General features: G+C 38.2%; 5 protein-coding genes across 8 annotated transcripts; 2 read left to right on the top strand and 3 right to left on the bottom strand.

The window, feature by feature from the left end:
* The first annotated feature begins 14671 nt into the window (after window positions 1-14671).
* LOC145778557 (transmembrane protein 43-like) lies at window positions 14672-22923 on the top strand. The gene is made up of 6 exons (XM_082590065.1): window positions 14672-18303; window positions 18674-18802; window positions 19941-20155; window positions 20271-20535; window positions 20732-20951; window positions 21489-22923. The coding sequence occupies exons 1-6, from the start codon at window positions 18172-18174 to the stop codon at window positions 21689-21691; spliced, it is 1164 nt and encodes a 387-aa protein (XP_082446191.1). The 5' UTR covers window positions 14672-18171; the 3' UTR covers window positions 21692-22923.
* An 831-nt stretch (window positions 22924-23754) lies between these two features.
* LOC145778092 (troponin C, body wall muscle-like) lies at window positions 23755-32387 on the bottom strand. The gene is made up of 6 exons (XM_082589502.1): window positions 32249-32387; window positions 31886-31916; window positions 29245-29391; window positions 25420-25583; window positions 24400-24499; window positions 23755-24241 (listed from the first exon to the last, which is right to left on the bottom strand). The coding sequence occupies exons 1-6, from the start codon at window positions 32261-32263 to the stop codon at window positions 24198-24200; spliced, it is 501 nt and encodes a 166-aa protein (XP_082445628.1). The 5' UTR covers window positions 32264-32387; the 3' UTR covers window positions 23755-24197.
* An 8320-nt stretch (window positions 32388-40707) lies between these two features.
* LOC145778842 (uncharacterized) lies at window positions 40708-43535 on the bottom strand. The gene is made up of 3 exons (XM_082590424.1): window positions 43201-43535; window positions 42236-42356; window positions 40708-42073 (listed from the first exon to the last, which is right to left on the bottom strand). The coding sequence occupies exons 1-3, from the start codon at window positions 43483-43485 to the stop codon at window positions 41859-41861; spliced, it is 621 nt and encodes a 206-aa protein (XP_082446550.1). The 5' UTR covers window positions 43486-43535; the 3' UTR covers window positions 40708-41858.
* A 4769-nt stretch (window positions 43536-48304) lies between these two features.
* Window positions 48305-67416, bottom strand: LOC145778483 (zinc transporter ZIP13-like). Of its 2 annotated transcripts, none has more exons than XM_082589969.1 (8): window positions 66920-67416; window positions 64349-64456; window positions 58800-58966; window positions 56109-56270; window positions 54505-54645; window positions 53517-53649; window positions 53019-53118; window positions 48305-52085 (listed from the first exon to the last, which is right to left on the bottom strand). In XM_082589969.1, the coding sequence occupies exons 1-8, from the start codon at window positions 67299-67301 to the stop codon at window positions 52013-52015; spliced, it is 1266 nt and encodes a 421-aa protein (XP_082446095.1). In that variant the 5' UTR covers window positions 67302-67416; the 3' UTR covers window positions 48305-52012. The 2 variants fall into 2 exon arrangements, with proteins under 2 accessions (XP_082446095.1, XP_082446094.1); XM_082589968.1 differs by having other exon boundaries at window positions 64349-64462.
* A 32203-nt stretch (window positions 67417-99619) lies between these two features.
* Window positions 99620-107266, top strand: LOC145778542 (protein phosphatase 1 regulatory subunit 3B-like). Of its 3 annotated transcripts, none has more exons than XM_082590047.1 (3): window positions 99620-99685; window positions 103251-103324; window positions 103989-107266. In XM_082590047.1, the coding sequence occupies exon 3, from the start codon at window positions 104013-104015 to the stop codon at window positions 105027-105029; it is 1017 nt and encodes a 338-aa protein (XP_082446173.1). In that variant the 5' UTR covers window positions 99620-99685; window positions 103251-103324; window positions 103989-104012; the 3' UTR covers window positions 105030-107266. The 3 variants fall into 3 exon arrangements, with proteins under 3 accessions (XP_082446173.1, XP_082446174.1, XP_082446172.1); XM_082590048.1 differs by lacking the exon at window positions 99620-99685 and having other exon boundaries at window positions 103188-103324; window positions 103989-104934; window positions 105231-107266; XM_082590046.1 differs by lacking the exon at window positions 99620-99685 and having other exon boundaries at window positions 103188-103324.
* The last annotated feature ends 30688 nt before the right edge of the window (window positions 107267-137954 follow it).

Here is a 137954-nt window from a genome sequence, read left to right on the forward strand (position 1 = left end):
TCTTCCCATAGTTTGTGGCATTCGAAGCACACCCAACTGTCAGTCAGATTTGCTGATGCTGCGGAGGGAACATTAGAGCAAGACGGTTGGTTTACAACTAAAGATTCTGAGGTGATAGCCTTCCCTGGAATGATCTTTTTTCCTCACCGTCGGGAACCTTCTTTCTTGTTTTTATTGAGGCCGCAAGGATTCCATAACAGACTCATCACAGAGTCTAAAGCTTCACTGAGTTTGATTCCCTCACCACCATGATTTTAGCCTCTTCTAGGAAGACGTGTGAGCACTGCCTGCCGATTTAATGGGTAAAGCCCAGTTGCACGAAAGCCTGATATTATATTTTGTGGTAACAGACTATTGTCGATTACACAACCTTTTCAGCAGCATGGAGGGAAACACACTTTTAGGTATAGAGCCTTTGATTCTGACTCTGGTCAACCCTGGAAACCTAATATTGATATGCATACCGGTTTGTCTCTCTTATAAGCCAATCCAGCGATGCATCAGTAAAAATTAACTGAAAGTAATCATGGGGATTTTCCTCATTGGCCACTCCTACATCAGTGGTAGCTCCTTGGGTTCCTTTGAATGATTGTGAAGGAGGTTGTCTTGTAGCAGCATAGACTTCTTCCTAAGAAGAGAAAGACAATTGTTAAACACCAGTTCTTCTACCTTTTTCTTGACTTATATAATATAATACTACCAGAAAAGATAGTCATTTTTAGACCTACTGACTACTGACGTCAGACTGTTGTCTGACACTCCTCAGACTTCTTTCTAAGAAGAGAAAGACAATTGTTAAACACCAGTTCTTCTACCTTTTTCTTGACTTCTATAATATAATACTACCAGAAAAGATAGTCATTTTTAATCCTACCAAACTGAGATGCAAATCAATATTAGCTTTTCTAAGTTTCAGTTCTTTTTTATCTGTTTTCTTCCAAGATTGACATCTTCCAGGAGTGACTCCTTCCAGGAGCAACTCTGGTCCTAGTGTGCCTGCATAAACCCTGGAAACCCAATATTGATATGCAAACCGGTTTGTCTCTGTTACAAGTAAACCCAGCAAATTATCGGTAAAAATTAACTAAAAGTAATCCTAGGGATTTTCCTCATTGGCCACGACAACATCACTGGTGGCTTCTTGGGCTCCTTTGAATGATTGTGAAGGAGGTTGTCTTGTAGCAGCATTCCATATGTACTTATTCCTGACATTCCTCAGACTTCTTTCTAAGGAAAGACAATTGTTTCAGTTGTTTATAAAACACCAGTTTTTCCACCTTTATCTCGACCTTTTCTATGTTGAAGCGTGTTGTTTTTGCTGTGATGGTCAGAAAACAACTGAACTGAACCAGTTTATAAATTATAATACACAAAACAAGGCAGCGATAGTTTTTCTGGTGGTATTGCTTCTATACTTTTGTTATTAGATTGTTTTTTGTTGACAAAAATGAAAAATATGATTTAATTATGAAAGAAAAGACATACCGGTAAGCTCACTTGGCGTTTCTTCCTCTTCATCACTGCTGTTGTCAAGAGTGGTTGCCAGAATGCCAGAACCTCCTCTTGGGCAACGTCAATTATCCTTTCGTCTTTTTTTTCACTCCATTCTTCGCTCTCAAAATTGCTTATATCGGAGTCAGCTGTCATAATGATGACAGCAGCAGAATATACATACAAAAGATTATAGTAGTCTACTAAGTGTAAATAAATGAATCTTGTTATGTGGATCCCAAACCGCACAACACATTATTCATCACTGCCGTTATTCATTACAGACCTCAAAATGGACATGTCAATCTTACAGCGCTTGATAGCAACATAGTCCAGTGCAGTCGAAGTTGTGACAAATTGGTGGCAGGTACTCTGCCGCGGCACCTGCCACTGTTTTTGTGGCAGGTGTCATCGATTTTGGTGGGTGAAAGCAAAGATGGTGGATTGGCTTTTTTCAGAAATCTGTCTGGAATTATCTCGGGAATGCGTTTTTCTTTGAAGAAGTACTAAATCATCTTTTTATCGTTGTCTTGAAGAGATATTTCTCCAAACCTAAATGAGTTTACAAACTATTGTTATGTTTTGTTGAAGAGTGTTGTGATAACTGCTTTCATTACAACTTCAAAAACATGCAAATTTTAGACAAGAAAAAATCATTATACAAATCGCGTGCCTTATCCACGAATAGTGGAAAAAACAAAACTTTTCACCTGCGCTGGTTGTTACAAAAGATGTCGTTTTGATGCTTCTTCATTATCTGCTTTAAATATCGCTTCATGCACACATCCTTTGTTAATCCGTACACATCACACTGGCATGACCATTCGGAATTGTTTGCATTGTAGGTCACGCGAAGTCTTTGCAATAGGGGAAAAGTATTTCATTTCATGGGTGTATACCGAGTAGTAAAGCATATTACTGGAATATCCCAAGTTTTCAAAATTGGCATAAACAACTAATGGGCGACTATTTTGAACACATAGAGCCAACAAACGAAAGCATTGATGTTTTATGACTTCAGAAATGAGTTGTTCAAAATCCTGTTTTTGTAAAGGCTTAAGATTTGGTATGTCTGCATATTTAACAGATTCTAAATGTTCACATTCAATGCCTGGATTAGCGAGGGCAGCCACCTTCATTAGATCTTGGCAATTTTTGCTATCACAATTAAACTTTTCGTTGACCGCATCCTTCTGTACATGAACAGGCGCTAGAAGTCCACATTTACTTTTTGCCACAACAAAGATTCCCTGTTTAAAGTCGATGCAAACGGCAGGATAGTTGATGGTCTCTTTAAAATGAATGCAATGGACGTGTCATCGTAGTGTGGTTGTATTTGAAAACGTTTTTCCACAAAGTCGGCATTCCAACATATTTTCCTTTCGACCTGATGAAAAGCGGACGTATTAGCCACAAAGTTATATAAAAACTTTAATGAAATGGCATCAACGCAGCATCAAAGCAATTACCAGATTTATCAATTGATACTTGTGCAGTGGCTGCAGTGTCTGGATGAAATAATGTGACTGCTACCACGGGAGCAAGTCTTTTAGGCGCTGACAGTTAGGCGCTGGTCTAATAGGCGCGCACACTGTGGCGTCTGGATATTTAGGTGCGGAGCACTGTGGCGCCCTGTCATTTAGGTGCTATTCCTAGTAAAGTCTGTAGATTGTATCAGCTTGGCAGCTTGCCAGAAAATTATATCATGGCTTCCGTGAGTGAAGCTGCTTAAACCGGCAATGCTTTTCACACAAAATGTTATATGAAACAGAAAAATATGTTGTTGTTTTATTGATTTATTATTGTTTTATTTGTTGTTAGTCCAGGTTTGCCAGTACACACGCCTTAGGATTTTTGCCATGATGACCAAGAAAGTACCATGATGACCAAGATGACTTCTTGAGTAGAAGTTGCCGGTTTAAAGGCGCAGCTTTGTGTAGTCTGTTACCTTTAATAATTGCTTCTACTTGAGACGGATAGATCGCGTGGAGATGAGGTGCGGAAAAACGCTCTACTACTCTTGATATTAGCACATCTCTACAGGACGTTTGCAATGCATCCTGAACACAAGTTGCAGCCAGATGGAACTTTACTTAATCTGTTATCTTTCGCAATTACTTCTGTTCGGGATGGATTGGCCATGTGACGAGAACGCGTAAGACGCTCTACTACTGTTCACATGAATACATTTCTACAGGGCATATAGGCTACACCTTGGCTACAAGTTAACGCTGAACACGCGCCTTAAAAAAACAACATATTTTTCTGTTCAATATAACATTTTATGTGAAAATCATTGCCGGTTTAAGCAGCTTCACTCACGGAAGCCATGACATATTTTTCTCTTCAATATAACATTTTGTGTGAAAAGCATTTCCGGTTCAAGCAGCTTCACCCATATATTTTTCTGTTTAATATAACATTTTGTGTGAAAAAGCATTGCAGGTTTAAGCAACTTCACTCACTGAAGCCATGACATATTTTTCTTTTTAATATAACATTTTGTGTGAAAAGCATTGCCGGTTTAAGCAACTTCACTCACTGAAGCCATGACATATTTTTCTTTTTATTATAACATTTTGTGTGAAAAGCATTGCCGGTTCAAGCAGCTTCACCCATATATTTTTCTGTTGAATATAACATTTTGTGTGAAAAAGCATTGCAGGTTTAAGCAACTTGAGAAGCTATGACCAACAACGCACATGCACTAACAAAACAATATATTTTCGTGTTCAATATAATATTTTGTGTGAAAAGCATTGCCCTACGGCCCTCCCTTCCAAGCTGATACAATCTACAGACTTCACTAGGAATAGCACCTAAATGACCGGGCGCCACAGTGCTCCGCACCTAAATATCCTGAAGGCCCCCATATACTTTCAATCCTGATCAGGAACTTCATACCTATTAACTGTGTGAAATATTTTAAAACAAGGTGCAGCGCATAATGGCACTTTACAGACCGTATCACCCTGAAAAGTTTTTTTTTCTTGATATTGATGTTCTGTTCTTTTTCATAATGTCTTCTGTGGCTGCACACTCAATATTTCTTCTGAGGCGTTTGCTTTTTAGCAGTGGGAGGATTTTTCTAGAAAATGTCTACCCAGCCTGTGCTGAGTTACAGGAGCTGGCTGTTCTGACAAAGATGGTGTACAATGAACAAGTGCTTCAGTAATGCTCTCCATGAACGTTTGAAAGCTTGTTTTATGCAAGTGGTGTCCTTCTCTGATCTTGTACAAGACATGGCCATTAACCATACTGTACCCAAAGATAACAAGGGGAAGAACAACTTTTTCCACCACTTCATACTTTTCCTTGCACATAGGTAGTAAGATAAAAGCTGATTGTTTCGATCAACACACTTCCTATGTGTTTATTGTATTTTTATACAACCAGGGCTTATCTTTCGTTGTTCTTCCTGCTTTTGTTCTCACACTGACTTGACACATTTCGTCACTGTGTGCTGTAGAAAGCATCAACACATCTCGTTTGTCCTTCCATTTGAGAGCTAATAACTGGTTATTATGACAAGTTATTACTTCACCAGACTTAAGAGTAGTATGTAATTAAGACACTGAAAGACCTCTTCGATTTGTCATGCAAGTACCTGTTACCATGGTGTTCTTAGCTGCCAAATTATCAAATAATGTAGGTGATGTAATAAAACCTAATAATCTCGGTCAAAATAGTTTCTCAGAATTCTCATGGTGGTGTCATAAGTACTGTTGCTGTAGTCACCATCAGTCCTAGCAAATGCTTCAAACAAACAGCAATAGCCTGAGCTGGATTCACACACTTGGTATATATATATAGTTTTATTCCGCATTTGTTTGGTTTATTTGGATTGTACACACAAAACTTGACACATGTGGCCTTTGAATGGGCAGTTTCCTTCATCCATGCTCAATTTCTGCTTCGGCACCATAGCATGCTGAAATTTTTCCTGAAGATAAGAAATAAGTGGCCTTATTTTAAAAAGAGGGTTATGTCCAGAGTTGCCATGTGAAATATAATCTGCATTGTCTGTAACATGCAACATGGACATAATTGCCATAAACCTGTGTCAGAGCATACATGTCGGTGCAAATATGGATTGTAGCACTTTCTTTTTTGACCAGGAATCATACATTGTAAGTTTCTTTGGTAATATTGTCGTGCTTATGTATTTGTTTGTTTCTTTAACATCGACAAAAATTGATCATCAAAGACTTTGCAAAACACGTTGATTGGAAAAACACCAAAAGATGTGTGAGAGGTCACTTTCCACATTGGATGACGTAAAAACATTTCAGTACGCATAAGAGAGCAACAATACGCACAAAAACACCTTCTCGTACTACAGACGCAAACAATGCAATTTTAAAACATAAAAAATAAATGTGGCATGCGATGTGTGCTTAATATTTATTTATGTTGAAATATTACATTGTGTGCATCTGTAGTACGAGATGACACGCCACTCGCCAGGGTGGTACAATACATATAATTCATTCACTGTCAAAAGAAGTGGACTATTGGATGGATTGCGTTTGGTTAGGCCTCCACCGTCAGACTTGTCTGGCTTGTTAGGTCAGCATAGCTTTTTAGGTTACGAAGGCACACGAGTTCTTCAACTACGACAAGGTAGCAATCCAAAGAAGAGGGAAAAAAGTAAACAAAAGTAAAATAAAATATTGTTTGTAAAAATGTTCAAGCTTGGGTACGTATTAATATTACACAGTGACAACAAGCTCTTCTTTGCTGTCAGAATCAGTGGACATGTCAAAATCAGCATATGCTTTTTTCCTGTCAGTCCTCGTAAAAACATATCCCGTGTTAGGCCTCCTGGACCTCTTGGATGAGCGGGAGCCAGATGTCCTCCAAAGATGGATAGCAGGCGAATATTTTCACTAGCCAATTGGACTAGTACTGCAACATTTCTACTAGTCCGTGCAAATTTTCACTAGCCATTGGCTAGCGGACTAGCGTTAAGATCAAACTCTGCTTCAATGCATCAGTTAATGCCAGCCTAGAGTTTAGAAAGTACATAATGCCATCATAGGTCGGCTTTAATAGTTTGATATGAGCTGCTTTCTATATTCTTTTTGGAATAAATAAAACGATGACATTGCTATGTGCTTTGGGATGTTATTCCACAAGGTTGTTCTAGCGTATTTGATGCATTTTTTTCCAGTATTGAAATTTATTGGTTGAATCTACATATCGTTGAGGTAAAACCAAACCGGGTTATGTCCACTTTTAGTTTTATTGCAGTGTCTCTGTTTTTGAGCGTAGTTCTTTCCAGCACTCCAGGTTTGCAAAACAAGGTTGTAAGTATTGTGGCACTTACATGGTTGTGAGTATTGTGGCACTGGTTGGTTTGATCCATTTGAGATATCAAAAACATTCAAACCATTTTTTTGCGGTTATCTCAGTTTGATGATTTTGGACATAACTCCATTTGGTTTTACCCCAACGATATATTCATTCTTAGCACCTTTGGTTGAGTATTTGTGAATCTGTTTAGTTTTTGTTAACATGTTTTTAAAATGTTTCGATAATATATTATGATGAATTTTAAACATTAGCCTACTTTTCCTAGTCCCAGTATATGCATATCCACCATCTTAAGTATGTCAAACAGTTTACATTTAAGGGAAAGCCTTACGTTGTATTCACAGTTATGCATACAGCCATACATCTCAATTCTCAGTATGTTGTTTTGCATAGTGTTCAGAATTTTTAGATTGAAAACGTCAGCAGCAGTGCCCTAGCTTGTGATATCATATTGGAGATGAGTCTGTAAGACCATAGTACAACATCATCAGTGTTTTTTTTATCTGCATAATATTTAATCTTGTTCATTAAAGACCATAGATTTTTCTCAAGTGTTTTGTCACGTTTTCTGTGTGATATGTCCATATCCTTTTGTCATCAACTATAACACCCAAGTCTAAAGTACCGTACTTTACATTATCAGTGCGATCAATTGGGTTTTGCTGATAGATGTAAAGTTTTCATATTTGTTATTCCCTCCTTGCTTGATTAGTATATACATAGTTTTACAATCAGTGGCGCATCCAGGAAATTAAAGTATCTGCATTGATGGTGTTTTTGCTAGGTTGGATTTATGTAGATCTATGATACAGACCTTATGTTTTGTTGAAATCCCCCCCCCCCCCCACCCCAAAGCAACTTGCTGGAGCTGACCCTGTTTACAATCATTCAGAGAAAGCTTATTATATCGAAGACAATTATCAACTAACAGTAGTTCTTTGTTAACATTAATTTGAAGATCACTTAATGTGTTTGCTGACGTGGATAACAGAGTGTCATCAGCAAAGAGAGTGGTTTAAAAAGAAGCTAATGGCGTATCGTTGACATACAATAAAAACAGTAATGGTCCAAGAATTAGCCATTATGCAAAATTGCCAAGGAGGTCTATCTTCAAAATTTGCTAAATCTGCAAAATCAAAGCTGCAACATTCGGTTGTGTTTAATGATGTAACCTTTTCCAATTCTCAATACTGTATGTGAAACTCCACTAAAAATAACTCTTTATTCAATTCAATTTATTTTTCTTTGTCAGAATGCAGAAGAAATGATATTGTGAAAAAAATTACCATAGCAAAACCAACAAAAGAAAAAGATGGCAAAACCTTATAGTTTAAGATGTGCATGAAAAGATCTAATTCTACTGTGGTATATGCATCGATAAATATACTTAAGCATGGCCAGTTGGCCACTAACCAAGCCTAATACTTAAAACGAGTAGATAAATTAGTTAAGAATCAGTGGTCTCTTTGTTCCTGAAACAACTGGATCGCCAATTGTTGAAGCAATGAGAATACGACTGAACCTAAGAAGTTATTACCTTCTAGAAAATAGTGCACTCTAAATATACATTATTTTCTCAAGTACTTTTGAAATTGATGGTAATAAACTGATAGGTTGATAATTACTGCAGTCGTCTGCTTTCCCTTTTTAAATACAGGTATAACTTTAGATGTTTTGAATGATGATATGAAGTTACCATGGGTTAAGGATAGGTTAAAGATATGTGCAAATGCAGTAAGTATATTATCTGGTGCAGCTTTTATATTTTTTGTTGGTATTTCATCAATGCCACAACTTAGTTTGGATTGGCGTAAAATGATGAAACTTACACACTACACAGGTTGTGAGTATATCATTGATGAATTACCTTTTAAATTTTTTTCTGTCACATTATTTTCATTTGCATAATTTTGCAAATTTTGAAGTGGACGCAATTACGGCCATGGTCGCAAATTCATACATGGACCCTAAAGTTTATTTTATTAATTTAATTATCAATATGTCATTTTCTGAGTAAGAACAAGTTTCTATTTACAATTCAAACAGATAAAAAGTAGATAATTATGTGGATGTAGCTAAAATTAAGTTTATTTATTTACTTAACTCTTCAATCTCCTCTTTTGAGTGAATTTGTTGCTTTTTTTTTCTTTGACATAGGCAAAAATGTTTTCCTTGATTGTGTAGACATTACCTTTTCCAAGTTTCTCCTTTGCCTGATTAACCAATAAAAGCCTTTTTTTAGTTAGAGATTCAGTGATTGCCATTCCTGTACATTAGTTTTGTTTTCGACTTAAATATCATGTCGCGAATAGACTGCCTGATAAATGTTACAATCATAGGTTGTTTTTTTAAACCTTTGGGACATTGGATGGCAAATACTGATGTCCCAAGCAGTTACCTCAGTACTTATTCTTTTATTAAATGTATTCAAAACATAATTAACAAATGAGGCATGGCTGCTTGATCTATCACTATCAGGCATGTCTGAGCAGCGATGAATGATCAAGCAGTTAGGCCGAGAATACTGTTCCTGCTTGTCCAGCTTTTCTTAGAAGTTTTGTATTGCAGAAGATATTCCACTAATCTTATTAGCAAGGTCATCTATTCGTTTGTCAAGTCGTTCAACAGTATTTTTGTTAGGACCTGAAACAACAGGGAGGGGATTAGAATCAGTTTTAGATTAAGAGTTTAGGTCACTATACTGACCTTTGAGAACCTTATGTTCTTCTTTGATTTGATTCAAGTCTTTCAACACATCTTTCATCTTGACTCCCAAATCGTCTTTACTTCCCATTGCAGTACCATAATTAAAAGTAGACTAGTAGAATTGAGATTTGATGGTAGTTTTAACACAATCTTCTTAGGTACTCATTTACCTGAAACTTATTCAAACAGTCATTTATTGTGGTACATATAGTTCATCACTCTCATTTTTGAATAAATATGCATGAAATGTACGGTACTTGTATTACTGTGAGCATCGCTTTCTTATCCATCTTTTTTGTTTTCTTCTTTAGGCTACAGTATTTAAAATCAATTTGGGCTACTGGCTAAGAAGATTTAGTCTGAGGCTTAGTTCATCTATTCTCTGCTCATGACAACAAAGTCAATAACTAACAATAACACCCATGGCCGTTGAGAGCATAATTTGGGCTCTTTTGAAAGGTTGCAGCGCAGGACCTAAAAACCTTTTCGAGCTCAAAAGTACCCCCTGTCAATGCTACTGATCACACCAGTAAGGCTACTACACCAGCTAAAACAACCGAACGTTACGCGATAGATCAAGTCTGATGACTGATGAGGCACTTCTTACAAGAAATGCACCTCCATTTTGAGAAATGGAGGTAATATCATTTGATGAAGCAATTCTTTCCAGAGAATGACAGGTCACGTTTTTTGGTCGATTCTACAAATACTCTGGAGTGGAGGAGTTGTACTGATGATAGAATTCCAAAAAAAAACATTTTCTCAGTTATTAGGTTGTTGGAGTATTTGGAGTAACGGCGTCCTTGTTTCGCAACTAGAAGCAGGTTAAGTTGTTCACATATAAACAGATTTAGTGTGCATTTGAGTGGCTATCATCTTCGCAGTCAGGCAGTGTCTCTGCTAATAGATAGGTTTGTAATGCAGATACAGCAATGCTGATAAAATTCATATGATTATGGTATTTTTAGAATCTTGCAGAAAGCTAGAATATTCACCAATTCAGAGTTGGTTTTCAATGATTGAGACTGCAGTACATGCTTATACAAATGTTGTGGCACTAGAGCCAAAGAAACAAATGCAGTAACTTTCAAGCTCTCAATCACTATAACAGATCCAAGCAGCTGGTGGGGCACTTGCGAAATCTTCAGCAGATTTTACATAATGAAAGACAGCTGTGGTTTCTTCAAAAAAAGTAGTTTCAAATCCAGAAGGTAGATGCGCATCTTCCAGTTCGACTTTAAGTGAGCAAAGTCATCAAAAACGTCTTGCTGAAGCAAGTGCTGATTTTGCTGCTGGATTCTTTCATTTTCCACATTTTACCTTGCTGACATAGTACTAGCAAAAGTAGGACGGGCTGAAGATGGTTTCGAAAGGTATCCTGGCAATTCTGGAAATACTTTTGGAACAGCAGTGGATTTTATGCATAAGCGTTTTAACTGTTGCGAGTCTCTAGCAAGATGTCTATCCTTGCGAATATCTGAAGAAACCTGTATAAAATCCTCTTTGTAAAAATGTTTTGCACACACTTTATGTGTAGGGTGAACTGCCCTAATTTGGGCAGGTTTTGGCATGTTTCGTTACACAGCGCCGTGGATTCTACGGGTAGGGTTGAGTTTACTATTTCAATTGTGCAACAGATCACTTGGCTATGCTGTTCTATAGAAACAAAACATCCACCTTTTGTAACTGAGGAAAAAATGTGCATATTTTTTTGGTGGCCGCTATGCCCAAATTAGGCATTACTGCGATAAATTTGGGCAAACTACGATAAATGAAGTATCAATCAATCAATCAATCAATCGTTTATTTATCAAAAAACAAAACACAAAAGTGACATAAAACAATAATACATACAATGTTGAGGTTTTGTTATTGATAGGGAGACAACGAAACGACCATACGGTCAACTAGTCAGTTGCCACCCTGGAAAGAATAATTTGAGTTATGAAACTAATCAACAAGTAAAGCTCAATTTAGCACCTAATATCTTTATGTGGCCATGATGGAAGTGTTTAAAAAAAGAAAAGGACAGATAAAGGTTATCAAATCTCCTCGATTGTAACAATTAACGTACAATCTCAAAAATTAACCAAGCATAGAATGAGTGTTCTTCCATCCATCCACTATCAGTGACATTGTAGCCTGTGCCTTTGGGACCTCCGCTACATCATTCTGTGTAGAGATGCTTTCCTTTAAACACAACATAAAGGCGAAATGCAGTGGCCCATAGCGTTGGCACATTCCAATACAGTGTACGAATCTTTTCCGCTGCCACCAATTACTTTCACTGGATTCTTCCTACCACGTTTGCAGAAGACTTTGTTTGAGGAGGGGTTCATGCTGTAACCAGTCTCATCACAGTTAAAAATCTGGGCTGGGCGTTCCTTGAGCTCTAGTTTATCCAGCCGGCTTCCAAGTAAGGTGAACCAGTTGTTGACAACATTGGCGTTGCATGCAGTAGCGCGAGCCATGGTGAGATGCTCTGGTCGCCTCTTGGATAGTTCGTTCTTCCACCTCTGGTAGAACAGTCTCATGAATTTTCTTCCAGGTATTCCACATTTGAAAACGTTCTTTCTTCCGGTTAGTTCAACAAAATATTTCAGCACATTAGCCGTCTGCATTTCAGTGAGGGAGAATCCCCAACTGTCCATATCCATTAGAGCGGAGACGAGAACTTTTTCTTCTTCGTGAGTAAAGGTTGTTGGCCTCCCACCACCACGTTTAGAGCAGTTTTTGTTGTTCAACAACCTGTTTAGAGTTTGACGGGGTATATTGAAGTCCAATGATGCCGTTCTTTGCGAAAGTTTTCCTTCATGTACAAGTTTCATTGCCTTTGTCAAGTCACTATCAGAGTAGGAGCGGTACATCCCGCGAAGTTTTCCTTCCTTTCCATCACTCTTGGTCTATAACTGCAAGGACGGTTAATGAAATGCACTAAATCAATATTATTGAGAAGTGAGAGATATGTGCCCTACATAATCTTGCAAAAATAATCATTGCATCACCAAGGCTGAACCTGTCACACCTGATAAAGTACAAACATGCCCAAATTAGGGCCATGGCCGTGCCCAAATTAGGGCAGTTCACCCTATCTGAAACAGTCCAATTCTGACAACGAATAGCTTTAACCCAACTTTCTCGTAATTTTGCAACTTTGGGAAATCCAAATCAATGTTGTTTTAGTGGTATCTACTTTCATAGTCGAGAAGTAACCAGTTTTGCAACCAGGCACGCAACTTCAAACCCCATAGCCTCAGAAGGGAGGTATTATTTTCAAATTAGAATATGAAATTTTACTTGCAGTAAAGTATTAGCCTGAGAGAAATAAAATGTACATACAGTATGTGATATCGATTTGAACAGTTTCTAAGAATTTGTCAAAAACGTATTATTTGACTCACTCTTGGCAACTGCCATCTTTCCTCAAGTCTCAAGAGATCACCCCCTTTGGCAGATGAAATTCCTAACTTTTCTATAAACATTGCGGAGGGTATAAAAGAGTAAATTAAGATTTTTGCTCCAAGCATGATATCCGTCATGTCAGCGAAGTCTTTGATATATGATTCAAAATTCTATATATGATTTAAAATTTAAATATGTTCATTTTGAACACCATTTAAACTTTTTTTGTTATCATGTTCAACAGACTTTGAAAGAATTTCGAAAAACATGATAACACCATTATGTTGGTAGTGTTTGTATTAGACGGTACAAGTAATTTTTTTAGTGTTGCTTTGCTAGTATTTGCATACAAGTTTGATTTATTTTACAGCTATTTTTGATATGCTTTGATTAGAATTAGATAAACCGCTACAAGGTAGGCTACCTTTTTTTTGTTTATATCTTCACTATTAATTGAATTCTTTTTCCATTGGTAGTTTACTCTGACGTTTTTATATTCAACTTTAGCAGACTTTTAAAAGAATTTCGAGAAACAAGACAAGACCATTTTGTGTGCAAAATAATCTCAATGTTTATCGGTTTTTTCAATCTGATTAACACTTTCTTTGGCTTCCTGAAAATAACCATAATTTTTATGGTTTCAAATGCTGGAAATTTTTTTTCTATCTCTGTGACTACTGATGTGGTGTTAATTTGTCAGCGCTACCCAATGCCAATACCCAGTAGTTTTGTTGTGGTCCATGACTATCTTGGTTATTTTTAAAATGATACTGTATCAGTGTAAAGGAATTGGTAATGCTCTTCGTGGATGGACCATCCACGTTTTCAGTATGACTTAAATTTGAATATCAACTTCTTTTTTTTTTAATCATTTAGTAGTTTATGGCCACCTGGACGTGCGGCCTGATTTGTCATATTTTGCAGATTTTGATTACAGCTACTGCTAGTGCTTGACTGACATTTTTTTAGATGTTTTTACTTTTTGCAGTTTCCTGATGACATAAAACTTTTTGTTGCCTTGGGGAAGCAGTAGCAAATGAGAAAAAGTAAGCTGAAAAACGTAAAATCAGACTGTTATTGAAAAATTAACAGTCTGACTAAAATCTTCCAAATCAAATTTTCTTTGTTTTTCAACATGTGAGGATGTTAAAACCTATTGTGTCATCTGGGGAAAAGAGTAAAGAAAGCGTAAAAATCTAATTTTTAGAAAAATTTATTTAAACGTTTGCCCAAAGTTAGAAAAACCTGGGAATTTCTGAAAAATGTGACAAATCAGGCCGTATCTTAGTTGATTCTAAATTGTTGCAAAGAATGACTGATTGTATTTTTCTCAAATCTAGATGCTAAGGTATAATTGCTATCGTTATTGCTGCTGATTTGCATATTTTCAGTGTGAATGAAATTAGTGGGTAATCCTCTTCATGGATGGACTATCCACATTTTTAATCTGAATTAAGTTCAAATTTGAGCTTTGCTTTTTTGTATTAATTACTTTTAAAAATCAAGTCAAGAGCTTGTACCTTTGTGAAGCATGAGCATTGTCTTATAGTGTAGCCGTTATGTCCACTTGAACTTTTTGTGGAGTTAACTTTTTGATACGGAGGTACTGAACAACACCTCAATGACCTATTTTGTCCATTTTCTTTATACCAGCCTACTGTTACTAAATCAATTATCTGCGAACAAAAAACTGTCACGTTATCTTTTTAACCTTTTTATTGTGCAACCCTTTTTCAAAAAATAATTTTTTATGCGACCTCTTGGTGGGCAATATACAGTGCAAACTACCCGCTGTAGGCCCACTTTTACTTGTTTGTCTACCCTAAAAGTACAATTTGTGTTCCCGTTTGGAAAGTTCTGTTTCACACAATTATAAAACATTAAGTTTTGTGTTAAAAAACCCCAAAGCCTGTATCTCGTGTTTTTCTATAATATTGTCAAGTTTAGCATATTTAGATGTCGAAAACGTTCGATATTTAATTGTTGCGTTGTTTTGTGTTTTTGTAAATATAATAATCTTTAAATATGCTAAACTTGATAACGTTGCTCGGCTTCGTATGCCTATGGTTCAACAAGACAAACTCTCTACCGAAGCTGTATTTTTCTATAATAATAGGCCACAAATTTTTCAGTCACCCCCTGCACGGCCTTTTTTAAGTATATATTTTGAAAATCAAGAGCTTATTTCATTTTCAAGCAATTGCTGAAGCATAGTCCTGTCCTGCACATCACCAACTTTGCGGTCATCACACAAGTATATATGAACTTTTTATATGGAACATTAATGGCTGGTACTGTTTTTTCTTAAATCTAGAAAAAAAAGAGACAAAATTGGTATTATTTTCATTGTTGATTTTGGTGTTTTCATTGTAAATAAATTTGAAAATGCTCTTGGATTAACTATGGATTAACTCTATGGATACTCTATGGATTAACTATCCAAGTATTTAATGTAAATGTTCGACTATGAGTATTTTTTTCGCATTTACATCGTTTTCAAAGTGATAAAAAATTGAAAATTATGATGTATTTTTTCTCGGTCACTTTGCTTACGGAACCACACAGCACAACCTGATAAAATGTGATCAAAATCTGTACTTGCGACTAACATGGCCTGGGTGTCTTGACAAAGAATGACTTCATTTTAACTTAATGTGATTTTTTCGTTTACACTCACTTATTAATTTATTTATTTTATTGAATGTGTATTAATTTATAACTGAGATCGACAAAACGTTTTTCATTGACCTGACCTCATGTTCTTTTATTTAAAAAGTTACTGTTTTGTGTTTACAAAAATGCATCTGAAGCAAAAGTTAAAGCATTTTGTACAAATTGATGCTAACTACCAAATTGCATAATTCCTGTTTTTGTATGATAAATATTTGTCTTCGCTAAGTTCATGCAATTTTACAGTTTGGGTGGATTGTGTGATATCACAGAAATTATCATAAATAGGCAGGCTGGCCCAAAAGTAGGTTTGCAGTGATTACATATACTATTAGTTTGAAAATTTAACACTAGAATAAATTGCAAGAAGCAAGAAAAAAAGTTGAAATCCAAGTTAGATTGATACTCTGAGGAATATTTTATACTGGTTGTACTTGGTGTTAACTGTAAACCTTCAAACGATCGTTTAGTAACTGTAACTACTTTTGGGCCACTCTGTTTATTTTATTGTAAAGAGTTAGTGTTTGTACTATTACTTGTAATTATTGTACTGTAAGTCTTTAACCATAATTTACTGTCAGTATGTGTGGGTGCGCACTGCGCAACTGTAGTAGCCTATTTCACCGAAACATAAATAATTTTCTGAAAACGTTTGAATTTATTTTCTTTGTCAGTTTTATTGTTTATGCTATTGCTTGTAATTATTGTACTGCAATTATAATTTATTGTCACCCAACTTGTGTTGTTGCGCAACTGTGGTATAGAGACGAATAACATTATTCCAACAATTTCAAAAACAAACTAACAAACACAATGAAGTTAAACGTTTTCGTCGAAAACCTTACGCTCTCATTAAGAAAATAATAAATGATGTCTTGCCAAAAAAACATCCAAGCTTGCTTGAGTTTATTCTGTTTATTTGTTTTTGTATTGCAATTGCTTAAATAATGTTATTCAACCCCATTAATTTTTTGTTGATTGTGAAATTGTTTTCTCCAAAGTTATACGTAACTGTAGTATTGTACTATTGTTTTGTTTGAGAATTTGCTCAGCTTAAGCTGAATTTCAAACTGCATGAACTTTTTGTGATGTGCTGGATTGATCTTCTTGTTTTAAATCTTCTAATCTAAAAGTTTAAACTGGATGTTGTCTTCACTCTTGACCCGGCAGGTCTACCGGTCCATCTTACCACTGCTCTATTATCGCTTTGTCGGCGCTTGCTTATGATAATGTTGCCCACGTTTTGGAGCCATAGAGCTTACATGTAAACTTGACTTCTTGAGCTGACATTTAAACTTGACCTCTGATTGCAGCAGGAAGTTGCTTGCTTGTGAGGATAGGGAAGAGTTCTCCAAACTTTTTCCATACTGACTTGCACTGCGTTGTGGCTGCAAGCTGTCACCCCCCTCCAGAAGACATGTTATCTCTAAGGTACCAAAAGTCACCTATTGTGTCAAATGTAACACGTTTAACCCCGCTAAATGGCCTACCGTCTATTGATCTTGCTAGTAAAGATTCAAGCAAAGAGGTGTTTAAATTGTGAAGAGAAGAAAGGTTCCTTGACAACACCTTGCAGTGTTGATTGCAGTGTTTTGATTTCAAGAAATTTGCAATACTTACTGCCACCTTAGTTTTGAATCATCGAAAATTACTAACCAAATTCTTTCCGTTTGTTGGTGGAATCAGTTTGAATCACTGTTTTCTTAACAGCAACAAGTTTAAATGTAATTAGCAATTTACCTGAAAAAAAAAAACACCTGAAATTTTGTCTTGAGTGCATTCTTGAATCAGTTGGAACATGATTGCATTGTAGATTCCTGCTATCCAGACAGATATCACCATCATCTTTGTGAGGTATTAGTTTGCAGACGTCTTTATTTGCAAGACTAACGATTCACAAGTGTACCTTTCCAAAAGCGCAAGGCGCTCCCCTTTGTCACCCGACCAACTAGATGTGCATCTTAGACGTCTTATCAACAAGCAATTTTTACTAAGGCAATTCTTGCACTCATTGGTAACAAAGATTTCTGCTTTCCTGCGAAAGTGCTAGATCTTCGCTGTTGCATTGATAATGATCAGCCATCGAGTATTCCAAAATGAATGCCCCTTGTTTAATTTATGGACACTTGGTTCGTAACTGATTCTGTATCCTGATTGATCTTATCTTCATAAATGTAGCGATGTTTGCAGTGGACTTGCAAGTTTCTCTGCAAATCTCTTTTTCTGCAAGAATTGAAAGAATTTTGCAAAAAAAAAATGTAAACTTTAAAACGTTTTTCCATTAAAAGTGGTAACTGTCTAAAATCACGTCTGTGAAATTTGCTTGACATACGAAACACGAATATCATTTGGCACATTCTAAAAAATTCATATTACCGCCATTTTTAAATATTTTGTGAATTTTAAATATATTTCCTTGATCGTGTATTTTATCGTTTATTTATTGTGATTGTAGTTATGGGATATTGCCTATGCCAAGTTCTAAATTGTGAAGTCGCTGTGATGTTATTATGACTGTATCAGGTGCACAAGATTAGGTTGTAGATTTGTAATAAACTAAAGATAGCACTTGTGTTGACGTTAAAAATGCAACGTACAACCAGAGTCACATACAGGCAAAACCCAGGATTTCTTCAGCGCCTTGGACAAAGTTGTTCTGGAATAGTAATTGGACTCTGCATGTTTATCTTTTCTTTTATAATCTTGTATTTTAATGAGGTGAGATGGCTGTTTTTAATCTACAAGTTTGGGCTTTTCTTCTACATTTAGACTTTCCAACATCCTCCATTAAATAAAAATAATAAAATCAGCCAAACAGTTCCATTTTATTTTCATATTTTGACGTATATAAGTCAGCTTGTATCCTTTGGAGATCCTCCTTTTGCATCATGGGCTACTCCCACGTATGTTGGCAGGAACAAAATCTCTTTTTATTACAAATTTACCCTCCGTTAAGTTTGAAAAACTTCGTAAAGCAATAGATCATTGACATGCGGTTTTTTGTTTGAGCTCAGCCCAATTGTGAATTGATTGGGTAAGACAAATACTGTCCATCCGGGAAACTAAAGTTCTTTTGTGTTTTGTGAAGGGGAACTCTGTTGCAACAACGCAGATGCTGGACGAAGGATTGCGACAAGTTGTGTCTTCAGACGAGTCAACAAACTTGAATATGAATGGAAGACTTGTTCATTACACTGGAATTTTGAAAGCAGACAAAGTAAATTTTGTTCCTGCTTCGACCAACTGTGTACAGCTTCATCTTTGTTTAGTGAAATTCTCTTGAAGAACGCCAATCACTATAATTTCAGTTGCTTATCGATTTCATCAGCAGATTTTTGCCAACAAATTATGATTATGCGTTATGTCGTACCTTTTCGTTTTAACACGCTTTTTATTATGTAATCAGACAATTTCTTTTCATTAGTTTGTTGAAGCAACGATATATATTTTTAAGTTGACTAGGTTCAATATACGCATTTCAAAGCAGCAGCAATTCAGGATAAACTGCAAGAAAGTATTGACAAAATCAATGAAATTAGCAAGAAGTATGGAATTAAACTAAATGAAGTCAATGTTGACAGAAAAAAAGCAATGAAAATAAAAATTAAGCTGGAAGGAGAACAATAATATTGGAACAGGTCACTAACCACTCATACCTAAGATGCACCAATGATGTAAAAAGAAGGATCGGTCAAACAAAAGCGTCATTTTGGAAATGTAAGAACTTTTTAAGAAGAGATATAGATTTGCAATTGAAACTGAAAGTATTATCTTTTTATATCAAACGAGTTATGTCATATGGAAGTGATAGTTAAACCTACAACGAAGAAATTTACAAAAAAAAATTAATGCTTTTCAACTCTGGTGCTACAGAAGAATGCTAAAATTATCACATAAAAAAACGCATTTCAAACAAAGCAATTAGAAATAGAATTGGAGTGCAAGATAGGTGGGCAAACGAAATAGATGAAGTTTGCTGGACAGATTTTGAGGAGATCGGCAGGACAACTACATCAATTGGTGAATGCAGGTATGGTGGAGGAAAGGGGTGCCTGGTAAGAAGACGAACTTAGGGAGATGATGTACATCACTGGGCTGACTTGTCAAGCGTCGGAAAGCAAAAAGAGTAGCGTAAGAACGTGACGTGTATACTGTATAAGCACATGACAGCCAACCTTCGTCTTGGAGACGGCGCATAATGATGAACACGGAAAGGAAGAATTAAACCAGGCTACAGTATTAGCTTATTACACAGAAGCTTAATACTGTCATTAACTGCGATACTACTTCAATATGTTCTTCATATTTAAAAAAATGTTTAGTGATAATTAAAACTTTGCTGCGTGTTTTCGAAGGAAGTCGCTGATCCGATTTATGGCTTGCGTGTTCCTTGCGCCAAGTTGCATCGGAAAGTCGAGATCTACCAATGGGTGGAATACTCGTCCACTAAAGAAATTAACGAAGGTGACAGGACACGAGAAGAAAGAACATACACTTACTCTACCGAGTGGAAATCCAATCTTCAGATAAGCAGAGACTTCGCTGAAGAAGTCGGTCATCGCAACCCAACGTACGTACCACAAAAACATTGCAAAACTCTCTTGTCAAAATGTTTTTATAGCTTTGTGCAATTTAGTCGTTATTGTTGTATGATCTGTCTCACTATTTTCTGTTTTAATACGCAGAGAAATGCGTTTCAAAGACGAAATATTTGAGGCAAGATCGATTTCTGTTGGACGAGTACGGCTGTCATCCGGTTTAATTTATAAAATAAACTGGTTCCAACCGGTTTACCGTCTTACGGAACCTAATCCCGGATTGGATGCTTTCATAAATGGACAACACTACTACCATGGCAAAGACCCATCTATGCCACTGGTCGGTGATATGAGGGTATCTTTTGAGTGCGCAGGAGTAACGGACACCGGTGAAATTGGCGTGGTTGACGCTGTAAGTTCAACTCAGCTTCACTGTAGTTCTATTGAATTTAATGTTTCATATTTGTGTTTTTTGTTTTCAGCTTGCCGCTATACCTACCTTCACATGCAGTTATGCTTTAGTTCGAACGTTCGTGAACCGTTTCTGCTTTCACTCCTGTTCTCCATCTCGTTCGGTCCATTGCATCTTAATTAAATTCACTTTTCAGGTTAGCGTCGTTGCTAAATTAATTGGCGACACATTCGGTCCATTTGAAATGAAAAAAGGAAAGCAACTAGAGCTTTTGTATCAAGGAGTGAAGTCTGCTGAGGAAATATTCCGCAGTGAACAGGCATCAAACAATGCAATGACCTGGTTCCTGCGTCTCTTTGGCTCGGTTCTCATGTTCGTTGGACTTTCTATAATGTCTCGAGTGGTGGTGACAGTAGGTAAGATTTGAATGGTTATAGATCTTGTTGATCATGACGCAGTGGCTTTGTTGTTTAGTGTCCGCCCCTGAATCGGTAGACGTCGGTTTGTCACCTAAATTTAATATCTACTTGGCCCTTAGAAAAGGGTTGGATTCTGGGTAATAATGTGCTCGGCTACGCCTCAAAACGGCTTCACTGACACTGTTTGCTTTGAAAAGCACTGAGAGCACAGCATATCTGCTGTGGATACTAAGTGTCGTATGATAACACATTGTTATTATTTTGTTGTGGCCTTATTTTTGGATTAACTTAGTGATTATTTTGATTTGGCAACACTGCTAAATTTACCAATGAAGTAAACTAAGAAGGCATGTATTGCACTTGAAAACTTTTGTTTGCCTAAGCCCTAAGCGAACAACGCAACTGAACAGTGTTTCAAACTGCTTTGAAATAGTCGCATCGTTAAATTTTGAAGCCCTTTCAGACATAAACGATTATCCCTTGATAAAAAATAATTCGCTGTCATAACTCCAATGTGTAACTTATGTTTTTCAGTGGATTGGATTCCTGTGGTTCGCGAGATAGTGGCCATGAGTGTGACGATTTTTAATTTAACTCTTGCTGCCTTTCTATCGCTCTGTGTCATCGCCTTCAGTTGGCTGTGGTTTCGTCCGTTATTTGCTGCTACGTTATTCGCCGTGTCATTACTGCCTTGGTATGTGTCACGCCAGCGTGCCTCTTCGTACCACTCCAGATGATTGTGCGTTGTTCGTTACGTTTTTCAGACAAATTACAAACTAACTGTCTTTTATTCGCTAAAACGCGTCTTCGGACGACTCCTAATGTTACTATCCGCTTTTTGTACCGCTAGCATTTCCTTAGTTGCTGTTAGTTTTAAAACAAAGATAATCACAGTGTGATTTTTTTTCTTGGTTATCGTTCAGAAAAGGGTACTTTTAATTCCTGGTGCGAAATTCCATTTTCATAATTTTACACTGTTGCGTTATAATGAATCTCACGCTTTTTTAATCAACACAAGCGGTTGTTAAAAATGCTAGGCAAAACTGGTGACTTATTCGCTAAACATGCAAAGTAGGAGTTTTACCCATATATACGCCCCACTGGAGGTCTGTGGCTTGTTTCGTTGACAACTCTATGTTACTCATATCTTCCATTTCTAACGTGGCTTAATCTGTTACCACCTTAAAATGTTAATTTCACGATTACTTTTCTTTATTTATTAATATTTTTGTATTTGTTGTATTTTAAGTTTCTAATCGTCGCTTCATAGTTCATAGATGTAGGCTACCATTATTGTACATGTCTTCAATCTATGGTTCAATCCTATGCATGGATCAAGTACAGTATGTCGGTTTTTGTCTAAATAAATTGCATGTTGACAAAGCCTCCACTCTCATTTCGAACTCTGTTATAATCTAACCTTCCCTGTGTAGTTGAAATAAATGCAGATAGAAAACGTTGACAATCATCTACTCATCAACAGGGCTAAATGTGCCATATACACTATTTGTAAAAGAAAGGCCAAGCAGTAAAGCAACATTCATCTCATTTACACAAAAGTAACTCCAGGCCCGCCGTACAGTTCACAATGTGACTGGGCTACAGCTACAGTGGTTCGCTGTATGCGCTGTAGCGGCTAAGCACTATGCAGCCTACTGCGTAGGTGATTACAAGATATAATGCAGTTGAACACGACGTATTGAAATATACGCCTATACGTATTAAAATATTAATAGCCACACATACCTTTATAAAAACTTTAACTTTTTTATATGAATTGTTTTAGTTAGGAAACTGAATCTTCGTGCGACGCCCTGTGAAATTTCAACGACGCACCAAGGCGTCGCGACACACAGTTTGAGAATCACTGTAATACACAAATAAAACATAACCAGCTTTTAAATGTTGTAATTTATCGTGTTTGTTATTTCAATCATGCACCAAATTCGAATACTTTCACGGCGGACCCTCTGAAAATTCCTCGCGGATCCCGGTTGAGAACCTCTGTTTCAAAATGTCAAAGAAGGTTAGGTCCAGTGGCGGCTCGTGGCTATTTGTAATGGATAGGCTGCAAAAATGTTTCACATTCCATTTGCATTCACCAATTTCACGAGGGTAGACTGCAGCCTATTAGGGCGAGTCGCCGCTGGTTAGGTCTAATCGTAAGGATCTAGTTTCAAACAACTTAGGCTAAAGCGCGAATTGCCTGAGATTGGAATTTTGAAAAGATAGGCCTATCTATCAAACTTGGAATAGACAGTTATCAAGTTACGACTGTAGCCTCATAACCAGGGCTTTGGAGCCGGAGCCGTGCATTTTCAACGGAGCTCTACGTGAAATTCAAGTGGAGCTAAAGTCAGTTGTTTGAAAAATAGCTCCGGCTCCGCTGTATTTCATAAGATGCTACTACTATTGGCTGAATTCACATAATTTAACAGCAACCTTTCACAAAATTAAGAAATTATTTGCGTAATCAGACGTCGAATTAGCGAATATGTTTTGAAACGCAGTTCCGCATGAAAGTACCTTAAATTTCATAAAGTTGTGCCATTTTTAGCAACAGTTGACTGCAGGCAATTTTAAGCTTTAGAAAGTAAATTGATGTGTCGTCATTATTTTAATGAAAGCACTTTCCGGAGCAGTGGTATCAATAAGCTCCGGAATAGCTGGAGCTAATTTATGATAAAAGAGAGCTCCGGAGCTGGAGCAACAATATTTACGGCTGCTCCAAAGCCCTGCTCATAACGGTCCTAATGAACAAAATCATGTTGCTTACGCTAACGTCTCTTCGTAAGTGTAGCAAAAAACGGTTGAGTTATTCTCTGGGTTATGTTTATTTTTAAACACTGCGTGTGAAACTATGGTGACAAAGTACAGTAGTAGGCCGAAGACGAGAACAAGATCACCAAAACAAATAGGCCTTCATGTGTATTGTTCATGAGTAAAGTAACATTATAGACCTAAAACTGCAAAAAACTTACTGTAGATGCGTAACTTAACAATCTCAGGCTTCACTGTTATTCGTTGATTTATAATAACACCAATTTTTTGAAAGTATAACTTAAATCTATTTGTAGAGAGAAACAATTAACGTGATAACCTGTCAGTGAGTGATTATTCACTCGTTAGAAACTATAAAGAGGTGAAAAACTACACGATTGGGAAAAATAACATTGCTGAATTTCTCCTCCCTAAAGAATCAAAACTTTTCAAAAGAGCTTTTTTTTTATTTCTTCCATGAAATCATTGCACGGTTTGTGGAACGAACTTCATCATGTTGACCCACTCTGAAAAACAAATTACGATATTTCACGATAGCCAATTTATTTTTAGAAGTAAAAACAGAGCTATTTTTGAAAAAGTGTGATCTACTGCAAAGGAATATTTTTAGGCTGCTCTGCTTGCTCATCAAGTGTTTCGGTAATATTGTGCGCAGAAGTCTTACCTTCATAATCTAGCATTCCATCTTGATTTTTGTCACCATCTTGCATCATGTCATCCACTTCCCATTTATCCGTTTGCACACCAATCCCTTCCATGGCAATCTTTAAAGAATAAATTAAAAGCCAAACTAACAGAGTTGATCATACGCATCGGATCTGTGATTGCGTCAGTGACGTAGCTAGAAAGAAATTTTTGGGGGACAAAAGCAATTTTTGGGGGACAAACGTCATTCAACTGTAAAGGTATTAAAACGTTGTAGGCTAATAGAATTAAAAAAAAAAAATTTTGGGAGGCAGGATAAAATTTTTGGGGAACAATTGTCCTCCCCCAGTGGCTACAATCTTTGAGTGTGTGTTTTTTTCACTTTATTTTCGTTTCATTTCTTAGGGAACGTTCAAATATTACATAACGCCTTCGAGGGGGAGGGGGGGTTTATGCAAAGCGTTACGTTAGCGACACATTGGGGGGAGGGGGTTCAAGCAAAACGTTACGTAACGCTTTCGAGTACGGAATGGTAGTTTTTTGTGCTGAATTCGTAGTGAAAAAGCGTTACATGGGGGAGGGGGGGGATTGAAAAAAGCGTTACGTTGGCGTTACATGGGGGAGGGGGGGGTCAAAAATTTGGAAAAAAAGCGTTACGTAATATTTGAACGTTCCCTTAGGCTATTTCAGCTCATCAAGCAAAAAATAGGCTATCACTTGTCACATTCTACAGCAGGAGTCTAGAACAAGGTAGAAGCGACAAAACGCAAACGTTAAAGCGTTAAGTGGTGAGTAGCTTAGCGTAGGCTACTGTATTCAAAGCTTTGCTTCAACCAAAGCAAAAAGGTCAGTTCAGTTTGATTTTATTACTAGCCAGTGACCATCACAACGAAAAATAATATAGGATAGCCTATGCCAATCATAGCTAATAAGATAGGCTATCTAGAAAAACGTAGAAGAGACAAAAGCATAATTTTTGCTTAGAGCGGAAGGTCACATAGCTTAAATCGTAGCCTATTATTATTTTACTATCAGCTACTTTAAGTTCATCCCAGTCGATAAATCCATCCCCATTCAAGTCAAACAATCGGAAAGCTTCCGAAAGTTCTTTTTCGTCACGCTCCGGAGTTTTTGCTTCTTCTTCGGCTTGCATTTGCCTGTACATCATCAAGCAGAATTCTTCGAAGTCGATCGTTCCACTTCCTGTGGTAGAGTTCCAAAAATTCAAAAGTAGGTTAAAGTTTAGTTAGGCTACATATAAGCTGAGTTTTTGTTTTAAGCGCATGGCCATAACTAGGAAGTAGGATTAAGCATGTGCAAAAGAACAGAAAAGCTATAGCCTACATTTGCATTAACATAGAAACAAACAGTGAAAAGGGGGAAGAACAAGCACCTTCTCGTGGTCCCTCCCGTCAGTACCATATCTTAAAGGAAAAAAGATATGCGAAGCGAAGCTTGTCATACTCGAGCAAACCAGGCCCAGGTTCAGCGCAGGGTGGATAGGGAAACGCCCTTCTCAGGGCGCGGCAGCTCCTCTGTCGAAAAGTACAGACGACCCACCGTACTGCAGCTGAACACCGAGGGCATTACGGCCAGCAAGCTCAGCATCATCGAGTACCTGGCCGCAAAACATCAGGCCCTCGTCATTCTCCTCCAGGAGACTCACTGCACATCTGTAGATAAGTTGGTATTACCCAACTTCACACTCGCAGGCGCAACCATCAGCAGGAAACACGGCCTCGCCACGTTTGGCCATGAGCAACTGAGCTGGACGCCAATAGACCAGTCCAGTGCCCAGTCGGAGATAGAGTGGCTATGCATAGACATATCAGGCTATCACATCATCAATGTCAATAAGCCACCACCCTCACGCTTAACACCAACAGCCATCCCAGTGTTCCCCCAACCCAGCCTCTATGCTGGCGATTTTAATTGCCACCACGTTGACTGGGGCTACAACACCACCAACATCGACGAAGAAAGCCTGGCCTCATGGTCAGCCAATAATAACACCCTACTGCACGATCCCAAGGGTGCAGTGAGCTTCTTCTCCGGACGCTGGAACACTGGTACAAACCCCGATCTGGCTTTCGCAAATGATGACCCCGATAATTGCCAACCGGACAGACGTGTGCTAGAGAAGTTCCCCAGGTCCCAACATCGACCCCCGATTATCACGGCTCCAACGCTCATAATGCCTGTCCCGAGCAAGCCTGTTAAGCGATGGAACTTCAGAATGGCTAACTGGGAGTACTATAGCCTCCTCACAAATGAAGCCACACAGTATCTCCCATCCCCTCACACCAACAACGTGGAAAAAGCCTACCAGAACTTTTGTGATGCAATAACATCAGCGGCAAAACAATCCATCCCCCGCGGCCGACGAAAGACCTACATACCATGCTGGGAGAAGGAGTGCGAAAGCCTCTACTCCGACTTCCTCCACGCCCCTCAGGGCAATGACACCAACAGCTCAGCCACAGCTCTGCTGGCAAGGCTGGACTCAAAGAGGAAGAAGCGCTGGACAGAAGCCGTTGAATCAATCGACTTCACGCACTCCAGCCGCATAGCATGGAGTACACTGAACAACCTAACTGGCAGATCACGTGCCTCTCGTCAACAATGTCCCTTTTCAGCAAATTCCATCGCCTCACAACTTGTGGAGAACGGGAAATACAAATCGAGAGACCGTGAATCAGATAGATCCGTCTTGCAAGAAATGACGGACCTCTGGAAGGTAACAACCCCAGACGGGAACAACATCTCGGATGAGTTCACTCCGGAAGAATTTTCCGCCGCCCTCCAGCACATAAAGCCAGGTAAAGCCCCGGGCCCTGACCACTTTTGCCCGGAGCTGATACTCCATGCTGCTGCCTCCTTAAAGTCCTGGTTAAAAGACTTCCTTTCCTGCTGTTTGCGCCACCTGAGAATTCCCAGAATCTGGAAAAGAGCCCTTGTGGTTGCAGTTCCTAAGCCGAATAAGCCCCCAGGGGACCCGAAGAGCTACCGTCCAATCTCACTGCTCTGCATTCCCTTCAAGATCCTCGAGAGACTCATCTACGCCCGTGTCGAACCAATAATAGATCCGCAGCTCCTCCGTGAACAAGCTGGTTTCCGACACGGACGATCAACCGTAGATCAGGTCACACTTATGACCCAAGACATTGAGGACAGCTTCTCGGCTAAGAAGAAGGCTGGCGCCGTGTTTGATCTCACGGCTGCCTATGATACCGTATGGCATAGCGGCCTTACCTGCAAGTTACTCCGTCTGCTCCCTGACAGACACATGGTCCATATGATGATGGAACTTGTGCAAAACCGCAGTTTTACCCTCACAACCGGTAGCGGTCGTCAAAGCAGACTACGTCGACTTAAAAACGGCGTCCCACAGGGCTCAGTCTTGGCTCCTCTCCTGTTAAACATATACACCTACGACTTGCCCCCCACCATCTCCAGGAAATATGCTTACGCAGATGACCTGGCACTCCTGCACTCAGCAGGAAACTGGCAGTCAGTGGAGAGGAACCTCAGCCAAAAAATGCAAACACTATCAGCATACCTCCAGAAATGGAAGCTACAGCTCAGCAAGTCAAAGACAGTGTCGGCGGCCTTCCACCTTAACAATCGGGAGGCACAGCGTGAGATAAACATCAACATTGATGGGGAACGCCTGCCCTACTGTGCCGAACCTACATACCTCGGCATAATCCTGGACAGGTCACTCACGTACGGCCGGCACTTGAAGTCACTGCGCAAAAAACTATCTACACGCGTCGCACTTTTGAGGCGATTGGCGGGTTCCGGCTGGGGAGCTGGTGCTAAAACTCTTCGTACAGCTACCCTAGCCCTTGTTCATTTCACCGCTGAGTACTGCGCGCCGGTCTGGTGTCGTAGTTCTCACACCCACCAGATTGATACCGCCATCAACGACGCACTGCGTACTGTGACTGGATGCCTGCGTCCCACTCCAACGGACTGCATACCCATCCTAGCAGGCATCCACCCGCTGAGCTACGCCGTAAAGGAGCCACGATTTCTCTCGCTCGCCGCGCTTTGGACCCCGACGATCTCCTCCATGCAGCATTCAAGAGACCACCACCTATAAAGCAGCGGCTGAAATCAAGACGCCCCTTTGTGCCTGCCGCACAACAACTACTTAAGAACGCAGAAGAACTTGGTTTAAGTGCGGCACACTGGACGAACCATATGTGGAACACGGAGTGGCAAAATCACACCTCCACGCTCCGTGACTTCATACCCGACGCCGATCCCCGTCCACCAGGGATGTCCCTCGCAAGGCTTGCGTGGGTCAGGCTTAACCGCCTGCGAACTGGCGTCGGCCGCTTCCGTTCGGACATGCACAAGTGGGGCCTGGCTCCTTCATCAGAATGCGAGTGTGGTGCCACTGAACAGACCGCAGACCATGTCATCCACCACTGCCTAATCCACCGGCCTCCACACGGTACGCATGGTCTGAGGGTCCTGGACGACGAGACTGTTGAGTGGCTGAAGATTTCCTGCCCTCCAATCTAGCCTGGAAAGATCGCTCATACGCCATCATCATCAAACAGTGAAAAGATAAAGAAATACTTTAGCGTGAACTTTTTAAGCGTATTTCACCAAACTGGTTCAATCCAACTTCATATTTGTGGTTGTTCCCTCATATTTAATATCGTCTGACATGCTCGAAGGGAGGTAGCCTATCAAAATTTTCCTTATTGGGTTACCTAGGCTGGCAACACATTCATATTAGGCATCATGTAAAGAGGTGAAAAACAGCAACGTGCGGCAAAACCACATAGACGTTCTAATCAGGAAGGCAAAATGCAGATGAACCTACAATTAACGTATGAAGTAACCTCACCGTCTACATCAACTTCTTCTATCATTTCTCTGAGGTCCTTTTCAGTTGGGTTTTTTCCGAGCATCCGCATAACTTTGCCTAATTCTTTTGTTGTAATTGTGCCATCTTCTGAGTCAGAGACAAAAATGTCGAAAGCAGCTCTGAATTCTATAAAAAAAAATTGTCAGTAGCCTATTTAAAACGAATGCAGTTGAGTCATATTTACTGTAAATCATTTTTTTAATGTAAGAAAATAAAAATAACTTTAAGCCCGTGTATAAATGATGTAGCGTAATGGCTTTTCGTTGAGGTAGGCTACTTAGCACATCTGTATGTTTTTACTGGTTTGTTTTTTAAAGTTAATTTAGTACTCTCAAAAGGTTTATTAAAATTCATCCATGAAAGCAAACTCTTTGGTCTCATTTCCTGGTGAGTTGCGTTTGTAATTAATTGCCTGTAAAGTTTAATGCAGGGATGGAGGAAACACGTGGGCCTCGTGGGCCTGGGCCCACCTACTTTATTTTCTGGGTGGGCCTGGCCCACCCACTTTTAAAAGCCAAATTTCTTTGAAAAGGTAGCGAAAACGGCAAATTAGAGAAGGAGTTCCAAAAAAAAGCTCTTCACTCATTTGATACACACTAATTTGATTACACAGGCCAACAAAAAAATTTTGGCACAAAAGGTGAGAGTCAATTTAGAGTATTTTAGGGCCCCTGATTCCAAGCATGCACTTAGTTTTTTCAAATTTTTGAAACTACCAGGAATTGAATTTCGAACCGAGATTACGTTCTTCCGTAACAAGGATAAAATTTTAAGCAGTTACTTCATTGAAGAACACAACTTTGTATCTGTAATTATATAAATGGCCTTCGTATCTTGATGGGTGTTGCTCAGTAGGCCTATAGTAGGCCTACCATAATAAAGATCTGCGTTTGTTCATCGATGGCTTTGTTTTGCTTATTCGTCTAGTTTGTTAAGCAAAACAATGTAGCCTATGTATTTTGTTGTTTGTACTTAGTAGCTTAGTTAGGGTTAGAAGTTCTGATACCGTTGAAGTCAACAAATATATTAACGCAAAGCATAAGTTATTTATTCTACATCTTAATTGTATCCTAAAGCTTGCTTCACGTCGTATTTTGATTGTTACTATAGGCCAGTAAACGTTAAATAGCCGTTTGTTTGGGTTGTAATGAACGTGATTGGTTCCAAATAGCGTTTATAAAACTCAAAAATGCGCCTGGAATTACTTTCAGTTTTGTCTATATAATAAACGACACGACGTTAAATCTATAGGGGTTCAAAATTGCAAAAAAAATGTTTTTGCTGTAGGCTATCTCAAAAACTAGAGCCAATTTGAAAAAAAACAAGTGTATTTTCGGAATCAGGGGCCTCGAAATACCTTAAAATGACTCTCACACCGTGCCTTTTAAAAAAAAATTCTTGTTGGCCTGTGAATGATGAAATCTAATCTTCAAACTTTTCTGTTGAGCCCAACTGTTGATGGGCAGTACATGTGGGTGTGGTTGCGTGTGATTGGTGGATTAATCCAATCTAATTGTTCTCTAAGGTTAAAACAATAATAACATTACATATTATGGAGTGCATGCACCTAGGCCTACTGTATACAGTAATGCTGCAGATTATTTCTCCGAGGTTGGTATTATAACTGTGTGTGTATTTTGCCTTTTTATTTGTGTGTACATCGCCATATTTTGTACAGTGCTATAGAGCAATTTAACAATTTTGTAATTTGTTTGGCCAAATCGGGCCTAAAAACGGAAATTTTTCGCTGGTAGACAAAAAAATCCAATAATGAAAACACAATGTATAAAGGATTTGAAGTATTAGGAATGCAACAATGTTATGGGGGGTCTGGGGGGCGAAGCCCCCCAGAAGTTTGATTAACTTTGACTGCTACGCGTTTGGGCCCACCTACTTTTAAAATGGTTCCTCCATCCCTGGTTTAATGGCTGCCTACAGTACACACATAAGTAAACCAGGAATGCTTAAATAGATAAAGTGCTTGATTCCTATGTTATTCTGCTTCGATAACCAGCTAACCTGGATAATGAAACACGTCTTCACTTCTACACACGAGATAGCCTACAAGGGTCGAAAGGGAGAAACTGGTCATCCTTTCATCAATGCTAGCTTGTAGATCGATAGTAGTCTACGATGAAAACTTATTCTTATTCTGACTCTCGAAAACTAAGAACGGGAACAGCTTCACTTGTTACACTTCATACATTCAAGTTTCTTGTTTGACAATATTTTAATGATTTTTGTTGACGATTTTAAGATAAGACGCTGATTGGGCTATGATAAATGCAGTTTAGCTAATTTGTAGACTTTCAAGAGCAGGTGTTAGGTCTATTCACAAGAGAAATATAGCATACAAAAATAGTTGAACTTCACAGAGCTATTCCAACTTAAATCTCATCTATCAACCGGTTTTCATTTTTGAATTTTATAAAATTTGTTATTTTTGTGTTGCTTATTCTATTTCTGTTTCAATAATCAAAGCGGTGACCTTAGCATATGAATGAAATTTTTTACCAGAAAATAGACCAACGAGTAACAACTTCAAGTAAAATGAAGTTGAGGTAGCCTATAGATCTAAATATATCAGTCTCGTCGTAATAATCGTATTGTATATTCTCACCTGCTTTCTGATCATCTGTCAATGTAAAGTCCTGAAATATGTTACAAATAAGACAAATTATACTTTGAAGTAAAATATACTTTCAGGTAGATGTTATAAACCCACAATAACATAGGCATAAAATTATAAGTAATGATAAAAGAAAACAAATCAACGGTTTTTTATCACAAAACTATACTTTCTCTACTTTTCTAGTTAGGTTTTTCCACTTTTGAAATGACGGAAAAGTATAATAAAATCAAGCCACTAAAAATGAAAATTGTCGCCACACTAATCAATTGCTTCTGCTTATTTTGCATGACAAAACGACTTTCTGAACTAGCTGTAATTTAGCCTATGCATGCAGATAATACAGTTTCTCACCATTTCTTTACTCATTTTGATTCTTTCCAAGCTCAAAGTCAGTGGCAGAAAACAAATGTAGAATTTTTTATTTATTTCTAGTTAGAGCACTGTGGTACTTAGTAATCCTCAGGGAAAACACTCTGTCATCGGACCTCCGTCTTACAAACTAATGCTTGTCAAAAAAGTACCCTTTAATGGGTGACGACGCAGACTATTTCAAGTTGTGCCAGCTCATTGGCAGTCTAGCTCATCACTTATCTTTGCGATGACTGATAAAGTTTGAAAACATTCATCTCAGTAAACTCAGAGGCTGCATTGTATCACTCACATGTCAACTTCAAGTTTTCAAATGTCTCTCAAACGTACCATGCCCTTACTCCACTAGTGTATTTTAGAAACAAAACAACAGTTGAGCAAACTCTGTTCAAAATTGGAAAATTAATATGATTATTGATTATAGTAAAGTAAATAACAGCAGCCAAGTTCAATAATAATTAATTTAAGTGTTTTATTGTTGTAAATAATATTATTTAAATATTACCTATAGGTCTACTGTTGTTGAACATAACAGCTCACTATACGGGCATAACTTACATAGACCAAGAGTATTTCTATTTCGATGTGATAAACGCTATAGGTAGGCCTACCGGTAGAAAAAAAAACACTTATGTTAGTTTTCTAAAAAGCAAGCTCACTTATTAGTTTTTTTATTAATGTGTCATTATGTTTTCTGAACGCAGAATTGATGTAATTGTAGTCACTAAGCTCTGCATTGGCCTAAATTGAGAGAACTGTTGCTTATCATACGCACTTGGCTGCAAATCAAATTTTTATTCATTGATACATCGGTTCAACAACAGCAGACGTTAAGTCAACTTTGAAAAAGGTTGATTTCCTTCCACTGTAGAGTAGCTTACGTGAGAAGCAAAGCATCGACTTTTATCTGTCTTTCCATATTTCCTCATTCACTTGATGCTGGACATCGCTTTCGAAGTGATAACGATGCCGAAGAGTCATAGAATGACTAATATTGGCTATTTTAAGCAATTAACCATAATTAAACTTTCAACAGAAGTTAATATAACCTAATATCAATTTTGCTTTCAGAATTTGCAATCAGAATAGTTTGCTTTCCTTATTCATACACGAAAATTGTGTGTTTTTATCATTTATTATTTTTAGTACAATTTTATTGCAGATAAAAATTACTGATAGTGAACACCCAACTACGACAAAACAACCAAGCTAGGCCACAACGTAATCAATTGATGATCAAGATAAAGAGCCTGCTGACAATGTTTGAGGTAGGCTAGTGAGATTTGTAAAAACAGTCAGACCATGCAAACAGAAAAAAAACAACAAATGTAGTCTACAAATATTATGTGGTTTTCACAAACATTGTCAACGTAACATCCAATATTTGTACCTTTTTTGTTTTGAGACAATTTATTCATGTAATTAGCAAAGAGATATGGACTTAGCACGTTGCCTTGACGGACCCCATAAGAAACTTCTAAGGTTTTGAAGGTAAACTACTAACTCTTAAACTCCTAAGAAATTACTTCATCAAATCTGCATGTTTCGTTAATTGTGATAAAACTTTTTAAAGTTCCTACCGGTGTTACTGCCAATTTTCTTAAGTTAAGCCCTCTGCGTTCATTTGTGACTCGTTTGTTAATATTTGGATTTTTTCTCTTTTGCCGACCACTGTACTAAAAAAGCCACCTGTTTTTGTTTCTCTTTTATATTGTTTGGCCTCTTTCGCATATGCGTTTGGCACCTGTGGTCTGTTTTCGTTAAATCAGTAACTTATTAGTCGACGATACAACGTCAGTTTTCATTGAATTATACAACCATTATGACCTATTCGTTTTTCAATAATTGTCAATCCTTGAGAAAGGGAATTCGTAAATTGTACTGTAAATCGATTTGTTTCATTCTACAAAATTGCCTTTCTCTGGACGGTCGCAAATTAAGAAATCTCAAAGTTACCTGTGTTTAAAAGATTGTCTAAAAATGCACATTAAAAGAACACGTGAAAACCAATTCAAATTCATGTGTCGTGTTGTTGGAAGCAATCTAGACAGAAGAAACTGACCAGGCAGTTCAATAGAGCAAAGGTCAACGACAAACAAAATACGTCACTGTAACGTAGCAATCAAATAGACAAAGCGGACGTTACATTTCAGTTTTTAGACATTTCAATCAAGAAAGTCGTCGTTGTTGACAGTGAGCGAAGTTGAATGCCAAGAAAATGGCAACAAATTCTGTAAAGGCGACAGACGTGGCAGATAAATCAAATGCCGAAGAATCAACAAATCCAGAACCCCAAACATCAAAGGTGACAACAAGACCACAATCAAAAATGCTCTACCAAGCAGAAAATGGCAGTCTGCACCCAAGCGACAGCACCAGCAAAGTTTCCAGCAAAAGCCGCTCCTCTACAATGAGCGCTAAAATTAAGAAGGCGGTAATATTAGCTCGATTGGAATCACAAAAAAGGATCTGCGAGTTGGAACAAGAGCAAGCGAAAGCAAGGGCAGAATTTGAAACAATGGTCCTAAAACAAAGTCAGCTACGTGAAGAACAAGAAAGAAAATTCCTGCAACAAGTCCAGGAAGCTAAACTAAAGGCAGAGCTCCAAGAGACAATTGCCCAACTTTCGGAAGAATCGGAAGAAGATGCTGGTGAGCGCTATAAAATGTCTAAAGACAATGTTGATATAAACGGACAATTTCAATCGAATTTAGCAACTAATGTAAACAATAATTCTGTGTATCCTATGTTATCCCAATTAACGTTGAGTGGCGTAGAAGCCAGGTCTAACATTCACGAATCTATTGTCGTTTCAAACAAAATTAATCCTTCACAAACAGTAACAAATAAATCGTTTGTGAGACATGAGCCGAGTACGTCGTATGCCCAGACCCCTGTACTAAATCAAATAAACAATAATCAATCAGTAAACTCGAAACAAATTCCAAATATTACTATCAACCCGTCCCCACTGTTGTCTGTAGAACCCCCAATCTTTGATGGAAATTCTGCTGAATACTGTGGTTTTCTAGACGCATTTGATACGTTAATTGATTGTAATTTCACAGAGCCTAAACGTAAACTTTTTTATCTGTTGCAATATACCAAAGGCTCTGCGCACACTTTGGTAAAAGGGTGTCAATACATGCTTCCCCACGAAGGTTACACAAAAGCAAGAGCTTTGCTACAACAAACCTTCGGTCAAAAATTTCAAATAGCTCGCGCATGTGTTGATTCCGTCATAAACGGCCCATCTCTTCAAAATTCTAACAAGGATTCTCTAATCAAGTTCTCTTCGGAACTAACTTCCTGCATATGTACTTTGTCTGGCATGAATTACTTACAGAAAATGGACAACATGGATACCATAACAAAAATAATAAGACGCTTGCCAAGTGGCTGGTATTCTGGCTGGTTACGCGAAGTTGACGTAATTTTGCATGAAAGAAATCAAGAAATAAGCCTTTCAGATCTCTCACGGTACGTCTCGCGCAAAACGAGAGAAACGACCAATTTGGCATGCGATATTCTAAAATCTACTAAAAAACAATTCGATGATTCCAACTCCAAACGTAGGAGCAGCGTAACCTTTGCAACGCAAATAAAATCGTCGAACCATGAAAGGACATGCCATCTGTGCAGAGATAAACATTTTCTCAATCAATGCAAACAATTTCGAATGATGAATATTGACCAAAGGCTTAAATTTGTAATCGACAACAAACTCTGCAAGTGCTGTTTAAATGCTGGTCACTGGGCATATCAATGTAAAAGGAAGGACCCTTGCATAAAACTAGGATGCACTGAACGCCACACTACTCTCTTGCATCCCCCAGATGCAACACAAATCACCACAAATATCACACCTAAAGACACAACTCAAAAAATTAATATCAATCAACCTACACAAGCAATACGCAATGGGTTTGTCAACACACGAACAAATTCTCGCAGTCTGCTTCCCATAATCCCAGTAAAGGTTCGCCTGCAAGGAAGTAATCAAACTATCACTACACAAGCGTTTTTGGACAGTGGAAGTACAACATCTTTCATAACAAATGATTTGATAGAAAAGTTGCAAATTGCCGACTGTCAAGAAACTAATATTTGTACCATCACGCTAAACAACACTGGCAAACGTAACAAGGTAAAGGTGGTCACAAATGTCGAAATGTCAGATTTTGACGAAAACAAATACATTTCTCTAAGCTCTCTTTACTCCACTTTTCAAATTCCTGTTTCAAATACAGATATTCCTACCCTAGAAGACACTAAACACTTTCCAGAATTTGCAAACATCTCGATTCCCGATGTTGACGCAGAGGTAGGACTCCTTATTGGCAATGACAATCCGTACGTTCTCCAACCACAAGAAGTAATCCAAGCAAAGGGTGGCTATTATGCCATCAAAACGGCCGTTGGCTGGCTAGTGAATTGTCCTAACAGCAAACAGGATCAAAGTAAAACTAAAAATTTCTTTACCAAAACTTCTACCCATCCAATGTGCGACATGTGCTTTGACGCTGTTGACTCAATTGTTAACTGTAAACCCGAATTATCTGTTCAACAAGCTCAATTCATGAAATCTGTTAACTCTAGTATCAAACTTTTGGAAGACTCGCACTACCAAATCGACTTGCCCGTTCGAAATCCGGATCTAAAATTACCCTTTAACAAATCTCAAGCTCTCCAAAGAATTAATTGCTTGAAACGAAAGTTTGAAAGGGACGCTAAATTTTACATGGACTATAAAAGGTCTGTTGATGACATGATCATGAATCAATACGCCGAAAACGTTACTGATGTCCCTGGAATACATGGAAAAACGGCCCTGAATTTCTATGGAAACCACAATCCTCAATGGCCTAAGCAACCAGAATTTCTCAAAGTCGTGGACAATGACCCCGAAATTAAACAACCAAAGCAAACGTGTTTTGCAACCCAAAGCGAATCCCACTTTCTGGAAGATCTTTTGGGTAAATATTTTTCTTGGTACAAGCTGAAAAGAATCGTTGCTTGGCTTTTCCGTTGTAAGCATAAATTTCTGACTTTAAGACTGACTAACCTTGCAAATAAACAAAATGCCCCAGCACACAATCTTTGCTTGTCTCCAGATGAGCTCACAAAGGCACAAGACTTTATTTTTACCTTTGTTCAGTCAAAACACTTTGCCAACGAAATCAGCCAACTGAAAGCACAAAAGCCATTAAACAACTGCAGTAGCTTAATAAAATTCGACCCTTTCTTAGAAAACAATTTACTAAGAATTGGTGGCCGCATCAAAGCTGCACCTCTCAAACACGATGCAAAACATCAAATTATCCTTCCAAATCGCTCCCAAATAGTTCCTCTCATCATTCAAGAAACGCACGACACATTTGGTCACAGTGGCAGGGAACACGTCCTGTCTGCCCTGCGCGAAAATCTATGGATTATAAAAGCCAATTCAGCAGTCCGCAAGGTTTTATCCAAATGTGTTGATTGCCGCAAAAGAAGCGGAAAACTCAGCACACAAAAAATGGCTGATCTTCCTAAAAACAGATTGACACCAGACAAACCTCCATTCACCTATGTTGGTGTAGACTATTTTGGCCCATTTATTATTAAAAAGGGTAGAACAGAACATAAAAGATACGGTGTCATTTTTACTTGCCTTGTAATAAGAGCCGTACACATTGAAATCGCAAACTCTCTTGACACTTCATCTTTTATACTCGCTCTACGACGATTCATCGCAAGAAGAGGGCAAGTAGAAGAAATTAGATCTGACAATGGTTCAAACTTTGTTGGTGGTGAACGAGAAATGAGAGAAGCCATCAAATCATGGAACAACAGTCAAATCGAAGATGCTTTAACACAGAAAAGCATCAAGTGGATCTTTAACTCTCCAAGTGCATCCCATCATGGAGGTGTGTGGGAAAGACAAATCAGATCCATTAGGAAAATCTTATCAGCTATCTGTAAAGGCCAAACTTTAACAGATGAAACGCTGACTACCTTCATGTGTGAAGTAGAAAACATTATTAACAGTCGTCCACTTACAAAATCGTCAGACGATCCTAATGACATGGAGGCTCTCACACCGAACCATTTGCTTCTTCTAAAACAGCAAATAAACCTTCCTCCAGGCTCATTCACAAACAAAAAAGAGCTTTACTCTCGAAAACGCTGGAGACAAGTCCAATACATGGCCGACGTCTTTTGGACACGGTGGGTAAAAGAGTACTTACCTTTGCTCCAGCAAAAACAAAGGTGGACCAAAAAATCTCCTAATCTGACTGTGGGGGACATAGTTTTAATCGCAGATAACACACCCCGAAACAATTGGCTCATGGGTCGCGTAATTCAAACGTTTCCCGACAAAAATGGCATTGTCCGTAGCGTTAGCGTTCAAACTAAACAGTCCTTGATTGTCAGACCAATTCAAAAGTTATGCTTGATCGTTCCTGCAAAACCAATGTAAATTTGTGCTGATTTTGTTTTCTCATGTTGTTTATACCTGTGTATTTGAACAAATGTACGAGGCCTTAAAGGGGAGGGAATGTTACTGCCAATTTTCTTAAGTTAAGCCCTCTGCGTTCATTTGTGACTCGTTTGTTAATATTTGGATTTTTTCTCTTTTGCCGACCACTGTACTAAAAAAGCCACCTGTTTTTGTTTCTCTTTTATATTGTTTGGCCTCTTTCGCATATGCGTTTGGCACCTGTGGTCTGTTTTCGTTAAATCAGTAACTTATTAGTCGACGATACAACGTCAGTTTTCATTGAATTATACAACCATTATGACCTATTCGTTTTTCAATAATTGTCAATCCTTGAGAAAGGGAATTCGTAAATTGTACTGTAAATCGATTTGTTTCATTCTACAAAATTGCCTTTCTCTGGACGGTCGCAAATTAAGAAATCTCAAAGTTACCTGTGTTTAAAAGATTGTCTAAAAATGCACATTAAAAGAACACGTGAAAACCAATTCAAATTCATGTGTCGTGTTGTTGGAAGCAATCTAGACAGAAGAAACTGACCAGGCAGTTCAATAGAGCAAAGGTCAACGACAAACAAAATACGTCACTGTAACGTAGCAATCAAATAGACAAAGCGGACGTTACAACCGGTACTAATAAAACACATCGGAACACTTCGCAAAGAGAGTGCTCAGTGCTAAGCGCAAATTTATTCAAAGAAATCCAAGCAAATGCAATCACTAGTTGTTCGTGCTTAAATGTAGCGGTGGGAATCAGCCCAACGTTTTACACAAAATAAACTTTGTTTTGCTCTCAGCTGGATCTGGAAACGAAACCAACTCAAAAAGCATAGCCCCAACTTCCAATTAGATCTTGTGCTATGTTTTTCCACAAATTTGTACCATATTTGATTGCAACTTCGTGCCATGCTTTTTCAAAAATTAACTTACATATTAGACTTTTAAATTAGGTGTTTTCAATATGTTGATTGGCTAATTGGTTGATAGATTTTTTATGCTCGGATCGACAAGGCTTCGTTGCAAATTTAATCCTGATAGTTTCGTATAGGCTAGGCTACTTGTAGAAGCAGTGAACTACTAACGCAGGGCTGGTTACTGAGTTTGAGAGAGTGATCGATTGTTGTTGTCATTGATTTGTTTCATCCACTTTAAGTTCTTGAAATACGTTGCTCAAGCGCACATCTCAAAAGTCAAACCAGCGCTATTTGGTTGGTTTTAAATCTTTATCCTAGGACTGGCAAAGCCTTGATGGGTTATTCCTGGTAGTTTCGCATACTTGTAGAGGTTCTTGACACAAGGCCGGTTACCAAGATTGGCAGAGTGAAGTTTCCGATTGGTGAAGTGATGTTGCCGGGGAATTATTCCATTCACTAGGTGCCGCTGAGTGGAGAGCAGTCCTGAAAGTGCGTTGCTCAAGCGCACACCCCGAGAGTCGAACTTGCGCCTCGTGATCTTGAGACGGGCGCGTAACCACTGAGCTAACGGGCAGACTATTTCTGAATATTTCTTCTGGGTACGCTACCGTGTCTTCGTGCATAACGTCGGGTGTTCAACCAATTGAGCCATTGGGGCGGACATAAAATAAAGTTTGGATTTTTTAAAAACTTAGCAAAAAAAATCTTTATCTAGGTTTTATATTGTTGTAAATGAGAATGCAGTTTCTTCGTGAAAATATTTTACTTTATTTCGAACAGTCTTTCAAAGTAAAATTTTAATTCGAATGACCAAACCCTGCTTTGTAAAGGCGTTAAACTAGGCAAACTCTAAGATATGATCATAGAATCGACAACGAAGAAAGAAAATCATGAACTGCAAAAAAAAGTGGGTAGCCACTTTAACAAGTTGAAATTCTGCCACTGAAATTGACTAGAATGCAACCGCCAACCAATCATAAGCTATGGTTTAAGTGACGTAAAAAATGGCGAAAAGAAGATCATAGAAAGCAAATTAAGTGATGGATTTTTTGTCAGCTGGTTGGCTTAGGGGTTAGGGCTAGAAAGTAGTCATTTCATTGACGCGTGTTCGATTCTCACCACTGCTATTGCTCTTTTTCTTCTGTAATTACCAAATAAAGTTCAAAACAAGCATTAACTCTCTGGATGAGTGCTAGAAGGGTCACAATTGGACGGTAGCCTCTTATAACACGTTCTGATTGGTTGGCGGTTGCATTGTAGTCAATTTCAGTGGCAGAATTTCGACTTGTTAAAGTGGCTACCAAAAAAGTGTAGGTTTCGAAAACGGAAAGTTAAAATTTCTTTCTTGTTACCGTAATTTTATGGTCATGTTTTAGTGTTTACCATTAGACTGATCTTGAAATGTGATCTCTAAACGGATAGACTAGGCTACTACACGATTTATTTCACTATTGCGCTTTAGCATGAAACTAGAAGGCTCAACAAGTGATCGGGTGCCAAAATAACAATAATTTTACGCATAAAGCAGCACAATTTGGCATCTGTGCAGTTTTCACATTAACTAGGCCTACTTTTCTTTCCTTACTCTGTAACGTCTTTCGGCCCAGTAAGTAAGCCGGCTTTCCCACCGCTACACAAAACAGACAAACAGTTGATGACATGGTTGAAGTTTACCATTTATAGCTGTAAAAAAATTAGTAGACCAGCAATGTTTAACAAATACCGCATAGGCCAACCAGTTTATTTGTTGTTACGCCAAATGCAAGCAAAATGGGCTACGTGTGTTAGCATACGGTACTGCAATTATTAATGTGCAATATCTGTAATTGTCAAGTTTCATCTAGGTAGATGAATGAGTGCCAAATGAAAAAGAGTTTCCCTCCTTGCGATATAAAAAAGAATATGTAGGCTATCATTCAACAAGACGAAATTGATTTGCAGGTTGGATCAGGCCATAAGCAATTCGGGTAACCTACTTCCTTGACTGTGGGGAGTGGGCCCATCAGGCAACCAATGTCCTAAATAAAGTAAAGACATTAAAAAATACGAGCACTTTCGATCGAGACAAGCGAGTTTTTACTGCCCACCTAAAAAGGTGGACTTCGTATTCTTTTGAAATAATTTGGTTTGATAAACGTAGCCTATGTATAGGCTGTCTAAGTTCCCAAGCATATTAAATTTGCCAGTCTGCCTCTAGCTTAATGTGAATACGTTGCATCAACACAGTTTTGGTACGAAGGTGGTTCTTCTTCGTCCACCGTTGAATTGAATGCGTTCTCAATAACAACGCAGGGATATATTAGCTGTGGTCTTGCTTCTGTGTCATTATCACTGCAAGACCAACGCACAGCTATGGTTTCGTCATCTTCAATCTTTGAAACAACGTTGACGTTTGAAATTGTTGTCGCACGGTCTGAAATAAAAGACTTTTTTGTAACTATTGCTTTCAACGGTAAACTGTAGGCTACCACAAAAGTCTTCTAATCATGTTTATTAAGTTACGTTGTTCGCTTTCCGCTATTTGCATTTTCGCATAGCAATTCAAATGAATCAAATACATCAGTAGTAGGTCTACCTCGATGTCCAGTTGAAGTTGTAGCAAGTGTGCAAGATTGCATAGCCGCATAGCTTGGTGGTTGATCGCTGTACTGACAAGTGATCGGAAGATGTCGATGTAGACCTCTTGTCTCTATGCCCTGAAGTAATCAATCAACACTTAAAAGCAAGTAGCCTGCGGTAGGCCAAGTAATACACCACGGAGTGAAGGTTGAAGCTATTTAGTTGATGACTTATTATTTAATTTTAAGTTTTATTTATAAATTTGTATTCACTATAGCTCTTTTAAAAAGTGCTCAGTAACATAACTAATGTGGTTTACGTCAAGGTCAAGCAAATACTCATAATAATCTTTAAACCTACTTGTGAAGATCAGCACCATGGGCTGCAACTAACAAGTTCGTATAGGCTATAATAAATTGCAAAAAATCCATAAAAATTTACTCTGCTTTCCTATCAGTGTCAATAGATAATAATCGTCAAATTATCTCCTCTAGTCCTCAAAGAATAGCGGAATAGATTATTATAAACTTCAGATAAATGGTTTCGTGTGGATTTACAAGAATGAACTGGAAGCGACATCTCAGGTTGTTTAATATCTTCACTTGTTCAGACATTGTAGGCCTATTAGTAGGGGGCGTTGTGCTGTGTAATTTTGTGCTTTATTGTGTTCAATATGATTTTTTGTTTCATTTACCTTCAGAAATATTAACAGATACAAAATTAGGATTTTAGGTTTTGGCCCCCTGGAGAAGGGCCATGGGTTCCAATTCCAGTCTGCACCAAAATTATTTTATTGTGTAATTCGACTCTAAAATTAGGTTTGCATTTGCTGAATGAAACGTTTTGTGCAAACATTATAGGCTATATGCAAATGTTAAGCTACGTTCTGACAAAGCCACCAAAAAGAAATAATAAGCTGTGACTTGTGAGACACATTTGTAAAAAGTAGTCTGTGCAATTACAACCAAAGTGTCCACTTACAATTTGTAACCTTCTCGGTCTCGTTCGTCTGCTATTCCGCCGAAGCAACACATTGAAAGCGCTAAAAATAATGGCAGTTACAATCATCAACAGAAAAACCATACAGATTCCACTTGCAATACTAAATCCCTCCAACTTTGAATCGTCTTGATTTATGTTGAGTGTGGCAGTTGTAGGACCGGCATTCGAACCAATGAAAAAAAAGTCATAACTGGGAAAGCTATGTTTTCCTGTGTAGGTTTTGTTATACACGAAGGCTATCGGAAAAGCGTTCCCTTTGTGCATTTTTGTACAGCCTACTGTGACGAAACTGCTTCTTATTATAAGCTTCCCTAAACCAACTGTGGTTCCTATTCAGCCTACTTCAACCTAATAACATTGTTTTAATCTAAAAATGTTCATTTTACAAAACATGATAGCCTATAAAAATATAGGCTATAATAATGTAGCTTAAGCCTATAACCACAAGTGGTGAGAGCCCTGGTTCAAAAGGGTGCTAGTTCGAAACCGTTCAAGTGTTTGAGGCTGTGTCCTTGGCAAGACACTTAAAAGACGTGCCGTCAATTACAGAGTGGCGCCCCTTCGACTATAAACCTTGATTTTTCTCATGCTTATCAACATTAGCCTATGCTCTGGAGAGAAATAGCTTTGAAGAGAAATACCTACGGCCCCTAGCGTACGCAGGGGGGCCATTGGGCCATACCACCCCCTCCCCTTAAAAATATTTTAGTAGGCTAGTTAGCGACGTAGATTAAGGCATTTAATATGTTATGGATTGCACTGTCAAAGCAATTAACAATGTTGTTTTATAGACTAAGCCAATACGAAATCCATGGCCCAATCCACCTACCCCACCCCAGGTATGCCAATTTAGCATAGTGTTCTGTAAACCTATTATAGTGATAAAGAAATGGATAAAGTCTAAACTAAAACCATACTGGGATATCATGAAGACGTCTGGGATATCAATGGCCAGTGGCGTAGCCAGGGGGGTTTGGGAGTTACAACCCCCCTTTGGCGCGCGTGTGACGTCACGATATTGAGAATGATGCTTTCAGGCTCTTTATGCTTGAGAATGATGCTTTCAGTCTAAAAAAAACTTGCCCAATTTTAAACAAAACTGCATTAAAAGAGCGAGTTTTGCCAATACCAAACATTCAAACATCTCAGCCAGGAATTAGCAACAAGAAAACATAGAGACTTAGCTCTATTTCCGAAAAATGCCGACGAAAACATGATCTTATCCTTTTGCTATGCCACCTGACAGCACCATTTTACAGGAACATTCATACTCACATTTTTGTTGAAAATGCCCTCAGAATGCACCAAATTCAACGTAATTTTTCAAAATTGTGTGGGGGAGGCCCCCCAGACCCTCGCCGCTCGGTGTCGTCTTAAACGAAAACGCCGTCGGCTTCGCCCGCCGATCGTCAACCCCCCCCCTTTCAAAATTCCTGGCTACGCTACTGTCAATGCCCCCCCCCCCCCTGAGAAAATTCTGCTTACGCCACTGCCTACGGCCCTCCTGAGGGCTATAGCTACCGCACTGAACTGTTCTAAACAACATCACGCATGAATGTCAGTTAAACCATGCACTCGGCACATGTGACAATGTTTATGCAGGTATTGGGACTAGCCTACTTGCCTTTTCCATTTTCTATTATTTATGCAGAAAAATTTACTCAAATAATTAACCTATTTTTGCTAGCCTACTTATTTTTTAAAAAGCACCTCATATGTAGTATGGACCTTAAAAAATAAGAAGGCATTATTGGGTAAATCTTTGCTTTTGAATTGATTATGAAAATCTTTATCTCAGAGTGAAAAAGCCTTTTATGAGGTTTAATCCCGACAGTTTAGCATGGGTAGCCTCAGGGCCGTGTAAATCCCCCCCGTTCTTCCCGGCTGAAAGGGCATGGCTGTTTAGGGTCCACTTGTAGCAGTACATTAAATCATGCAAAGTCGTATTTACTGCTTCCTAAACCCGCAGCTGGGGGCCCACCTCTATTTAGGGGCCCACGTACTGTACATTTAATTCGTGCAGCGTTTTAGGGCTTGTAATTTCACATGTTACATTTAATACGCTTTTTTTTACAAAAGTTTCTCGCTTGTTTTGCTCGCTCAACCACATTTTATTTACTTAACCAGCAATATTGGGCATGCATAGGCCTATAGTTTCAGAAATGGAACAATTACGTGAAGAAAAAAAAAAAACAAAGTGAGGAAAAACACACATAGGCTACAGGGTGAAAGACTATACGAACATCTCAATCTTCCTTGTACAACAATTTACAAGCAACATCATAAGATTTTGATCTTAGATAGACATCAGTATTTAGCAGGGCACAAATTAGATTATTTTCGGAGTCTGAGCAGCTTTAACAGAAAATTATACACATTTTTTCTCAATAGAGCGTAAATAATTAGTAGGCTACATCACGACGAATTTGATGAGTAGGCTACTCACGCTTTCATGTCTGTGTAAACCAAACACACGTCTATGCAGTGGCGTAGCCAGAAATTTTTTTTGGGGGGGGGTCAAATATTTGATGAATTGAAGAGAACGACAAAATGTTTGATTTAAGACATCGCCACCTGATGTACAGTGGCGCATCCTGGTGGGTTAAGCAAGGGAAGCAATAAAGCTGGTGGGGGTTAGAGCGTGCCGAAGGCACGCGTATTCTAGGGGGGTCCGGGGGTATGCTCCCCCGGAAAATTTTTGCAAAATTACACTTAAATAATGGATTATAACGCTTTCTGGAAACACTTTCAGGGTAATATTTGTATCAAACTTATTAGCAGATAAACAGCTATTAACTTATTAAAGGTAGCTCTTATCTACACACAAACGGGCAAAAACTGCGGCTAAAATTAGAGAACACAAAAAACTCAGCTACACAAAAACCCTACAGAGTAAGCGAATCTGAAATTGCTTCCACAGATTAGTTAAAAGAAGCGTAAATTGCGTAAACTTTGCGCGATTTACGATTTGCAAAATTTATTGGTGTCTTTCTGTGTGTCTAAAACAAGTCCTGGGGGGTGTTAATAGCCAGATGTCTTGAAAAACAATATAAATTTATACAAATTATATTATATTTTCAACAAAGGGTTCAACTTCGGAATCCAAATTTTGAAAATTTGGGGGGGGCCATGGCCCCGTTCGCCCCCCCCCTCTGGCTACGCCTATGCGTCTATGCTTTACTGTAGGCAACTTTAAACCTTCTTTTCCATTTAGCAGTGAAATAAGTTTACGGTTTTGCATTTTTATTCATCGTATAAATTTGCTTTGGTAAAACTTTGGTCTTTCCCCAACTTTTTCCAAATTCGTTGCTGCATTGTGAGCATATTTAGGCTAGCATTTTTTCATAAAATCTTGGAATTATTTAGGCTTACTATGCTGAAATGATGAATACGGATGTTCTCACTACATTGAAAAAGTTTGCGGGCATAACCTCACGATTTTTTGTCTCAATTTGAGCCATCACTAAACATAGAGGCCCATTAGTAGATTACCGGGGAGAGGCAAGACTGTGCTTACACAGCCCTGGGTAGCCTATTGTAAAGACTTTCAATCCCAGATGCAGGCCCGATCACCGAGATTGACAATAAAGTTTCCGCTTGTTGTCTATGATTGTAGGTCAGGATTAAGCTAGCAAGAGACAGGATTATGCTCTCAAAAAAGCTTTCTCAGTCCCAGGATAATAATTCCCACAATCAATCAATTATCCCATCCAAAAAGGTGCCCACTGAATGGAGAATTGTGTTGTGTTGCTCTAACTCACGCTGCCGTTGCTTTGTTCACAAAGTTGAAAAATAATTCTGGCTGTCGCCAACCAACTTAAAGACACATACGATAGCAAGCAATTTATAATTGCACCATCGTCTTCGTCTACTTTCCAATGTCATTCAACTTTTTACAAGCAACCACTATAGAAGTTTGTTTTAATTGGTGAAGGGTATTTTATAGCCTACAATTTTCTTGTCTAATAGGCCTACATACACTGCCTAGGCTACAATACGTCCCAAACTCCGGTTGTTGAACAAAACAATCATCATAGAAGACACTTTTCTTAACTTCACGGCTTGCTTGCTGTCAATTTGCAGAAACAACAGGTTAGAAGTTCTCAATGGCTTCGAAACCAGTTCGCCTAAGGCGGTTGATCGCACGAGAATAGATAGTAGGTTTATCCGCCGATTAGATCAGATAGAGGGACTGTTTTAGTTGTTATTATTTGTTGCTATATTTGCAGTTTGCGTTGTTGCTATATTTTCGACGACATCTCGACAGCGACCTCTGCGATGTTTGTCTTTGCATGAAATCGAGGTTGTTAAAACTTTGTAGTCTATTAGCCTGGGCCTACTCTACTTTAGATCCACTAACGTCCAAAAGGATGGCCGAATTTGAACCAGCTTAGTATGATTTTTGAAAATTTATCTGGCCGAATAAGTTAAAACTTAGCAAATTCGCGTTAGGCTACGTTTTTCTCAAGATTTTAAACGGCGTTGCGTGCATTTCAGTGCCCCATGGAAATTCAGATTTTCCGCAAAAAGTCTTCAAACTCTCACATGATACACTATTGTCATCCGGCGTGATTTCAATCACAATGACTTAATTTTTAAAAAGTTTCCGGTTCGCCTTCGCTTACTACTCAACAAAAAGTAGAACTGTTGTGTTACGCTCCTTGAACGGAATGCGCTGAGATGCATAGCGTACCGTTCTTGAGTGTTCAGTTAACAGAACATCTTCCCAGACAGCAAAACCCGTTATTTTGCTGTCTGGGTTCAATGTAGGCTATAGGAATACTGGATAAAGCCACTTCGATCTGACTTAGTTTTAAAACGATACATCTCGTATGAAAGAGTGTCCCAATGCTGGCACCTAACGGATAAAATTAAAATGTTTTCAATTTGCACCTGGCTGGGCAATGAGAGTCATTTTCTCTTTAACACTGGATTTGTATAAATAAAAAAATGCTGAATAGCTTTGCATTAATGCAAAATAACAGAAGAATTCTTGAAAGTCTACTACGAAAGCAAATGATCTGTGATGCATCAAATTACCACCCTTAAATTTGCGTGTTTCTGAAAACAAAAAAAGCTGCGATCCAAATTGAAGGTCTTTATTAAAGGAAAAACATATTCGATTCAAACGATATAAACAAAGCTGCACGAAATCAATCATAAAAGTTGCAGAGTTAAAATAATCATGAGCAATGATAGCACACCGGCATAACCAACATCTGGTTGACGCTGAAAAAATGTTGTAACAACGCAAAAGAACGTTATTATCCTCAGAATGCCATGATTTACACGAAGAAAAAACTAGTAAAAGAAAAATAAAGTAGAATATAGAGTTTCTACAGAAAGCAATACCTTACTTTTTCTCTAAACAAAGGCAATATATAGAATAGGCTGTAATATTGCACATGAACACATAAAAATGCACATTGTTCAGCTAAAAGACGCTGTTTAAGGCATTAAGCAAAGCCAGAACAACAATTCCAAAAAATGCTTCTGCTTTTGTTAAATAACGTTTTAACAACATTGAAACGCTTTACTGTCGCCACAGAAAAAGTATAGCAAAAGAAAGAATTTCTATGATAGTAAAATTATTCTACTGCAATGAGCTAAAATTGTCGAGTCATTAAAAATTAAACCTCCGTTAACTCGATTACTAAGCACATTTTCACCGATTGCTCATGTAATTCTGCAGAAGAGACACAACGAGAAAAACGCCACCAAACAGGGAGTTAACCAAGCCAGTCTTTCTTTACATTGATTTAACACCTGAAGACGTTGAATCAATGTGAAAAAGGACTGATTCGTTGAGCGAAAAGTAAATGAAAATCCGTACCACAATTTTGATCACCATCTCCTTGACATCCCTTCACACCACAATGACAATGCTAGAATTTACATATTGCTGGTACAAGAGTTAGTGCCGCTGGGCATTTAGGAATTCTTCTGGCTGAAACCAGAGCTGCTGAAACTCGAGTTGTGTGTTATTGAGTGGTCTGGTGCTGGTTATAACAACCTTGAATCATCTCAACGTGCCCAGGTGCATTGTGGGAACTGATTTCATTAACAAAGATTTCTTTGATTTTAAGAGACGTGCAATAAAACAAAATTGAAATTTTAATGATGTTCGCCATCCCATGTGGGTAAAACGTGATCTGCAAACTATGGAAACATCGAGCTTCGTCAACAGACACCATCGAGTCTGTCAGCCAGCAATTCAGTTCTTTTGATATCGATTTAACGTCTGCAGACGTTGAATCAGCGTAAAAAGCATAATTTATGTACTGTGATTGAATCTCGTCATGCAATAAATAGCAATAAAACCGGGAAACCACATCGTAAATTGATGCAATGCAAATAATAATTAAACCCTAGAAGCAAACATGGCGGCCAACTGCATGCGACGTTAATAGGTATAAGTTTCAATTAAACTCAAAATTTTCAACTAAAACTGTAGGTGAAAACAGTTATTGTTAACATTAAAAAGCAAAAAAGTGGCAATTTACTTTGCAGATGGTTTTACAGGTTGTCAGTTTGTGTATTGTTGGTAAAAATTCAAAGTCAAGACAAAGTGGGCAGCCCATATTATTTGGATTAAGCTCCCACCTACTCGATAACAATGAGTTCGACCAGGACAACAGGTGAAGGGAGGGGGCAAGTGATATGAAAATTGCTCCGGGGAAAAACTAATCGCTGATGAAATGGAGGAGTATTGTTGTATTGTAGAACGCTTCAAAAATAGTGGTGCTTCATTCATGCGTGGATCCACACAGTGTGACATCCACAATTTCCACACAGTGCGTTTGGCTTTCCGATCTGCACGTACCACGCATCGCATAACGAAAAGGGAAATCAAAAACCTCCGTTTTAATTCCCTTAGCCAGCCCGCAAATCAGTTATTTTTTAAATTGATGAACAATTCTATCGTTCAAGAGCTTAAACTTCATCGATAAAGGCAAAAAACGGTCATTTTTGACCTCAAAAATACACACTGCAGTTACTAAAGCAATCATAATTACAAGCGATTTTTTACATTGCCTAGACTGAAAAAGTATTATCACTGGCATTGTCTGGAAGACAATATGGCTGTGGCACATGTCGCTATTTCGTTACTGTAATATGACCCTGTGAAGGAGGTGCTATATAGTATATAACAGCAAAATTGCATCACAAAGATATACGTAAAAATTTAAATCTTATTTCAGATATTGCCCGAAAGATTGCTCAGTAATTGCAATGAATTCAAACGTGCAGAGAAGTGGTCATAGCTAACTAGAAAAATTGATCCTTTTTACATTGTTTTCCAGTTCTCTGCAGACGTTGAATCAATGCAAAAACGGACCAAATTTTCCAGCTGCAGCCAGTACGATTTCAGCACCAAATGATAGAACAGTGCCACCGGAATCAGTTTGAGTGGGCAGCAATGAGCAGAGACGCTACCCAGCCAGAAAATTCAGTATTTTTACATTGCTTTAACATGTGTAGATGTTGAATCCATGTTAAAAAACGGATTTTGTTCGCTAGATAGCGACCATAGATTTAAAACACGTTGCAGGAAATAGCGTTGGAAAACAGGATAAAAACATTAAAAGTTGGTTTGAAAGATCAAGTAATATGTAATGACATGAGTTGCATAAGGTCTTGAAGTATATGAAAACAACAGACCGAAAATCCATGACTGATAACAATATAACTTCTTTCTGCCAATGGTAAGGGACCCAGACAACAAATCTGTCGTTTTTACATTGATTTAACGTCTGCGGACGTTGATTTGCGAACGACTGGTTTGCTGTCTGAGGAGGCAATTTCTTGCGAAGATTAATTTCATGTAAAACAAGTGATATATAATTCTCATTGGTAAAAATAAACCTCAAACATGAAATCTGCCAGCAACGCTCAGTAAAAGTAGCAACAAAAACTAAGGTTTGCATCTAACATTACAGTTCCATACCAGACTCCTATTCAGGAGATTCGGACTAATTTCTTGATTGAAAAAGTGGCGAATTCGTGATGACGTATGAGACTGCATGACAGATTTGAGAACACATGAACCAAAGTTAGCTCACGCTTGGATAGAAACGATAAAACCATCATGCATAAAATATGGAAAAAATTCAACTGCATATGATAATAGCTAGGCGCAAACCGTGACCATGTTCCGCTTAGATAAGTGAATAGTCTGACAGGTTTGGTGGAACCATAAACTGTGACCAATAAGTGACGGAAATTTGATTGCCGGCATGCAAACATCACAAAAGGTATTGTGCCAAGTCGTGCATGACAGGACTTGCAAAACGTGCAGCTAAATGCCACTGGTTTCGTGAAGACTGAGCTATTGCGTTAAAACGACCATAAGGTTAAGGCTGAGTATGCTGGGAGTTCCATGCCAGAAAAAGTTTAACACAGGTGACGTTGCAAAGGCAAATACAGTAAAGTAATAGAAAAAGAACAATACTTTTACACGTGGCTTGTTGTTGGCTCAGAGTTCGACATGACATAATACACCTATCGTTTGATCAAACACAAAAATCATAAGAATGCGATGCAAACTCATTTAATAGCGACGTTGATTATTTGCACAAGGCTCCACTTGTTCGTTGTTGACTCAGTCGGTAGCAAACACGACAATCGGTGAGTTACAACCGTGATGACAATGGAGAAAACGGTAAGTGAGACAACTTAAAAACAAGTTGCAAAACTGAACTGGTCGTACAGACGTCTTGGCACATAACCCTGGGATGTAGGCTACAACGCCATGTGACATGAAGGGATTTGTTCAGAAATCATTGGCTGTTCATCCAACAAAACTTACTGCGTGCATGATCCCAATTGCTAAGATCATTAAAAGGAGCTGAATAATTGATTCTCTGCGGGAAAAAAAATAAAAAAGTGTTAGTAGTGTTTTAAATCAAGTTCAAAGAATCTACTGAAAAATATCAAAGAAAAACAACTTCAATTTCTAGGACACGTCCTACGAAAAGGAAAATTAGAACATCTTCCTCTCTCTCAGGCAAAATTAAAGGGAAACGTGACCAAGGCAGACAATTAACTTAAACCAACAAACCGACAAAACCAACAGCAACATGCACCTAATACACACAGCAATAGACCGAGAATCTTGGAAACTTTTCATTAAAGAGGCAGTCAATGCTTGGAATTAAGTACGACAATGAAAGAACAGAAGTGGTTTCGTATGGCACTTTTACAAGTGAAACTCGTGTCTTTAAGTCATTTTTAAAAGTGTTTCCGCATTGGCGAACTGTGTTTTAATAAATTGTTAAGCCACCATAAACATAAATGTCTTCAAACGGCAAAGCAAACTTACAAGTTGACGAATCAATACTCGTAACACAAAAACAGCTCAACATTCGATGCTGCTCTTTTCAAGATAAAATGGTAGATGTTTGCAGGTGAAAGTGGTACGAGGTTTACAGAAGTAAAGCGCTTGCCTCTTCCACAATTTGCAGTCAACGCTTGCTCAACTGACATCAGCAATTCATTCTCGATAGAAAATTCAATGAGTTGTCACAGATATGACGTTGACAGCTACGTAAATCGGACAACGTTAACCCATAAATCTAGAATTTAAAATGCTTGGACTTGCTGGGAATTTTATAGTGTAAAGAACAAACAGGCATATGAGCTGGACAAGTATTGCTACCGAAGAAATGTTCCTCAAACAGCAAAACCTGCCATTTTTACATTGATTCAATGTCTGCAGGCGTTGATTGAATTGATTCAACGTAAAAAGGACGGGTTTTGCATTCTTATAACGCTCGTGCTGTGGACTACACCTGTACCTGGGGGATGTCTCTTTCAAGATGTCAGGCACAACTGTGCAGAGAGCGATGTATATAAAGCCACCTGACGTGAAGGGAAGAATCCACGCAACTTGATCGCCTGAACATTGAATGCGTTCAAGGGTTTAGCAAAACAAAGAAAGAATGTAGTAAAAAGTTGTATTTCTAGTACATGCAAAACCAAATTTCTTCACATTCAAATAGAGGAGAAAGCGTTTTACGTAAAAGAGCCAGTTAAATGTCAAAGCGTTTTCTATAATTATTCATAAAATGCGTTCTACGTTAATTATTGTTGTTTATGTACTTGCTCTTTCTGTTGTAGAATTGAATTTATATCGTTTCTTTTCTTTAAACATATTCGGGTAATTAAAAAAAATAAATAGGTCAGACAAACTATTTTCAATGGGTGAAGTAGCAGTTTGTAAATTTACAGAGCTTAATGGCAAACAATTGTGAAATGAAATGGAAGCAGGTTGCGAAATACAAACACAAACAAACCTGCCATTTTTGCAGACTCTGCTAAAAATGCAGCAGCGGTTCCAAGCAAGCCGCCAGCAGCAGTTAATACTTGGAACTTGGCTGCTCGCCAGCGTGTGAAACCAGCTCGAAGGAGAATAGCAAAGTCCCCGACCTGGCAATGAAACAACGCCAATTAACGTCAATTAGCAAACAACTTTTGGCAAATTGCAGGCTTCACCAATTCCACGTGACAATCAACAAGTTTTGGCATTAAACTGCAGATGAAGACACAACGGCCAAATTATGACGTCATTGGCGATGATGATCTGTGACATCATTGATGAAAAAGGTTAGTCAGCAGCATTTTTGCTAAGCTAACGGAAATATGCCGGCCAGCAAATATGTCCACTTTTGTTGACTGGAAAATGATATTGTCGAATTGAATCAATATAATTTGTTCCTAAATTCCAGGTTTAGCTCAATTGTTTCTGGTGCAGACGCGCTCTATTTCTGCGAAACCTTTCCCGCAGTTGCAAATGACCCTCCAGTGAGTACGATAACGTCTATAAAATCGTATGTGGGATTTGTCCTGAGGTGAAATGAAGAGCTAAAACTGTCACTGTGAACGAAAAAATGCTCTGGGGGATCAAAAAAGGTTTCGATATAGACGAATTCATCTGTATAACCACTGTATGTAATAACTAAGGCACGACATAGGAAGGAAGAGAAAACTGCTGCGGCGACAGATTAACTCAAACGACTGTAGGAGATAACTTTCCAGATAAACTAAACAGCCGGTCAAACAATATTAGTTAATGCGATACAGTCCCACACAGTGAAAGCCGTAATTTTCACATTCAGACTGCACACGTTGATTCAATGTTGAAATAACGTATTTTGCTGTCTGAAGTATTTATTAACGTTGGGTAGTGTGACAATAGTCCGTTATACCAAAACCTGAAAGCTAAAATGTTCTTGAAGTGAATTGGTATTAACTTCATATTTCTACGAAAATCAAACAACGTACCTCGTGCGGTATTTCGTGCAGAAGTATTGCAAGTGTTGTCAACAAACCGACTCGCCTGCTCACCAAGTAGCTTCCACCCACGGCAAGACCGTGAGTGAAGTTATCGATGCAGTTCGCTAGGAGATTAAGGTAGCCGCTGGTCTGAGAAAAAATACATGGAACTTTTAAGGGAATTTGTTTCCTCGAAGTTTTAACTTCCATGCAAACACAATCACATTAGCAGAGTTAGTTAAACGTGGCATAGAAAATGACAAAACCGCTTTGTAATTGTAACTTCTTCTAAAACTTCAAGAACGGTTCATTCGTTCAAATAAATTTTTATGTTCGAAGAGTTGAACTCGTGAACACAAAATCAAACATCATCATTGTGGTTTCCTTTGAAAACAACCATACCGCTTATAAAGTTTTACATTGGTCTATTTAGAAAGCAACAAAACAGGCTAATAAACAGCCAGAAGAAACGAAACTTCAGCAAATCGCCCTTGCCAAATATTCCAAAGTGTCAATTCAGTTGTTTTTCATGGGTTGGTTGAACGAGCATCGCCTATTATGCAATTCTCATGCAGCTAATGAAAGTTTTTACTTTAACAATGCCAGCACTTTTACATCGCCAGCTTTTCGCATTGTTTCACGGTTAGGTAACATTGCAACGATGTGAAAGGGCTACTTTTATTACCAGGGCAAACCCTTCATCATCGTGATAAAACATACAATTCTACGTGATGACTCAAAGAAAACTGTAGAAGCTCATTAAATATGGGCAACTCGACATTTTAGCCCACACATTTCATTAGTCAAAAAAAAATTACAATCCGGTCAATCAGGCGCGAATCTAGGAGTATTTTTTGGGGGGGCCAAAAATTTGAAAATGAATTAAAAAGAAAGATAAAGATAAAACAGATATGAACAATCAGTGGCGTAGCCTGGAATTTGGAGGGTTTTGACGGCCGGCGGGCGACGCTTGACGGCGTGTTCGCCAAAGGCGACACCCAGCGGCGGGGGGTCTGGGGGGGCCTCCCCCACAAAATTTTGAAAAATTACTTTGAATTTGGTGCATTCTGAGAGCATTTTCAACAAAAATATGGGTATAAATATTCCTGTAAAATGGCGCTGTCCGGTGGCATAGCAAAAGGATAAGATCATGTTTTCTTTGGCATTTTTTTGGTAATAAAGCTAAGTCTCTATGTTTTCTTGTTGCTAATTCCTGGCTGAGATGTTTGAATGTTTGGTATAGGCAAAACTCGCTCTTTTAATGCAGTTTCGTTTAAAATTAGGCAAACTTTGTTTAGAGACATAGAGACTGAAAGCATCATTCTCAATATCGTGACGTCACACGCGTGTCAAGGGGGGTTGTAGCCCCCAACCGGTCAACTCCCAATCTACTCGAATGCCCTGACCTAAAAGTAAGGTGCTCTGCACAGGATTTGGCCGAGTTTAACTTGCGTAATGCTCTGGTCTGGGCTACGGCCGTGTGACACACGATGAAGAAAATTAGTCAAAATAAGATTGTGAAAAAAACATTCGTTGGTTGAACAATTGAGCATAGCCATAGGTAGAGTTAAAATACAATACAATTAACACCTAGACTTCGTCGAACAGCTCACCTTTATTTTAGGTGGTGATGATTTCTTAGTTTCTGGTTTTTTCTTCGACTTTTTGGAATGGACACCGTTGCTCACTACACCATTACTGTGATTGGAAAAAGCTTTCTTGTGCACATTGTTATTGTTGCTGTTCGCTGTGTAGCCGTTGGCACTGAACTTGCACTGAAAATTAACATAACCGCGTAGTAACATAGTGACCCAAGTTCAAATTCTATCGCTGGAAAGTATTTTATGACGAAGCATGCGAAACGTTTCTCCACAGTAAGACATGTACTGACACAACACTGGTCTGACAATCTATTCAATGAAAACTCGACGGTTTCCGTTTCGCACGGATAAATGATGAAAGCTAATGAGCTGCGACATAACAAACAATAAGATTATTCATAACATCAAACACCGTCCACATATAAATTTAAAAAAAACTACGGCTTATTTTCACTTGGGGGTGAATCTTAGAAATAAGACTGTTTACCACTATATGTAAATTAAAACTGTATCATTGATACAACTTGTCATGACATCATAAAACTTTAGCAGCAAAGTAAATTTTCTGGTTGCCACAGAGAAGTGATTTCCAAACTCTGCACCATAGCCGAGAAGTAGACTACGCTAGTATACAGTCGGCTGCATAGCCGAGCGGTGATAGCCCTGGTTCGACGTTCGTTAGGGTGTTGGTTGGACACCGCTCAAGAGTATGTGGCTGTGTCTTCAGTAAGACACTTAAAGGCATGCAGTCGATTGCGGAGTGGCGCCAATTTCAATACAGCGCTTGATTTTTCTCATGATTATAAACAGTACGCTGCTTAAGAAAGAAATGCCTACGGCCTTTCTTAGAGCTATGGCCTGACGCTATGTACACCGTGCTAACCGTTTTCCGAAGCCACAAAAATAGTTAGTTAAAAGAATACACAAGTGTCCAATACAAAGCATATATCTGCGTCAATCGAATCAGTGGCAAGCTTGTTTTTAAGTTTCTTATGACCGTAAAACATCTACACTTATTAAATGGGTTTGTTACACTTATTCCTGTTTGATATTAATGAAGGCCATTGTCTCCGAAAAATGTAAGTTTCAACCAGCGTTGTGGAGTTGGACCAAAAATATCCGAAGTGTTCAGGACCGATACAGGAAGCAGAAAAATCCTCCGCAAAAAAATTAAAATTTGAACTATAGACGAAAAATTTCCGACTACGATGTCCTCGTTTTAACAACCGCATGCTAGTGTGAGTGATCGCATTAGGTACTCTTGTTGCAATTTGATTCAAAGAAAAGACGACCGCTCTAATGCGTTGAATGTTGAGTGCGTTAAAAATACAACTCTCAAGTTGTGACACCCTTTAAGATGTGTCTGCTCTTTTAGGTACATCTATTGCTCACCATCTACGAATGATTAATGATATTAGATCTAGGGCAGCCTGAAAACTTTCTGTCAAAATATATCTACATATGCCAGGAAACCAAAAATATATAAATTCCAATTGAACAAGCTTAGAGGATGTCACGAATTTGGTAACTTTATTAAAAATCTTTTAACATATGCGAAAAACATACTGTATAATAAGCAGATTAAAGAATGAGCAATCAACACACTAGCCTACAAAAAACTTACATTTTCTCCATTTTTCTAAGATAAAAATACTACATTAATACTTACAATTAAGCCGGTGAGGTAACATGCTGCATTTTGCAATGCATATATAATTATATTGTATAATATACATTGGAATCAAGATTTTAGTAACAGGTTGACGTGTTGTAGTTGGATGGCAATGAATTTTTATCTAATTCTGGACATGTAGGTTGAGTTTAGTTTTAATGCCCAACATCCAGTCTGGCGGCAAACTTTATTCAGGATTCGCTTTTTGTATAACTTCAAATAACTGAAAATGCAACGCCAAGTACAAGATTTGAACCGTAAGTTAAAACTGACATGGTTTATTATCCTTTTACTACCCTAGGCGTTTTATTATCTCTGGCGATGGAGCGTGGTATTAGGATTAACTTCCTGAGGAAGGTTAATGGAACCGCCTCGAGAAGGTTTTTACCAAGGTCCCTGTTCACACACTAAAGCAATATTTCTGACTTATAACTTTGTTTCTTACCCCTAATTCCTGCATTTTGAACACATGATCAGTTCAAGGAGAAATTATAAATCAAAACAGTTTAATTGCTTCGCCAGCCCTTTGTCTTAAAACGGCATGTTAGCCACGCATATTAAGACGACCGAGATAAAGGAACTGGCCACCCTACTCTCCTTAGTGCCGAAGGCTTAGTATAATGAGAACCTTATCTTCCCAGATCCCATACCCAACACTTGAATCAAGAATGGGACCACCTTTATCTTTCCACAACCATTTTTAAATAAATCTATATTTCGGCCATCCAAGAAAAAAGTTTCGGAACCATGATTGCCATATCACAACTCTAAAACGGTAAAGCAATAGCTCAATACAGCGGAATGGCCCGTTTCGGTGAGGCCGATTTGGTGAGTCCAATCCCTATTCAGTGATTTTTTGAAATTTTTTTTTTAATTATTCGGTACCGTAGCCTAATTATCATTGCCGTTTAAGGGTTAGGGGTTAGAGGTTAGGAACTCACCGAATCGGACTCACCGAATAGTAGCAGACCCCAATACAGAATGCAATGCACCACGACAAAAACTGAAGCGCAGAACAAACAACAACCTACCATCACAGCTTTGCAGCATTCGTCTTCATCAATTATCTTTGCAATATCATCTTTCTCCGGGTCTATAAGATGATCAGGAAAGACTTTTTCTAACAAGCAAAAGCTGATAAGCCCAAGCAGAGTCCACAAGCCATTGAACACAGCAGGCCAGTGATCATGCGTTCCATCTAGAAATGTATCGAATAAACGTTTACAGTAGTTGTGGAGCTATTTCTTTTCAGGTCTTAAAATGTTATTTTACATGTTGTGAATACCGCAAGTGTCGTGTGGAATAGAATTGTGCCCAAAATGAAAATTGTCCGCTCCGGCTCGTTTGCCAGATGCGTAATCTGCTCACACGCGATGACCAAAGCAAGATTTGTGGCGGTCTGGATGTCAGCTCGGTAGTTTCGACCAAGTAAAGCCGATATGAAGCAGTTGCGGGTGATGTACACACGCCGCAATGACATCCTAGCAAATGAGATTAGCCCTGGTAGTTTGATGTTAGTAGACTGGTAGAGTAGGTATTTGTAGTGTAGGCCAAGTACGAAAGAGTCTTAAATCGTCCGTCTTCGTACGGGCGTCGCGCTTTTCCGCTCAACCATGCACCAATGGGAAATAGTCTTTGCCACTTCTTGTGAATGTGGTGCTGAGGAACAGACCGCAGACCAGATCATCAGTGACAGTACCATCTTCAAGCCACCTGACCGGGGGAATACCGTGAATCTGGGGAGAATAAGGATAGACCCTCAACCACAGAGGCTCACGCGACGACGACGAGTACAAAAAAGAACTTGAACATTTCCTAATTATCCTCCCAACGGATCTAGTTGTTGATACACCACTCTTATCAAGTAGTGAAGCGATAACTAGTGATGGAACGACCTCTGGCTCTGGCCAAATTCATGCCATATTTTTCAACTCCGGCTCAGGGCCAGAGGTGATAGTGGCACCTAAATGAACGGGCACCATAGTGCTCCGCACCTAAATATTCTGACGCCACACAAGGGCGTCCGCAGGTTTTTGGTTAGGGGGGGTCAAAGTGGGTTCACTCTGCCCTTTCGGCCGGATGCAAAAATTTGACCATTGGAGGACGCTAATGAGTTCATCAATAATGTGAAATATCCGGAACGTCGCGTTGATAGTTTATTGGATAATGCTTTCAATGCCACAATTGCCAGTAAACGTGCAAAGTTAGCCCCGATTTTGTCAGGCATCATCTTTTGTAGTACCCATGGCATTGCATTAAGGGAAAAGAATTCCAAGTCCGGTAATCTGAATGATTTATTAAGTTTTAGAATTGAAGCTGGTGATGGAATTTTGAAAGATCACATGGAGCACGCAAGTGACAATGCTAAGTATACATCGGCTCGTATACAAAACGAGATGATAAGTTTGTGTGAAGAAACGGTTAAAGATGAAATTTTTACTGCAGCAAACAATTCCGTTGGCTTCTCAATCTTAGCGGATGAGACCGCTGACATTTCAGGAAAAGAGCAACTGGCTATTGGAGTAAGGTTATCTCGGCATTCGAGAAGAGTTTCTTGGTTTTGCGTCACTGAACGAAATGGACGCAGAAACGATTGCAGGGACAATAAAAAATCAGTGTAATAAGTACAACCTAAATTTAAATAAACTACGTGGTCAAGGATACGATGGATGCTCCACTATGGCAGGCAAAGAAAATGGAGTACAGGCACGTATTAGAAGCGAGTATCCGTTGGCAGTATTTGTCCACTGTTCAACCCATCGCCTTAACCTCGTGGTCAACGATCTGAATGCAGTTTCGGATGTACGGAACACTATTGGAACAGTGAAGGCTATAACAAATTTTTTTAGAGAGAGCCCGAAACGAAGATGCCTAATACCAAACACGCCATTGTTATGTGAAACAAGGTGGAGCGCGAAATATAAAAGTATAAGACTCTTCGCGGAAAATTTCACCGAAATTTACAGGCAGCTGGAGAATTTAGCGCAGCACGTATTGAATGCAAAGGGACGGCAGACAGCACACCAGCTGCGGACCGCTTCTGGAACCGCTACTTTTGTAGTAACGCTATATATCATCGCCAAGTATTCATCAATTTTGGAGCCTGTCACCCTAGTCCTTCAGGCAGTCCAACTGAACATGTTAGGTGTCAAGAAGCACATTGACAAACTCGTATCAATGTTTTGTGATCATTGTTGATTGTTGATTGATATCAATGTTTTGTGATCATTCATTGGCAAAATGCACTTTTTGCAGAAAATATTTATACAGCGGCATTGAAGTCAGCCGAAGAAATGGGTGTCACCATATCTGTCCCACGGCAATGTGTCTGTAAAGTATTCAGAGCAAATACTGGTGGCACCAGTGAGAAATACTATCGCCGCTCCATTTACGTTCCTTACATGGACTCTTTAATCAAGTCTCTGAAAAGCCGCCTCTCAGAGACGAACATGCCGGCATTCATGTTATACCGATTACCGACTGCATCCAGCGCAGATGGAGAAAATTGACTGTTCAGAATCTGAACGGAACTTCAGAATACAGTCTGAACTTCAGACTACAAAGCCCTGGTCAAAACCATACACCAATTCAACAACTTTGACAATTTTCAGCAGGACGCCATGTCCTGGTATGACATAACCATAAAAGAAAAATTTCCTCAGTCCGAAGACCAGAAAGAATTGGAATTTGTGGACTTGGTGAAAAATGTGGAACTTCTTCCAGCTGTATGTCAAGCGATGATAACATTACTGACCCTCCCCGCCACTACTTGTACGGTAGAAAGATCATTCAGCACAATTAGGCAGGTCAAAACATGGCTCAGATCAACCATGTCTGACGACAGGCTATCCGCGCTGTGTATGATGAGTGTCCACAGAAGCCGAATAAACTCGGACAGAAGTTCATCCAAAAAAAGTTCATCCAAAAAGTCATCAAAAAATTCAGCAAAGATCCACGTCGACTTCACTTTTTATTTAAGAACTGATTAACTAAACTGGTGGCTGATTGTTCTTTTCTGTATGATTCAATGTTACGAACAGCTTCATTGAATTCACAAAATACGAGATGATTTTATCCGAAACTGTGAATTATCCTTCTTCAGATTTATGTGAGATAAAGCCAGTGCCCGCACTAGTAATGTGGTTCTGAGAGTACAGGAGCTCAAGTTGTCGAATTTTGCGATTACAGGTAGCTCGTAGGTATCTTCGTAAATTAATAAAGGAAGTGGGATACTCCCGAAGAAGGGTGATGATCACAATCGGAGAGCTTGACCAGCCAGTCATCACTCGCATCATCTTCACCCCTCCCCCCCTTTCAGAAAATTGCCTATATTTGCATGTTCTCGCTTTTCATCCAACAATTTTCCAGGGGAGGGTCAGCTGAGCCCATTTGCCCCTATGTGCGGACTGCGGACGCCACAGTGTGCGCGCCTATTTGACCGGCGCCTAACTGTCTACGCCTAAAAGACTTGCTCCCCATGATACTACCATATATATTATATATATTTATTTTATCTCAAACCTAATTTTCATGATTTCTGTAGCCTGAAACGTGTAAGCACAAAACTTCCAAACATTTGTCCCCAAAGTAATCTGTGATCGTTTGAGAGATGCACAAGACAGGCGCATAATACTGAGTGGATAAAATCGGTAACTATCTCCGATGTTGTTGCATTAATGTAACTAATAAACCCAAGCGGGAACTTCACTCATGCGTTGAAGTTGCCCTCCTTTCGCCAGAAAGGAAAAGCAACCACAGCGAGATTCCATTTGAACAAAACTTACAAAGAACAAAGTCTCATAAACAAAAAGGTGTGGTATAAATACGGTTGGTAAATTTTATTAAACATTTGTTTAAACAACTAGAACAATTGTGTCTTTTGAATATGAAAGAACACAAGTAAACAACTCCTAAGACGTGTTGTGTAGCTAAAATGTTTTAAGTGCAAATGCAATTCAAATATTGCTGTATAAGAGCGAAACTGTGCAACCATTGCGCAGTAAGTAATGTATACAGAGTATTACAGATATGCTGGGGGGTTTTTTCGGTCATTGACCGATTTTTTAACAAAATGTCCTAAAAAAATATTATAAATATAGTCAATTCTGTCAAAATGTCCAAAAAAATATATAGTCAATCGACTATATATTGACCAAAAATGACTAAATAAATAAAGAATGGCCGAAATTTTTCAAGTCATTTCCGACAAATGACCAAACAGTCCCAGCGAAAAAAAAACAGCAGATATGGCATCATGAAATTCCTCAACAGTAGAAACCAGGAAAAGGGAAATAGATGCCACGTACCAATTAATATACAGAACACGATCATGAAACTAGATGCTATTGAAGGCTAATATTACATTACACAAGTTTTTTGGATAATTGTCAATTTGAATATTTGTATACTTCCTCGTTTTTTTGATAAAACAATACTATTGAAAAGGAGCGATCTTCCTGGCGTCAGCACTACCTGACTACTAACTACACTCGACTGCCGAGAAACACAAAACAATACTACGTATGAATAAAACAATGCTATGTATGGATGTTCCAATACTACTAAAAATTCTATATATATATTCAATGTTGTTTTTCAGTGGCTTCAGCTGTAAAAATATGTCCTACAGTATATATTTCGGTATCATATACCCGACCCAGCAGTTAGAGACTGTAGTGATCAAAGACCCCAAAAAAGTTTATAAAATACATTTCTATGATATTCAGCATATCTAAGATTAGCTGATTTTACTCTACAATATCATCAAAAACGAAAATTTGCAGCTCAGTTTTCAATTCATTGCAATTTATGTATTGTAAAATCATTAAAAATGTCACAACTTGCAAGAAACACCAGTACTACAAGATAAAACAAAACTTGAGACAAAAGACTGAGAAAAAACTGTGGTTCTTCAGCAAGAATTGGATATGTTTCTTGCAAAACTTTTGTATGTAATGTGATTTAAGTTGTACACTTGTACAGTATGTGTGATCTCTTTTAAAGTACTGTATAACCACTAACCAGCATAATAATTTTGAATGAAAAAAATTATAATTTCTGTTTTGATAGCTGCAGTGAATCAAAATTCTGTTGCCATTGTTATCATTTTGAACAAACTGATAAAAAATTTTGCAGGAAAGCGATTTCTGTGAATATGTAACTTAAAACATGTCAGTAATTGTCAAGAGAGTAGGTAGGTGCAATTATATGGGTGTGTAGACTATCTGACAACAATCTTGGGAACAAACGCTACATAAGTTAAGTGTATTCAAAGATGCAATATTAGTAAGATTTTATTGCTATAGACAGTTTGACATAATACCCACCAATACGGTTAACACTTTTCTAAACATACAGCTACTCATGTACTCAGCTATACAAAGTTTTTGGTAATTTTTGTTTCAAAATACAATGACACAAAAACTGCACTTTGCATAATTGATAGGTCAACTTTCTTATTCAAACTCAAACTAAACCAGTGCTTCTCCAAATTAGATATAAACATATGCCAAATTATCAGTATGATCAGGAAGTTTAAAATCTTTTATTTTAACACTAAAATTTGTAAGGAAAACATTACCTGAATTCACTCGTAAAAGATAGTCCCATGATTCTGGGAGTAAATGAAGAAAAACGTCACCAAGCAATCCACCAACTGCAAAGCTGAGCAATCGCTGTAAGCGCTTTGCTCCAGCTAAACAATGAAAAAAATCATTTTGTATTGCCAAATGCACATCATTCAAATACCAAATTATTGTTTTTTTAATTCTCAGAATGATGGATTGAAATGTGAATACAGTACCTTGACCTCAATATTCGGCAGCACTTACTTGAGCAAGTTTTTTTCGTGAATGAACCATGTCCCAGACAGCCACTTTATCTAGTCCAGATCTGGTCAGATCTGTACCCGACCTAGACCAAATGAAGTGGTTGTCTGGGGTCAATTCCCCGTGAAAACACAAATTTCTGAGAGCCATAGAGAAAAGTCGCTTCGCATTGCTACATCGTCCATTTCATAGAATATTGCCAAACCTCTTAGAGAAAAACAGTGCCAAACTTCACATTGAAATGTTGACATGTGACTTTGTTGACTTTACTATATCTTGGTACCGTCAACTGGGGTTACTTTGGAGTAACCGGGTAACTTTGGACAATTATTAGAATTTGTTCATTTTATTATAAAATCTGTTGTAAAGTGCTGAAGTTGCAGTAATTGCATGCAAATGTCTTCAAAACTATCTGTGTTCATATTTAGAGCATTTTATTCAATTGTGGGGTAAGTTGATTGGTGCAAATTTATAAGAATAGCCACATCATTAAAATATCATATTTTCTTTGTCCTCAAAATTAGCCGTCAAGCTGACCAATGGCTAGTAACATACAAAATGAAATGTTACCCATATGTTAGTAATATCTTAGCCTTCATGTTGCCCCAAAACAATGATTATGTGGGAATGTGTTACAAAAAATATTATTATATTTTTGTATGGTGCTAATATTTCAGTCGAAACTGGGTAACTTTGGACAAGGTTTACAAAACTTTTCCATGTGTTTTCCCAGGTGTTGTCTTCCCAGGTTATTTATGTGAAGGTTATTTATGCAAAAAATGCTATAGAAGTGCTTTAAAAATCAGGTTATTTATGCAAAATGTGTTTTCCCAGGTTATATATATAATACATAGTGTGGTAGAAAAATAGTGAATGACAGCAAAATTATAATGGTAAGGACATATATATAAAAGGAAGCCAGGTTCGAGAAAGTACCAGGATTACACAGAGAAAGGTCTGGAAAAGGCTGTTGAAAGTGTTAAAAGAAGAAAATGTCATTGAGAGAAGCTGAGAGAAAGTTCAAAATCCCCAAATCAACAATAAGTAATAAAGTGAAAGATATACATACAAATAAACCAGGAAGGCAAGCGGTGTTTACCATCGAAGAGGAAAAGGAAATAGTGGAGCATTTAATAACATGTAGTGTGTGGGGACAACCCTTTTCACCACTAGTTTCCAACACGTTTTGTTCCCACAAACCTCACTAAAATACATAACACCCTGCTCAATTATTCTTGTAACATTTACATACTTTTTTTCAGTCGTCCTACTTTACCCCTAAGTGGGCTTAACATTGATCATAATATCTGTTTGCTATGCTTTATAATGCAAACTTGTGATCGGTCCAAAGTTACCCCACAGCTGGGGTAAGTTTGGACAGCCAGAAATTAAAAAAAATAAACAAACTCATTAATTCCTTCAGTTTATTTTTCTATCCACATGAGATCTATAGCTACCTTCTTAACATTCAAACACATAATTGCTTGGAAAACCTACATTACATTGAAAAAAATAACAGTTATGCCCAAAAATTGTCCAAAGTAACCCCGGTTGATGGTATGTTTTTTGTTCTTATATATAATTGTAAAAACGGATATTATACATTTCTAAGATTAGAATTTTGGTGTGAAGGTTCTAATTAAAAATTATAACACACCTGTTTCTGAGATTACAAATTAGCAATAAACACTCAAGTGGCCCGGGCAATCATTCGTAAACTGCATGTGGCCAAAAACGTTGGACACTCCTGCTTTAAAAGAAGAGTGAAAAGAATAATTAAATTTACACATTTATTGTGTTATTATATATGAGAAAACTCAAACATGATTAACAAAATGACACTAAACAAAGCTGGTGCACAAGTCTCCAGCCCGGTCAAAAATACTATGACATCATATACTGGAAAATCAAAAAATAGGGTGAAACTACTTTACCTTTGCATTACTGTTCACACACTTCACCCTATATGCCTTGGTCAATTCCAATCTTTGACATAGATTTACGCGGAATGGCCCGTTTCGGCTAGTCCAATTCGGCTAGTTCCCTATTCGGGTACAGTCTTTTTCGCCTAGTTCCCTATTCGGCAAATTTTTGAAAATCCAACCATAATCCTTCTGTAATCCAACAAAATCCTTGAGTAAATTCAACGAACCAGCCGAAAAAGACTGCAGCAGAATCGGACTAGCCGAATCGGACCAGCCGAATCGGACCAGCCGAATCGAACCAGCTGAATAGTAGCAGATCCATATTTATGCCATAGCATTTATGATCAGGGCGGAGACTTGTATACCAGCTCCCATTAAACTATAAGAGCAAATTTTTACCTCCATCCTTGAGTTCTTTGTCACTATCAATTGAAGGTAATATAAGTAATGGTAAGATTCCACTAAGACCAACCATTCCAGCACTAAGAACTGCATAAACAGCTGCTTCACTTCTTGAATAGACAATAGGAATGCTGGTATTGCTTTTTAAATGACTATTATCAAGTGATTTGTCAGCAACAGGCAAAACATTTTCATTATTTAAACATGTATTATTTTTTAACTCAGAGGAGACATGTTCTTTTGGAGGTGAAAGTTTGTTGAGGGTTTTCTTTGCTCGATGAATATTTAAGTTTTGATGCGATGGATGAAATAATCCAACTGTTACAAGAAATATAAGTACAAGGTGACAGCTAGTACTTTTCCAGCTCAGTTGTTGCATCTTGCGGAAATTGCTAGACAAAGAAGCAATTATGTTGCTACTGACACTGCAGTAGGCACTGTTCAATTAGCCTATACTGCCTATAAGCGTAAGAACAAACTACTTCATCTGCATACCAATCTGTAAAGAAGCAGCATATATATCACATCTTTTGAAAATATAAGGTTTTTTGAAAGTTGACCAGCTTAGCATATCTTAATCCACGTTTAGCGCATTTGTACAGATATACATATATTAGGGAACGGAATGGCCCGTTTCGGTGAGTCCGATTCGGTGAGTCCGATTCGGTTAGTCCGATTCGGTGAGTCCGATCCCTTAACGGGGGATTTTTTCAATTTTTTTTTTAATTATGGGGTACCATAGCCTAATTACCATTGCCGTTTTAGGGTTAGGGGTTAGGAGTTAAGGTTAGGGGTTAGAAGTTAGGAACTCACCGAATCAGACTCACCGAATCGGACTCACCGAATAGTAGCAGACCCATTAGGGAAATTAGGCTAATAGCCTATCTACTACAAAGACAACCTCCAATCTATCACAATCAATTTAGCATTTAGCAAGATCACAAAAAAACAAATCATGCTTGTCCAGTTTAAAAGTCATCCTAAGGGTAAAGGGCAACAAAGCTTAATAAAGACAAGAACTTGATCCTCAATTCCTCATCTGCCAATTTCAATGTAACTTATGCCAAAATACACAAGGCTAAGACTTTTTTAACACATAATGCTTATCAACCAGAACCAATAAAGTAAATGTTAACAAAAACGAATCACAAAATTGATTCTTGGATTCACATTTACCCAGCACAACCAGCAGGTAAACTGCGCAGTGTACATGGAGTGCAACACACCACCAGAAAACACGACATTGACATCAGCATAGCTTGCATTTCCTGTCTTAAATGCAACAAACAACAGTAAATATTTCCAAAAGTTTCAAAACTACGTTAACAAAAGATTGCTCATTGCCAAACGAAACAAACTTGAGCTAACAAAATGACTAAAAAACAGCATGTTTCAGCCTTGAGAGATGAAACAGCCTTGTTTCATTTTCGGAACAAGGTCTGTGCTGTTTTTTAGGATAATAGAAATTTGAATGATTGAAATAATCTTTACTCTCAAGCTGAAGAAGACTATTTAGAAGCTTAATCCTTAACAGTTTCATATTCTTGTAGTTGTTGAGGTTTCAAATCAGTGACATGGGCCTGGGCGCCTGTCATTGACAGAGTAAAATTTCAGCTTGTTGAAATGTTGTGGTCTGTAAATTATTGCATTCATGATATGACAGTGAATAGAGAGTTGTTGCCACTAGTGGTACACGAAACAAGAGTTAAGATTGATTGATGGAATCTTTATATTCGGATTAAAAAAGCTTCTTCGAGAGCTTAATCCTAGCAGCTTCATTTACTTGTAGAAACTTTGAATTGAAGCTCTCCAAACAAACTTCATGAAAAAAACACAAAGGTGTCATGTGTCCAAAGTCTCCATCCATTTGAACAGCACCAATTTTCTCCAAGTTAGCAAAAAGGCAACTCAAAACTTTGTTCTCAATGTTTAAAAAAAACATTATTGGGGTACAAAGTAAAACACATTTAAAAAGCATTTGTCAAAAATTCTGGAGCTAAGGTCTCCAGAACCCCTGGTGCTTTTATTAGGATGCAACCTAGTTCGTACCCTGAACAGTTTGTACCCTCAGTTCGTACCCTGAAAAGATCAAGAGAAAACATTAAAAAAAGCAGAAGTCGCTGATCGCAGTTTCCGCAAACATTTTAAAATTTTCCCCTGAAAAGATCGAGGGAAAGATAGCACAAAGCCGAAGTCGCTGATCGCAGTTTCCGCTAACCTTAACCCTATCCTAACGCTAACCCTCGCTCATCGCAGTTTCCGCAAACATTTTTCCGCAGTTTCCGCTAACCCTAACCATAGACTAATCTATGCTCTAACCCTAACCTTTGCCGATTGCAGTTTCCGCAAACACTTTTCCATAGTTTCCGCTAACCCTTACCCTGTCTCTCACCATAGAGTAATCTATGCTCTAACCCTAATCCTCGCTGATCGCAGTTTCCGCTAACCTTTACCTTAACCATAGAGTAATCTATGCTCTAACCCTAACCCTCGCTGATCGCAGTTTCCGCAAACATTTTTTCGTAGTTTCGCAGTTTCCGTTAACTGCAGTTCCCGGTAACCTTTACCCTAACCATAGAGTAATCTATGCTCTAACGTCGCTGATTGCAGTTTCTGCAAATATTTTTTCGCTGTTTCATTTTTCCACAGTTTCCGCTAACCCTAACCCTCGAGTTTGTTTGCGGAAGCTCCGATCAGCGAGTTCGGCTTTGTGCTATTAAACTGCGATCAGCAACTTCGGCTTTTTTTAATTTTTTCTCTCGATCTTTTTAGGGTATGAACTGAGGGTAGGGGAGACCGGGGTATTACGAACCACGGGGTATTATGAACCAGGCCATTTTCTGGAAAACTGTTGGAAATCCTAAGATCTCATTTGCATATTTTAGTCACAGGATCACCATGCTTTTTTTGGTACCATCATTTTTGGTCAGCACTTCTTTGTTCTCAGTAGAACTGGAAAAATGTAGTTTTAGAGGTCAAAAGTAAATTCAGTTTTCCATTTTGGTAGGCCTGGCATGGTTAGTACAGGGACTCTAGAAATCTAGATTTTTATTCAGCGATAGGTTATATGTATGAAATACTGATGCAAACTAATTTTAAGCTGTATGTTGATTTCGTTTTGTTAGGCAATAGCTTGAATAAGAACACTCTAGCCGGGGTATTATGAACCAGATGGTTTCTACCTCAAAAGTGAAAATTCACTTTCAAAAAGCCCCCATCTGGTGATGTGGAAATATGTAGAAACTAGCCAAATTAAGCAGGTTCTTCCTTATCCCACCTACACAGAGCAGACAACCAGAACATTTGGCTCAATCCGATTGGAATGCCACTTCAACACTGAACATGAAGTTAACTAGGATTAAGTAAACCGAACATTAACCTATGTGACTAAGTGAACTGTTGTGATTTCATAATCTGCATGTCTTTAAAAAATGTAAAAATAAATTTTGTGTGCTAGCTTTCTTTACCAGTGGTTGGTCATGAGTTTTTTGTCTGAATCCATTGCTAAGTTTTTGCACGCAACCACACAACCATTGTTGTTAGGAGACCAGTTGCGTAGATTACTATGCAAGTGAAGACTTGCTGACTGCATTGGAACCTCATAACTTCAGCTTTTCCTATTCAAATAATGCAAATAGTCAGACCTAAAAGGCAAAAACTTCCTAAAAATCTTCTTAACCCCACTCTACTAATTTCCGGGTTGACAATCACTGCTTTGAAGCATTTTATGGAAAGTTGTTTATATTGGTGCATAATGCCCCAGCAAGGTTCATAATACCCCAGGCCATTTTTTCATGAAAAACTGTAATAATTCAAATTTTGGAGAAGTTAGTGAATTGTGCTTGTGATATGTTATAGATAATGTTAAAGACTATGCAACCTGAAAATTTCATAATTCTACATCAATTAGGGGGCGAATGAGAGCATCCCGAATTTTTGTGGTTCATATTGCCCCGGTCTCCCCTACGAACTGTTCAGGGTACGAACTAGGTTGCACCCCTTTTATTTTAGGCAGTGGCTATATTTCCCACAATAGTGTTGCCAGATTAAGAACGTTGCTCTAATTTAAGAAAAGTTTATAGGCCTACTTAAAGCCTTTAAAAACAATAATGTGTAATTTGGAAAATTTTGAAGCCCTGGGATAGAAACAAAACCCTAACCTTAACTCTAAACCATATATACCTTAACTCTCTCTAATCTTAATCCTAACTCTACTTAATTCTAACCTCAACATTTACATCGTCCCTTCTCTCAAAGATTTATTGAGTTTTAAGAACTATGACTCTTTTTTCTAAATTCCTACAAGCTTCAAGTTAAAATACTAGCAGTTTGGTACCAATACAGGAATTTTTTGCTTGAGGTAGGCTACGGTATAAAAATATTATCATTATGGGTGTCAAAATTCTGTTTGGTCGTCACAAGTGGGGTGGCCACTTTTTCCATGCAGTGATTGTCCCATTTCAACTGACTTTTTCCAATTTTTTCGTTTTTCCATGCAGCCAATCAAAATATATTTTGTCCATGTTCATTACAAAATTAAATTAAAAGAAAATAAAACACCTTAAATCATGCATCCCAATCTAAACAGATAGTACAACCAAAAAATTCTAAACCAGTAATGACACTGCATTCCAAAGTAACAAATCAAATGTCTAAAGCTAACAGGACTTCAGGTTCAGAAGATCAAGAGAAAGAAATCTGAAATTGAGAAACAACAACCACATCAAAACAAGATTCATTCAACCGTAACAGCACACTTCTTTGCAAGAAGATTGCAGAAATGGCTCGCCAATCGCCATAAGTGGCCTATCACCGAAAAATCAAATTTTGCTAACTTACTTCCTTTCATTTCAATTTATTTTTATTTCAATCAATCAATTGTTTATTTATCAAAAAACACAGCACAAAAGTGACATGAAACAAAAGTACACCAACAAAACGATCATACCCATACGTCATATGATCCACTAGTCAGTTGCTATCCTGGAAGGAATAACTATTTAACAATTCAACCAAATCGGTTACAACAACAAAAAACATTTCTGATAATCAAAGATCCTAGTAGCCTACTTTTCCATAACATAGCAGCTGTCTAGAAAAAGGTAGAAACAACAAAATGCAATCGTTAATAGTGTGATAATAATTATTTTACGTGTAAGGATGGTTTAGAGATTTTAAATGCTAATTGGCTGTCTAATGAAATTTTGTCTGCCTGATTCCTGAAGGACATTCTAACTGATTTAACTATCCAACTCCATTAAACCAAACTATTTCCACACAATTGTTACTCGAATAAAAGGCTAATTTTCTGTTATCAAAAGGTGTTCGTATAATATTGTAGGTCTATAATAACATAATGAATTTTAACCTTACGAAATAACGAACCAATAAGAGGTTCCGAATTATCACATTTTACCAATCATCCAAATTGTATAGTATGTATACGTTCTAAATTTTATTCTCTCTCGTGTCTCTTCGTCTCTCCCGTCAAAGAGCGAGTGTGAACAGTTTTATTTTCTGTTAGGCCTACCTTTTTTCTCTTTGGAGCAGCATAGATGGAAAAATATAAAATCTTTAGAAAATGACGTATGGGTTAAAATGGTTTACTTGTTGAGAAGGAAAACGTGTTTAGCATTATAATGGATTGCTACAGAAGCCCTCCCGAATTTGAGCTAAATTGGAACCGGAGGTACCAACTTTAGTTCAAACTTATAAGGAGATAAAAACTGTAAGACACAAAATCGTAACACATGTCGTCAGTGGCGTACGCAGGATTTTCTCAAGGGGGGGGGGCCATTGAGAGTAGCGTAGCCAGGAATTTTGAAAGGGGGGTTTTGACGACCGGCGGGCGAAGCCCGACGGCGTTTTTGCTTAAGACGACACCCAGCGGCGGGGGGTCTGGGGGGCCTCCTGCACAAAATTTTGAAAAATTACTTTGAACTTGGTGCATTCTGAGAGCATTTTCAACAAAAATGTGGGTATGAATATTCCTGTAAAATGGTGCTGTCAGGTGGCATAGCAAAAGGATAAGATCATGTTTTCTTCGGCATTTTTCGGAAATAAAGCTAAGTCTCTATGTTTTCTTGTTGCTAATTCCTGGCTGAGATGTTTGAATGTTTGGTATTGGCAAAACTCGCTATTTTAATGCAGTTTTGTTTAAAATTAGGCTAGTTTTTTTAAACTGAAAGCATCATTCCTAAGCATAAAGAGACTGAAAGCATCATTCTCAATATTGTGACGTCACACGCGTGCCAAGTGGGGTTGTAACCCCCCCCCCCCTTGGCTACGCCACTGGCCATTGATATCCCAGATGTCTTCATGATATCCCAGTATGGTTTTACTTTAGACTATATCCATTTCTCTCTCACTAATCACTGTAATAGGCTTACAGAACACTATGCTACATTGGCATACCTGGGGTGGGGTAGGTGGAGTGGGCTATGCATTTCGTATTGGCTTAGTCTATAAAACAACATTGTTACAGTAATTGCTTTGACAGAGCAATGCAAAACAAATTAAATGCCTTAATCTACGTCGTTAACTACTAAAACATTTTTAAGGGGGGGGGGGGCATGGCCCAATGGCCCCCCTCCAGTGCTGTGTTAAACCCTTTGTGGGCCCCGGGACCAGAATAATTTTGGGCCATCTATCGTCAAGCAGACCTATAGTATTGTGTATACTTTCACTGCACTGATATGGAAATGTGGTTCACTTCAATAGAGTTTCTCACCAGTTTAGAAAACAACACAAGTGTAAGTAACCGCAAACACAGATCTATCATTTCTTAGCTACACCTTTGCTCGGAATGAAAGCCAAAAGTGTTAACAATTTCTAATAAAAAAAATACTGACAATGGAGTATAGTCACGATGCAGTAGTACCACCGTACCGCGCAGAATTTTGACTAGTTTGAACTTTGCGTCGCGGTACCGGGATAAAATCTGAGAATAAAACCAAAACTGAAGAAATTATTAATTTTCATTCAGATTTGGTCATCTGGTCTGGTAACATTATTGTTTTTCACCATTTTTATGGTTTACCTGGCAACACTACTTGTTCAGTCAACCAAGGTAAAAACATTATGATTGTGATTGTAAATTTTAATTTGTAAACAAAAACAGTGTCAAGAGTTTTGAGAATCAGGTGTTCAATTATTTTTCTTCAACATTATTTCATTCCAAGGCAAAGCTTTCATAATTTTATGCAGGCATTCAAGTTAATTAAAGTTTTTAGGGTATGGTAGCCTTGGTTAGTGTCAAGAATAAACACTTAAACAGGTCGTTTGTGAAAGAATGATTTTTATTTTGGATCAAAGCAATTTCAGTGGACTACCATACAACATTTGATATGTCAGGCCTATAAAGTATTTGAAGATAAGACAAATTACATGTGCATATATTCAGAAAAAAGTAAATACAGAAGAAAGTTTCTGCTAAAAGTATCCAGCATTCAATAAAAAGCAACTCAGATGAGCTATAAAAGGTGGATAACAAGTGGTGCAAGTTCCTCAATTGCCTAAATAGGCCCTAAATTTTTTCCAAAATTTGCTTTTGTTTAATAGATTCCCTTGCATTTGATGTGCACTTGCACAAGTGCACTCTTCATGGTGCAGACTGCAGAGGCAGTATGACATTTCGAGATGTTTTGTGTTGTAGTGTACGGGAAGACATGTGCAGTGCGGCAGCGGAAAGGTTTTTTCTGCTCGTGACATCACTAGTCAAGGATATTTATAATTACCGGTACGGTATTGTAAATGTTAGATGAAATGATAAATCATAAAATAAATTGAATATATAGGTATGTGAATTCACAAAGGACCCAACTCCTTTTTTTTTCATTTAACTTTTTGTGCTTTCCGATTTCTTTCAATCAAAAGAAATTGAATACCGGTATGTTAATTCAAAAAGGGCCCTCTAGTATTTTTTTCATTTCACTATTTGTGCTTTCCAATTTCTTTCAATGTCTTGTAAATTATACTAAAAAAACAGCCAAATTTTTCAAACATATTGGTAAACACATAAAAAATACCCTATCAATATTTCCATTTATTTTGAAATGGGCCCAACTACATCAATTACACTTCAACTTCTGAATAGTTTCTCCACAGCATCTTCACCGAGTGAACTTATTAGGTATGATGCTTCTTACCAGTAAGCATAAAATCATCATCGAAGTTTCACCACAAAAGTAAATGACCAAAATAATTAAAACGGTTGTGCAAAAACACTTTGTGGCAACTGGGCCCTTCTTGAATTCAATATTCAATTGCATCCCACCTGTTTTTTGCAGATCATGTTACCGGAACTAACGTTATCGCATTTTAACTTTCTTTTAAGATAGTAATGGTGTTTTAAGAGATGTTTCAATGTAGTAAGGGCCCAAATTTGAGATGTTTTAGTATAATAAGACCTAAATCATCTTTATAATAGACAAGTACACGCAGTAAACTTTAGAAAATCAAAAAAAACTTCACTGAAACGCAAATGTCTGTAATTTGTGGGCCCCCTGAGATGGTGGGCCCGGGGGCCGGGCCCCCATTGGCCCTCCCCTTAACACAGCACTGCCCCCCCTGCGTACGCCACTGCATGTCGTACAAAATAGGTACCGTAGGCCTATGTTGAGTGTTTGTGATAATAATGTGGTGTTGCGTTTGAGGTATCGTGTCTCGACGTGAATCTGCGTTGTTCTACCACAGGGGTGGGCAAACTACTGCCTGCGAGACGCATGCGGCCCACCAATGGGTTTCATGCGCCCATCAAGGTCAAGCCATACTCACGTTATTTTGAGACAAAATGTTAGTAAACTTGAAACAAAAGTTACCACGCAACGCCAAATAATATAGTCATTTCATTATACTATTATAAGTTATATATAGTGTTTATTATATGTATGTGTTCAGGGCCCACAAGAAGGGGGGGACAACCGGTGCATTGCACCGGGGCCCGGTGAGTTCAAGGGGGCCCGACAAAATGTCTAAATTCACGCAATAAAAAAATTGATTTCAACGATTTTGCATAAAATATTGTTTTTATATTGGTTCCGTATGTCGAACGGGCCTCCTTATGGGTAGCCTAGGCTATGCCCTTTTTTAAAATTACAGAATTTTCAATTTTTTGAGTTTAGGGGGGCTCGACAAAATGTTTAAATTTGCGTGCTCAGGTTGATTTTGCATAAAATATTGTTTTTTATATGAGGCATTCCATTATAATTCAACAAATTTTAGAAAGAAATGTAACCACTAGGTTTCAAAAGGTGTTGGTTTGGATATATTTTGTTGTGTTCAAAATTTGGACTTGGGCAAAAAAAAAATTTTGATAATCAGACAAGTGGTTTTTGAGATATCGTGTTTTGAAATTTTGTGGCTGTCACTAGGTGGCGCTGTTGATGTTCCCAATGTTTTTTGATTTTAGGGTTATATTTGGGGTAGAAAGTTGGTTGAAGTGTCTATTCCACCATTTTTCATAATGAAGAATTCAAAAATGGTCTCAATTTTAGTCTAAGAGCATTAGCTAAGGAGTTATGGGGCATTTAAAAAAATTTGGGGGACCAAATGCCAAGCCTCAAATTGTCATGTGGGTAACGAGATATCCCAAAAAAAAATTCTGTTCTTGAAAGTTTCTTGCATATACTTCATGATAGTATAATATTTTTTATGAGACTTTTGTCCTTTTTGCACAATGCAACCTTATATCAAAATCTATTAATGCAATATTTGAATGATGCTTGCTTATGACGTCACAGTAACAAATTACAGATTTCTCCAAAAAACTTTTTTTTGTTGTGAAAATTGCCCGGGAAAACAAAATTTGACTGCAATTTTGAAACAAGGGCTGGTTTTCCTGAGCAATTTTCACTATGAAAAAAGTTTTTTGGGAAAGTCTGTAATTTGCTATTGTGACATCATAAGCACACATCATTCAAATATTGCATTAATAGATCATATAACTTCTCATGCAAGTCTTTGATAAAAGGTTGCATTGTGCAAAAAGGACAAAAGTCTCATAAATAAACAGTATATTATCATGAAGTATACGCAAGAAACTTTAAAGAACAAAAAAAAAATTTGGGATATCTTGTTACCCACATGACAATTTGGGGGTTGGCATTTGGTCCCCCAATTTTTTTTAAATGCCACACAACTCCTTAGCTAATTCTTGTAGACTAAAATTGACATCATTTTTGAATTCTGCCTCATGAAAAATGGTAAAATAGACACTTCAACCGACTTTCTACCTCAAATATCACCCTAAAATCAAAAAACATTGGGAACATCAACAGCGCCACCTAGTGACAGTCACAAAACTTCAGAACGCAATATCTCGAAAACCGCTTGTCCGATTTTCAAAATTTTTTTTTTGCCGAGATGCATTTTTTGCATACTATGACATATGCTTTAGTCATCAAAATTGAAGACTTAGTGGTTATTTGGATTTGTTGAATTATAATGGAATGCCTCATATATGAATATTAGTTTTGTATTTTGAATGGGCCCCTCATGGGTATGCCCTTTTTTAGAACAATATTTTCATTTTTTGGTTTCAGGGGGCCAATAAAATGTTTAAATTTGCTTGTTAAGGTCAATTTTGCATAAAATTTTTTTAATATTTTGAAGTTGGCATTTCTTATATGAAGTTGGTATTTCTTATATTGAAGTTGGTATTTCTTAATGTCATGAACAATAGCAATGTATTCATCCTAAGTTTTCTGCCCTAGTCTCTGCAGATTTCAAGGTCAGAAATGGTATTGTATGTTAATGTAAAGCCGTAAGCACACATATGCAATGCTATGTCAGCCATGTTGGCAGTGGCGTAGCCAAGGGGGGGGTTTGGGGGTTACAACCCCCCTTTGGCACGCGTGTGACGTCATGATATTGAGAATGATGCTTTCAGTCTAATAAAAAATTGCCTAGTTTTAAACAAAATTGCATTAAAAGAGCGAGTTTTGCCAATACCAAACATTCAAACATCTCAGCTAGGAATTAGCAACAAGAAAATTTACAGGAATATTCGTACCCACATTTTTGTTGAAAATGCTCTCAGAATGCACCAAATTCAACGTAATTTTTCAAAATTTTGTGGGGGAGGCCCCCCCAGACCCCCCGCCGCTGGGTGGTCAAAACCCCCCTTTTCAAAATTCCTGGCTACGCTACTGCATGTCGGATAGTATTGCAATTTTTATCTTCAAAATGGCTGATTTTACCCACATTGTTGCCATGGTTATAATCAGCTGTTGCCAGAGTTAGGAAGGGTTAGAGTTAGGAAAGGTTAGGGTTTTGATCTTTGCTCAAGACTAAAAAAAATATCCAAAATACAAGTTTTTGTTTTCAACAGCTATAAACTTTTCCTCAAATTAGGGCAGAATTCCATATCTGACAACGCTATTGAGGCTAATTTTACAATATGTAGTGTTTTAGCATTTCATAGAATTTTATCTTTGTGTATAACTAGCAGTGACGATCGGTGAGGGAAAGCAAGGAAAGCAGTGCTTACCTGAGCGAAAACTATGCAAAATATAATGACTGAATTCTAGGTTTAACTTGTTATTATTTTTATCACGTCTATTTTAACTTGAAAATTACTGTGTTCGTGACTGGAATTACTCGTAACGCTTGTGAGTAGTCTAAGACTAAGTTCTCACCAAACCGCATGTCTTGCCTATAAATGCCAATTAACGCAAACGCTCCTGTCAGAAACAACCACTGAGGCTCCAGGGAAAGCAACTATCAAAGTTGCAAAGTTGCTTTCCGCACGTTCAAAAACGTCAAAAAACGCCTTCGTTTTATCCAATCCTCACTCGTTTTGCAAAACGTCACCAGCTGCTTAGCCAATCAGATGTGTTATGGTTAGAGTTGCTTTCCCAGTGACGTCAATGCGTACATTCGCTAGACTAACTCGTCAGAACGGTCTCTCGTCACGGTACAGAGCACAGGATCATAAAGGCGAAAAGATTGTTGCTGTTTTTTGATGTCTCCTCGCCATGTACTTTAGCCTACTACCTTTCATAGTCATGCCTTTGCCCTTTTTACAGCGTTGATATAACGTTACTTCGCCAATGAACGTTCAGGTGCGGATGCAATATTTAGTTTGTTAAGCTTCTATACGCAGGAGGCAAACTTATCCAGCTTTTTGTACAAATTGCTTGCGGTTGTAATGTTTAGGCCTAAGTGTTAGTTTTTGTAGTGTAGGCCTAACTGAATATCTGAGAATGAACATTAATGACGAATTAAATATTTAGACAACTATTATTCCATGTCCAACACTGGATTTTGTTCCTGCAACGTTAAAATTAAGATTGTTCATGACTTCTAAGCATTAGGCTAAATGGATGTATGATCACGACATAGGCGAAGTACAATTTGACAGATTTTTATTTTTGATTTGTTTTGGAAATGTTCTCAGAGCGCACCAAATTGGAAGTGTTTTTCAAAAATTTCTGGAGGAGGCCCACCAGACCCTCCGCTGGAAGTGTTGCCTTCGGGCTTCGCCCGACGGTTACGCCCTTTGTGCCTACTACCTTGTTGCAGCATATTTCCAAGTTGCTTTCCCAACGGTTTAAGCCACCGAACGTCACTGATAACTAGTGTGTATCTGTGAATTTAAAGTTATATTTACAATAGTGCATTGTTTGTGAAATAATGGAGTGTTAATACTTTAACCTAATTTATCCTTTGTAAGAACGCGCACCGCAAATTTTGCTTGTAATTGGTTAGATATCACGCGACATGTCGCGCTGGGGGCCCGGCAGGGCTCTTGGAGGCCCTGTATGTGTTTATGTATATTCTAAAGAATTTTTCTTTCTTTTTCAGGTATAATGTAGCCTACTATTTAGTTTAATATACAATCTCAGACTAGCTTTTATTATCTGACAAAAGTTACCCAAAATGAGTTGTTCGAAGCTATCTAAAAAGCGAAAAATTGAAGACTATTGCCGTGCTTTTAACAAAGAGTGGACTGAAAGGTATTTCTTTACTGACATTGGAGTTAAAGCTGTAGCCTATGTTTGATTTGTCATGAAACACTTTCTGTATTCAAGGAATACAATCTGAAACGGAACTTTCAAACCAAGCACGCTTAACTTTAGAGACAATTTATCAAAGAGTATCAAAACGACAATTTATCAAATGTCTGAGTTTGTGCCATGTAGAAGAGTCCACCCCAAAGAAAGATTCATTGTTTTGTTTGTGAGCACCGTTGCAAGCCGTAGTTGGCATTCATTGTTTGTCTGACTCTTTCTGTTGAAGAGCAAACTATGCCGATTGGCTTGATGAAAATGTGACCTTGTCTTGCTTTTTTTGTTAGAGATCGCAGCCATCATAGAGATCATTGACGTCATCACAGTATTCGTTGGCTTTTGCATTCGTTGTGAGGCGCTAGAGAGACGAGTAAGGTGGCCCTGAAGCACTTTTTTCGTATCAGGCTGCAGGGACTCAGAACACACGTGTTTCTGTTGTTGCTATTTGCTAATAATGCAAGATTTCTGAAAAAGGCAAAACAAATTTAATTACAAGTCCAACTTAAAAATATCTATTGACTTGGTTTGTAAGCCGACCTAATTTTGACCGAAGCGTGATTTTGACCCGGGCGCGTAACCACTGAACTAACGGGCGGACTATAGTTATAGTCATCGAGTCAGTTGCTCCTTTTATTTTGGCTTTGATATCATCGCATCACTTTAACAAACTGATAAATGTCAAATTTCAGGGCCATAGAAAGATACAAAACCTATTTCTGAAAGTTTTCTTGGTGTTAAGCACATAATAATGCTAACTTTTACTTGAATTAATTTCTATTTGAACAAGCTGAAGATGCTATTATGATAGCGCAATCGATTCGAAATTATGCTAAAAGGATGTTGTGCAAATGCCAGCATTCAATAAATGCAAAATAGCAGTAGGCTACCTACGGTAGCCTAGCTAGTTTTAGTCATTTCTATCTTTTTTAAACTTTAGGTTTTCTAAAAATTGAATGAGATTGTTCACCAGGTATTTAGTAAAATTTAGTTAAATAACTCAATATGTTCTTTCGGTGCAAAGCAGACTATCGCCTTACATATTTTGTGATTTTAGCTCTAAGCTTAGTTTCCACCAGAAGAAGGAATCATGTTAACTTATTTAAGTTTTGTGTTGATATGGTTTATTTGCATCAGACCAATAGAATAGCTTCAGATATAAATAGACTTTCTTACACCTTGCGTAAGACAATTCCATACGTTTCATTATCTGCTTAACTGTGCAAGTGTGCATAAAGAATAGCACCGCTCTCAAGGCAGTGCGGCGCTGCGAAGCGGACTCATCAATACTCAAACGGAGAGAGTAATCTACCACTTTCTGTCTGTCAGGTGAAGCAAAGACTTGCGAGCAAAGGAAAAAATTGCCCACCTCAAAATATTTTAAATAAACATTTCACACTTTGTCGTAGCATCATTTGATAAAGTTTTACTGCTGATTTAAGCTGAAATTTTCATGTAGTCTATATTTTTAAAATTTTATGGAGGCTTCTCCAGACCGCTTTCTGGATGCTTCGCCCTTGCCGACTTATTACGGCCCTCACTGACATCTGCAATAAATCTTATTTGCCTCAACTTTTGTGCTGGCTACGGCCCTGCAATCTACATTTTGAGATCTTTATTTTTTGATTAAATTAACCAGGCGTTCCAACCATTTTGCTCCTAAACAAAGCTTTCTATTCAAATTTACAAAGTCAAGATTAAGTTAACCTGCAATTCAAAATCCATTTTTTGCGCAATAAACTCTTAAAAGGCCAATAATCTATAAAATAGTCTACTTATTACAGTGTAAACCTATCAGGCTGTAACAGTACTTCATCTTCATCTATAGGCAGCGTATTATGATGAATCGTTTTTACAACTTGGAAGTTCAACTGACAAATATTCTTAGAAGTATCGAACGACTATGCAGTCATCGAGTCAGCCAGTAGCGCATCCATAGTGCACTTGGTCACGCCCCCCTCCAAAAAAAAAAAACGAAAAAAACATGCCGTTTTTTTGGTTTTTGCAACATATTCTTGCTCTGAGTGATAGTTTGACTGAATGACATCTAGATATCATATCTATAGGCCCACATGTTTATCTCAAAAAGGCCTTATTAAAAGTTTTCTTTTTCATGTAGGCTAAATTCCTTGACCCTTCAACAATTTTGAAAAAAAAGTTAAGCACGGCGAGGCATCTTGTATTAGATATAAATGCTTTGGTCTTGTTTTTACTCTTATGCAAGTTACTTAAGTATTATTATTTGTTGAGCTGCAAAACTTTACCACTGATTGTTATTGGCGGTGTTATTTGCCTTAGGCTACTAACAAAAAAAGTAGTTAATACCTAGCTTAATTTTAAGGGTAAGGGTACAGAATCACTTTAAACAGTTTTCCCATATTGTGTAACAAGTCACCCCAATACTGGGGTAAGTTGCTACAACTGTCTCATTGATAAATGCATCCGAACATTTTTTTATTATATTTCAAACTTTTGAAGTTACCATTATAACAACTGGGCATGTGGTAAGGTTACATACAATTTTCAGCAACATAGTGCAAATATTAAAAGAAGACAATTACAGACTATATAGAAGACTATAATACAAATATTGAAAGAAAACTATTAGATTTAGCCTATTGAATACAGTAACAACCCTCCCCGGCCTCTCCTACATCTTGCCCCTGTCAAGCATTTAGTATATTCGTTTTTCAGGCATCCAGGCCGGATAGCGACTGTCAAAACAGCGACTGTCATAATGGCGACTTCATAATAGCGACGTAATGAAGTGAGCGACGTTCCAAACAGCGATTGTATAAATGCCGACTGCATTAAAACAGCGACTGTTATGATAGCGACTTAACACTTTAAGTGCCATAAAAATGCCCCATCTGGCACCTATGTGGCATATTTTTGAATTTTATTTATTGTAGGCACCAAATTTGAACACAACTAGTTTTCAATTTAGCTATAGCGAGAAGTTTTTGGATTTATATCATGCCAGTCAGCAGGTTTTGACTTGGAGGCCAAATTGGGTGGTTCTGTAAGGCGCCAGCTTGACAATACAAGGCAAAGACCTGACTCAGCGACAAAGCTACTACAAGGCAGAGACCTGACTCAGCGAATGAAAAGATACGTGACAATGAACACACGAATCACTGTTGTACAGCAAAATCGAGGCCAGTATGATCTGCGGCAGTTCCTTCGAGCCCTTGCTCACAATTTAGAAATAAACGTGGCTTGATTTTTATTGCAAGACTTTAGGTTGTTTTAAAGTCCCTTTTGGTTTCAATCTTTTTCTAGACCCTGAATTTTATTGCAAGGCTTGACGACTTTCTGTTGTTTGGCTTGACTAGCCTATTTCTTTTTAAATCATGTGACTTCTATGGATAGTCCACATAAAATGTTGTTTTAAAGTCCCTTTTGGTTTCAATCTTTCACTACGCAGTGTTTGCCTATTTGTGCGTGCATACGTGTGTAGAGAGGTGTGGGGGATGGAAGGTATGTGTGGAGGGGGTGAAAGAGTGCGTGTGCGCGTAAGCCTTGGATTGTCCGCCCCGATAGCTCAGTGGTCACGCGCCGGGCTCAAGATCACACGGCGCTGGTTCGACTCTCGGGGTGTGCGTTTGAGCAACGCATTTCAGGACTGCTCTCCATTCAGCGGCACCTAGTGAATGGAATAATTTCTCGGCAACAAGACTTCAACAATCGGAAAACTTCACTCTGCCAATCTCGGTAACCGGCCCTGCGTCAAGTGCCTCTACAAGTATGCGAACAAGTACCAGGAATAACCTATCAAGGCTTTGTCAGTCCGAGGATAAAGATTCAAAACCAAACCAAACCAACCAAAGTGAGGTCGCTGTTGTGGCAGTCGCTGTTTTTGATGAATCGCTGTCGTGTAGTCGCTCTATTGACAGTCGCTGTTTTAAATGAATCGCTGTCGTGTGGTCGCTTTATTGACAGTCGCTGTTCTGACAGTCGCTATTTGGAACCCGAGCCGTTTTTCAATGTAAATAACTGTTTTAAAAAGTGAAAAAAGGGGCGTTCTTCCCGGCTATCAGCACAAGGCTAAGCACTCAGTAGTACAGCGAGCAGTTGTGATTCGCTAACGGTGTAGCTTCCACGTTAGCCATTCAGACCATCCAATCAACTATAATTTTAATAACTATAATTAATAAAAAGATTTTGCAAAAACTAGATGTAGCCTACAGCCAAAAAAGTTTACAATTTTGTTTCTTTTATCATGCTAAAATTCGTGTTACGGCTTGGTTTTCGCTTATTTTCGTTTTATTTTCAATTATGCTATTTTTTTATTAAGAATTTCATTAAGGCCAGAGAACTTTGACATTCTCAATTAATATAAATAATGAAGTAAATTAACATAGTTAAATCAACGTAGAGTCTATTAAATTGCATATTTGCCATTGAGTTACGACTTAATGCATTCGTATCCTGTGGAAATCGGATTGACGTAATTAAAAAAAGATATATCGAATTTTATTAACATAATCGCTATTAGAGAAATCGACAATTATTTCGTGTTACAATGAACAAAAATCATAAATTTGGTAGAAATTTCAACCATTGATCTCAACTCAGGCAAAAATTTTACTTCTTCATTTCAGATATGTGAACAAAAATCATAAATTTGGTAGAAATTTCAACCATTGATCTCAACTCAGGCAAAAATTTTACTTCTTCATTTCAGATATGTGAATTAAAAGAAGGGCCTGTAGGTAACTGTAGACCTACTCTGACTTTAATAAAACTGTATATAATTCGAGTTCAGTGGATCTTGCCTTTCCCGAAAAGCAGTAAGGCTGAAAAATTAAAAAAAGTTTCTGCAATCTGCTGCAAGGAATATTACTACAGCCTACAGTGGGGCAGTGCCGGTCTTTGGGGTGTGCGAACCGTGCGATCGCACAGGGCCCGCAAATTAGGGGGCCCGCAATTTGCTCAGAAAATGCAGTAATTTTTGTCATTTGCAATGGAAAAATTCAACAAGTGAATTCAACGAAGGAATTAGCAATAAGAAAACATAGAAAAACAACCTATTTCGTCCCCTGAACATTTCGTACCCTGACAAGATCGAGAAAAAGAACAACTTTTAGCCGAAATCGCTGATCGGAGTTGCCGCAAACATTTCAAATTTCTCTCGATCTTTTCAGGGGACGAAATAGGTCGAAATTCGATTTTGTTGACAGCGGACAAACGTGTCCAGTCTGAGCAGCTATCTCGGCGGACACACGAGATTTAACTTCGATTGTCATGCTTAATCACTTTATGTTGATAATTCTTCACTCTGAAAGGCCTTCATTGAACCACCGAAGAGTCAAAGCGTCCTGTAGCTGCCCAATACACAACATAACTGATTAACTTCCCCCCAACGAGATTGTGTGGCTTCTTGCGTCACAATGCTCTGCGCAGGAGTAAGAATACTTCTGCAGTAACGTTACTGTTTTCTGCTGTGCAAAGTTTCACTAGGCTTTTATCCTTAGGTTTATTTTTGTGTGTCATGTGAGCGAAAGTGATGGAGAGCAAGTACTGTAGGTTCATCGTATTCATTCTCACTTATAAAATTTTTCCTGGGCCTTTTCTTTCTTACTGTAATACCAAATCTTAGCCTACTCGTATAATTTAATTTTGTAACCAACCTTGCCTTATCAATATTACTCGGAGATCAAAGCCAGACATTGTGATGCAACACTTGAACGTAGAAATAGGTACGGTACTCCCAACCATTCTTAGCGAAGAATTCACCGTTACAATGCTGATTTAATGTCATCAAACGTATTATTAAACGTAGTATTCATCAATTCATCAAACGTAGTATTAACATTTTCTAGATGCGCTCTAGAATGTACTGGAAATTATATTCTCTCAACAATTGTTCGTGCTATGCAATCACGTCAGGGTTAGAAATGTTTAAGGATTCAACCTATTTCGTACCAGGGTTAGGGTACGAAATCGGGGTCCGAATTGTTCAGGGGACGAAATAGGTTGCATCCAGACTCAACATAGAGACATAGCTTTATTTCCGAAAAATGCTAAAGAAAACATGATCTTATCCTTTTGCTATGCCACCGGACAGCACCATTTTACAGTAATATTCATACCCAAATTTTTGTTGAACATACTCTCAGAATGCCCCAAATTCAAAGTAATTTTTCAAATTTTTCTGGTGGGCACCCCCCAGACCCTCTGCCGCTAGTGGTCGCCTTCGGCAAACACACCGCCAGGCTTCGCCCGCCGACCGTCAAACCACCCCTTTTCCCTTTCAAAATACCTAGGTTCGCTACTGAATTGGATCATTGTCATTGGGGCCCGCAAAGTATATTCTGCACAGGGCCCGAAATACCCTAAGACCGGTACTGAGTGGGGTAATATTTTTCTACTTTTGGACTTTCTCTGCCCAGAGTTAAATAGAAGGTTTAGCAATCGTCTTTCTCTTGCACTTGGCGTGTGCTTATGACGTTTTTTTTATGCGTCACACTTGAAGCCGCACTTCACTGCGGGTGCGGATATTTACAAAAAGTGATCTTTTTTGTGGTGTAGTTATCTTTATCTGTGTGTGGTTAGTTTTTTACATATTATTTGTGTTAGATCTCTCCAGATAGTTTGGTAGTTTGGTAAGCTATTCATTTGTCGTATTTAACATAAACCTTAGGATGTCATTTTGTATCATGAACATTCTTACTATACCTATGCTTTATCAGCTTTGCGGGTATATATTTTTTTATTTTAATAAATCGTTGCCACTTTCGACTTTCACTCCAGGAAAAGATATAACTTGACACACCTGTGATAACGGTAGCCTAAGTTACGGGTGTGTTGTATTCTAATTTTGTCACCAAACGTTGTCCAGGAGCAGGGGCGCCGGAAGCGGGGGGGCAGGGGGGGCGGATGCCCCCTCTGCCCTTAATTTTTTTGCAGATGGAGGGGCAGGGGGGGCAATGGTGCCCTTTCAATGTCATGTAAACTACTGCACATTTTGCAATATAACAATTTCTTCTATTCGCTTTTAGCCTAATTATAATCTTTCATTTTTGTCTCAAAATAATATTTACGGCACAAAATTTTGCAACACGGTACAGGCCTTAAAACTCGTTTTTTTTTCGGCAGCCATCGTGGCCTACCGGGAGCTCCTTCTTGGCGGCCAAATCTGCGTGCTTGGAGGCCAAAATACAAAATAACGATGGCACAAGTAAATAGAATTAAACTTGCAACAATGCTAAAATGATCACATTAGCGTTGTTGAAGTCTGGGCTTGGGCGACGTCCTACAATAGAATCATTGCACCACGCAATAACTGCTTTATCGGGATTGTAATCCAGTACTGCGGGACCATCTAACGACACTCGCACGAGTGCCTCACTGGCTTAGCTAGGGCGGGGCGAGGGGGGCGGACCGCCCCGGGCGGCACTTTCAGACTACGATTTTTGATTTTGATTATAATCTGATAAAAAAACGCATTTCATTTTCACATGCTTTTTCTTGAAGGGGCGGAAAAATCTGAATCCGCCTCGGGCGGCACATTCCGGCACATTCCCTAGCTACGCCACTGGAGTGTCTCCAATGTGGCTGATTTTAAAGGTTCGCCACTACCCTAAAATTCTTTTTAGCTACGAAAAACAACGTTCAGCATGTGTTGACGATGACGGCAAGGTAATAAAATAAGTATTTCAATGATGTGAAGGACATTACTAAAAGAAGCATAATTTTTGCATAACATGATCAAAAAAATATTTTCCCCTCGGATGTCAACTAATCTAGTTCTTCTTTTTAACAACGATTCAATGTCTGACAACATCGAATCGACATAAAAACGACAATATTGTCAGCCAATTTGCATTCATCAAATGCTGGCATTTGCACAACAATCTAACCTCTTAGTGTAATTTATTAAGTTAAGAATCGATTTCGCTATAGTAATAGCATCTTCAGCTTATTCAAATAGAATCTGTCAGCCGACGTAAATTAGCACTTCGGATTAAGACTTTGTTAAAATAAGCGTCGGGAATTACAAACAAGACTTACAGCGCTGGTGATCGCAGATGGATATATTCCATCAATAACAAATATTCCCGCACAATGCAACAGTGGCGATTATGACGCGCTAACCTAATTTTGCGTCACTCTTTGATACTACATGTTTTCGACAGTTAATCCACAATCATTCTATTGCAAAATTAAATAATTGGTTAGAAAAGACTGGCGGCCAAACTTGGCCGATTGAGGAGGTAGCACCGGCTGTCGTTCAAGCACTACTTAGCGGCCATGGCCGCAGGCTGCTTTAAGGCTTGACAGTAGGTTACATCATTATAACATAGCATGATGCCCTTCTTTGTATACCGGACACTTGTAGGCTATCATTACTCAATACATAGTGAGCTGATAGATTAGCATTATCGCTATATCTTATCTTAAAACTTGAAAAAAAATTGGCCTTTTAGTAAACAAAAGTGCCCTTTTTTGGTAATCTTGCCCCCCCAGTCAAAAATCGTTCCGGCGCCCCTGTCCAGGAGTCTACTGAAGAAAATCTCTCTTTTCATATCGAAGCAAAGCAAAATACTGTAGACTGCATTTTCATAGATCTACTTGGTATCACTGCGCTGTTAAGCAGTGGCGTAGCGTGATCATGTTTTTGAGAGTTCACGTTTTCAATAAACTTTAAAGCAGTCTACTTGTATTTGAAAAAAAAAAAAGCAAGCAGTGGAGCTGATTCGATTGATCGGCACCCTGGGCTTTTTAAATACAAAAATAGACTAAAGTTTTAGGGAACACCCAAAAAAATGTCAATACGCTACTGCTAATAAGGGGTCCGAAATTTATCTAGCCCTAGGGTTCACAGGCGTCTTTTACGTAGCCATTTGCAACCTGTGAGGTCAATGAGGTAAACCGACTGCTGACGTCAGCTTAAACCATTCACTACTGTAAGTCAGTTAGACATCTACTGTATTCTTATAGAAAGTTGCGTCATTATCACAACGTATAAGAGAGCGTTCTTATTCATACAGTTTCATTTTAATGTGGTTAGTCACGTTCCATACCCCAGCCAGTAAATCGTTTTTCTCAAATAACAGCTTTTTCAGTTTAGGCAGGTTTTATTGAGATAGTCATTTAGAAAAATGTTTAGCAAAATAAAATCATTGCTTGTCATATTGACGTAGGTGATGTTAGGCTATTTGCTTTGCTTTAAATTGTCTTGTCAAGTATTTCTTACGTGTTATAAGTTTATACTTTTTAACAAGACATACAGAAAAAAACAACAACAAACAACTCAATATTGTATTAGAATCGTAAAAATTGTAAGAATCCCTTTAATCGGATAAATATTAATCAGTAGCCTAACCACTCTCTGTGCTTTGTCGAAGTGAGCTTTTTTCTCATTCAATTACGCGATTTAGCCTACCAACTCCAGAAATAGTTGGTGTTGAGTTTTTTGTGAGAAACATAACTAGGCTGTTGATCACACCACACTATACAGTGCAGTCTTTTTTTTCTTGCGTGAGTGATTTCAGCAAGGTGTTATAAACAGGGCCATTTTCAGAGAATAATCTGCACCCGGTGCCAAAGTGGACCCCAAAACTTGCGAGTGCAACATACTTCAACAACAAAAAAATATATAGACAGGAAAAAAGTGGAGGGACGCAGAGTTTGTTTTTTAACAAACCAAGAGGCTGGGATAGCTGCAAAATTATCACTTCAAAATAACAAGTTAACTCCAACTATTGTCGAGTTGTGGAACGTTTTCTTTCAGAAGATTTTTGGTTCTTGAAACCATCTCGTGTCTAAAGGTATATCTGAAAGCACCCCTGCCAATGCTCACGGCTAGTGACTGTCAATATCCACGACCACGACCTGAGTCGACACGTTGTGGTCGTGTGGAGGCTTGTGAGCACCAAGGAATCTGTCAGGCAAACAAGATCATGGAACTCCCATGCTTGATTTGACTACAGATGATCTGCCAGACGAAGATAGACCCAACCCCGGCATTACACCAAAGCTTATACATATATACTGTTGGTCACAGCGGTAAACCATAATCTCTTCGTGGGAAAATTTTAACATAAAGTTCCCGAATCCGTTCGTCTGTATATAATGACCGAAGAAACACACACTTGAACTTCTTTTCAAACAGTGTATTTCTGTAAAATTAGCCCGCGGCTATCGAAATGGGGATGCAATGCCTACACCTCTAAAACTGTCACTACGATACAGATTACTTGGATAAAAGACGGAGAATTTGTCCAGCTAGCAAGCACCAAATAAACCAGTTAAATGTGCGACCGACTTCCAACAAACAACTTCGAGAATGAATCAGAAAAATTTGTGATAACTCAAAGGCACAATGTTTAAACCGGTTTCAACAGGTTTGACACGAGTCTTACGGACGATGGTGCAATTTTGGCTCATGTTTTAGGAATTTCCATGACGTAATATTCAGTAGACCCGAACGGTTTCTACATGACGTTTGACCAGGCGAACAACCGTCTGGAACATAGCGGCCCCTAGTTATGACAGTCTGACATGGCATAACTAAAAAAGAATTGACGACAATTGTGAGCCAATGAATAAAAACATGATACACAAATTGTTTGAATCACTCACGTTTAAGTTAATACGCAAATACAAAGGGCATGCAAAGAATGAACAGCAATAAGAACACGACGATACATGAAATTGGTACCATAGGTATTAGGTACACGCAAAAATGATGCTATATACAATGGTTGCGATAATAACCGACTGTTCTGGGCTCAGACAAGTGTCGGCCACCGCAGACAAAACCAGGCTCAAACCCTAACACTTAGGTGTTCTTTACGGGGGCGAGGCACGAAATATCCCTCAACACATAGTCTACTTTCACTTTCCCCGTACTCTCATCATAGTTGCAGACGGCAACTTTAGCTCTACGAACCACAGGCTTCCCTTTCCTAATTTGTGGAACTACCTCATGCACCCTCCCAAGTTGATACTTCCCACGTTTACCAATGTCCTGTAGAGAACCTACCACTACAAGTTGACCAGGCTCCAAATTCTCGGCCATTTTTAGCCATTTTTTCCGGCCCTGAAGACCTGGCAAGTAAAAATCGATCCATTTACTCCAAAACTGATGAGAAAGTGACAAATTGAACGGATAATCCCTTCTTAATTGGTCACGATCATGTGGTTGCCCAACAGCACAGTATGGGTCTAAGTATGGGGTCAAAAGTGAGGCAGGGGTGATGACAGTAAAATCCCTAGGGTCGTCACTCAAAGGTACCAAAGGGCGTTCGTTCACGATCCGAACGGCACTGCCTGTGTACGTAAGCAGTTCAATAAATTTGGGCTTACGAATTGAAGAGTCCAAAATGTGAAAAAATGCAATTTTAAATTGTTTAACCATTGCCTCCCAGGCGCCACCTTGCGCCGGAGCATACGGAGGTATAAATTCCCAGTTTATCTCTCTCTGTCTCAGGGCGTTGTGAAATTCAGCTGATTCTATCAACTCGGGTAACTTTATTTGAAAGAAGCATTTAGTCACATCAGCCATGAGACCAAATCTACCAAGCCGAAATCTAGCCAAGACATCTACCAGAGGGTTTAACAAGTCAGGACCCGAAAACATTACATCATTAACACAAGTTCCTCGGAATTCAGACTTGCCATCGTAAACAATGCGCTTTTTTAATTGTGACGTAACAAAGTACGGTAAATACCATTCAAATCCCTTGACATTTCCTGCTTCACCAGTACGCTCAATATAGCCATTTGATTTAAGATCTTTCATGGTGTCAGTAAGGAAATCACGAAGTTCAGGTTGTTTTAAAGCTTTCTTCCTTAAAGCAGCAACTCTATCTGACGCCAACACAAAATTGTTAGGTAGATCAATATCTTCCTTCAACGGAACAGGTATCTCAAATCGACCATCTTTCAACTCAATATTCGGTTCAACAAGTTCTCTAGCCAACTTATCATTGCGAGACAATTCACAGGTTTCATTTTGCAACGTCAAATCCTGAATGACTTTATTCAGGTCTGCTATTTCCATATCACGAGACTCAATTTTACGCTGAAAGCCAGAGATGACATCCGACTCTGAAGACGTCTGCACTCTGCACACTTTAGCAACGCTTTCATCTAAGGGTGACTTACCACCACAAGCCAACCAACCGAGAGGAGTGAGCAAAGCATGTGGTTCACTACGATTTTCACCAACACGCTCTTCTTTTGCACACATCAAATAAGCGTTGTCGTTGCCAATCAGTACATCTACAGTACTACAATCATTCAAATGAAACATATTCACGTCATGAAAATGACGGAAACCATTTAAATCTTGTTTATGCGGTAAAGTTTTAACATCATCAGCCCAAGCTGGGTTAACCACCGAAGCAGGCGCGAATCTAAGAGTTTTTTTCGGGGGGGGGCCAGAAAATTTGAAAATCAATTAAAAAGAAAGAAAAAGCTAAACAGATATGAACAATGATACTACGACATATACGATATGCTAGAAAATAGACATTAAAACAACCATTTTCATCAATTGTGATGCCGAGGGACTAATATCAGCTGTTTAGAAGCATATCAAACCATTTGATGCGGAAACATACAATTTTTCATAAAATTTCGGGGGGGGCCCCCCCCATAAATCCGCGCCTGCACCGAAGTTATATCACAAAGCAGTTCATCTGTCTCTAACGACTGGATGTTGAGTTTGACAAGGTCAGCACAAGTAGCTTTACGACCAGCCAGGGTATCCATTTTAAACGACGCTTTATCGTACGGTTTAAGATCAAGTTCACACACCAAGTCACTCGAAACAAACGTCAACTGCAAACCAGGATCATGCTGACAATACACCAACTTCGATTTGCCAGTCATTGGATTCAAAACACGAGCAGCAGTAACGCGGTTAAAGGCTGCTTTAACATTTCCAATCTTAACATTACGCACAGGAACTCTGGCACGAGCATCATCTTTCCCAACCGAATCCAGAGAATCACGTGACGTCACATAAAAATCATGCAGAAGAAAATAGTGTTTCCTATCGTTGTTAGGCCCACACTTACGACAGTTATTTGCATGAACGCAATCCCTAACCATATGCTGGCGCAAACAATTCAAGCATTTGCCAGCTTTCACAATGACATCTCTCCGATCTTTAGGTGTCAAGCGCAAAAATTCTTTACAATTAGACAAAAAATGATATTCAACTTGACCACGTGACGAACAACAAATGCATGCCGGTAGGTTTTTACGTCTGGCTTCACCACCGCGCGGTGCGCCAACAACAGTCGAGTACTGCGAACTCCCTGACATCACATCATCGTGGGGTTTTACGGACGTCTGCCTAACCGGACATGAAGGCAATTTTCCTTTGCCAAACTTTTTAAATTGCTGCGATTCACCAGAATCGCCCATTAGCATAATGCTAAAATCAGTCGACTTACGCGTTTCCTCTCGTACAACAAAATCGAACAAACTCTGAAAAGTAGGCTCATTAGTGCCACCATACTGATCACCTAAAAAGTCAAGATAACGCTGCTTAGCGTCAAACGGGAGTCGCTTAGCCAAATCCAAAACAAAACGTCCTTCCAATTTGTCACGCTGACCATAAGCTTGCGCGTAAAGCAAACACTGCGATAATTCATCTTTAAACTCTTTCAGATCACTGGAAGAGGTCGAAGTCAATTTGCTACCATAGCGATACTTTCTAATTTCCGGTTCTGCAAAAAGACCTCCACGAACCCCAAAACGCTGGGACAAGCGAGCTAACGACATTTCTATCCTGTCTTCCTCTGACAAGCCAGGGGTGTCAGAAACCAAATTAGCAATCGTTTGCGCAGCTGTTCTAACACAAGCTGCTTGTAACAAAGTCAAACTAGTCCCCTTAAAGGGCGAAGCTGCCATTAAGGCCGTAACACGATTTTTAAAGAAGATAAATGGCATATTATTACCATCGTAACCAATCAAGGCCGCCTTATCGAAAAACGTCCTACTATTTTGGTATTCAAAAAAGCAATCCTGCTGTTGAGAACTCGATTTAGCGGGAGAAGACAAGCTATATCCCTTAAGGGGCTGAGTGGGCTCAGTCACATGCACAGCCCGACCACGATCCTCACACACGTTAAAATCAGGAGACGCAATACGCCTCTCACAACCACCCAAATTACGTGTAGCTGGGCGATCAAAACCTAGCGGCGCAGAAAACTGTAAAGGGGGCAAAGCATTACTACTAATGGCGGCCCCGTGACCTGTACGCTCTGGGGGAGGAGTTCGGTTGTAATTCGCAGACCTTGGCTCTACAGCATTCGGAAGACCCTTAGCCGCGGCCCCGAGACCTCCTGAAACAGCTGGAAAACGTGTGGATTGCCCTGGTCCACTCACAGGTTGAACGGGCGTTTGGAAAAGGTTATGTAAATTAAACTGCGATTGATGTTCATTTCTGGAATGCCTAGAAGAGCCCTTCTTAGAGCTACGCCGAGAGCCCACCTCTGATCGATATTCAGCTAAAACTACCTCTTTACGTTGTTCAGCCCTCAACTGAGCGTCTTTGAGTGCGAACTCAGCAGCTCTCGCGGCGGCCTCAGCTGCTCTCGCTTCGGCCTCAGCTCTCGCGGCAGCCTCAGTTCGTATGGCCTCAGCTCGCGCGGCAGCCTCAGCAGCTCTCGCTTCGGCCTCAGCTCTCGCGGCAGCCTCAGCTCGAATGGCCTCAGCTCTCGCGGCAGCCTCAGCAGCTCTCGCTTCGGCCTCAGCTCTCGCGGCAGCCTCAGCTCGAATGGCCTCAGCTCTCGCTGCAGCCTCAGCAGCTCTCGCTTCGGCCTCAGCTTGTATCTGGAGCTCGTCTTAGCTGCAGGTTAATTTGTGCCACTATCCGAGACGAAGTCCTAGACATCCTAGTGCTTACATTTGAGGCGCTATCCTCAGGATGTATGTCAGCATCCAACATATCTGAGAACTCACTTTCTTTTTGTTCAAAGTTATTTTTTAACGAGTTAAATTCGGGATCTACCCTATCACGAAGTTCTGCCAAGATTGCAGAGTTAAAGATTTTAGTCAAAAGAGCATGGAAATGCCGTAATTCCTCTTCTAAAGTAGATAACTTAGATCTAAAAATTAACAGTTCCTGCTAATCACTCAAAGAACCTAGGGCTACAGAAAGTTTCCCAATTTGAGTCAAAATATCCCGTCTAAGATGCCGGGCCTCTCGAACTGACTTAGCCTCATCGTTAATGGGTCCCTCCCCAGAATGGCCTGCCCGACCGCAAAGAACATCATCAGGCTTAAACTCAGTCGAGTCTACGGCGGTCGAGTCCTTGTCGCCACCGAGTGTAGACATATTAAATGTTGGGGCTAAATTTAACAATTAAAAAAATTAAGTTACACAAACACACAAAATTATTAGGCTACAGTAGTTATAAAAAACTTAACTGCAAAGACCGTAAAAATACAAAAAAGAATTTAAATGCACGATACCGTAGCTGTACGAGTATGAAGTCCTAAAGTCCACAAAACTTGCTTGGATTCTTCCACTTGAATCTACAAGCACAGATGGATTGTCTTTTAATCTTCTTTCTTGCCAATGATTGTCAAAGTTATTTTTCTTCTGTACCAAACTGAGAAGAAATGTCTTTACTTTTCTTTGCTTCTGTAAGAGTGTAGACTACCAACCAACAAATCTTCTTTTATTTTTTTTGTTTTAATTTCTTCTTGACCTACCAACTGACAAGAACTCGTCTTTTATTTTTCTTGCTTTAATTTCTTCTTGACCTACCAACTGACAAGAACCCGTCTTTTATTTTTTATGGTCACAGCGGTAAACCATAATCTCTTCGTGGGAAAATTTTAACATAAAGTTCCCGAATCCGTTCGTCTGTATATAATGACCGAAGAAACACACACTTGAACTTCTTTTCAAACAGTGTATTTCTGTAAAATTAGCCCGCGGCTATCGAAATGGGGATGCAATGCCTACGCCTCTAAAACTGTCACTACGATACAGATTACTTGGATAAAAGACGGAGAATTTGTCCAGCTAGCAAGCACCAAATAAACCAGTTAAATGTGCGACCGACTTCCAACAAACAACTTCGAGAATGAATCAGAAAAATTTGTGATAACTCAAAGGCACAATGTTTAAACCGGTTTCAACAGGTTTGACACGAGTCTTACGGACGATGGTGCAATTTTGGCTCATGTTTTAGGAATTTCCATGACGTAATATTCAGTAGACCCGAACGGTTTCTACATGACGTTTGACCAGGCGAACAACCGTCTGGAACAACTGTATATAACTGCAGGCAGGACGCTATTGTTTCGACTTTATAGAAGGATTTAATGTTGCGAAAGACCTATTCTACATTACTATAGATAATTTTTTTTTTCTTATTATATAAACTCTAATAAAATAGCATAGATTTTGTGGCGTTCTTTGTTTAAAATAGTTATACCGTCCAAATGATGACAGACAGAGCAAAGCTCAACGATGCAAGCTATCAAATATCGCAAATATCGGGATTTTGTCCCAGCATTTTTTAGATTTTTTATTTCAAATAGCTAAAAAACTCTAGCCAAACTAAAAATAAGCGGGCTTCCGTCCGAAGGATACAGGAAATGGTTAACACGGCCCTGCTTGGGTAGCTAAATGCCTTTTTTGGTTTTTAGAGGCGTCTTATTATAACAGTCATGTAAGTTAGCCTATAATGTTCGAAACCGTGTTGCCAGCTATTTCAGCAGTTAGCTCAATTGGTTAGCGCGTCACTTTTGGAACGAAGAAACTTCAAGATCAATAGCGGCGCTGGTTCGACTCTCTGGGTGTGCGCTTGGGCAACGCACGTTAAGGGCTGCTCTCCATTCAGCGGCATCTAATGGATGGAATAATTCCCCGACAACAAGCCTTCAACAATCGGAAACTTCACTCTGTCAATCTCGGTGACCAGGCCTGCGTCAGTGATTCAAAGCCTCTACAACAGTGGTTCCCAACCTGGGGTTCGCGGACCCCTTGGGGGTCCGTGAGAAAGCATTTGGGGGTCCGTGATAACCTTGATGAATTTGGAAAAAAAACTTTGTTCTAGGCCTATAGGCTATGCACGGATGGAGCACCAGCTATGCTTGGGAACAAATCCGGGTTTGCTGCTTAAGTAAAAAACGAAGCTCCTCGTGTGGTTGTTACCATGGCGATCTATACTACTGGCCTTCCCAACGTGGCAACAGCTAAATAATGTGGGGGCCTATACGAAAATTCAATTTACCAATTGAGATAAGTGTTACAACATATAATCAGCAATTTTCATTGGTCAAGTAATGTTTTTTAGCCAAAAAATTGTAAATATACATTACCAAAACGTAATTAAGATGTAATATTATTAAATAAGTGGCAAGAAAGCAGGACAATAGCTACATGTTAAGAATACCATGAGAATCAAGATATCAACAGAAACAAGGTACACGAAATCAAGAGTGACCCAACTTTCAAAACACTCAGCTATGTTAAAAAATTCGTTTTTTAATCCAAAAGTAGGTATTTGTTTGTTAGAAATAATTAGGGCCATTTTTATATGACCTTAAAAAATAAATAATATGACTATATTTTTTGGAAAATATGACTTTATGTGAAAATCGTTTATTTTTACATACGAACAACGTCACTCACGGAACTAAAGAGTAAAACATACGCAACATAACAGTAATACACATCCATTTTTATTTTAAACCACTGTTGTAGTACAGTTTCATGTAGTGTGGAATGTTAGAGTCTTTGAAGTTACGATCTGGACGTAAAAATGACTTTAGTAAGGAAAATGAGCGCTCCACAGACGCTGATGTGGGTTGACACTTCTGCAGTTTTGCATAAAGCGCTGGTGAAATGTGTTGTCTTTGTAGCTCCATAATTTGCTTCACATCGTTTTTGTCCAATCGCTTCTTAATGTAATTTTTGAGCTCAAGCGGATCTTTTCCGAAATCAAGGGCATTTAGATCAGCATGGGCCTCTTCGATGGTGTACGTACAACTTTCCATTTTGAGTATTAAGTTGACCTCAATGTGTGACCTCATAAAATATAGGTCTGTGACTGTAAGTGTTATGTAGGCTAATCCTACAGTTTGCCTTCGTTCAATCAGAAATTGCCTTACTTTTTTAGTGCTTAATTGCTTCACCGCTTTAATTGGTATTTTTTATTTAAAGTATACAACGGTATGACTTTATAACTCAAAAATATGACTATATATATAACTTAAAAAGCTGATATATGACTTAAAAAGCTGATATATGACCTAACCAGGAAAATATGACTTTATATAACTTCATAACTTTTTTAAGATACCTCATAGGGATGCGGTTTTTGCGTTAAATTTGATTTCACGACTTACTGATGCATAGAAAAAAAATATGACTTTAATGGCTTTAAATAGCCCTAGTAATAATTCATGCAAAGACGCCTTTTTTACGCCTAATATCTGTTAGTTGCCAAAACTTAATAGGCCCCCACATTATTTGGCTGTTGCTACGTTGGGAAGGCCAGTAGTATAGATCGCCATGGTTGTTACCCATTGCTTCTTGCACAGGTAGGCTACGCCTTAGCAGCAAAAACTTTACCAGCAAGTCTCAAAGAAATTCTGAAAAATTGCGTGAAAGTCGTTAATTTCATCAAAAGCAGAGCTGTAAACCACCGTACTTTTAAAGCGCTCTGTCAAGTAGGGTCAGATTACGAAGTGCTTTTGTATCATTCTGAGGTACGTTCGTTATCTAGAGAAGTTTTAAAACGACTGCAGCATAGCATCTTTTCACATATAAACTAGGTGGGCAATTGCCCACCTAGTCCCTTTGCTTGCCCTCCTAGCCCTTTCTTTGCCCCCCTAGTTTGAAACTAGGTGGGCAATTTTTAAGACTTAATTTTTGTTTAAGTTAGATCCAAGTTAAAGGATGAACTGCTAAATGGAAAGCTTCAGCGCCTACATTTAGAACTTATGAGCCTACCTTTGACCTTACTTATAATACGGTATCCTTAATGTTCTATTTAAGCAGATTAATTATCAATTTGTGTTGTGAGTAGGCTACCTCAAACTTTGTCTGAGATTCTAAATGTCTGAATTGCAGAAGTTTGTTTCCTGATTTTCATCAAAATAAAATACGAGCTTTTTAGAATCATCTAATTCTGCAAAGATTCAACTCATTATAATATCTTCGCAGTTGTATTTCATATAGATAGGCTATATTATCATAGTTGTTTCTTTTTACTTTAGTACAGAGACCTCTGCAACTAAATGTTGCTAGATTAAATTTTATTAGGCCTACATTATTATTTATAAAATATTGTGGGCGGCGATGAATATATGAATCAATTATGAGTCTCAAAAGTTTAGTCTAGGTATAATATGCTTTTTTATCTACAATTTGTCTGAGAAATCTACATTTTTCAGCTTATGTTTTACGCTCTTTTTCCCATCATTTACGCGCGAAAAGTACCCTTTTTAACATAACTCTCGCGCTAAAAGTGGCCTTTTTTAAAATTTGCCCACCTAGTCCCAATTTGTGAAAAGATGCTATGGACTGCAGCAGCTAAAAAATGAGGTATCAACTCTTTTGAAAGCCAAAGGAAGTCTCCTCTCAAAATTGTTGAGAGTAAAAGTTTTCTATACGGCATGGCCTACTTTAGCCGATATTTTCGGTCATATTAACAATGTAGGCCTAATCGTGGCATTCAAGGACCAGGTGTGACAATAATTGATGCAGCTGAAAAACTGAAAGCGTTTTTAGCCAACTTGCCGGTTTGGAAACGTAGATTGGAAGCAGGTAATTACGCCAAAGTTCCAATGTTAGAAGATCTTATCTTGATGGATGAAACTCAAAGAGAATGTAGTACTCTTTTGATCTCTATGAAAGAAAAATTTTGCGCACACTTGGAAACCCAGCAAATCTCATTTCAACGTTATTTTAATTTAAGAACAACTGCCGAACGGAGTTGAAACATGGATTCGAAATCCTTTTCTTTTGGACTTGAACAATATTAGCGATGACGATCTCAGTAAAGATGACCTAATTGATTTGATATCAAAAGAGTTATTACGCATTGAATTTCATTCAAAAACTGTGGAAGAATTTTGGTGCTCACAACTGCAAACGTACCCATTCTTGACAAAGCAGGCGAATATTGTTTTGTTACCATTCATAACCACTTACCTTTGCGAGGCAGGATTCTCAGATCTTGTTACAATAAAAACTAAACATCGAAATCGCCTGAACGTTAAAGATGACATGCGTGTTGCATTGTCAAAAACTCAACCACAGTTCAGTCGTTTAGTTCAGGAAAGGCAACACCAGCCCTCATTAAATTTGCGTACGTTGAAAAAGTTTCGGCATGGCACTTTGGGTCATCTTGATACTCAAATACTGCTGACATTTCTTGAACAATTCATTCATTTTCTTATTTGAGCAACTGTTTAATCTGATATTTACCACAGGAGTCATATCGGCAATGCAATATGACACAGTACAGTAGTTGAGTAGCATAATTATTACAATACTTAATAGTATGTTAATTGATGTGTGAAGAGAGGGGCGTTCTTCCCGGCTATCAGCACAAGGCTGAGCACTCGCTAGTACAGCGAGCAGCTGCGATTCGCTAACCATAACGGTGTAGCTTCCACGCAAGCCATTCAGACTTTCCAATCAACGATATGTTTCTCGGCAGCCGATTTGTAGCAAGAATTGACAGCGATAGACACGTGTTTCGCCCATGAGGCTGGGCTCATCAGTATCGCACCGTATTCTGCCACAAATTTATTCGACCACCGCTTTACCAGTCAGTTTAACTCTTATCTTTGTGGAAACAAAGAAAGAGCCAACAAAACCAGCAGGCGCCAGGGCAGAGGACATGTGAAGAGAGGGGCGTTCTTCCCGGCTATCAGCACAAGGCTGAGCACTCGCTAGTACAGCGAGCAGCTGCGATTCGCTAACCATAACGGTGTAGCTTCCACGCAAGCCATTCAGACTTTCCAATCAACGATATGTTTCTCGGCAGCCGATTTGTAGCAAGAATTGACAGCGATAGACACGTGTTTCGCCCATGAGGCTGAAACATTGCATCATAATTTTTGAAATCGAGCTCATGCTTCAGACTTGTTGCTAGTGCTGACACAATCTCATTTCACGGAAACCAAATTATGTCTTCATCGAATCAGCAGTTTGCCAAAATTTTGTTCCTAATTTGACGTAATAATATGAAAAGATGTCATATTTTCTAGTTGACTCAAAGCATGAGGTTTGTTTTTTAAGATTGTTCGGATCAATGTAATTTAATGTTTAACCGGCACTACAATATTAGCTGGTGCATGATATTCCAAACATGGTAGCGTGCTTTCCGTAATTTGCGTACGTCTTTGTGTGATAAACTCCATTTACGTAGACATTTTTGCATGCAAACTGACGGTTTAAACAGTAGGCTATTAAAAGTTTTAATCAGTTCGTCTGGTTAAACTTTAATCCGCCATTTTCGTTTTGTATCTTGAGGTGTTTTCTCTACAGAGTATAATAAAATACTTTCTCTGACGTACTTTCAAGTGACTTCATATCCACTACAATGCTATTCTTTCTAACGTTGCATGAAAATCCGTATTAGGTCATCTGAAACTGTTCCTTTGACAAGAAAAAGCAAGACAGAATAGTTTTACATGCTAAGATAAGTTTTGAAGATATGGTTATGGTGTGTCCGATTATTTCTCTGAATAGACAAACCAGTGCAATAAACACTCTATAAAAATGAAACTAACACAAAACCATTGGCAAAAGTAAGGCGTTTGAAATTTTTACCATGCAACATGGGTGTTCGAAATGTTTGTTTTAAATCACAAAGTTTTTGAAGTTTTTGTACTATCATTGGGTTTTTGTAGTAAAGGGTAAGTTTTTGTCAAGTAGTAAAGTTTATGTGGTAAAGTTTGGAGAGTAAAGTTTTTGATAAATTTTCCAAGTTTTCATTGGAACAAAATCCGTTTAAAATCCCACCTTCACAAAATGTACACGTTGAGTGCTCTGACGTTTCGAATTGTCTCGAAATCAATTGATCCAAATCAAATAAATCAGCCATGATATTTTTTAAATATCTCATATTCGGCTAATTAAAATCCTGCTGCCTTGATCAAATCACATGTTTCACTACGGTTATGAAATTTTCAGTACATTAACTAGATCAGGGGTTCCCAACCTGGGGGCCATGGCCCCCTAGTGGGCCATGGGCCTTTTTCAAAGGGGCCCATGGAAAATTTTGAAAAATAACAATTTTTTTTAATTTATCATCTCTAAGTCCATTCCAACACTATATAACAAAAAAGTTAAATTAAAATTTAATAAAAATACTAGTACATGTGCCCAAAGCTTCATGAAATGGTCTTTACCGGTTACTGTATAAACAAGTTTTTTAATTAAAATTACGTTTTTTAATTTTTTCAAAATGTTGAAAAAAGTAGGGGACCATTGATTTTTTAAAATTTTCAAAGGGGGCCACGGTGTAAAAAAGGTTGGGAACCCCTGAACTACAACCCCTGAACCCCTGAACTGTAGATCCGAAAAAAATTTTGATGAAGCAAAATGGATGGCAAGTTTATTTCGCAATACCTTACAATCAAACGCTAGGGGACGCACAAGTGGCTGATTGCGAAATGATAGAAACTTGCCACGAGCGTCTGTTGTGATCACGCGAAGGCAGCGTGATGACGTGGCTTGTGTGCCATGATGTGATGTAAACACTGCCGCGAGCACGCGTGATCATGGCGTGGATTATTTTTTTGCCGGTCTGTTCGTTCTTCACGCTAAACTTGTTGTCGCGTGGTATTTGAGGCATCACACCATCAGCGGTCCCAAGTCTTGCATCATTGAGCTTTTACTGTAGAGCAGTGCGGATGGTGAGATAATTCATCGTTTCTTTTATGGTACATTCAGTAATAAGCTGCGGTGTGCTCTATACATGTCATAGATTCATACGTTTGTTGAAGGTTTGCTGCGTAGTACAACTCGCGGTGTGACGCGTATTGAGTTGCAACAGACAATTCTATAGTTTGCATACTTTTTATGCGATACAGTAGCCTACTTGTTTTGTTTACCGAAATAGACAGTTTTAGAAGTTACAATAAGGTTTTGAAAGCTGGTGTTCAGAATAAAAGTAACTGCCAAATATCAGAGAGTGTTGTCCGTTAACAGATGAATGAGACCCAGGTTTTCGTAAAAACCTCTAAGTTTTGTGCTCAGATCTTACCCGTAGTTAAGTAATTTTAAAACTTGTTTTTACTATCTTTACAGCCTTTTTGCGTATTTTTTTTTTAGAAAACTAAAAGTAAAAAACCGTTGATGATACATCTTTATGCAGTTGAGAGTATCTTTGGTTCACAAGACTATATTTGAGAAATTCTTCGAGAACTGGTTACGAAAGAAACGCAAATTGTAAGTCGAGTCAAATTTTATTTCAAAGATAAGTAGCGATTTACAGAATTTGTTTTAAGTTTTCTTGTGAATTGGTAACAAAAGTTAATACAGTCGACTCCGCTTAATTCGGACACTTTGGTTCGGTTCCGCTCACTTTTGGCCGAATTAAGCGGAGAAACGGCTTTGTCCGAATTAAGCGGAAAATCAATTGTTCGTTTCATGGTATGTGTAAAGGCAGACAACGCGTTAAAAATATCGTTCTGTTGCGTAATAAATGAATTGCAGCTGTATTATACTGCAGTATTTGGCACTGATCGCATAAAACTAACAAGAGTTATACCTTCTGGTTAGTTGTATTGTACAGTATTCGATACCAAGCGCTTCAACAAATATATTATTGTGTAACACACACATATATAGGGTTGAAATAGTACAGTAATTCTTCAAATACTGTGTCCTGTGTGTGTCCGAATTAAGCGGAGAATTGTCCGAATTAACGGGAGTTTTTTTACGTGCAATTTTTACTTTTGTTCCGTTCCCGAGCATTTTGGCCGAATAAAGCGGTTGTCCGGGTTATCCGGTGTCCGAATTAAGCGGATTCGACTGCACATGTATCTTGGCACAATGTCTGCACGATATACAGTTTGTAAGCGTAAAAAAATAATTTTATGTATTTTTTCAGGATTCCGAAAAAGATTGTAGTGATATGCCTGCAGACGTGACGTATATGTACGGTGTCAGTCCACCGTTTGCGTACGGAAATAGCTTGCTGTCGATTCATGATCAAGCACATCCTTACTTTTCTGCTTCTTGTAAAGGCAACGAGTTTACTTCTCAAACATTGAGCAGGGTACCCCGTTGCGCATTGGCAAACCGAAAATCATGTCTTAAAGCTTTCCATCCGGCAAGTGTGGTTTGTAATTTAAAGAACTCCACGAATTCAACACATTACAGACTTAATGAAAAGAACTCATCTGAACGCAACTCAGCAAACATGACCAGAAGGGGTAAACGCGTAACTTTTGCTGACTCTCAAGGTGGTGCTTTGACGTTGATTAAATACTTAACAGAATCCACAAACGAACCTCCAAAAAGCTTAACATCAGGAGATCTTATTCAAGACTTAATGAGAAACTTAAATTTGTTGCCATCTGAAGAGCAAAAAAGGAAACTCAACAAAAAGAAATTACTTTTACAATTTGAGCAACCCGTTGCTGACTATGTCAGTTTTAAAAGAAAAATTGATTCGAACTGCGTTTCATTGGAAAACGTTCTTTTGAAAGACAATTGCTGTATTCACGGAACTGTAAAAGTGAAAAATATTGCATATGATAAGATGGTTGTGATTCGGATAACGTTTGATGATTGGAAAACGGAAACTGATGTACAGTGTGAATTTGTTAAAAACGCATATGAAACTGGCCAGTTTGATACTTTTCAGTTTGATATTAATGTTGATGAAACATTTTTTGAATCCTACACTTCTCACATTCAGTTTTGCGTGCGTTACGCTTCTGGAAGCGAACAGTATTGGGACAATAATAATGGAAAGAATTATATTATTGCGTCTTCCCAACCTCTGAACAGCAACAGACCAGTATCGCAGCCTTTATCAGTCCCTAAAAGAAGTAAGTTCTATTCTTATCCTTCTACTTATGGTGAACTTCCAAGCCCACAACATAACTCTTGGCTGCAAATGGAAGGTGCTGGGCCATTTTACTAATTTCTGTTTTTTTTTGTTTTTTTTTTGGTATTGGTGTACGCTTTGCTTTCTTTGATGAAATCCTTACTTGTGTAATGCATCACTGACTAAATAGATTTTTCTTTTAATTTTACATCAAACAATTGCTTTTTGACGTTGATTTAATTCCAAAACTGGAATTGCTTTACAGCAGTATTTAATTGTAAACCCACTGATATTTAGATTCTAAGATTGAAAAGTCTAAAAATGTTACTATGCTCACACCTCCTGAAAGAATCCATTCGTGTTCAGCCATTTGATCAGGAAAGACGGAAGTTACAATCACCGTGTTACAAACAGGAAATTTTTTTCTTACTCAATCGGCTTCTCACTGTGTTCTTAGTCAAGCCACAGTTTGTCGATTGTGAGTCAAGACGTCAGCGTCATACGACGAAAAGCGACGCACAACGTAGTATGCCACTTGAATCCATGTGAAATCTTTGTTTTTTTGCCGAAATACGAACATTGAGTCGACAGTGAACAAAATATGATATTTTTTTAGAGATTAGTTCTGTGTATTGCTGCAGTATTGTTATTCATTGCCAAACGTACATTTGTAGCGTGCGATGCAGTAAATATACTGCTCTTTCTTGGAAATGGCTGACATGCGTAATTGTGACGATAACTGAAGTATATGTTATGGTTATAGTACGCTTGTGCTAGGCAGCTTTTGGAGACTATGTTCTATCGATAAAGCTGCGTTTCAACAAATAGTTGCCATTCTTTGTGCAAATCACTTACGATCTTTCAAGGCTACCTGGAAATACTACAGGTTTGTCACATTTTGCAGACTTGTACAGTGTTTATCGACTATTGTAACAGCCTGACTGAAGTTTCCTGAAAATCACACTTTCTCATCTTTCAGTTTCGCTGCTGATAATGCAAACAGCTTTTGTCGCCTGGGAACGCAGTAAAGATGCAAAATGTGATTTTCAAAAAATTTAGTGAGACTGTTAGTAACAGTCCGTAAAATCTGTTAAATTTTGCAAAATGTGATAAACCAACCCGCATCCAGGTGACCATAAATTTTGTTACTTTTTTAAATGCTTTAGCGTGTAATGTATTTTTATATGCGTTTGTTTCCTGGAGCATGCGACATTTCTCTCTCTAACTCGAGATACTTCTGTTACACTTGTACTGCTTTGTTTGCTTCATTTGAACCTGTCGTCAATGCATAGACAACAAAACTAGGCTGCTATCTCTGAAATTTATTGTATCTTTAACTTTGAAGTTTTCCAAAGTATCGTTACCACCAAACTTCCACGACGCTCCATCCTGCAAAAGTTTCCGCTTACCAGCACATCTACGTCTAGCGACGTTGAACGGATGTAAATAAGCAACTTTTATTGGCTGAGGTCTCCATTTTCAAATTTGAACCGATTCAACGCTTGCAGATTTGTATAAAAGAAAGACTGATGTTTTGCGTGTATAGTTTATCACTGTGGCTTAAATCAAAATATTAACTTCATCTGCAATGTTAAAAAGAACCTTAAAAACTGTCGGGAATCATCTCTTCAGCATTTGCTGACCTTTGTTGGTTCCAGAAAGAAATAGGTGTCAGTTTTTGAAATCTTGCGTTAATTCCTGCTGCACTCAGTGCATGGGGATTAAATTGATTACCATTGTTCTCTCCGCTTCTAATTGACACTTTTTTGTGCGTCAAAATGTCTTGTCTTAGCGACAGAAACCACTTTGCTCGTTTGCTCAGTCATGACGCTAATCCTGGTCTTGATAGCTTTCGAATGTATGCGTTGATCTTGGCTGTGTGTGACCAGTGCGGTTTGTTTTCGTGTCGCAAATGTATGCGTTGAATTTGGTATTTTACAATGTGGAATTGGAGTGCTTTCATTTTGTTGTTGCTCAACAAAACTTGAGTGTCGAAAGACATAGTATTTATTACATATAAAAGACATAATATCAATGTGATTGATAGTTTTGTACCTACTGGTGTTGTTTTTTTGCGTATTGCGCATTAAGTTTGCTTTATACTTTTTTCTTCGTGCTTGACTAACACGTTAGTTTGCGTCGTTTTATCGCAATCCAACCAATGTCAACAAATGGTATGCAAATCATACACCCAACGTTGAATCATTTACACTTCGTTTGACGTTGCAAAGACAATGAAAAAACGTTAAAATTGTGCGTTTTTTTGCTGTATTCGTGTAAATTGCTTATGCGAAAATCCTGCCATGCATTACAAGAACAACATTGCTTGGTGATATGGTTAGCCTACTTCAGTTGTGACTGCAAGGTTGAAAACTATCAAAAGTATGTCTTCAAAAGTTTTTTTAGAAAGGAAAGAATAGAAAAGTTTGCTTAGTCATGTAAAGTACTGCAAGTTTAAGGAATGTTTTTAACTTCTAGTTTCGAACGATGAAACTAGGAAGAAGTTAGCCCAACTTAAACCATCCTGTTAAAATTAAGAATACCATGTCAACCTGTTCCGTCAGTTGAGGCGCATATAATTGGGGGTGGATAACAATTAAACTATAAATAAGACAAAATTATAGCAAATTTACATTTTTCTTATTGAGATTATCGATTTATTACATATAGCAGCCCAAGATCGGTAAACTTAGTAGAAAAATGTTGCCTCGTCCAGTAGTCTGAAATACACTGCCAGCCAGTGTGTGTCTCCCTGATGTCACCAGAAAAGCGTAAAAAGCCATTGCGAAAATAAAATTGCGCCAACAAACAGTGGATCCTACAACAATTAGTGTGCTCACAGTCTACAAAAATCATTTCAAATGCATTTTAGAACTCTTTTCACATTTAATGTAACAAAAGTGAATGTAAATCAATCAAAGCTACTTCTTTTAAAAACCATTTAGAATATCAAACTGAATTTTTTACGCAATAGAAACGCTAAAAAGAGTGTGTTTGTATTGTTCAGAAAGCTTTAACGAGACCTAAAAATATGCTTAAAAGGTGGTTTGCATTTGAGCCTGCGTAGACAAAAGCAACATTACGTCAAAACGGGTCAATAATCCCTATTTTTGTATAATTCTTGTCCTAAAGCCATTTAATGCTTGAGGCAGTTGTTGAGAAAAGCTTGAAACACATTTTGAAAACACGTTTCTTATTGACATTCCCTTTAACGGTCTGTCGTTGAACTTGAACTAATAAAATCGCTTTCCTATGTACACACACGAATTCCAAGTTTGGACCTGGTGGCTAGACATTCGTTTCGGCTTTTTCCACATATAAATGACGTTATCTTGCCGCTGAAACAAGGAAAATTTGTGCAGAGCAAATCTGCTGAGCAAGGAAGTGCTTTGCTGCTCGTTGAAAGATTGCAGTTCAAACAAAACATAAAATACTGAACGATTAACGACTATTGGACCTTGTTGACGTCTGTAGGGTTTAATAAATCTGTTTTTCCTTGCAAACATATAAGTCCGTCTGAACATTTAAGCTTATTTCAGTTTAAAGTAAAAGTGGTTAGTAAATTTTTTAGCCAATTGTTGTTTGAAATAAAAATACGTAACCCAATAAGGCAATAACCAATTGAGACTGAAATCGTGTTAAACGATTTCCGTTCATGTACTTTTAATGAACCATAAAGGCGGTGGTCGAGTACCCTTGTGGCATGAATTAGTGGTACGATACTGACGAGCCCAGCCTCATGGGCGAAACACGGTGTCTATCGTTGTCAATTCTTGCTACAATCGGCTGACGAGAAACATATAGTTGATTGGATGATCTAAATACCTAGCGTGAAAGCTACATCGTTATGGTTGGCGAATTGCATTGCTCGATGTACTAATGAGTATTCTGTCTTGTGCTGGGATGGACGACAAGTGGCTCATCGTGCTCCATCATGTGAGGAACATTTGCACCCAAGCAGATTCCAAACAAAACTTGTCAACCAAGAGCCTCCACCCGGACGGCACAGCTGCAAGGGGCAATGGACAAGTTCAGATGCCTCACCATTCTGCAGCTCAACATAGGACTGGCTGCTCTCTAGTAGCCTTCCAGGGTAATCCGGGAACATTGTAATTTTTATTTTGTGAATATGTCACCTTACAATAGCAGTGGGCTATACTGGGGTGATTTTTCAAAAACAACAGAACTAAAGTTTAAAAGGTGCCTATGGACATACCTAGGAATGTTTAAAAAAATTTTTTGATTTCGTGCAAATTCCGGATAGAGCCCGGACTTTTTGTGAAAAATACAAGATGGCCGACGTACAAATTGACAAATCTGCAATAAGTTTGCTTCCTGTCAAGCTTTTGGGCTGGTTTTGGTGTCAAAAGAAGCAGAAAGTTGAGCCTGTTTGTTTAAAAGAGCAATAAACACTTAGTGTGTATGAAAACTACAAAACAAATGAAAAAAAGTGCCTTTTGAAGCTTTTTTCAGCTTGTTTTCTGTCAAATTTTTCACATTTTACCTCATTTCAGATTTTTCTAGATTGGTTTATGCCAGATGTTGGAGAAACGAGAGCTGAGACTGAAGTCATACCTTCGAGTAGGCAAGTCAATTGTCGCCTCAGTTGTAGTCCTGGCTCTAGTGAAGCTTGTGGCTAGGGGTGGTGATGGCAAGACTACTTCCATGGCAGACGAGTTTAACCTGGTGTTGAAGGAGAGTGGTACTCAAAAATCCTTCTCGCTCTAAAGACCAAGATTCGGTCACATTGCTTGTGCGTTGGTTGATTGTGTTCTCCATTTCAAGAAGATGCTATCCAGAAATAGCAAGAATAACCTCCTTGTCAGAGCCTGTTCCCTTTACCTGGAAAATGAGTTCATTGTGGCATCACTAAAAGCATTGTCTCACTTCTGTCACAAGGTGACAATGCCTTACCTCAACATGGTAGAGCGTTGCCCACACTCCGACCTCGTCCAGATCCTTCCTAAACTACACAAAGATCTTGAGAGGGCTAATCTTGAAACCCTGTTTGATTTCCACGTTCCCTGGGAGCATGTGAATGCTGAATCACACAGCCCCACAACAGACCTCGACCACTAAGTTGCTGCTATGGCCAAGCAGGGTGCACTTGGCCTCAAGATACAATGTGGAAGAGAGCACTGGGAAGACGAGACAGGGAATAGTGAGAGGAGAACAAGGATCCATACACTAACTGACTGAAAAAATGAGGGTAAACCTCCTCACAGAGAACTTGCTCTCAGAAAGATACTTAGCCCAATTCGGAAACCTTGCAGGACTGTTCGCAGCACATTCAAATAGATACTTCAAAGCGAAACGAATAAGAGATGATCTAATGTTTACTAAAGATGCACTAATTGACAGTGAGCTAGCATCCCGCAAAGTGATGAAAAATTTAGATGAAATGGAGATTGCAAGGACAGAAACAGAAAAAGAATTGATGAAAACTAACCTGAAGGAACGCATTAAAAAGACCAGGAGGGAGGGAGATTTCCTCAACCACATGGGGTGAATCAATGTAAGGGACATGGGGGCCCAATTACAAAAGTGGAAAAGCTCCAAGTTCTGCCAAAAGCATCATCATCCACACAGAAAAAATTCTCCGCATGGAAATCCAGTACCAACGGATGATTCATCCATGCGACAGCCAGGCAAATCCCAGTCTCTACAAAGTAAACAGCTTGAATGTAGGTACCATGCTGCTGAACCTAGCTGTGATTCTTGGAACTGAGGATGAGGATGTTGGGTCCATTTTCTCAACAGAAGATGAGGTATATGCCATCTTAAACTGCTGCAGCTTTCTCTGGTGTTTTTTTTTTTTTTGTTTGTCGTATCCAGGCTTACACCTGGTGGTTGAAGATTTAGATTAAGTGGACGGGAAGGCAAGGAAGCCAATCTTCGTGTCCACCTTCAGGCATGCCTTTAAGTGTCCTGCCAAAGACACGGCCGCATGCTCTTGAGCGATGTCGAACCGGCGCCCTTTCGATTGCCGATCCAGGGCTCTCACCACTCGGCTATGCAGCCGACAGCTTTCTCTGGTGAAACAAATCAACCAGTGAAAATGTGTATTGCAGCAGCAATTCCTGAACTCCTTAAAGAATACCCTCCCTACTCCTACGAATCTGGCTGTGGTGTAGGACGGAGAAAACAATCAACGTCAGTGGTTTTTGGCAAGGGTCTGCCATTTAAACAATGATGGCACTGTAGAATGTGACCACTACCAGCGGGTTGACGGTAAGAACAATAGCCTACCATGTGGAGGAGACCAAAAAGAGATGACATTCAGGAATGTCATTCCTGTTCAAATCGTCCCTGTCAAGGTTGAGATTGAATGGGTGTTCCAAGGTGTGACAACCATTCATGTGTCATTTCTAAAGTGTATAAATGTTTCTCAAATATCTAGTGAATTTCATGACATTTTTATGCAAATTTCATATACCAGTAACAAGTTCTGTATAACATTACATACTGTTGAAATTGTCATTATTATTCTTGGATGCAACCAGTAATCTCAAGTTGCACCAACAAAAATGAAGAAATTATGCAAAATAATGACCGAAATATAATAGTTTCAATGTTTTAAAGAACTTTCAAGCATGCTGGGTGTTTTGTTGCTCTTTTAAAGTAACAGGCTCAATTTGCTGCTTCTTTTGACATCAAAATCAGCTCAAAAGCTTGACTGGAAGAAAATTTATTGCAGATTAGTCAATTTGTATGTCGGCCATCTTGTATTTTTCACATAAAGTCCGGGCTCCATCCGGAATTTGAACAAAATCAAAAAAAAAGTTTTGCACGATACTAGGTATGTCCATAGGCACCTTTTAAACTCTAGTTTTGTTGTGTTACTCGAAAAAAGTCAAAATCACCCCAGTATAGCCCACTGCTACTTACAACGAGATTGTGAATATACCTACAAAACTTAAATTGAAAAGAACTTGCAGGTTTAGAAAATATTTTTCCGAGCATTTAAAGACAAGAAAACTTCAAAATACCCTTCAGAAATATAAAGCTTCATATGGTTATATTAAGTGCTGAAACCTGTAATTTCCTTTCATGAGGGTTCCATATGTAAGAGAGGTTAAATTTTCAAACATTATGATGGTAACAAGTGCATCAGAAAATTTTTTTAGAATAATTTTTAAATAATTTTTCACTGGTAAGGTTTGGGTAACCGTTACTGTAATACAGGGGTCACCAACTTTTTGCATGCGGGCCACTTTGGTACTTAGGAGAGCTGTGGCGGGCCGCACTAATAAAATTTTAGGTAGGTTGACTCTTATGCTAGAAAAGAACGCATTTCGTACCCAGTATCCAGCGGTACATGTTCTTAAATCTTAGAATACCGCAGCAACAAAATTAGTCGAACAACGCTACTGCCAGGCCAAGCTCCTCAACACTTTTGACTTCTTTAACATTGCCTAATAAACGAGGCCACTTGTTTTGCGCACGTAGGCTATAACGAGGCGAGCGGTTTCATCAGAATATTCATCGCCAAGCAAGAGTGGTGTTGTCACTTCGCTTCACAAAAGATATCTTGCCATTAACAGTTTCAGTAAACAAGGAAATGTTTGACACAACAATAGTGACCTGCAAACATATCAGCAAAAAATAGGCTCCAATAACAGGGAAAAAGAAATCAGGCACCATGAAACAAACGCTTGTGGAAATCACCGAAAAAACGTTTCTATCGTAACTCATGAACAGTGTTCCCTATAAAAAAGCAATGAGTTAGTTTTTCATCCTTTTTTGTGAGAGTGTATAAAACCGTCTTTCCTTGATGATTAGTCAAATGTCACTTGCGGTGCTTATCAGCATGGCAAGAATTGTTGATTAACAACATTTTGCAGTACTAAGCTAAATATTTTCATAATACAACCAGAAAAAGTCTTTAAATTTATATATAATGTTTTTCCAATTTATTATAAATTGAGTTGGCACACCCACCTATTTTGCCAACAAAAACTTGCATAAAGGAACACTGCTCGTGAGACCCAATAACGACGAAACCCACACTAAGTGTTTACAGGACATTTACAAACTTAAAATAAGCAACCCTTTGCTCACAAACATTTTCGAAATTCGAAAACAGACGTTTTAATCAACCACTGGGACAGTGTGGCTGGACATTGCATTGGAATAACTTTAAACGACTCCTACCTAGAACTACTGTATAATCTGATTGGCAGGTTGGTGGAATCGTAAGTTATGCAAAGCAAAAATATGCTTCCCGGAAAATATTTTTTGCCTTCATGCTCTTTAACTCCTCAAGAAAAGTATTTTTGGTTATACTTGTGCGCTAATACCTTCTGCGGGCCGCACAAAACAGCGTAGCGGACCGCATGCGGCCCGCGGGCCGCCAGTTGGTGACCCCTGCTGTAACATAATCCGTCCACTAAAATGCTGAAAAAAAATATCTGGTTATACTTTTATTCACCCTTCGCTTGTCGGACAGTTGAACATTCCGTGCTTCTGTGAATCTTTGACTAGATCCAATAAATATGTGTGCAGTTTATTTGTTGCTGGTGAATTTTGGTCTTCGTTGGGATATTTTTTTTTACTGTGTGTAAAATCAACAAAAAATCCTAAAATAATAAATTGAACGCCTTTGGCAAAAAACAGCGCTGTCGGTGCAGTGTTGAATCTCTCTACACTTTCACTCTTCAAACAGAATTGCAGCCACCACCAACAGCATGAGAAAATTTAGAACCACATGATTTGCATGAATCTAAATGTAAGCTTATTGTAAAAAAGTGTTGAAATGTTGAACCAAACAATAAAAATAAACACAGAAAATACTTTAAAAAAATTGTGTTAAAACTGTTAAATTGAGTATAAAGTAAAAATGTAGCCAAGTCACTTGTTTAGCAATTTTACCAACTGCTTTGTTGTTTCTGCCATTTTTTTTTATTTAAATTCAAAAGTTTTCAAATGGACACCATACAGAATGTTCTCTCACTGGCTACTACGTGACCAAACCGTTGTTTGTTGTTGACAGCCTCGGAAGTCCTCTGGTCAAAGAAAAGTCAATATTTGCTGTGTCGCCAGTTCCAGATTTTTCTGTTGTTAACAAATTGAATGGCCAGAGCACAATCGAAAATACATGAGCGAATCTACGTTTGGAAATCAAAAGATTAAAGAAGGGCGTTTTTAATCAGAAAATATTTGCCTTCCGACCACTTGAAATTGTGTATTGCAGCCTGCTTTACTGCTGTCTATGAATAGGCTATGTTTGCAGTCTATGCTAGATTGAAATCGAATGCGTGTAGCCTAAACATCAACTTTTTTTTCGGAGGAACACTTTTGCTTACTACAACCAAATCAATTTCTTCAAACAAAAAATCGCGGTAATAAGAAAGTTTGTTATTTATTGTTTGCGAGGCTTTAAAAGTCCTATTCCCTTTATATGTTTGGCAAACACATTGTTATTGGTTTGTTTGTGCTCTTTGAGGCTTTCACTTTACAAATCCGCCAATAGCAAATACCGCGATTAAACTTAGGAATTCCCAAATTGATTGTTAAAACTCAAAATTTCGCTTGAAATCTATTGAAAGTATTCTTCCGTTTCTTTACGAGTAGACTTACTCTATTTTAGTCGGAAGTTACTCAAATATTGATTGTTGTGTAGCTGGCTATTTCACAAATCTTCGAATCCACCAGTGGTGGTTTCGCGCGACTCAATATAAATTCAAAAATCTAGCTAAAATTTCTATTTTTACATCCTTCCAACGTCTCCACGCGTTTACAACATGAAAAATAGAAACCTTTTGCTGGCTGGTTTATCACTTTGATATAAAATTACTGTTACGTTACGTATTATTTACACTATTTGAAAACTTGCTGGCTGACAAGTGGTAAAGCATTCTTTCAGCGTGTGATCATGTCTCTGTCATTAGGTTTGCTCAAAAATAAGTTTTGCAATAACATGTTGTCAATAAGATATTTTAACAACTGTAAATACTTTATAGTATTTTGTTGGTCCGTCATAGAAACTTATAGGTGCCTTCAATAACAACAAAAGTGTAAATTGCTCCAAGTAGCTGATTTATGTAAAGTGAGTCGTGAATGTAAAGTGACTTCGGTATAAGACTGCTATAAAACCGATCTGTACGGACATTGACGCAACTCCTGGTCATGTCAACTGATGCTTATTGGGCGTTTTATGATGAGCATACACATTGCCTTATTTGCGCACTTGTCTTTATTCAAAAAAAAAAACAAGTGTTTAATTAAAAGCTGGCAAAGTGCCTTTTTCATGGAGTGATTTATATCTTTTTTGGTTAACAGAAATTATCACAGAAATACTGTAGCAAAAAAAAAATCGACTCTTTAGATAAATTTACACATTTAGCTGTGTTTGGCATTTTCTATTCCAGGTATGTATCTATGGCTGGTTTTAAATGGAGATATCTAAATGCAAAAACGTTCACCCTTTTCGATGGAACAGCTTTGTTCGTTCTCGAAATTTCTCATTGTTTGTCGCTGTCTCAAAAAAAGAAAAAGATTCCGCGCAAATGGCCTCACATGACCACCAGAAACGTTTGTCCAAAATGTGGACCTTTAGGGTTAAAACGGGAGACCGTCGGAGGTCGAACCACCCTTGGTTCAGGACGGTTCAGGCCTGGATCAAAATATTAAATTTTTCAAGCGCAAGTGCAAAGTTAAAAAAACAATCACTTGAATAAGAGTAACTGTAAACAGAAACCATTTTGTTGAATACAAAACGTTATAAAAATGCAGTTTTAGTTGAATGTAAAAAATACCATAGGTATTTTATAAAAGTCACTTATCAGGGCTGCATTGTGTTTTCAAGATTTATGGTTTAGGTGCCTCTTTCTAGCCAAAAACTTACCATATCGTTTCGCCAATGCTGCTAAATACTCCACACTGTGTCATAAAGGCCAGTAGTGGGTGGGAACTTGGTCACGTGACCCCAAAAAAAACTTGAGAAAAAATATAGTAATTTTTTTGATTTTGCAGCATTTTCCCGCTTGCTCAATCAAATCTAACGATTAAACTAACCAATAGCAGAAGGGCACACATGTTCTTTGTCAATAGCGGATTTAAGAGGAAATAAAGTTTACAATCCCTCAAAATGCTGAGAAATAATGCTATTTTCTTTAGCAAAACAAACCTCAATCAGCTGTATAAAATTATCGGGCTGAAAATATTGTCCGACGTCTTCTTTCGTCTGAACTGTTTCCACCATCGCCTAATAACAAAGGTTGCTCAAAAGTTGTCAAAAACAAATCATTAAAACCAGTGGCGTAGCCAAGGGGGGGGGTTTTGGGGGTTACAACCCCCCCCTTTGGCACGTGTGTGACGTCACGATATTGAGAATGATGCTTTCAGTCTAAAAAAAAACTGCCTAGTTTTAAACAAAATTGCATTAAAAGAGCAAGTTTTGCCAATACCAAACATCTCAGCCAGGAATTAGCAACAAGAAAACACAGAGACTTTGCTTTTTTTCCGAAAAATGCCGAAGAAAACATGATCTTATCCTTTTGCTATGCTACCGGACAGCACCATTTTACAGGAATATTCTTACCCACATTTTTGTTGAAAATGCTGTCAGAATCACCAAATTCAAAGTAATTTTTCAAAATTTTCTGGGGGAGGCCCCCCAGACCCCCCGCCGTTGGGTGGTCAAAACCCCCCCCCCTTTCAAAATTCCTGGCTACGCTACTGATTAAAACAGGCCTACTGAGGAGGATGACGAGTATCCGATTGGTATGGACATTATTGGACAAGCTGCTTCACAACTTTGATCTTGATTGTTGTGTAGCCTTCTACGTTAAGCTACAGGATGGCGGGGCTTCTGAACTTGTCCATTGCCTCCTGCAGCTCTGCCACCCCGGAAGAGGCTCTTTGTTAACAAGTTTCTTTCGCATCTGCTGAGGTGCAGATGTTACTCACAGGATGGGGCACGGGGAGCCACTTGTCATTCATTCCAAAGTGACCTACTGATGTCTAAAAGTAATAAAAAGTTTAAATTTGATTTTAAACTAAAGCTTTTAAGTAATTTTCGGTTTTAGCAGCATGTTCAACTTTCAAGATTTTTGTTAAATATAAAATGTTCGTCTAAATTTCTAAAGCAAGACTCATGTTTGGAAGTAAAAATACTAAAAAAGCGATCAAAAAAAACAATGTCAAAATATTGTGAGAATGAGTCCCCTTACCTCCACTCACGTTTTTTTTTTTGTGTATTCATACTTTAAACTGTTATATTGTTTATATTGTACCTTTGACATTTTTGTTTCAACTGAACTGTGGTGCCTTACTAATTTTTTTCTTGATCCGCTACTGGTCAGTGGTTAGGACTAGTAAAGCACGTTTTCACGATCATCTGCGGTAATTCCCTAAAAAGATCCTTTGGTGACCGTTCGCTCGAATCAATATATCTTTTTAAAGTCAAAAGAGAATTTGTTTATTTTTCAAGAAATTTTGATCGTGCGCTCTTGCATATTCACCATTGTTCAGTGGGCCGCTTTGCACGTTGATGTGTATGAATGTGCTAAATCCGACGCTAACTTGCAAATTGGGTGTGCAGCAATCAGCAGTTTATTAGCTATCATGTTTTGCAAGACATGAGTAGCTCGTTTGTGAAATGCAATGTCAATATAGCCCTTTATGTTTTTTAAATTAATCATTGGAAAATAAAATTTGGCAACAGCTCATTCTTAATGAGACTACAGAAGCACATCATGCCATGCTTTGGATGGTCATTGCAAACAGCTTATTTTACATTATATTAGTCACTTATTGACACCCAGAAAAAAATGAGTTGAAATTTTTATTGCTTTTTCAGTTTTCCTTTCAGTCATTTTTCGCAAGCAAAACAAACGTTAAAGTTTTCTGCTAAATACGAAACAAAATTTTTCACAAAAAAATGAATTCTCAACTAAGCCAAGACAAAGATTTTATTTCAGAAAGAAACATTTTAAATTATTTTTGTTTTGAGCTGCCCCAGTATTACACCAGAATTACAGCTTTGAGCCAGAGAAAAATGTACTTGATGGGGCCCGGTTGCCACAAGATTGATGCAAATACCGTGATACATTTTTAGATGTAGTATTCATGCAAAATAAAAGCATAATCGGTGTGCAGTTACACAATGAACTTATTTTGGAGAGGTTTGCATCCATGCATATGTCAGTTCCTTTCTGGTATTCGCAGTTTACACAAAAGAGGCAGTGTTTGAAAATTATTAGAAAAGTATTAATCATTACTGCAAAATAGTTTTTGTTTTTGAAAAATTGGTTTCTAGAAGTGTAACTACCCTCATAAATGAGCATCAATCACTGTTTGCATGATAATCCAAGACTCTGTCTGAGTTTCTCCAGCGCAATGTCGGCTCAGTAAGATAACACTGATCGCAGCGCCAGTTTCAATATTGTAACGTTTATAAATGGTAGTCTAGTGTTCATATTCCGAGAAAGAAAAATATTTACTTTGTCTTGAGTTCATGGAAGTTCTACAACTAATCGCTGAGCATATCTATGGTTTGAAATGGTGATGATGAAAGAATAACCGCAAACTTCAAACTTTGTTTCTGGAAAGGCTGAGATCAGGATTGTGCACTTCAAATGAGATAGGAGGCCATAGTACCCCCAATTGAGGCCAAAGTACCCCTTTTTTAAATATAGTAATATACCTAGCTTCACATGCAATAACTGCTTTTAATGGTTTTCTTCAGAAATGAGCTGGGAAGTTCTAGTCATAGTCTTAAAAGAGAAACAGCTTAACCAAATGGTCTAGTCTAGACTCTAGATTCTAGAAGATTTACTTTTGAGTAATGCCTGGTAAAATAAGAGAGAATTAGATGATAATGAGGATAAGCATTCCCACAATCAATCTTAAAAATACATTAAAAAAAACTGACAAGTTATTTGAATTGACGATTGGCAAGAAACGATGTCTGGATCCTTGTTTTTTGTGATTTACCGACGCAAAGTTCCATTTGCCATCTTTCTGCGTACGCCTCTGGCAGCAGCAATTGTAATGTTTAGGGCAGGCTCCTTTCCAATGGTAATTGGAACCAAATGTAATAAATTTACGTGATGGCAGTTTTGAAGGTGAAATGCCTTTCAATACTACAGAATAAGAGCCAATTGATGATTGCATGAGAAAATGCAAAAAAATGCCATTTTAAAAGTAAACAAGATTAAGTTGTTTTCCAACGCAGTTTCGTAGATTGCAAATATATTAGGCCTAAGTTACTTTTCCTCATATAAATACGAAGCAGGAAAAATCAAAACAACATTGGCCTCTAGGCATCTTTGTGGATTTTCTCTCAACCGCAAACGTGCTGGCATTGTGTAGAAAGTCACCGGTATTCGGAATGACAATGTTTAAGATCAACAGAGCCATCTTTTATTATTTAACTTGGTGCTTAAAAGAAAAAAATGTTTTTTTATATTTTTTTGAATAAAACAGCGTGTTTTGAACGTTCAACTACGTTAACATAAAGCATATTTTTGCTACGAAACGGAAAAGATTGAATGCAGTTTGCTACTAACTGCTACACGGTGTTGAGTGTCAGAGATTTCTAATATGGATGCTGACAACGTCAACAGCTTATTTAAAACAAAGTCAACTTGAAAACTAATTTATTTGTTTCATTTTATCTTCCTGAATGCCACACCCCCTTGTCATGCTGACGTCACGCGGACTCAGCGAAGAGGTCGAGGATGTTCGTTTGCGAGAAAACAACACGTGGTCTGAGAGGCTCAATCTGCTTGTTGACAAGATTGTACTCATATTCAGTAGAGTAAAAGTAAAGGGTTAGCCTACTACGCGCTACGCGTAGATACAAAAGTCTATGGTACGGATTTTGTTCTTTCCATGCCCGTTTTCTGTCGTTATTCTGTTTTTTTTTGTTTTTTTTTATACCTTATGCTACATGAAAGTACTCAACGTCCTTAGTCCTAACCGAAACCTACTGAATATGACATAAAAATTTAAATAAATTTTTATTTACATAAAATTTTATGTGTTTAATGCTTCAACTGTATCAGCGAAAATTGCTACCCATTCATTTGATTAATTTTGTACATCATTTCATCAAGAATAACAATTCTTAACCTTGAGTGAATCTGGTAATCTTGTTTGATAATGAAGGGGAGAATATGCAATAAAATTGAAAAGCGTTGATCCAAAGCAAGCCGATGCATAGTCCAAAACTTTTGGGTCGTGAAAGTTAACATTGCAGTTATTGCAACAGTTGCAATGCAATTCTTTCGTCACATCAAAGCGGTGAGAATGTTTAAGCCTAAAATTGTAGCCTATCTTTGACTGGAAAATGTTGAAAACCCGGGGGAAAAACGACAAAATATGTTGGATTGGTGACTGATAATTTCCCCGGAAATTTACCATTTGCAAATTAACCACGAGGGCAAACTCTAGTTCGTGCTAACTCTACTGCGGAAGACAGGCATTGCGGGCACGGTTGCAATTCCGCTTCATTCAGCATGGTGAGTAAAGAAATGAATTTCCAGCCATTCATTTTAAAACAACTCCACTTCAGGCTGTCATGGCACTATAAAATCACTAGTTAAAACTAAGTGAGATATTTATTGGATGAAGTTTTATCAAGCATCAAAATCTGTGGTGGATAATGCGCAAGAATAAGACATACTTTTACCTAGCCAATTTTTTTTCTTAATAGATGAAAACACAAAAATGCTAAAAAAATCATAACAAAAATTTAATGACCTACCTAGTAAGAAAATTTTAAGGGGGCAAAAGCAACTGTTGGAGGTAAAATATATTTTAATGCTTGAAATAAAGACTTTCTTTAAAAATATTGCTACTGAATGCAGCCAGTAGATTTATGAAACGTTATCTAACATGTGATACAATGTCATTAAATAGTATTAAAAACAAAGTGTAATAATAGTTGTAATTGCATTAAAACAGATTTTTTTGGGTGGGCAATATACAACTTTAAGGGGGGTGATTGCTCCCTCAAGCCCCCTGTGGCCACGTCCATGATAAAATCTAAACAAATTATCGTTTGCATTTATCATCGTAAAAATGGCAAAAATTGACGAAATGTGAATAATAATTATCCGTAAAAAGTGATTGCCCTGATTCGACCTAGTTCAGATTTATACCCAAACCCTCAAACCAGAATCAAAGATCTTCAACCATCCATCATTGATATGGGAGAGATCAGAACATTTTTCTAGTCTAAGGAATCATGCAAAGAACGCGTCATTGCCATTTTGCAATGCCTGCGATCTCGGCTGACGTTGATGCAGAAACGTCTAGAATCAGAATCCATTCGTCTCTGCAATTTAGTCACGTACCTTAGCCACGTGACTGGAAGCCACTTTCCTTTTCATTTTTCACGAGAGCGCCACAAGGAAGAAGTAAAAAACAACTTAAAACAACAACACACCACAATGACCACATGATTGCCTACACAACTCTAACTCTAGAAAGGATTATTACTTTGAAGCTTATAGATTACACGTATGGCCAAATAGTTGTGGTTGGCTTTGGATGACCATCAACATAAGCAATTACTGTTTTCGTCATGTAATTTTGTATCAATGCCAATGGCTATGATGCAAATTGAATGCTCGTGAGCATTTTTTAATTATAATTATCATCTTTGAAGCAACACATAGCTGCTTTTCGTTGTTTGTATCATGGATTATCACATTTTTTTTATTTCCTGCGTGATTTTTTTTTTGTAAAAGCCCCATACTAATAACAAAAGGCAATATTTATGAAAACAGTCGCCGTCAAAGTCTGCATTAAAGGCCCTTACTTTAACCCGTACTATTTCAATCGACGTATAAAAATATTGTAGGGCTGAATTCAATGGAAATAAGCCACTGCCAGTTTTTTAAAAAAAATGTTGTGATGCAAAAATACGCAAAATATTGCAGAAAAAACAGGTTTTATTATCAACTGCATTTGTTAAAGTGTTAAGTTTGCACATTTTGAAAATAAGCTATTTATCTATCTATTTCTATTAACGTCTCTTATTTTCCGTGTACTTACAAGGCTACTGCAATTACATTTAAATTTTTTGTGGAATTGAAATTTTTTACAAGGTTACTGATTTCCTAATTGAATTGCAAAATATTGATGAACATTAATGACAAAATAATAGAATGAATGTTTGTTACAAATTTAGTAATGACAAAGAATGCGAAATTAAAGACCTAAGCAACCAATTCGTGCTTTAAGAACAATGTCAGTTTTAGTCTGGGCGGCTGAAAGACCTTGATCTTTACTTGCGACAACCCAGCCAGCAAATCACTCCTTTTTACATTAATTTATTTTTTGCAGGCGTTGAATTACAGTAAAAAAGGTCTGATTTGCTGAGTGGGAACCCACTTTTCACATATTTGGTCACATAAAGCACAATAAACGCAGCAAGAGGAAACGTAACTAGACAGATATTTTGAGAGTGATAGCGATTTGTCAAGTACAAGTTTCAAAAGATCACAAGCAATCAATAAAGCAGTGGTTCTCAATCTTTTTGTCTTGGAAGACCTCTTTTGGTGCCCTCGAAGCGGTCGCGGACCCCTAAAAATAATTATTTGAAATTTTGCGATATCGCGTCTCCTAACGGCAACAAATGTTTTATAAGTCTCGAAGCGACACACTTATTAAAATCAGTAATTTATATGCTGATTTAATGTTTTTCTATAAATTATATCGAAACATAATAGCATTTTTGCCACCCTTATGAAGAACTTCCCTTTTTTCATTTGTAATCACAGTCAAGGCAATACTGCGAATGCTAATTGGCTGCTGACTAATGTTTGGATTTCTAAATCTTCTTCTTGTTGCTTATGAGGATTTCTAAATGAAACATTGATGAATAATCTGCTGTCTCAAAAGATCGAAGTTGAACATTTTATAGCCTTATAAAAAAATTTACTTTCTTATATGAGTGTATTCTAGTTAGTTAGGAAGCCGAACTTTTGTGCGACGCCTTTTGAGATTTCAAACAATGCAGCAGGGCGTCGCGAGGCACAGTTTGGGAATCATTGTAGCCTAATACATAAATAAAGTACAAACAATTTTTAAATGGCGTAATTTATCAATCATGCCGGAAATTCGAAAACTTGACCCTCTGAAAAAGACCCCGGTTGAAAACGCTTCACGGACCCCTTGGAGGTCTACGGACCCCGGTTGAGAACCGCTGCGTTAACGTTTATTAATTTTGCATAATTAGAGTAGCTTGATAATAATAATACAGAAAATCTATTTTGAAGTTCTGTAACTTGCTAAAAAATTTCACGATGATGCTTTGTCAAAACACAGTCAAACGGCCAAGTAAAAACACGCAAAGATTTTACCAATTTCAATGGAGAAGAGCAAAACACACATTTTCATTTTGAAATGGAAAGTTGAAATTATGCTCAATCCCTCAGGGGTCGTCATGTCAAACTAGGATGAAAAAGAGAGGAAGACACTGTGCTGCGTTTGAAAAGAAGGAATGTTTCTTGTTCGCTTGTGGTTGCTTCGTGGTCTTGTGTATGAGGAATTCTTGCAGTGTCTACAAGTCGCTGCAACTTCTTAGTGGTGTCTGCAGAATACGACACAACTAATTGCGTTTTACAAGCTAAAACAAACATTGATTTTATTGCTTTTGATTGCGTTCCTCAAGTATGAAGGTTCAATGAAGTGCGAAGAATGGCTTAATCAGCTCTATATTAATATCGAAGGAGTTATGTACTTGTTGGTATGTTGGTTGTAGTCCAGCATGAATAATCTGCTTCATTTGGTTTCGAAATTACTTCCTTAGCAAGCGTAGTTGGAAATACTTTAAAGCTGTCCTTGATTTGCGCAACAAAAACGATAACTTAATGTAGTTCCTGACGGCATGCTTTGACCATACTGACAATTCAAGCAAGCCTCATGCATACTCACTAAATCTTATTTTATCAAACAAGCAAGCAATATATTTTTCAGTAACTGCATTTTTTTTAAATGTGTCATTTACGACCGGTTACGGCAGTGGTTCTCAACCTTTTCGGAGTCATGGCCCCCCAGACTGTGGCTCTAAAAGACCTTGGCCCCCTTGAGTGAAATAAAAATGTATTTGTTTAAAGAACAACGAAAGAAACGAAAACATCACAAAGCCACGCCAATGCTTTTTTTTCGTAATAGACTACGCCAATAAATCACGCGTATCCTTGATTGTTACGTTACAATCACAAAAGATGATGCAACATGCAGTGAGATAGAACATACGATGAAAAAACATGCTTTTAGCTAGCTTTACAATACTAACACCTACATGAGTGCTTTTTGTGTCACAATTCTACGTTTCTGTTAATTAATACATGTTATAATTCAGTAATAAAGCCTTTTATCGTGGCCCCCCCTGAGAGCGCTCTGTGGCCCCCTCGAGGGGCCGAGGGTTACGGTTGAGAACCCCTGACCCCTGGGTTACATTTTGTCAGCATTTACGTAATTTCCAAATTTTGTTGTTGATGGTGGGAGCTTCTGTGAACTGCTTTGTCATCAGTTGAGACTGCAAAACGTAGGACTTAACCTTAAATTACATTGATGTCCTGAGTAATTGTTTCAACGTAAGTATCGTATTTTAGACGCAAAATATAAAGTCAAGGCGGAAAGTTTTGAAATTTATCTTCTTGGGCGATTCGCATGATGCAACAGTTAAGCGTACTTTTTTGCTGTTGCGATAAACGTCAGCACAGAAATCTTAAAAAACATTCAAACCCTCCGAAAAAAGTGCTTGCAATATTGCGTCACCCAATGAAGGTTTTCAAGATAACAAATGATAGCACACAAACAGAATGACAAATTACTCTAGTCAAGCAGATTCAACGTCTGCAGACGTTGAATTAGTGTAAAAAGCGGTTGATTTGCTGACAATGACTAATGACAATTTTCTAACTATGACAAGCAAATCACAACTTCAGTCGTTAACCATAACAACTTTTAGTTTGTTAGTCTATTTTAAACAACTTTCAATTTAAAGAAAAATTTAAACATAAGCTATTTTATTTCAACAAAGTCTCATTAAAAATTGTGTAAACAGCATTTTAGATTTTATTTGCAATTTTTGGCATTGGAAATAAAAAAGATGGTACAATCAAGTCAAAATTGTTCTGTTTTAGACCTGCATAGTGCATAGGCAAGCACTTCGTTAGTGATGCATGATGCACTGTCCGACTAGCGGCACCTAGCGTATGCTGTAGTTTTGCAGTTGCAAGCAAAACCAATTCATCAAAAAAAAAAATAGGCTATAATTATATATCTTTCCGCTACAAGGCTTGTGTCAAACTTTCATATCGTTTCTACTTAGATAAATTAAAAGTGTGTGACTTTAACTTTAAAAGAAGCTTCTCAGCCTGAGAAAATATTGCACGATTAAATGCCATTGTGAGCAGCAAATGCCGTTGGGTCTAAGTGAAAACTTTCTTTTAAAGCAACAAGCGATATGTTTTTTGACTTTGTCAATTGCAATGCAACTATTCTGAGATAGACTGGGCTGTATTAGTAAAGTGAGATAACATAATAATAATGCTTGTTTTTATATAGCGCTGTAGAGTGTGAAAAATAATTGACTTTGAATCCACAATATTATAAAAACCTCCACCAACTCGAGACTGCTCCATGCATCAATAAAAACTCAGAGCGCATTACCACAAGTAGGCCAACTTGAAAAGTTGTTTCTATAAACATCGGTCGGATTTCCCTATGTTGAAGGGAAGGCTCCGCAAAAAATGCCAGGTGAAGTCAACAAGTGAAAATAAAGAAAGGAGCAAGATTTCATTCATGTTGAGAGAAGTTGCTGATTTATTTATTTATTTTCACTTTTCTTGTTTAAACAGTTATTTTATAGTCGAAAGGTACAAAGAGACAAACTTCACTTCAGACTATAACAGCAGCGGATGTAAACGAAGAGGAAGGGGACAATTGGTCACATGCTCTCCCCCAATAAAAAAAAGAACAAGAAAAATCATGTAACTGTTTTCCGTTTCTGCAAGATTTTTGCCTGTTTCGGTCGCTCAATCACTATACTTTTAGTTAGAAGGCATTGGGCTCGTGTGTTTTCATAAGTGTATTAAGAGATAGAAAATTTATGTGCCCCTTCAAAAAATAAGAAAGTAATATTTCAAAGGGAACCCATTGCTCACTCAGTTAGTGGACAATCAAATTAATCTATTACGGTGTTAATAGAGTTAATAGGTTTAAATTTATTCTAAAGTCTACTGGAAAGCAAGCCCCCTAGATCAACACACTTGCTTCTTGAAACCACAATTTTTCGTTGTTCTTTTTCTCTCCACATTTTTGCTTTGTCGGAAATCTGACGCCATTTCAAAAGATCTGGTGCCATATTTTTACATCCGTTACTGGCCTACTAGTAGCATCCTTGAGATTGTTGTAAATCGATTCGTGATGTACCCAAGAAGGCCAGGTATTCAATCATAACAATCAGTGTGTGAATGCTTTGTCCAAAGCCAGACACGTTTCAGTGTTCTGCTAGCAAAATCTGTTGTTTTTGCTTTAATTTAACATCTGTAGATGTTGAATCAATGTAAGAAAAAATGGTTTTGCTGGCTGGGAAACCTTATGTGGGATCTTCGGAGAAGAAAGGCTAAAGCGGCTAAAATCAAGAAAGCCATTTGTACGCGCTGCACAAGACCTTCTGGCAGCCTTTGGTGGAAGCCCTAGCAAACAGTGGTGCCACGCGGCGTGGTGTGAACAATGGTTAAGCAGCACGTCCCCACTTCGCCAAGTATTCAGATCCCCGTCCGAAAACCAGCTGGGACATGGCCTCTCTAGACTTGCCTCATCAAGGCGTAACCGTTTGCTCACTGGTGTTGGACGCTATGGTGCAGACATGTTGCGCTGGGGCTTGGCAGAGAGTGCTGCTTGTGAGTGTGGCAAAATGCAGACGGCAGCCCACATTATCAAGGATTGCCGGCTATATAGACCACCCCATGGTATGGAAGGCCTAATTTCCATCGATGACGACACCAGGCAGTGGCTAACCAACAGATGCCCTGACATATAGCGACAATACGAGAGAAGAAGAAAGGTAAATAAATCAGAAAAACACACGTGGAGTAACTGATCAACAATGTCGGTTAGAAGAGTAGTCCAACTCTGTGAGCACGAGGCAATCACGCAGCACTTGCATGATCACGAACACGCAGAGCCAAACTTCTCATTTTGTGGGCCACGTGCAAACTGCATGAGAGTGCATTGCAAACAAACATCTACCTGTTCTGAAAATTTCTTTGTGCCCTTTTTTGGTCTTGAAGTGCTTCATTACCCTCCCCAAATTGAAATTTTGAGGACCACGGAAAGCTGTGGTTTGTAAAAAAAGGGTGGTTGGTAACTGGGTATCATGCTCTTTTTCGAATGTACTGCTATTTAAATCGAATTATTTTGATCAAAATTATAAGAGATTCCTTATCAAATTCTTTTGAAAAAAATGTAACAACATTTTTGATACTATTTTTATGCTGATCACTTGTAAGCCTGGATCATTTGCAAATCATTTTGTTTCAAATTCAAAAAATAAAAATAAAGCAATACGAAACAAAGACGAAGATGATAATGAATCGGCTTGGTAACGCTGCAAATTATAACAAATAATTTTCGATTGTGGGGTGTGCGCTTACGCAACGTATTTTAAGGACTGTTCTCCATCTAGCGGATGAGATAATTCACAGACAACAACACTTTAGTAGTGACAGTAAACTTTACTCAGTCAAACTTGGTGACTGGGCCTGCATCAGTGGTTCAAACCCTCAACAAGTATGCGAAACTGACAGGATTAAACTCTCAAAGAAGTTTTGCAGTCCGAAGATTAAGATTCCCACATTTTATCAAGCAATAATTTGCTCATTTAGTTCAACTAAGTTTGTTTTTATTTCCGACCATGACAACCTATATGTTTGCAGAGGTTTAAAAAAGGTAGTTTTCAGCAGGCTACAAGGTTTGTATTATTGTGATTTTGCTATGTATTTTTTTGTTGCTGATAGCCTACCGAGTTCGTGTCTTTACCGCTTCATTTTGGGCATATACTGTATTTGGACCAAAACGAAAAACGCGTCGCCTTCCGTCTTCATGTCAAGTTGCTTTTGACGATACCACCTTCGAAAAATTTTGGTCTAAATATTGTAAAACTTCTTTTGTTATGTCAACCACAACGCTCTGGCCAATGGCGTAGCCGTAGTAGCACCATCTGCCGTCCTTGGATAACTGTATAAATTGCCACCCTCTTCACATAGGCTCACTACATTTATATTTTCGTGATGAAAGATATTTGATAAATAGTGAATGAACGATTGACCTTGATAACAACAGATCACTGCTGCACGTGACGATTAGGCCAAGCCTACTTCAATGACAAGAGGTAGCTTATGAGTCTCAATTCCTTTTATTTTCGTGAGTTCAGATTGTTGATAGACGGTGAATCTGAATGCACAGAAAAACGTGTAACACTTGAAGGCATGGACAATGGACATGAAATTCAGAAGTCCAACAAGACTGCGTTTGACAAACAACTCCTAAAAATAAATAATCTGGAAGATGCCTAATCTAGAATACCTTACACTTGTTGTCTGGAGTGTTGTCTGGAACAAAAAATGCCCAAACATGGAAACTGCAGCGGAGTTCATTAAGTAATCAAGACAATTTGAAGCAAATGAATCTCTTCCACCCTGGTGCAACGCGCGGAAACGTTGAATCTATGTAAAAAGGAACCAATCTATTGAAGCCATGTTTTTAGATTTTTATGACTGACAAAAGTCCAGGTCAGCAACAAGAAAATGCATGCCCAAAGTAGAGTTATTAAACATAATGTTTAATCCAAATGTTCAATAAGGTCGTACAGAACGTAGGCTACGTAGGTCTTATACCTAGCACACTAGTCCTCTTCCACATTGACAAAACGTAAGCCTACGTTGAATCAATGTAAAAAGTGACAGTGACTGCTGACTAGATATATTAGACTATGCCGTATGAAAGCATTGTTCGAATCAGAAATCGAAGACCGATTGATAAATGTTGTCAGAATGCATTATTGCAAGGACTGTCCAAATAGAGGTAGGCTATGGTTGGTTGGTTTTGAATCTTTATCTTCAGACTGACAAAGCCTTGATAGCAGGCGTGGATCCATGGGGGAGGCCCAAGGGGCCCGGGCCCCCCCGAAATTTTGTGAGAAATTGTTGAATGGTTTGATATGCTTCTAAACAGCTGATATTAGTCTCACAGCGGACTTAACTTATCCCGGGGGGGGGGGATTATTTTTTGTTATTATTAAGGTTAAAATTATCCATCGATTATACATTTTAATAGCAACATTTGTTGGAGCTGGCTCAGCTGAAACCAACGCTGAGCCAAACGACGTTAGTTGACACAATCTGAAACCTGAATCATTTTATATTTTTAGTCTTCATCATAATTTCAATCAATTACCGTAGGCTATTATGTCTGCAAACATACAAATATCCAATTGGTCATGGACACTGCACATACAGGGTTTTAAACCTGATTTCAGGTTTACTTTGCATGCTTAGCAATTTTTATTCCAGCAAAATTTATTGATGAATATTTTATAGCATATCGTATATATCGTAGTATCATTGTTCACAGTGGCGGAGCCAAGGGGATGTTGGGGGTTACAACCCCCCCTTTGGCACGCGTGTGACGTCACGATATTGAGAATGATGCTTTCAGTCTCTATGTCTCTAAAACAAATTTTGCCTAGTTTTAAGCGAAACTGCATTAAAAGAGCGAGTTTTGCCAATACCAAATATTCAAACATCTCAGCCAGAAATTAGCAACAAGAAAACATAGAGACTTAGCTTTATTACCGAAAAAATGCCGAAGAAAACATGATCTTATCCATTTGCTATGCCACCGGACAGCACCATTTTACAGGAATATTTATACCCATATTTTTGTTGAAAATGCTCTCAGAATGCACCAAATTCAAAATAATTTTTCAAAATTTTCTGGGGGAGGCCCCCCAGACCCCCCGCCGCTGGGTGTCACCTTTGTCGAACACGCCGTCGGGCTTCGCCCGCCGGCCCTCAAAACCCCCCAAATTCCTGGCTACGCCACTGATTGTTCATATCTGTTTTATCTTTTTATCTTCCTTTTTAATTCATTTTCAAATTTTCTGGCTCCCCCCCAAAAAAAACTCCTAGATCCGCGCCTGCTTGATAGGTTAGGTTATTCCTGGTAGTTTCGCATTCTTGCAGAGGCTTTTGATGCAGGGCCAGTTACCGAGATTGATAGAGTGAACTTTTCCGATTGTTGAAGTCTTGTTGGTTGGAAATTATTCCATCCACTAGTTGCCGCTGAATGGAGAGTAGTCCTAAAATGCGTTGCTCAAGCGCATACCCTGAGAGCAGAACCTGCGTCTCTTGATCTTGAGTCGGGCTCGTAATCACTGAGCTAACGGGGTGGAGATATTACGAATATAATTAAACATTAAAAATTTCAAAATAATTAGCGATTACGATTCATCAACCAATTTCTGCTTTTAAACTTGTGGGCTTCAATCAGGGCCTCTGAGAGAAATTTTCACTAGCGGTACGAAGAGTCATTCCGGGCCCTCCTTTCACTACGGGCCTCCTTTGTCTTGGGTAAAACGCGTAATGTTTGCTTAGGCATATTGCACGTCATACAACATTTCAGTGCAGAATTGGACATCTGTGCACAATAATAGTATCAGGCTGCAATAAAATTATTTTTTTGTGATGTGCATATTATGTCATCTGTCCCTCGCCGATTTGTGTATCCTGCACTGAAATCAATTCAATTTATTTTTCTCTTGTCAGAATGCAAAAGAAATGATATTCTTGTGTCAGTTGTTGATGGTGCTGTTGAGAGGTGTCGCTTGTAGGCAGTGTTGTACGCGTCATTGAAATAATTTGACGGCGTCAGCGTCAGCGCGAATTGCCTAAAAACTTTACGGCGTAAAGGACTGCGTAAGCTCTTAAAGAAATCGACGGCGTCAGCGTCAGCGCTAATTTGTAGCGCTATTCTTTGCCAGCGTCTCATAAAACGGAAATATTTCAACCAAGTTCAGGCTAACAATAGCTATAAATAAAGAGCAGGTACGGTATTATGTTTTGACACTGTATTGTAATTAGCTGCTCAGCCTATATATTTAGTTATTTCCTTGCAGAAAAACAAGCATTTCAAAACGTTTGTCTGACAATTTGCTGCGTTTGGGACGCATATTCAGGGGCGCCGGAGCGATTTTTGACTGGAGGGGCAGGAGTATGAAAAAAGGGCACTTTTGTTGCTGAAAGGCCATTTTTTTTAAGTTTTAAGATAAGATATAGCGATAATGCTCATCCATCAGCTCATTATCGAATAATGATACAAGCGTCCGCTATACAAAGAACAATGGCACGGAAGGGCATCATGCTATTTTATAATGATGTAATATAACTTACTGTGATGGAGAATTTTGTGTCGTGAATATGATTTTGAGGCAAAAATAGAACATTATAATTAGGCTAAAAGCGAATAGCATAAATTGTTATATTGTAAAGTGTGCAGTAGCTTATATGACCTTAAAAGGGCACCATTGCCCCCTCTTCCCTCCCCATCCACAGAAATTTGAGGGCAGGGGGCATCCGCTCCCCTGCTCCCGGCGCCCCTGCGCATATTGTCCTTTCCAAGTGAAAACATGCGTTCCACAGCAGCGCTGGTTGGTATTGGTGTGGTGTATTTCAAAAACAAGTTGAAAACGTTTAGTCGGAAAGGTATCACTGTTCCAAGCGTGCTGTGATAGTTTAGCATGTATAAATCTTTTAACGAGGTCCACTGCACCAACATCGCTCTTTTCAGGGGCATAGAGCTCTTGAAATAAAGTATATTCAACGTCCGCGATGCCATTCATGGATTTTTCGCTTTCAATCTCTGATCCCTCGTTCTCAATACATGGGTGATCACCATTTGGCGAACTTCTTCCGCTTGTATTCCAGGGAGCCATTCCAACCAACGCAAAAACTGGTTCTCACTCACTCACTCACTCACTCACTCACTCACTCACTCATCTCACTCTTCTTACCAATTGTTACTGCGATACCTCTTGTCTGTTCTATGGCGCAAATTCACAAGCGGCCTATATTGTCTCATTGTAATAATAATTGCGTTCTACATTCTGAGCGAACGAGTCAAGCTGTCACCCTTAATCCTGAAAATGAATTCGATTTGAATGAATCGCTTGCATCCTGTTTATCTTCAAATATAAGATTGTGTGATTATTATGAACCTAATTCGTCTGTGTTTAGAGATAATCAAAATAACCTGCTATTCGCCCTGCATATAAATATTAGGTCCATTCAAAAAAATATTGATACTCTGCATGAATTTCTTGAAACTTTTGAAAATGCTCCTGATATTATTTGTGTTACCGAAACGCGCATTAAGGAAAAACCTCTTGTTAATATATCGCTACAGGGCTACGATTATGTCTATGAAAATTCTGGTATTTTTGCAGGCGGTGTTCTAATATATATTTCAACGGACTACAAATTTAAAGTCATAAACAATTTTCAAATCGATAGCGACGACTGTGAAAACTTATGGATATCCATTGATCTTAACAATTCTAAATATAAACTTATAATAGGTGCAGTTTATCGACATCCCCGATCAAATCAATCTGGTTTTGTTGAAGCTCTTGACACTACTCTGACTAAACTCAACAATGAAAAGAAAACATATTTCATCCTAGGTGATCTTAATATCAATGTTTCTGACCCTTCTACCCTCTCTAAAAGTTATCTCACCATGCTTGAAAGTAATGGTGTTCACTCACTAATAACCAAACCCACAAGAATTACGGAAAACTCTTCAACCACGATTGATCACATCCTTACTAACAATATTACCCACCGCGTAACCCCAGGTGTTCTTAATTATGACATCACAGACCACTTGCCGGTATTTTGCCTTGTTTCAGACTTTAGGGTGCCAACAAAGTATTCAACATGCTACTACCGTGATAAACGGAATCTCGACTTAGCTGCTTATTGTGAGGAATTAACTGGAAGCATGCACAAATTCATGTATTCTCTTTCGAATGTGTCCCCCGAAGGTTTAAATGACAAATTTTTGCAACTGATTGATGCAATAAAAAACGTAATTGATAACCACGCTCCACTAAAAAAACTTTCTCGTAAAAATAATAAATTACAAAGAAAACCTTGGATAACTAGAGGACTTTACGTGTCCATAAAAAATAAACAAAAAATGTATAAAACCCACTTCTTAATAGGCAACGAAGCAAATAAGCTTATATATAAGAAATATGCTAACAAATTAACCAAACTGAAATTTTTAGCTAAAAAACAGTATTATGAACGCGAACTTAGCACAAACAAAAGCGATGCCAGACAAACTTGGAAAATCATAAATTCACTGTTACCCAACAAAAACAAGTCAACACAAGTTATCGATAGTGTTAATGTTGACGGAGTGCAAATATCCCAGCCAAAGCTTGTTGCCAATAATTTTAACAACTTTTTTTGTAATATTGGTAAAAAGTTAGCTGAAAGTGTTGAACCTGGGGACGAGAACGGTTATCTCAGTTACTTAAGGAACCGTGTCCCTACCTCGATCTACCTGGAACCAGCCCATATTAACGAAGTTATCAATGAGCTACATGCTTTAAATATAAACAAAGCTTTTGGCTGTGATAACATTTCCCCGTATTTTCTTCGACCTGTTTCTAATATTGTTGCCCCTCCGCTTGCAGCATTGATTAATTATTCATTTCTATATGGAATATTTCCGGAAAAACTAAAGATTGCCAAGGTGATACCTGTCTATAAGTCTGGCAGTAAACAAGAAATTACTAACTACCGACCTATTTCGCTATTATCGTGTTTTTCAAAAATAATAGAAAAACTAATCTACAAAAGGATTTCCAGCTTTCTTAATAAAAATTCTTCACTCTTACCCACACAATATGGATTTCGTTCCAATCACTCAACTACACATGCTGCCCTTGACATAATAAGCACTACCTACGAACAAATAAAGAACAATGATTTCACAGGACTTGCCTTCCTCGACTTAAAAAAAGCATTTGATACTGTATGCCATAAACGGCTCTTGCGGAAGCTTGACCACTATGGTGTCCGTGGAGTTGCAAACGATCTTCTCTCATCTTACTTGAATGACCGTAAACAATATGTTGCGATTGATCAAGATACTTCCACACAGCAATCTATCCAGTATGGTGTTCCTCAAGGTTCAACTCTAGGTCCACTCTTGTTTTTAATTTACATAAATGACCTACCAAACAGCATGTCGACAATGCCAAGGTTGTTTGCGGACGATACATGTCTCATAGTTAAAGCTGATAACTTAAATTTATTGCAAACCAAACTTAATGCTGAATTAGCTGCTGTAGAAGGTTGGATTAATGCCAACAAATTGACCATTAATGCCTCTAAATCCAATCTATTAGTAATTCCTCCTAAAAAAGGCTACAACAAATTCGATGAATTCCATGTTCTCTATAGGGCTGTTGAGCTAGAAACCGTCGACCACGCTAAGTATCTTGGAATAATAATTGATAAACAGCTCTCATTCGAACCTCACATTGATGCTCTTAGATCTAAACTTGCTAGATCTGTTGGTATTTTGTCGAAACTTAAACACTTTCTTCCTTTCAATGCTAGACTGCAGTTGTATTATTCGCTCATACACCCACATATTATGAATGGAATAGCCATTTGGGGCTCTACATACAAAGCATATATCGAGAAACTACAAAAGTTGCAAAACAAAGCAATAAAAATAGTTGCTGGAGGGTTGTGGTCAGAACACGTTACGCCTTACTTCAAACAGGTAAAAGTTCTAAAAATAAAAGACATATACAAACTAGAGATTGCTAAATTAATGTTTAAATATAACCATAATGCTTTACCGTGTACTTTTTCGAATTACTTCAAAAAAACATCAAACGTTCATAATCGCTCAACTAGATGTTCAATCAAAAATGATAATTACTTCGTACCTCTGTATGCTACTTCAAAACTTCAACGAAGCATCAAGTATAGTGGAGTAAAAATATGGAACTCAATCCCACTAGATATAAAAAAAAAATCTTTTGACTTATTTAAAAAACTTTACAAAAACTATCTAATTGCAGAATATTAAAGTTGAATGCAGTGTAATTTACTAATGTGGACCAATACTCTTTAAGTTTTTAATTGTTATGACTATCAACACCTAATATTGGAACTTGACATTTTGACATATTATGGATGCAAGTTTGTTTCTGTCTTGACTCTTTGTTACAAGTGTAGATAATTTAGTGTAATGTTTATTAGATGCTTATCATCGACTTGGCTGAGGGTGGCTGCTTGACTCGAAGACCGTCATGGTCACTTCGCAGCTTCCCGTTGTGATTTACTTCAAAGATGCAGTGTACATTTGTATTTTTCTTTGTTTCAATTGTGTTTGTTAAGCGTGCTGCATCATTTAATGATTTTGCTGTTATAATATTGCACAACAAAATAAACCAATCAATCAATTCGGATGAGTCGCGTTGGCCAGAATACATTGTGAAACTCTTATTGTGAAACGAGATTTTCCATGAAAACAAAAAATGACGCTTAGCGCTTGACGCTTAAAATCGGCAAAATAGTTGACGGCGCTATCACTTCCGTCAACTGAAAAATAAATTGACGGCGCTAGCCTCAGCGTCAACTAAAAGTTGACGCCGTCAAATGACGCCGTCAAATTGACGGCGTCAACGTACAACACTGCTTGTAGGCTACAGCTTTAATGTAAAATTCTCAAATTTATTTATTTATTTTTCTTAGATGCAGCCTATAATTATTCCTGATGAGGACCTGATATGGTGTCGAAAACGTTGGATTTAATAGATTATTTTTTTTTTTTTTTTGTGTATTTAATAAAAAGTGTTAAATCCGTTGTTACTGAACACTCTCGTTACATGTATCTTGTAGGCCTACAAGTCAAGCTCTCTACCAAGCCTCAAACATATATAACATCTTGCTAAAACATAATCAAATTAATTATCTGATCAATAACCTTTCTTCATTAACTTTTGCATTCACCACATGCCTAGCAGAAGTCTGAGCAGAAGTGAACGATAGAAGTCACTTTTTTTTACTCCGGCTCCGCTCCTGCTCCGAAAGTGTTCTCCGGCTCTTGCTCCAACTCCGAAATTCATTTTGAAGCAAAATAAGCACGAAACTACCGTTTTCAAATAGTTTTTAAAAAAACACAAAAAACACAAAAATACCCGAGCTTTTTGCCCGGGTTTTGCTCAAACCTGCTTTTGCTACACTATGCCCCCTCCCCCCCCCGGACAGGAGAATAACCAACTTTTATGATTTAATTTAGGGTTCTTTTAACAGAAAATTTTTGCCCGTCAAGCATTAAATCACCACATTGGGACCCTAATTTGCTCGCAATTCACTCAATTACCTTCCGGGCCCTTTTGCTACATTACGGGCCCCTAAGGACTAAAGAATGACAACTTTCATGCTTGAATTTAGTCGTTTGAGATAGTTTAACCAAACATTTTTGCGCATAAATTATAAAATCACAATTTTGGCCCCCCCAACAAACACAGGCCTGGGCTCTCAAGGGTACGCCGTACCCTCCGTACCCTCCTCTCATAGGCCTTGGCTTCAATGACACAAATGTTACGTAGAAAATGTGTAGAAAACAATAAAGCATTAGCACCAGGTCTCTACAAGCTGTTTTCGTTTTTTGATAAAAAGAGAAAAACCCTTTGTTTTGTCTGTTGCGAGAATAGTAAGTTACGACAGCAGCACAGATTTGTGAGATAGCGAGATATATGTGGGATAGTAGTGGGATAGCGAGATATATCATAAATAGTAATAAAATAAAATCAAATATAGTTATTACTATCTGAAACCTTAACAGCTTGTTTCACCTTTAACAGATCATCAGAAGGGTCTTAGTAATATGTACCGTAGTCCGTAAGCACCATACTAAAATAAACACAGCGCAAAAGCACTAAAGTAGGAATGCAAATTGATTTTTTTCTTTGTTTATGTTTTGGCAACTCTGTGATTTAGGAAACAAACCAGTCAAGCGTGAAACTACGTTAATTGCTACTAGTACTACAGTAGGCTACAGTACTAGAAATAGAATACGATACGACAACAATTCATTCATTTTATTTTTTGTCACTTGTCCGGGACGAAAAAATACTACTAACTACAATAGTCGATATAGGCCTACCAGCACGTCAATGAACGGGAAAAGGTGGCAAAACCTTGAAAGGTTTAAAACGTGCCTGAATAGTAGATATGAAGTAAGATAGGCCATATGTCTGTAGTTAGCATAGCCAAAAAGCCCAAAACAAACAGCAATAAATAAAACAAAAAGAAGCACACATGTAGTAATAAATGACAGCCTAATGAAAAGTGTTGTATGTGAGTTTTCGGCAGGCGCCATTCCCTTACTTGACCAAGCTTTTGTGCTAAACTTCCATTTGAGTTTTAAACATAATGCTTGTAACAAATTGCACTTGGCTCACATGTGAGTTATCTCAATGATTTGCTGAAATTGAGGGCGTGATACCATGCCATTCTCGTTTTTCCACGCCATAAACATGGTGTGATCATTGAATTCCTTGCAACATAACAGTGTGGAAAGTTTACGTTAAAACTGCATCTGACAATTTTGCTATATAATTGATTAAAGTTTAAGGTATTGTTAAGTAATAGAACGTTTTGCAATTCAAACATTACTTTCGAATTGCTCTGCCAGCATCGGTGTGCCAGCAAGAACCCAAGTTGCATTTGCGTGCAAACAATACCAAGTTGTTCGGTGTGACAAAACACTTTAAAGCATTGTTCCAGCCAATTGTTCACCAAATCAAACGTCATATAAAACTGTTATGGTCTACTTAACCTAGCTGGCATCTTACGTCATGGAAATTGCTAGAAAATGTCCAAATATTGCACCATCGTTCGTAAGACCTGATGAAACATTGCATCATCACCTTTGAACACCTGTTTGAATTGCTTG

The sequence above is a fragment of the Aplidium turbinatum genome, chromosome 10 (genome assembly GCF_918807975.1).
Source record: "Aplidium turbinatum chromosome 10, kaAplTurb1.1, whole genome shotgun sequence".
In the NCBI taxonomy this organism is placed as follows: domain Eukaryota; kingdom Metazoa; phylum Chordata; class Ascidiacea; order Aplousobranchia; family Polyclinidae; genus Aplidium; species Aplidium turbinatum.

Bases quoted from the DNA above. Each gene is read 5' to 3' on its own strand.
- LOC145778557 (XM_082590065.1), top strand. From the start codon at position 18,172: ATGCAACGTACAACCAGAGTCACATACAGGCAAAACCCAGGATTTCTT. The intron at 18,803-19,940 runs GTAAATTTTGTT...GTGTTTTCGAAG, and splicing joins GAATTTTGAAAGCAGACAAA to GAAGTCGCTGATCCGATTTA. The intron at 20,156-20,270 runs GTACGTACCACA...TTTAATACGCAG, and splicing joins GTCGGTCATCGCAACCCAAC to AGAAATGCGTTTCAAAGACG.
- LOC145778092 (XM_082589502.1), bottom strand. The intron at 25,584-29,244 runs GTGAGGTTACTT...ACTCTACCACAG, and splicing joins AGAAGAAGTTGATGTAGACG to GAAGTGGAACGATCGACTTC. The intron at 24,500-25,419 runs GTAGCTGATAGT...TATTCTTTAAAG, and splicing joins TCGACTGGGATGAACTTAAA to ATTGCCATGGAAGGGATTGG.
- LOC145778842 (XM_082590424.1), bottom strand. From the start codon at position 43,485: ATGCACAAAGGGAACGCTTTTCCGATAGCCTTCGTGTATAACAAAACC. The intron at 42,357-43,200 runs GTAAGTGGACAC...TGATTACTTCAG, and splicing joins GACCGAGAAGGTTACAAATT to GGCATAGAGACAAGAGGTCT. The intron at 42,074-42,235 runs GTAGACCTACTA...CTTTTATTTCAG, and splicing joins AACTTCAACTGGACATCGAG to ACCGTGCGACAACAATTTCA.
- LOC145778483 (XM_082589968.1), bottom strand. From the start codon at position 67,301: ATGCAACAACTGAGCTGGAAAAGTACTAGCTGTCACCTTGTACTTATA. The intron at 54,646-56,108 runs GTGAGCTGTTCG...ATTTTTTCTCAG, and splicing joins CATCACCACCTAAAATAAAG to ACCAGCGGCTACCTTAATCT. The intron at 53,119-53,516 runs GTTTGTTTGTGT...TTCAATGTTCAG, and splicing joins AGAGTCTGCAAAAATGGCAG to GCGATCAAGTTGCGTGGATT.
- LOC145778542 (XM_082590047.1), top strand. From the start codon at position 104,013: ATGCCTGCAGACGTGACGTATATGTACGGTGTCAGTCCACCGTTTGCG.